At 42.4% G+C, this 111,785-nt stretch overlaps 4 protein-coding genes across 15 annotated transcripts; 1 reads left to right on the plus strand and 3 right to left on the minus strand.

The window, feature by feature from the left end:
* Positions 1-10,476: 10,476 nt before the first annotated feature.
* LOC142965556 (putative E3 ubiquitin-protein ligase HERC4) lies at positions 10,477-25,425 on the minus strand. 2 transcript variants are annotated; one of them, XM_076106532.1, is made up of 23 exons: positions 25,055-25,425; positions 24,669-24,792; positions 24,461-24,537; positions 23,824-24,045; positions 23,571-23,662; positions 21,772-21,902; positions 21,468-21,592; positions 21,300-21,373; positions 21,094-21,212; positions 20,853-20,912; positions 20,550-20,655; positions 20,224-20,422; positions 18,515-18,663; positions 18,295-18,411; positions 18,029-18,127; positions 17,636-17,839; positions 17,361-17,510; positions 17,079-17,245; positions 16,891-16,957; positions 16,707-16,777; positions 12,303-12,486; positions 12,048-12,156; positions 10,477-11,165 (listed from the first exon to the last, which is right to left on the minus strand). In XM_076106532.1, exons 1-23 carry the CDS (start codon positions 25,281-25,283, stop codon positions 10,948-10,950), a joined length of 3,093 nt encoding a protein of 1,030 aa, XP_075962647.1. In that variant the 5' UTR covers positions 25,284-25,425; the 3' UTR covers positions 10,477-10,947. The 2 variants fall into 2 exon arrangements, with proteins under 2 accessions (XP_075962647.1, XP_075962646.1); XM_076106531.1 differs by having other exon boundaries at positions 21,094-21,215.
* A 12,477-nt stretch (positions 25,426-37,902) lies between these two features.
* wt1a (WT1 transcription factor a) lies at positions 37,903-57,939 on the minus strand. 11 transcript variants are annotated; one of them, XM_076106571.1, is made up of 10 exons: positions 57,566-57,939; positions 57,459-57,526; positions 53,434-53,556; positions 52,022-52,124; positions 47,690-47,770; positions 44,431-44,530; positions 42,412-42,556; positions 38,817-38,906; positions 38,333-38,425; positions 37,903-38,024 (listed from the first exon to the last, which is right to left on the minus strand). In XM_076106571.1, the coding sequence occupies exons 1-10, from the start codon at positions 57,937-57,939 to the stop codon at positions 37,903-37,905; spliced, it is 1,299 nt and encodes a 432-aa protein (XP_075962686.1). The 11 variants fall into 11 exon arrangements, with proteins under 11 accessions (XP_075962686.1, XP_075962685.1, XP_075962687.1 ...); XM_076106570.1 differs by having other exon boundaries at positions 47,690-47,773; XM_076106572.1 differs by having other exon boundaries at positions 38,342-38,425; positions 57,459-57,529.
* A 25,940-nt stretch (positions 57,940-83,879) lies between these two features.
* Positions 83,880-100,747, minus strand: ccdc73 (coiled-coil domain containing 73). Its single transcript, XM_076106563.1, has 20 exons — positions 100,490-100,747; positions 99,971-100,111; positions 97,565-97,636; positions 97,377-97,448; positions 97,248-97,283; positions 97,002-97,076; positions 95,250-95,288; positions 93,289-93,424; positions 92,349-92,428; positions 91,989-92,111; positions 91,834-91,893; positions 91,498-91,602; positions 90,196-90,306; positions 89,918-90,076; positions 89,091-89,259; positions 87,488-88,947; positions 86,278-86,377; positions 85,957-86,096; positions 84,599-84,666; positions 83,880-84,057 (listed from the first exon to the last, which is right to left on the minus strand). Exons 1-20 carry the CDS (start codon positions 100,532-100,534, stop codon positions 83,880-83,882), a joined length of 3,369 nt encoding a protein of 1,122 aa, XP_075962678.1. The 5' UTR covers positions 100,535-100,747.
* A 2,636-nt stretch (positions 100,748-103,383) lies between these two features.
* Positions 103,384-111,356, plus strand: LOC142965583 (DEP domain-containing protein 7-like). The gene is made up of 12 exons (XM_076106587.1): positions 103,384-103,450; positions 103,727-103,912; positions 104,138-104,279; positions 104,383-104,478; positions 105,791-105,975; positions 106,399-106,597; positions 106,805-106,956; positions 107,110-107,301; positions 108,525-108,667; positions 108,778-108,903; positions 109,523-109,598; positions 111,082-111,356. The coding sequence occupies exons 1-12, from the start codon at positions 103,384-103,386 to the stop codon at positions 111,291-111,293; spliced, it is 1,776 nt and encodes a 591-aa protein (XP_075962702.1). The 3' UTR covers positions 111,294-111,356.
* Positions 111,357-111,785: the final 429 nt, after the last annotated feature.

Below are 111,785 nucleotides of genomic sequence, written 5' to 3' on the forward strand. Positions count from 1 at the left end.
CCCTGACTCTGCCAGGAAAAGGATTTGTATGAACAGTATTTCTTGCTGACAGCGTCGGAGAAGCGTTGCACACTTTATGGCTGGGAATGTGTTTCATTTTAACTGAGCTCTTGCTGTTTGGATCTACGCTACGCTAACCTGAGGACACCATAGCATTTGAGAACTTTTGGAGAGACTCAAGTGGATCTACAACTCAACGAACACGTTCGCAGGGAAACAGCTCCACAACTGCGGCCCGGCGCCCCGGCGGAGGTGGGTACCCGGCCCCGCTGCGAAACTGCTGCAGCAGACCGGCGAAATACAACTGGGGAGGCTCGGCTGTCATCACTGGCGTCCATGAATCGAGAAGGACTTCTTACTGGAACTGAACGATGTACTGGGATTAAACTCTTTAAGTTTCGGTAAGTGACAAACTGCGTTTGTTTTTTTACATAGTAACGTTACTACTGTTCATTTGTCTATCGTGTCGTTTTTATGAATATTTGAATGGCTCGTGCTCTTGTGTGGTGGAATGCGTGGATCCGCTGCAGGTTTGCTGGATTGATGTGTCGTGATGAGGTTATTAGGAGGTAATTCAACTGTAGTAGGACAGCACAGAAGGCCCAGTGTAGCGTTAGACATTCCTGCAGCTATCTCCATTATTACAGTCACCAAAGTGGTTAGCTAGTAGCTCCTAGTAGCTAGCATTCACGGGAGAAAAAGGATAGACTACCATCGTCTCTTTGGTCTGGGAATTCACTGACCGTTTATTCTGCTCATGCGCACAACAGCACCCCAGTGCACACAGGTATACATCCTCCCACGTGACATCACTGCACAGGCCACTCAACATGGCTTTGCTACTCATATAAGGAATATGCTCAACACTCCCACTCAAAGACATGTGTATAGCTCTCTATGGTGGTAAATAAAAACCCAAAAAATACATAACTCCAAAATAAAACATTTTGCATACTGGCAGTGTTCTAAAAACTTCAAAAACATTTACATCTGTCAGTTCACATTACTCACCAAACAAATACCCCTTGAAACTCTCAAACTTATTCTTTGTCACTGGTTTGGTAAGAACATCAGCTACCATGTTTGCAGTAGGACAGTATTCTATAGATATTTTCCCTTCTGCGTGTGCAGACCGTATAAAGTGATACTTTATATCTATGTGTTTGCTTCTCTGTCTGCATACTGGGTTCTTAGATAAAGCTATCGCCCCCTGGTTGTCCTCATATATCTTGACTGGTACATGCTGGTTACTACTATCTATTCCTCGAAGTAGTTGTACAAGGTACATACTCTCTTGAGTAGTGGCTGCAAGTGCCATATACTCTGCTTCGCAGGTAGATAATGCCACCGTTGGCTGTTTCCTACTCTTCCACGATATAACTGGACCATTCTCAGTTAAGCTGAAACAGTATCCACTTGTGCTCCTCCTATCATCCTTATCGGCTGCCCAATCAGCATCACTATATCCCTCCAGCTGTAGTAGGCTTTCCTCACATTTCTGGTAGTGTAGTTCTTGATCTATAGTACCCTTTAAGTACCTCAGTATGTGTTTTGCTGTAGCCCAATGCTGTTGCTTTGGTTCTGCTAGGTACTGAGATAGTTTACTCACAACCCAGCTCAGGTCAGGTCTGGTACATGTCATAATGTATATCAAGCTACCTACTATCTCTCTATATCCTGTCGAATCGATAACTTCACCCTCACTGTCAAAATTTAACTTTTGCTCACATGGGGTGGATCTCGGTTTGCATTCGGACATTCCAAATTTCGCTAATATTTTCTCTATGTGTCTCTTTTGAGTCATTTTGATCTCTCCCTCACTCTGTCTGAAATCGATACCTAGGAAGTGTTTAAGTGGACCCATATCTTTCATCTTAAACCTTCTCTTCAACATTTCTTTTACATCACTGAGTAAGGTGTTGTTACTCGCTGCTATGATTAAGTCATCTACCCACACTAACAGAATCACTTTCTCGTTCTCAGATTTTCTGCTGTAGACACAATGATCAGCATCATTTTGCACAAAACCATTCTCTGTAAGGTGATCATGCAGTAACATGTTCCAGTTCCGCCCGGACTGTTTTAAACCATACAATGACTTGTTGAGTTTACACACTAAGTGTTCCCCTGTTTTTGACTTGATCTCAAAACCTTCCGGTTGCTCCATATATACCTCACAGTCTATTGGAGCATGGAGGTAAGCAGTCTTCACATCCATTTGGTGTAGGGTAAGATCCTCCTGTACAGCCACCTACATTAATGCTCGTACAGAGGTCATGTTGGCTGTCGGTGAAAAAGTCTCTTTATAATCAATCCCTTCCACTTGACTATACCCCTTTGCAACATATCTGGCTTTACAAGTCTCAGATCCATCTGGGCTCTCTTTCACTGCATATACCCAGCGACCTCCCACTGCTTGTTTGCCTCTTGGCAGTGGGGCCAGAGTGAAAGTATTATTCTCTGTCAAAGAGTTCATCTCCTCTTTCATCGCGTCAGCCCACATTTTTGACTTCTTAGAGTCCATTGCCTCTTTAAGTGTTTTAGGTACATCATAAGCCACTCTGTAGAAATAATCTACATTTTCACTTTCGTCATTATTACACTCAGCTTTACACTGGTACTCCTTTAAGTATTCTGGAGCCTTTCTCTGTCTCATAGGGTATCTCTTTTCTCCCTCTTCTCTCTGAGTACTATCTGTCTGGGTCGGACCTGCCTCAGCAGTCTCCTCAACATTTGACTCTTTACTCTCCTTAGGCTGTCCCTGACCCTGGTTGACTATCTTCGGTGGTGTATCTCTTTTCTCAATATCTTCCCCCATGTCACAATCTGTCTGAGTCTGGCTATCTGCGCTACCTTTGGTGAGGAATTTCACCAGCCTATGTTTGAGGACCTTTCCTGTCTCGGGATAATACACGTTATATGCTGGACTATATTTGTCATAGCCTACAAGGATCCCCTTTTTGCATCTAGAATCCAGCTTTTTCTTATCCTGCTGATATACGTAGCATTCAGAGCCAAATATCTTCATGTTAGATAGGTTAGGTGTTTTTCCTGTGAAAACACGGTAAGGTGTCTGCTCTAGCCGCTTACTGTAGCACCTGTTGCGGATTTGAGCTGCTGTCTGTACAGCATACGTCCATAATTGCTTTGGGAGGTTACTCTCCAATAGCATGCATCGAGACATCTCGAATAAGGTTCTCCAACCTCTTTCGGCAGTTCCATTCTGATGAGGCGAGTAGGGTGCACTCTTCTCATGCCTTATCAAGTTACTCCTAAGTAAAGACTGGAGCTCCTGCCCGGTAAACTCTGTGCCGTTATCAGACCTTATGCACTTTATCTTTCCATATGGAGCTACATCTGCTATGAATTTTTCTGTAGCTTTTGTCGTGTCACTCTTTGCTTTAATAAAGTATGGAAAAATCATCCCACTGTAATCATCAGTAAATGCTATTGCATATCTGTATCCATCTTTATCTGCTGGTTCTATCGGACCGCATAGGTCTGTGTGTACTAGCTCTAATACGGTTGTAGCTTTAGCGTCTGCCTGTCTGTTTCTGCTTTGTGTAAACTTGCCCTGTGTGCATATTTCACAGTTTTGGTTGGACTTGTCATGTTTCCCTTTTATAGACATCCCTTCAACCACCTTTTCTAATTTTGCAACATCATCAAAATTACAATGACCAAGTATCCTATGCCACGTTTGAATGTCATGACAACCATATACTTCATCAACATTTTCATCCTCTACAGTGCTAAGGTAATACAGCCTACCATACACGTCCATTTTGAACATGGTACCATCCTTGTGGATCAGCCAGTCATTACCGTCCTTGAAGCGGACCTCAGCTCCGTTGGCTGTCGCTGCTTTGACTGAAAAGATGTTTTGTGGAAACGATGGGATGTAGAGTGCTTGCTTGAGCCTCGTTTTCACCTGTCGTCCCTCGCTGTCCAGCAAGTAGACTTCGGCGTCTCCCCTCATCTTCGCCATCCCGCTCACCTTGGATCCGTCAGCGAGCTCGATCATGTGGTCCTCGGGTCTGAAGCTCTTGTCAACTGTTTTGAACTTTGTGGCGTCGTTGATCATGTGTGTTGTGGCGCCGCAGTCGACCATGAGACCCTTCTTGTTTCCTCTTTGTGCAGGACAGTCACTCATCCTGAAACAGAAAGATGTATGCTCTGCCTCTGTCTCTCCATCAGCTTTCTTCACATGGTCACGGCCTTGTCCTCGGCTGCGTCCCCTTCCTCGCTGTGGTGTGTCCCATTTTCGTTCCTCTCTTCTCACCTGGTAACCGTCAGGACATGCCCTGGCCATGTGTCCCTTTTTACCGCACGTGTAACACTCGACATCAGCCATGTCCATTTTCTTCCCTCTTCCTCGTGACCTCGTTGCCCCGCTAGTCTTCATCACGTTGTCTTCTTCAACATTCACGTCACTTTTCCCATATTTTTCAGTACTCTCGTAACTTCGCAGTTTTGTTTTAAACTCGCCGAACGTTACAGTGTCACTTGTCTGAGTGATGTACACGATGAATGGCTTGTATGAATCAGGTAGTCCTTTTACTACCATAGCCATCTGAAGCCCATCACTAATATGCTCCTCTGCTCTTCTCAATGACGTGAATATAGTCTCTGCTCGAATAATATAGTCCGTGACCGTTTCATTGCTAGCCTTCTGGAGCGAGGAAAGTTCACAATACAAACTCACAACGCGGGGTTTGTCCTTTCCCGCATAGTGCTCGCGAAGAATATTCAGTGCTTTTCTTCCGTCACGTTTCGCGTCCCTCATTACCAATGACAAGCTCTTGTTGTCTAGACATTGCACTAGTTCTGCATATGCCTCACCGTTCTTTCCCTCGTCTTCCGCGAGAGCTTCTTCGTCATCCTCAGCTATCTCCGGGTCTTCCGAGATAACTTCTCTGAGGCGACGTAACTCCATGTGCGCGAGGAACCTCGTTTCCCAGAGCTCGTAATTTTTCTCATCACCGTCGAATAAAAGTCTGAACCACCTTTGGCCTGATTGACTGGGCCCATAACCTGTAGCGTTAGACATTCCTGCAGCTATCTCCGTTATTACAGTCACCAAAGTGGTTAGCTAGTAGCTCCTAGTAGCTAGCATTCACGGGAGAAAAAGGATAGACTACCATCGTCTCTTTGGTCTGGGAATTCACTGACCGTTTATTCTGCTCATGCGCACAACAGCACCCCAGTGCACACAGGTATACATCCTCCCACGTGACATCACTGCACAGGCCACTCAACATGGCTTTGCTACTCATATAAGGAATATGCTCAACACCCAGGTATAAAATGCACGGCCCGCCACTGATATACAGTATATATATATATATATATATATATCATATAATAATATAAGACCCCTGGTGCCACACTCTAATCAGCTAATTAACTCAAAACACCTGCAAAGGCCTTTAAATGGTGTCTCAGTCTAGTTCTGTAGGCTACACAATCATGGGGAAGACTGCTGACTTGACAGTTGTCCAAAGGACGACCATTGACACCTTGCACAAGGAGGGCAAGACACAAAAGGTCATTGTAAAAGAGGCTGGCTGTTCACAGAGCTCTGTGTCCAAGCACATTAATAGAGAGGCGAAGGGAAGGAAAAGATGTGGTAGAAAAAAGTGTACAAGCAATAGGGATAACCGCACCCTGGAGAGGATTGTGAAACAAAACCGATTCAAAAATGTGGGGGAGATTTAGAAAGAGTGGACTGCAGCTGGAGTCAGTGCTTCAAGAACCACTACGCACAGACGTATGCAAGACATGGGTTTCAGCTGTCGCATTCCTTGTGTCAAGCCACTCTTGAACAACAGACAGCGTCAGAAGCGTCTCGCCTGGGCTAAAGACAAAAAGGACTGGACTGCTGCTGAGTGGTCCAAAGTTATGTTCTCTGATGAAAGTAAATTTTGCATTTCCTTTGGAAATCAGGGTCCTAGAGTCTGGAGGAAGAGAGGAGAGAGACACAATCCACGTTGCTTGAGGTCCAGTGTAAAGTTTCCACAGTCAGTGATGGTTTGGGGTGCCATGTCATCTGCTGGTGTTGGTCCACTGTGTTTTCTGAGGTCCAAGGTCAACGCAGCCGTATACCAGGAAGTTTTAGAGCACTTCATGCTTCCTGCTGCTGAATTTCATTTTCCAACAGGACTTGGCACCTGCACACAGTGCCAAAGCAACCAGTACCTGGTTTAAGGACCATGGTATCCCCGTTCTTAATTGGCCAGCAAACTCGCCTGACCTTAACCCCATAGAAAATCTATGGGGTATTGTGAAGAGGATGATGCGAAATGCCAGACCCAACAATGCAGAAGAGCTGAAGGCCACTATCAGAGCAACCTGGGCTCTCATAACACCTGAGCAGTGCCACAGAATGATCGACTCCATGCCACGCCGCATTGCTGCAGTAATTCAGGCAAAAGGAGCCCCAACTAAGTATTGAGTGCTGTACATGCTCATACTTTTCATGTTCATACTTTTCAGTTGGCCAAGATTTCTAAAAATCCTTTCTTTGTATTGGTCTTAAGTAATATTCTAATTTTCTGAGATACTGAATTTGGGATTTTCCTTAGTTGTCAGTTATAATCATCAAAATTAAAAGAAATAAACATTTGAAATATATCAGTCTGTGTGTAATGAATGAATATAATAGACAAGTTTCACTTTTTGAATGGAATTAGTGAAATAAATCAACTTTTTGATGATATTCTAATTATATGACCAGCACCTGAATATAAAATATAATATAATGTAATAGAACATGTGTATTTATAGAGATGCCCCTATGGACCTTGTTATAGGAGGTAAAGATCAGGAGACGTAAACATGAAGTGTAATTAGGAATAATGGTGTTAAATTAAGCTATGATGAGTTTTCACTGTTAATTTACCATCTCTATTAAATGTTGATGCCTCCATGACCAAGTTAAGCAGATGAGACTGAGGACAACTATGTAGAAGAAAAGATGTTCACTTTGCCTAATATGTAGCTTGACAGAGTTATCCATGTGTGTCCTGGTGTTCTCATGTTTCCTTACCTCCTCATCCCTCACTCCCGTAACTGTCCATGCTGGATCTGTCCCCGTTGTTTTAAAAAGCTAAATAAGTTATTAGCATGACGTCATCCAGCTAGCCAAACCTATCTGGTGGACAGCTACTGGAGAAGCTTCGCACGTAGTGCTTCGGGGCGTCGCGTGGCTCAAGAGGGTTGTCTGGTAACCGCAGGGTCAACGGTTCGATCCTTGACTGGGACGTGTCACGTGCCTAAGTGTCCCTGAGCAAGACAGTGAACCCCCGGCTCCCTGGGCGCCTATCATTGGCAGCCCACTGCTCCCTATATACAGGGATGGGTCAGATGCAGAAGTCAAATTTCGTGTATGTGTATATGTATATGACAATAAAAATGGTTTCTTCTTCTTTCTTTCTTTCTTTCTTTCTTTCTTCTTCCCTTTCCTGCTAGTTTGCTGTCTGAATGTGGGGTCAGGCTGATCTGGGATCAGCTCTTTGGCCTGCAGAATCTCCGCCAAAGTTCTCCTCTCAAACGGGTCTTGGAGGAGTAGTGCTCGCTCTGGCGCTCGCCTATAGAGACTTCTCCTGACGAGAACGCGTAGCGTGGGGCCAAATTCGTTTGGCCCCACGCTGAATCTATTTGAGGATGCTGATTGGCATGTATATCACTCATTTATATCTTTATATATTATTTAGCAATTGGCTAAACTGCTTCATAGACTCTTTTTGGGCCAATTCTTGATGGCCCCAGTGCTGCTGAGACGTGCACACAGGCGGAGAGGATGTGCAGGAAAAGCATATATTTTGCGCAGATATCATATTTTACAAATATTACTGGGTACATTCCATGTTTCAAAAACACAAATATTGAAATTGTTTTTTTTTGTGGCTCAAGGAGGGGCACCACTGGTGTGAAGAAGTGTTCATGCAAAGCTATACTGTGTTCACCTTTGCTCAAGGAAGCTTGTATTCAGACAGGATGCAGAGGAGAACGTCATGTGGATTTCCCTGTGAAGATTTAACATTTTCAGTCCGTTGCACTGAGAAAACTGTGTTAAAAGCTTTGGAACCAAATGATTAATTTAAGTCGTGACAGTTATGTGGTTAGTCAATAACACTGGGAATAGAGTATTAATAGATTTAACAGACAACCAGTTATATGCGATAAATGCATTGTACTTACCATTTGATCTTTTTCCATGACTTTGAATTACATTGAGAGACCCATTTGTCAATCACATCATGTGTTACATTGCTGGCACTGGCAGTTTTTTCCTGTGAAAGAATCAAGATAAAGGCTCATGTTTGGTGTCGAACAATGACTTCGTATGTATTAATTAGAGGTTAAGGTATTATTACACCTCCCACAATTATGATATGTACTGTATGTGTATGTGTTGGTACCTTAACAGATGTGGACGTTGCAAACGAACAGTTTCCTCCTGCGTAGATGTTTCCAATTTTAGGACCATTAGTGGTGTCTGGAATGATAATAGAATAAAAGTTATCTCTATCTCTGAAATAAAAATGGGATGTTCTCAAATGCAACAGTAAAAATAACTTTTTTCAAAATGTTAAGATTATTTAACAACATTCTCATGGAGATATGCAAAATTTGATTGCTGTTCTCTACATGCTCTCTGTGCCATTTTGAAGTGTTCGAATGAACCTAACAGGTCTGGCAAATTGATTAGAAACTTTGATTTTAGGTATTATGTAAATCCTTGTTATTAATGATAACGGTGGCCATTAAGTGAACTGCTGTTGCTAGCACACATGCTAGCAATAACATTAGAGCCAAGCAAACTGAGGTTGGCAAGCTAGCTGCTACTTAGCTGCGTGGATCTGACGTTGGTAGTTTCGCAACGCTAGCTGATAACGTAATTTGCAAATGGCAAGCTTGCCAATTTACCGGTCAGAACAGTCACTCAAAACAGTATGTTAGCATGTGTTTAGTGTGTTAGCTGCACACTGTCGGCGCTGTAGGGGAGCTGAAGAAAGGCAAGATACTCTGTGCACATAAACGTCTCATCCCGCTTCTTGTCAGGGCAACACCATCTCGATTCCTTTACATAGAAATCGGTCCACATGCGTTGACCTTCTGGCAACCCAGAAGGTCAGGGAGGTCTCAGTTTTTAAGTTACGTAACAATCCGTTCGCACATTTGCAATTACAAAGTGATTAATACATGTAAATTGCTTCACATAGTGCCTTTGACTTTGGCATTTCGAAGCAAAAAAAGTCACAATTGGAAGATGCAGAAAATAGTCAAGCCATGCTGGAAGTGCATTGCTAATGAGACTGAATTGGCTCAGAATAACAGCGTAAGAGTTTATAATTGTAGCGTACCGTCCACATGCAATCTTGGTGACCTTTGCCCCCCAGAGCTCTGCAACAAGCCAAGGTCGTAGTTCATCGCCGAATGAGTTGTGCCCAAGCTGTCCATATTGACCAGAGCCAAATGTGAACACTGCACCATTCTGAGGAAGCAGCCAGACAAACATATTTTAACATCCCACCTATGGTTTATTGTTAGATATTTCCATTTCTGTGGGATCTAGGAAGTTAGTGCTGCGTTAAGGCTGCATTGATGAGGCACCCAACAGCTTTTTTTTGTCTAACCTTTGTCAAAGTGGCAGTGTGGTCCTTTCCACAGGATAGGTAAATTGTTTTCTTAGTGTTCAGGTAACGAACAAGAGTTGGTGTTGGTCTGTCTATTGGGGAGAAAAAATTGCATTCTGGTTTACATATAACAGAAATAGTGTTAGTCGAGTATTATATATGATTGCTTTTTTTTCTCTTTTTTACCAGGCAGATAACAGTTGAATGTCCATACAGGATTCCGATTTTTCTTATTTATTTGGTAAACCAAACAAAAATAAGTAAAAGAACAAGGAAAACTTGTGTCGCTGTCTCTCCTGCGCTGGTAAAAAACTATAGGCCCACCGGTGCATGCTGGTCCTACCTACCTACTCCTATATATAACCACAGGTGCCCACAGTGTTACCCAAAGAATTAACAATTGAACTAACCCAAAACTACGTATACTTAAACAACAAAAAACAATATAACTAAACAAATGACTATTAAAGAGAAAAAGCAATCTTAATATATCAAACAATCAATCTAACCTAAATATGCAAACATCTAGAATAATTAAATAATATATTCTTATGAATTAAATAACAAAATACTAACATCAAATAAATAGCTCCTACACTTACTTTATATATATTTTAACATATGTGTTTATCTCATATATGAGTTGCATTATTTCACTTCAACTTATAGTAGCCCAGCTGGCTATCTGCAATAAGAATGAGGATAGTTCTTCAAGTCGCTGTGTATTCGTGAAAATGTGTCTTGTTTATTCTTTATTATCAATGTATGCACCCTCAATAAGTGGACGGTTGTGCTCAAAGTTTTAGTGTCTGAAGTTATGCAAGAGATGCTGCAGTTGAATTAAACAAGTTTCATTTTTTATTGCGCCAACATGAAAAAACGTTACATGTAGCAAACATTTTCTTACATTAAAGTCTCTATTAGAGAGGAGTATGCTTTGCTATTGACATCTATTTTGTATGGAATACTTTTTGTGCAACTTGGCCCCCAAATAACAAACTATCACACTCTTTATTGCCCGAGGAGATGCGACACTTGTAAAATCACTTAAGATTCCCCTGCAACAGATACAGTTTATACATATACACTATCTATATCCATGTTTTCATTATGAATCATCCATTTTTGATGTACATCCACCACACATCTTCATTATAAAGAATATAAAACCCTTCACATTTGTGAATACACAGTAATATTAGCAGTAGCTACAAAGGCTGCTCCTTGTTCAGCCATTTACAAAGTGCTCTATTACAATGTTAAGTCCTCTGTTCAGTACAGATACAGTCACAGCTCAGACCCTCCATCACTTGTAGATTCTTCTATTGTTGCTCAGGGCCTCAGTAAGCTTGCTTTGCATGATCTCCTTGGTTGAGTATAAGGGCAGCTCTAGGATTGAGGAACATGTATGTGTCTGAGGGTAGTACTTGTCATAAGAGAGGTCCCCAACTCCTTTAACTTGGACTGTCATCTTGATCGTTTCCATGCCAAGAATGGGCACCCTTTCGAAGCCAGTCACGAACCCTAGTGGAGGGGAACGTGGTAATCAGTGAGTTTCTTGCCTTTCCATTTATTTTTGTGACATCCTAAGTGTTAAGCTTTGCACTGCCCTTCCCCAAAGTTAGACATTTGAGCTAGACATAATGTTGTCGCTGCTTATGCTAAGGACAACAGTTGTTTGATTGACTCCAGGCAACCAAAGTTGCTGGTAAAACATCACCCACTCCGCAAGGGCATTTTTTCCGACAAAAGACTTACCAGATACCGAGTTTACAGAATCAACCCGATCTCATGGGAAGGTGTATACAAGCATGAGTCACCACGTGTCATTGCTTCGCATTTTAGGCTTTTCTTACCAGGCAACAAAACTACGGTAACGGCCGCATTAAGGTTAACACAACAAAACCATTTACTTAGGTTTAGGATAAACATCATGGTTGGGCTTAAATAAGTACCTAAACTAAGTAAAGTACACATGAAAACAGGAGAACACGTCACATACGCCACTAACGCCGCTTTAAAAAAACAAAAACTTTACGACCCGTCTCGAACACCGGTCTCCTGGCACTAGTTCAGAACGTAGCATAAAATCTGGATGCATTTACATTGCACTCAGTACAGACGTGGCGTACAACATGACATGCAAAAATTTCGTTCTTCCATGCAAAATGACTTACAAATTGTTGTGTCATTCATACAACAATTTGTGAGAGCGGGCTGACAACAATAAATGTGAAAACATTTATGAACCATCTAGATTAAAATAGTTCTGGTTAACAAAACACTATTGATAATAAGATTCTGATGATTATTTGCTTTCTCTTTATTCAGCACGTATATAGCAAGTCTAGTCAAAATAATAAATTGTAATTGTTTTTAAATGTCAAAATCAGGTACAATACTTACAAAGGAAAGCTTTCTTCTGATCCTCAGTTAGTTCATCAAAAACCTCCCAAAACATCTGTATGGTGGGGTGTGGTGGTGTGGTGTTGTACACCCCCCTATAACCTGTGTTCTAATTACAGTGACACAGACTTGTTACAATTACTTCTGTTCAAGATCATTTTTAGTATTCAAATCAAGCGCGATGCAGGGATGAGGATGCAATAAATCAGTTGCAGAGAAAACTAGAATGCAAAGAGCTCTTGTTTTAGAATGTACCTGTTTCAGCTTTGCCCAGTCATGGAAGTCTTTGCCCAGCAGCACTTCCTGCAGCTCCTTTGGTCGGAACAGCTTCACCAAATCCTGGTCACACACCTGGAAGAAGCCTCGCTTGAACTCCTGAAACACGCCCTCCACTGATGTGTTGAAGGCATGATTCACGTAGGCATCCACAAACTCCTTCCTGTTTAGCAGATTAAAGTTGCATTTCAACAAAAAGGTCGGAGCAGCGAGTGTGTGATCGAAATCCTATCTCTCTGTATTTTCCTGCGGAACTATGGTAGCTTAATTTCCGCGTCCACAAAACTTACTTGTGGTGTACCTCAAGGATTGACTCTGGGCCTCATTATTTTCTCTTTAACATGCCTCCTCTTGCTCACATAATTAGTAGATCTTATCAATCTTTTCATTTCTATGCAGATGATACACAGTTATATCCTCATGTCAACTCTACTGATAATAGTTTGGTTGCCCTAAATAATTGCTATGAGGATATCTGCATTACTTCCTTCACCTCAATAAGCATAATAAGACTGAGTTTAGATTTAATTTTTAATAAGTGACGATTATAGAGTTACAAAAATCAAAACAGATGGAATGAAATTAAAGCATGATTTTTTTCAGGTCCGCAGCAGAAAGATGATTTCAGAGAAATGTCTCAACAGGATCAGTTATATCAGAACTGGAAAGGTTTTTTTCCATTGAAAGAAGAGCAGCGAACGGCATTGAAGGCTTTTCTAGGTGGGAAAGATGTTTTTGCTCTTCTCCCGAGTGGCTTCGGCAAGAGTTTGTTTTACCAACTGGTTCGGCTGATAGTCTGCTGATTGGTTGAAGCTGGCCGATGATAGACTGTAATACAGATGGTTCATTAAATCACCTGCTACTGTTTTTTGAAAGTGCCTGCCCTTTTCCAAACAGTTTCCATTGTTTCTCAGATGGTTCTGTGTAACAAACCATCTGGCGTGTTAAAATCAGCCTCTGCCAGAAACCTTTGATGTGTTCTCATCTATTAATGCTGATTGAGTGTCCATCCATCCATTTTCCTCCGCTTATCCGGGGTCGGGTCGCGGTGGCAGCAGGCCAAGCAGGCTGACCCAGACCTCCCTCTCACCGGCAACATGTTCCAGCTCGTTCTGGGCGATCCCGAGGCATTCCCAGGCCAGCTGGGAGATGTAATCTCTCCAGCGTGTTCTGGGTCTTCCCCGGGGTCTCTTCCCAGTTGGATGTGCCTGGAAACCCTCCAGTGGGAGGCGTCCAGGAGGCATCCTAATTAGATGCCCGAACCACCTCAGCTGACTCCTTTCGACGCGAAGGAGTAGCGGCTCGACTCCAAGCTCCCTCCTGATGACCGAGCTCCTTACCCTATCTCTAAGGCTGAGCCCGGCCACCCTACGGAGGAAGCTCATTTCGGCCGCTTGTAGCCGCGACCTTGTCCTTTCGGTCACGACCCAGAGTTCGTGACCATAGGTGAGGGTAGGAACGTAGACCGAGTGGTAAATTGAGAGCTTTGCCTTCCGGCTCAGCTCCCTCTTCACCAAGACGGTCCGGTGCAGCGCCTGCTTTACTGCTGCAGCTGCACCGATCCGCCTGTCGATCTCCCGCTCCATCTTACCCTCACTCATGAACAAGACCCCGAGATACTTAAACTCCTTCGCTTGAGGTAGGCACTCCGTCCCCACCTGGAGGGAGCAATCCACCGGTTTCCGGCAGAGATGGCCTCAGATGGCGTCAGATTTGGAGGTGCTAACTCTCATCCCCGCCGCTTCACACTCGGCTGCAAACTGCCCCAGTGGATGCTGGAGGTCATGATCCGAGGAGGCTAACAGGACCACATCATCTGCAAACAGCAGAGGCGATCCCGAGACCCCCGAACCTGACGTTCTCCGCCCCGAGGCCGCGCCTAGATATCCTGTCCGTGAAAGTCACGAACAGGACCGGTGACAAAGGGCAGCCCTGGCGGAGGCCAACACCCACCGGGAACGTGTCTGACTTATTACCAAGAATGCGGACACAGCTCCTACTGCAGTCGTACAGAGACCGGATCGCCCGTTGTAACGGGTCCGGCACCCCATACTCCCGCAGCACCCCCCACAAGAACCCCCGACAGACCCGGTCGAAAGCCTTCTCCAAATCCACAAAGCACATGTAGACTGGTTGGTCAAACTCCCAGAACCCCTCCAGTAGTCTTGCGAGGGTAAAGAGCTGGTCCACTGTTCCACGGCCAGGACGGAATCCGCACTGCTCCTCTTGAATCCGAACTGCTCCTCTTGAATCCGAGGTTCGACAAGCGTTCGGAGCCTCCTTTCCAGCACCCTGGCATAAGCCTTCCCCGTGAGGCTGAGTAGTGCGATACCCCGGTAATTCGAGCACACTCTCCAGTCCCCCTTTTTGAAGATGGGAACCACCACCCCGGTCTGCCATTCCATGGGCACTGATCCCGACCCCCATGCGACATTGAAGAGGCGTGTCAGCCAGGACAGCCCAACTATGTCCAGCGCTTTCAGCATCTCAGGGCGGATCTCATCCACCCCAGGCGGCTTGCCACCAAGGAGCTTTTTAACTACCTCAGCGACCTCTGCCAGGGATATGGGTGAGTCTCCCCCTAGGTCCTCAGGCGCTGCCTCCTCTGCAGAGGACATGTTGGTCGGGTTTAGGAGTTCCTCAAAGTGCTCTTTCCACCGCCCGACGATGTCCCCCGTCCGGGTTAGCAGTTCTCCCCCCCCCCCTGCTGAGAACAGCCTGGGGTAAGCCCTGCTTTCCCTTCCTGAGCCGTCGGATGGTTTGCCAGAACCTCCTTGAGGCCAACCGAAAGTCCTTCTCCATGGCCTCCCCGAACTCCTCCCATGCCTGAGTTTTAGCATTCGCGACCACCGCAGATGCAGCCCTTCTGGCCTGCCGGTACCTGTCAGCTGCTTCAGGAGACCCCTGGGCCAACCAGGCCTTGAAGGAGACCTTCCGGCCACAGCTCCTAGCGGCCACGTCCACAATAGAGGCTTTGAACATGGTCCATTCGGATTCCGTGTCCCCAACCTCCCTCGGGATGTGTGAGAAGTTCTTCCGGAGGTGGGAGTTAAAGACCTCCCGGACAGGGTCCTCCGCCAGACGTTCCCAGTTCACCCTCACTACACGTTTGGGCTTGCCGGGTCTTTCCAACCGTTCCCCTGCCATCTGATCCAAGTCACCACCAGGTGGTGATCAGTTGACAGCTCTGCTCCTCTCTTCACCCGAGTGTCCAAGACATACGGCCACAAATCAAATGATACGATTACAAAGTCGATCATTGATCTCCGGCCTAAGGTGTTCTGGTACCAGGTACACTTATGAGCCACCTTATGTTCGAACATAGTGTTCATTATGGCCAAACCGTGGCAAGCACAGAAGTCCAATAACGAAACACCATTCGGGTTCAGATCGGGCAAGCCGTTCCTCCCAATCACCCCCCGCCAGGTTTCTCCGTCATTGCCCACGTGAGCGTTGAAGTCCCCCAGGAGAACTATGGAGTCGTTAGGCGGCGCCCTTTCCAGGACCCCTCCCACCGACTCCAAGAAGGCCGGATACTCCGAACTGCTGTTTGGTGCATAAGCACAAACCACAGTCAGAGCCTTGCTCCCCGCAACCCGTAGGCGCATGGAGGCGACCCTCTCGTTCTCCGGGGAGAACACAGCGGCCCTCAGCCGGGGGCTCGTGAGTATCCCGACTCCCGCCTGGCGCCTCTCACCCTGGGCAACTCCGGAAAAGGACAAAGTCCAACCCCTCTCCAGGAGCTTGGTTCCAGAGCCAACGCTGTGTGTGGAGGTGAGTCCAACTATATCTAGCTGGTATCGCTCCACCTCCTGCACCAGCTCCGGCTCTTTCCCCGCTAGCGAGGTGATGTTCCACATCCCTAGAGCTAGTCTATGCTGCCGGCGATCGGCATGCCCAGGCCTCCCGCCCGACCTGCCGCCCGGTCTGCATTGCACCCGACCCCGATGCTTGTCCCTGCGGGTGGTGAGTCCACAGAGTGGCTGCTCCATGGTGTTTCTTCGGGCTGAGCCCGACCGGGCCCCATGGGCGAAGACCCGGCCACCAGACGCTCGCCTACGAGCTCCCCTCCTGGATCTGGCTCTGGGAGGGTGCCCCGGTTTCCCTGGTCCAGGCGAGGTGGCTGAAGTCCGTGGGCCAACTGTCATAAGGGTCGTTTTGAACCACTCTTAGTCTGGGCTCTCCCCTGAAACCTGTTTGCCTTGGGAGACCCTACCAGGGGCTAATGCCCCGGACAACATAGCTCCCAGGATCACTGAGCCACTCAAACTCCTCCACCACGTTAAGGTGGCGATTCGCGGAGGAAGCTGATTGAGTGTTTTCCTTTAATTATTGTCAAATAACAAAGCACACAAGAAAGTCACAAAAATGCATGGTCCTTACTTATTTTCCCCCGTCAGTGGCTTCTCTGGATTTTTAGGATCAAGGTCAACCTCTGTGCCATCCCAGTTGATCTGTTGATCAGTTATCAGAAAGAAGAAGATAGTGATGTCACTGCTTTGAGAAATGATAGATTTCAGAAAGAGGAGGAAGGACATATGTTATTGACTCTCTGTAAAACACATACTACAAAGTCCATGTAGAGGTTTTTAATGACATCATCTTCGCAGACTTCCAGGATGTTCAGCAGACTCCTAGAAGCAAAATAAGAGATAATACATAAGATATTAAAAAAAAGGGTTTCCAGTATGTTTTGACCAGACGTCAACTGTAACCAAACATTTGTGATTAAAATATATATTAATTTCCTCTTACTCTCCAACGCATGGGCTGAATTCGATCATGTCCCCCAGTGAGGGCTTTACACCCAGCAGCTTTTTGAACAGAGCCAGCGGGAAGGGTAAGTGTATGATGTACTGGTTGTACAAAGCCAATCCGCACAGAACCCCAAACTGGAAGTATCTCTGGTCCTCCTCTGTTGCCTGGTGTTGATGGAAGACAAAACTTATATCAGAAAACTAGAAAAAAATAGGATGATAATAATTTAAGATCTGAATTGAATATTTGTTTTTCCTGTATGAAGATGTAAAGTCTTACCGTGGAGGGGAACCATGCCAGTGTTTTGGAGTCGTTGAACATGAACATCCCAGATTCAGCTGACATCATCTCATGAAACACTTCGTGAAAAAAGTCTTTTCTGTAGAGATACTGATCATCTACGTTTGTGAAGTTTTCATCAAAATAAACCTGGAGGACAAAATGTCACAAACTAAGTTTTCCTCCTGATACAGTAACTTATACAAGAGTACCTACACAACAATGCAAGATTCAAAGTGAGACTTGTGGCTATCAGATCAAAACTACATGTTTACCGCAAGTGGTAACTTGTATTCATTGGGATCAGCGGGATCAGTGGGATCAGCAGCAGCAGAAACAGCAGCAAGTTGTTCAAAGGTGTCTTCCAAAACCGATGCTCGCCTCAGGTCTAGTTCAAAGAGCAGGTCTTGAGGCAGTGGCAGAGCCCATTGCCATTCCCAAAACGTTTCCCAGTAAATCATGCAATTCATTTCTTTCACCTGGAATACAGTTCAAGATTTCATTATTATACCATTTTTGTTGTGTGACTGTCAGCTAACCTCGGTGTTTCTCACACAGAGAACATGTATTTTATCATACTGCAATGGCACACACAACAGATTTCCTGAGCCTGACGGTATTGCGTGTAAAAGCTAGTTCTCATTAGGCATGTTTAAGGCTTCAGTTACCTTGGTGTACCTAGAATTCAGGTCAAAAACAAATTTCTTTGACCCCAGATCCATCAGAATTGGAAAGCTACACAGGATAAGAGGCTCAGCATCCATATACTGGAAAAAAGGGAGGGGGTGGGCAAGATCACAGATCATCAAATGTGTGTAAAAATACATGTTTTTTTTCTGAATGTCTGAAAAGTGACAGGAACAAAAGGGAGACAGAAGGAGGGACAGCATCATGGCTTTACTTCACGAACTATTTAACCATGTGTTCTGTTTACCTTGAGTTGTGACCGTAAAATCCAAAGCTGCAGATCCATAATGAGAAAGTTTTTGTCAATCAACAAACAGAAGTCGGTTTCTGGCATCCTTTGAGGTTCTGCAGTCCTGCTGTTGACCTTTTAAACAAGTGTTTATTAGGGGAACAGTTCAGCAAATAAAAAAGTGTATAGGATTATGCTGTGACGTTCATAGAAAACACGGCCGATAAGTGATACTAACGTTGTACATGTACTGGAGGACTAGCAGCAGGTTTCTGACTCCAGAGTTGAGAGGAACAGGCTTTAAGGACAGGATCACTGAGAGGGCCTGCTTCCACACATTAACATGTTCAACCATGGTGGAGGGCGGCAGTGAGGACCACCAGTCCCCTGAGGAAGACAACATGGAGATTTGCAGACATTAACGCCAGTGAGCATTTAACAGCTGAGCAGATGTCAAAGCTTTATCTTAAAGCAGTGTTAAAGCAACGTTGACTATTTTTACTGCCATTTCTACATCACTTTGTATTATCTTGAATCGGTGAACCAGCCATTTCAAAGAGATATACGTTTGATAAATCACAACTTAATTTCATGCATGTGTTATTGAAAACATATACGCATCAACTATTTCATAAATGAGACAAAATATATGTATTCAGGCAGAATTAACAGGCTTTCCTTTTTTTCCTCTCATCAGAAAAAACAAACAGAACCTACGCTAGCCTTTTATATTAGATTAGAAGTTATGGTTGACTTTTTGGCCGTCGCCATCTTGGCTTTTTACAACCGGAAGTGACACGAGAGGGTGGAGCGAAGTTCAACCAAACGCTGAACAAGACATTTTTAGGCGACAACAAATGTTAAAATTAACTTTCATGAACTGAAAACACACTGTGAACGAGTTAAAGTTGTAAGACTAAAATACGGACAAATCCCAGACCAGATAATGTCGTATAGCGACCTGTCAATCACAGTAAACCCGCCCTTAAGCAGAGCCTAATTTATGGCTCAAACCCTGAACCCTCAGGGACTTACTGGGGTCACCTGGTAAATGGTTGAGTGTGAGAGACTAAGAGCAAGAAATGGTGTGAATGCCAATGGGACAGCATTTTGCTGCAACATATCACGTTAACATGCCAACATCAAAGAAATATGATGTACAATTGTGGGTATTTATTTAAACTTTTTATTCCCTAATTTGAACATCTTCCAGGCTCTTTCCTCACAAGATGAGTCATTTCAAATAATCTATTTACTCGTTTTGTCAAAACTGCTTCAATGACTGAATTAAATGTTTGATGAATAAATAAATAAAGATTTTCTAATTGCATGTGTTTATATGTTCCATCTTTAATCCTTAATGTTTCTGAGTAAATGTAATATTCCAGGCTGAACACACACGTGCCGTCCTCTTTGTTTACCTTTTTTTTATGTCTCCATGCTTCCACTGGTTACCCCGTGTTTAATGTCACATTGCTATGAATTGTGGGTAATTCCCTTGGGCAAAGTCTGCATCTAATGCTGACTTACAGAAAGGGTTCATAAAGGGCTCAAAATGTCTGCCAGAGAGCCCTCAAACACTCAAAGATTTGACAGTGGGACATCCCTAAACCCTCACGGACATTATGGGGGCGCGCCTCAAAGTCTGTGAGTCTGTGAGTGTGGAGATTGGGATTGGGTCATTGTCTCATACACTTCCATAGACTTCTTTTTGCAACCAGAGGAGTCACCAGCAGAGAGAGTGTGAGGCTGTTATCAGTGAGATAACATTGTGCATGATTACATGAATGCATTGTTTCCTGCTAGTCCCTCATGCTCGAGTGGGTGGTCTGAATCCAGCACGGGAATGGCTGACGCCAAACAAATTGAATGGAAATTGGATTTTAACTTTAATGTGTTATCATGAACAGAATTTTGCTGATGTGACACGTGCGGTGACAACAGTACCTATGACCTGGAGACTGTCAGCTGACAAGTTTAGGACGGCAGCAGCGACCGCCTCAGCGAGAGTTGTGCTCGTTCGACGCTGTTCGTGGCTCTGGATCACATGCAGGAGCTCATTGAGAAGCAGATAGATCCTCAGCCCCTCCACCCCCAATGGCTTCTTCTCAAGGGAAGGAAGCAAGAGCAGGACAGCAGCCTCGACCTGATTTGGTAAAAAAAAATGAAATGCCTCAGACAAGTTAGCAGACATATTATGAACGTGTTTTGAGAGTAATTACTAACTAACTTTGAAACCGTTCGTGCATATTACACACATTGTAGTTACATACCTCGGCAAAAACATTGTCTTTCTTCACCAGTTTGTCAAAAGCGAGTCGTGCGACTGACAAGTTCAAGCCCGAGTACCTTGGTGAAGTCTGGAAATGTTTGTCTTTGCTAAAAACGTAAAGAAAAAAAATGAAAAAGATAAGCTCACATTCAGAACAGCTACTCAGGCACAGTGTTGTTCGGTCATAAACCAATATTGGACGAACTGAAAGTTCGAGCTGATGATGGCGCAAACAAGAGGTCACCAACGTCATTGACATTTATCACGTGTGAAGAAGTATAATGCACAGCGATACTGTGTTCACCTTTGCTCAAGGAAGCTTGTATTCAGACAGGATGCAGAGGAGAACGTCATGTGGATTTCCCTGTGAAGATTTAACATTTTCAGTCCGTTGCACTGAGAAAACTGTGTTAAAAGCTTTGGAACCAAATGATTAATTTAAGTCGTGATTAATTTAAGTCGTGACTTAAATTAATCATAAAACATCCGATCGCTCGACAAAGTAGAAACATATTGAAAATATATCGCCGATGCAATTTACTTACTGTTTGATCTTTTTCCATTGCTTTGAATCACATTCGGAGGTCCATTTGTCAATCATGTCATCGAGACGATGCTGTGTTTTGTTGTTGACGCCGCCGGCGTTCGCCTCCTCGCCAACGTCCTGCTAAATAAATAGGGTTGAGTTGATGTTTCACATCATTATGATGCCGACCATCACGGTCTGTGCTGTACGTATTTAAGTAGGTACCTCAATAGACGCGCACGTTGCAAATGAACAGTTTCCTCCTGCGAAGATGTTTCTAATTCGAGCATCATCCGTGTCTGGAATAAAAACAGAATTAAAGTGTAATCCCCTCCGTGACACCATTCCTTGCATTCACATTATTTCATTCAGTTATTTTAGAAAGGTAGTCACCCTGTGGCAGTTGAACCGGTAGCACCACGGACGGATGACTCTCTTTTCCGTGTCCCAGCTGCCCCTGCTCTCCACACCCGAAGGAGTAGACCCTCTTGGACTCCGTCAACGCTAATGTGTGATGCCTGAGTAGGTGTTATATATATTACGAACAACATTTTAACGTTGTCACAGGTGTGAATATACTTTGATTGGCTACATTTTTAAGTATAGTTTTCATTGGAGCAGCTTAAAGCAGGTCTTGTAATCTTTGACAAAGTGAAATTCTCAGAATAATTGCAATAGAAAAGGTGATTTGCTGTACCGTCCACAAGCAATCTCGGTGACCTTTGCCCCCCAGAGCTCTGCAACAAGCCGAGGTCGTAGTTCATCGCCGAATGAGTTGTGCCCGAGCTGTCCATATTGACCAGAGCCAAATGTGAACACTGCACCATTCTGAGGATGCAACCACACAAAACCATGGTTATGTCTGTGAAAATCTAAGAAGTCAGTGTATGGTTTATTTTCTCTATAAGTTACGAAATGTAATATACGTATATATATTTTTTCTATAAAACCCAGAGAAAAATCTATAATATTTTAAATTTAAGCTGTAATAATAAATATTTTATAATAACCATGGATCCATGAAAATACAAGTCTGCATTTCCTCTCAGCTCTGTGGAGCATTTTAAAGTCTTCCGAATCATTTTTTGGAGGGTTTCTGTAAAGTTACTGTGTTGGTTCAGTGCTCTCATTAGCATTGTTTTTGGCATTGTTTTTGGCTGAAGCAGGTTGCTGTTTTTAGGGAAACATCTCTATATGGATATTAATATGTTTGATATGTATGTATCTGTTTGCGAACACTTTCGCCATATGAAGTTAAATGGTTACAATATGTTGGCAGGCCCCCGGATTAGCCAAACAATCTGTTACGTGTGCGCATGTCAATGTACCGTAAATATTATATATGTAAAATTGATGTCAAGACTTGTGGACACAAAAATACATATTCTGATCAGATATCTATAATGCAGGAAAAGGAAGGTTTGACAATCTACTGCTGCGTTAGAGCGTCAAAAGCCAAAGGTGGCCGGCTACATTGTCGCAGTTAAAGTCTTGCTCAAGCGCTAGATGATGTAGTTATGTCAATAAATTGCACTGGGAACTGGCTAAAAGCATTTTTTTTTGGAGCGCTAAAATTTGGTATTTTACATTACACACTAATATTTTCACCACAAGGGGCTTTAAAATAATGGATCCTTGGGTTCACAGAAACGTTTAAAACCTATTCCATCATTCCATGTGTATATGGGTTTTATGTGGAGAGTTAAATTAGAATTATTGTACTTATGTCTGTTGCCCAGGGAAAAAACGTTCTTTTTCCAGCAATAAAATGTGTGCGGTTAGTGGTTACAACCAGGCGGAGAAGTGCAATGCAGAAGTGCCTTAAACTTGCATTCTTTCTAATGGCCATCAGGGGGCGACTCCTCTGGTTGTATATAAGTCTATGAGAAAATGACTCTACTTCTCTCTTGATTTATTACCTCAGTAAACATTGTAAACATGAGTTTATGGTCTCAATCTCTAGTTTCAAGTCTTCTTCAAGACAGCATGATGTTCATTTAGGAAATGATGGTCCATTTAGAGTCAAATAGACCATGAAGAAAAGAGAATGCTTTAGGGCGGGGCTACCTTGCGATTGACAGGTCGCTACCAGTCGCTACTGTCCGGTCTGGTAGTTGTCCGTGTTTAGAAATGTAACCCTTTACAGTGTGTTTTCAGTTCATCAAAGTTAAATGCAACATTTTGGTCGCCTAAAAATGTTTTTGTTCAGCATTGGGTTGTACTTTGCTCCACCCTCTCGTGTCAATTTTGGTCGCAAAAAGCCAAGATGGTGACGACCAAAGACCAAGATGGCAACGGCAAAAAAACAAAAACAAGATGGCTCCAGTCAAAATGCTTCAAGGCTTCAAATCGACAGTCAACAAACCAATGGGTGACGTCACACTGACTACGTTCACTTCTTACATACAGTCTACGGATACAACATTTTACAATACGACACATTTAAAATTGTGAGAAGTAACTAAGGAACGAGTGGGGAAAGAGTAGAAGTCCAACCTTTGTGAGAATGGCAGTGTGGTCCTTTCCGCAGGAAATGTGAATAGTTGTCTTCATGTTCAGACAATGAACAGGAGTTGGCGCGTGTCTGTCTACAGAACAGAAATTAACATTCAAGTTTGCATGTCGTGGAAATAGTGTAGATGAGATTGTTATCGCTTGTGAAATCCATCCTTAAAGGAATGTTAAAAATAGACGAGGTGAATTCAAATTCAAGTGAAGCAGATAGAAATCTAACTTGTTGCTGCAGTACCTGTTGTGTCTCCCAGCCCGAGCTGCCCGCGGTCGTTTCCGCCCCAGCCGAACACGCCTCCGGAGACCGAGAGGCCGAAGCTCTGCTCTCCCCCTGCAGCCACCTGGACCAGGGGGAGTGCTGACAGAGATCGGATGTGTTGGGGGGAGCCGGCGCCGGGCTCGCTCCTCCCCTGACCCAGCTGGCCCCTGGAGTCCCGGCCCCATGTATACACCTGACCACCTGTGGAGAAATCACCAAGATTTGTATTTCTTTTCTTAAGACAGCGCCAACGAGCTACTCCCGTAGTAGTAATGAGGAACTCGTTACTTATTAACTTATGATTAAACTCTTAAAAGGGTCCGTCCGCCCAAATCACACACAAAAACACATTTTAACCGTCAAAAAAGTTTCCTTTTTAAATTGGAAAAAGAGAATCACACACACAAGCATAATATAGCGGCATCTCTTTCCAAAAACAATACTCATTTAATTCTGGTAAGAATTCAACACAGAGAATTGTTTCCATTGTTTTTGGGGTAGAGGCAGAAAGCTCAGAGCCGTGTCACATAAAACCATACCTTGCATGGCTGGATACCAGAAGTACTATGTATTCAGCTTGTACATTAGTAGCAGTTTACTGTACACTTCACTGTACCTTTGGTGAGGGCCACTGAGTGCTGGCTCCCACAAGCAACCTGAGACACCTGTATGTTGCACAAAGCTTCCAGGGGCCTGAGAGGACAGGAGACGAAGAAAAAAAAACAGACATCACCATGAATCAGAGATGTTATAAGACAATTTTTGCCCCATTTTACACATTTTCTTTCATATTAATTTACACCAAAACCCTTGCTTCTCCTTACTTTAGATTGTAAGCACTGGTCGTGTCCACACAGAGAACTTTTCCCCCCTCGGACAGCAGTGTGACCACATCATCATCATCATGACAACCCACGGCCTGAATCATCTCTTTACACTTCACAAACTCTAAACAGAACACAGCAGGTGTAAAGAGATGGTTGTACATCATTATCATTACAGCAAAATGAAAAAAACAATTGCACGAGTTTGCAAAGTAAAAGGTTGATTTCTTTTTTATAAATAAATATACACATTTTTTTGTTTTTACTGCAAAATGAGAAAACATTTCCACGTGTTTGCAAAGTAAGAGTTAGATTTAAAAAAATAAATGAATACACCATTATAATTTTAAATAAATAAACACCGGCAGTAACAACATGATGCTCACTCTGCTTCCCTCTGACTCTTCTCCCGTCTTTGCTCTCGCTCGTGCGAATAACGAACGCGTTTCCGTTTGTTTTGACGAAAGCCAGCGCGCTGCGGCCCGCGGAGAGATCGGCGATGTGATAACCGAGGTTTAAACGATGACCCCCGACGTCCGTTGGCGGCCCGCTGTCGCTATTCACGCCTCCCTTTAGCCGAAAGCCCCGGTGACCGTCCTCTCCCCATGAAAACATGCTGTCGCAGTGCCTCCGCGCGACCCGACCAACGTCTGCTTCACGGGACTCTGAATCGAAACTTACAGCGGACACAAAACTGTGGCGCAGGCAGCGGAAAACAAAACCTAAACATGGTGAACAAACTGCGTGAAACGAAACGCGAGCTGACACGACGAGTCACGTGATTTGTTACCTTTAAATGAAGACAAAAACAAAGGTGAAACAGCGAATGTCTGTTTGAGCTGGTATTTGTCGTATACCGTCATATTTAATCGGTTATTTATGACTTTTAATAGCCTTTTTTGTGTGCCACTGCAGTAGAATTGTAAGTGCATACGGTTGAATGTAGTACATGTTGGTATGTTGGTGAAAAGGAAGTGACGATCGTCTTCGTTTCATATGCAGAAGTTGAATTAACTGGATAACTTTAATATCAACCTGATGCACTTAAGATGCCTGTTTATTGTGAAAGACAACACGTGTCATGATTGAAATGATTGTCTTAACTCAATAAAAAAAATAGAATAAACAAACCTGACGGGTCCGTGCACGAAGTATGATTCATTTTCCATTGTTCACGTTGTATAATGAACAATGTCAGTTTTGGAGCATTATAATGTCATTGGTCTACTTGTGTTGATGTAAATGTTTTCTGCTACATGTGAGTTTGTTGTTTGACAGGCGATGCTGCCTAAACGCGGTTAACGCTTTGTCTGAGTTATTGTCGCGTTGAATGAACACTTGCAATGCAATTCAGCACCAAAACATCAGCTTGTTACAATACACAACTTTAATAATGACATTTGAGTCAAGGAAGTCGAGAGTCGGAAACTGAGACAGCTCGCCTTCAAAGTAAAAGTTGCGCGTTTTCAAACGTGTTTGCGCCAGCGATCAATTTATGGAGAGCTAAAGAAACAAACAAATGTTATAAATAATGAACATAATATATAACTGTCATAAAGTCATATTTCTTCCTTTCCCACAGTTGAACGTGAATAAACGGCCAATGGGCGCAAACATTGAATTATTTGTATGTAATGATTCATTATATATCAATTTATTTATTTAATTAAGGCTTCTTAAACTATTTGGGTGAATGTTTCAGGCTGTAGTGTTGAGACTTGTGATGAGTCTGAGTAGATTTACCCTGAATTGTGACTTTATAGCTGGCTCTGTTGTCATGACAGTAATGCCACTAAACTATCCCATGTAAAATCCTTCAGGTTTATTTACTGTTTGCACAAACATACTTCCAAAGATAGTGCCAACCTGAAGCCCCCCTAAAATGTTCTTCAGCCCCCCCCCCCAAATAATTTGGCATTATTGGATTTAAAAAATATATATATTTTTTTAATTTTGGTGATGTCATTAAATTAAACTATTGTTTCTCACATGGAGAAGTTATTTATAACTCTAACATGCTACATATGTGCGTGCGTTCTGGTTTGTATGTTTTCTCCCCCTTCAAATTACAATCCATCATCATACTTAACGATATAAAGTTAACACTGTCAGGTCCATTCTCCATCCATTGTGTGCGGTCCCTTTAAGAATTAGGATTTGGGAGTGACGCGGATATGAAAGCTAGTTTATCCGTCTTTCCTTTACAAGCAGGAAAATTATTTCTCTCTTTATTTGAGAAAAGTTCATATTTGTCTTGTCAAATTTCACTATGACCCTGAAATTCTGTCTCTTGTGTCATCATATACTGAATGCAAGCAAAACTACAGAGCAAAATCACACTCTTTCTGATTGAACCAATCTATGAACGGTCTGAAACAATGGATATCCACGGCCCTAGATGGGCCCCAAAAACAATTGCCGCGCGCAAACATTACACTCCCCTTGGGGCTAAGCCCCCCCTTTCTTTGAATCCTAGAAACGCCCCTGGTGCCAACCCATACTTAAATAATATTTTCAATGCAGCAGTCTGCAACAGGGTGCACATGTTTCTGCTCAAAACACGGGTCTGTATTACAATACTTATTAACAATAGTGATAACACTCAAAACATACTTTTACTCTTCAAAATGCTGAACTTTTGAGAAATTACAGAGGTTTTCTACCTGTGTCTGCTGCCCATTGGCATCATGGTAACATGGATATCAGGCGAGCCAATTCAATTCAATTTATTTTCTATAGCCCAAAATCACAAATTTGCCTCAGAGGGCATTATAATCTGTACACATGCGACATCCTCTGTCCCAGGACCCTCACATCGGAACAGGAAAAACCAATTCCTTCTAAAAACTCTATTTCAGACTTTTGTCATCTATTATTAAATAGTACTAATCATTATTATTGCAGCTTCCTTGTTAAATTACATTTGCTTTAATCAGTGTAGGCTACACAGAGACACTGCACACATGAAAAGCAAAATTAAGTTGTTCAATAACTTTATGAGAGAAAAATGATAACTGCTGGTTCTATGACCTCAGTCCTCAAGTGCATGTGTCAGAGCTTGTCAAAGCACAACAAGTGGCATGCTATATATGTGAAATGGTCAATACACTGTAGTTAAACAGGTTCTATATATGCGTATATATATATACATATATATATATATATATATATATATATATACATATATATGTATACATATATACATACATGTATATATAAATGTATATATTGAGGGCTGAAAATGTCCGCTTGATAGAGGCAGTCGATTTTGGGATTGTCCCCGCCCAACATGTCACGCTAGCCCACTGACCAAGCAAGCCGCACGTTAATGCAAACGTACTCGGCTAGGCCAGTTAGAAGGCTCTGACATGTCAAAGAATACGCCCAACATGTCAAACTAAAGATCTGATTGGTTGAAGACTATGACAATCAACAATATCCTCCCCATTTACTTAAACTGCAAAGAGATTCACGTGTAATCTTGAAGGCCTCCGGGCAGATATTGTTTTTAGCTAGAGACACAGAGGTTAAATCTGATTCGATAAAAGCTCTACTTAAAACAAGCTGCACTGGAAGCAGCGCAACTGAGGAAGACAGTAGCTGTGCAATGAGATAATGAACTAATGGGAAAAAATATTTTGAATACATGTAGTGTATTTATGAAAAAGAATTAAATGATAAAATAGCTATAACTTTGTGATTCTGTCTAGGCCAGCAGAGAAGGCCACTGACATATATAATATAAATGCGTAATTTAAATTACCACTCAGTCTATCTAATTTATAAATGCAATGCTCTCAGTTTTTATACTGTACTCGAATTTGGTCTTAATCTATAATAATACATTCTCATTTATTTGTTTATTTATTTGTTGAACTTGCAAAGTAAATAAAATGATCAAATACATGTAGGGCAGTTAAGAAATATACAATATTTCCCTCTGAGATGTAGAGTATAAATATAAAGGGAAATGGAAATACTCAAGTAAAGTAGGCTATCAAGATTGTACTTGTAGTTCAGTACTTGAGTAAATGTACTTTGTTACTTCCCATTAGTGTTGTTCAAACTACTCATTTTAACCTGAACTTAATTCTGACCTTCACCTTTAGTCTGAACCCTTTGAAGAGGGAAGTTTCTGTGTCACTGAAATGTCATTTAACAAGGAAGCTGCAATATTAATGATTAGTACTTTATAATAGATGACAAAAGAGTCAGAAATAGAATTTTTAGCTGGGAAGGAGCTGATTGGCTCGCCTGAAATCCATGTTATCATGATGCCAACGGGCAACAGACACAGGTAGTAAACATCTCTAATTTATTGAAATAAAACAATTTGAAGAGTGAAAGTATGTTTTGTATCTTATTACTATTGTTAATATGTATTGTAATACAGACCCGTGTTGTGAGAAGAAATATGTGAACCCTGTTAGACACTGCCGTAGTGAAAACGCTATTTAACTATGGGTTGGCATTGTTATTATGAGAATGCTTGAAAGTAACTTTTATGAGGTGGAAAGTCATGATGAAGCACTCTATACACATCCCAGAGGATGATCCTGCAAAAGGATTTTTACTATTCATTCTTTTTATTTTATGTAGAAGAGTTCAAATTGCAAACAGTAAATCAACAACGTGAACAATGGCAATTTATTTATACTTCGTGCACGGACCCTGACGACCTTTGGAATAGTTTTCATCATTGAAATTCTTTCAATCATTGAATGTTTTTGGGGGATTTTATCGGAAAAATATGACCATAAAGTTCTTGAATCTATATTTAAAAAATAATGTCAGACCACAACAAAGAAAATTAAAAGATGTGTGATTCTGACCTCTCAAATTGTATTCAATGCTTAAACTGGAGCTTGACATACTGCACGACATCAACCACAAGGTGGCGGTAGAGACTTAATCTGCCTCCAGTTTCACAGTCGGGGATCCAGCGTGTCCACACGGAACCATTGTTGAAAGTTAAAGAAAGATAATATTCGCTGGCCTGTAACTTGCTGAAACCTGGAGACATTTTTGGAGCCAAGTACAGACTGAGATAAACCAGCACTGCTGAATAAAAGGGGACCTTTTGGTGTAAAAAACTCAAGATGAGTGTGTTGCTGTTCACCCCAACAGGAGCTAAAACGTCCAGAGGTTGTCTCCAACATTTGTCTTTGCAGCAACAAGTGTCACGGGAAATGTAGTCTTATTGATGAAACGCTTGCACCAATAACAACTCGGGGCGATCTCCTGAGAGAAGGGCCACTAGACCAGCGGATGCAAAGAGACGGGAGGGAAAAGAGGCGGCAAGAATGCAAAATACGGCCTGATAGCATCTCTGCTCATCGTTCCCTCCCGCCTCTTCTCTTTGTGTCTGCTGATCACCTTCTTCTCCCTCTTCTCACACAGCGAAGAAAACAAATCCCAAGTGAGAGCAGCTGCAGTTAGACCTGTCGATCATATGGTTTAAAAAAATGTCCTGAAGGTGTCCGAATCTGTCCTGACCTCTGTGACCTCTGCAGTGCATCACCCCAGCAAAGTAGACCATCTCTCTTCTTCTTTCTCTCTGTTTGCTTTCTTCTATCAGAGCACTTTAAAACAAAAACAAAAAAGAGCTCACAGGCCAATTTAATTCAAGTATACCACCTGTGCACTGTATTTATGGTTGGATTGGACTGAATGGGTTCTGTTACAAAGTTCAGTAACTGCGTCGTCTTATAATTAAAAAAAAAAATCGATTTTGCCTACTTTTACATTACATTGAATAAATACACACAGGTTGTTTTTTTTGATAAAACACATCAGTGAATGTTTTTAGAATACCACATAAGGATAATAACACATCAGGCTGATGAGTCCAGTAGTATGCGAGTTGACACACACCCGACTGACGCATGAGCTCCATGCTTACGCCTGGCGGAGATAACTTCACTTCACAGGTAGATGCAAGAGTAAGTGTGATACGGTCATGTGTTGCAGGGTTGGTTGTCAGTCCGGTCGAAGCATTTTAGAGCTGAAAGTAGGACATTTCTTTATTACTTTCAAACATTTATCTCAAAAGCGAAACTACATTTAATATTACGGACTGCACTGATAATAAGAGCCCATCTCACTTACACTCCATTTCTTGGCGTTCCCTTGTTGTTGTCTTGGCTTTACTGAAGAGGATAACCATGCTGGAGGTGATTCTTCCATCAGCCTTAGGTTCACTCCTTTCATCCATACTACTGCCAGAAACTGTCTGGAGCTGGAGGAACATCGTCTTCTTCCTGTTTTGTGCCATCGAGAATCAAAACAGATTTTCCCTCCAAATCCAACCCGGAGGCACAAAATAAATAAAAAGACACAGAGTAGCTGTTGGCAGAGGCGGCAAATCGCCCCTCGATAACGTTATTGATGATGAAACAAGGTTGTTGAAATGAAGTAAATCATAGGACGGGTACCAACAAAATGATAGATGACTGCTGTATTTTCTGTTTACTCAGCACTTTCTTTTAATCTCAATCTCTCCTGCTGTGGCTTTACTGTACTCATGTCAGATTTTTTTTTTATCCTCTTGAAGCAACTTGAGCCTTTGACAGCAAGTAAAGGAATGCAGCCTCTTGAGCTTGAGTGTGTGTGTGTGTGTGTGTGTGTGTGCATGCTCAGCTTTGGGGGAATAAGTTGTGCTGAGCCGTACCAGGACCTTAACATCCACACACAGTATCATCTCCCGTTCTCCCCTTCCACAGTTCACAGAACAGCATGACCGCAGAGGACGTCTCTGTCTCTCCTCTCTTTTCCTCTCATGTCCTTTACTCTTTCCCCCAGTTTCATTTCTCTCTCTCTCTCTCTCTCTCTCTCTCTCTCTCTCTCTCTCTCTCTCTCTCTCTCTCTCTTACTACGGTGTTGTTTCACCTTTCACAATGTTTTTTTTTTTTTAGCTCTTTCTTCCCTTTTTTTTCTTGGGAAATAATGAGATAGCTAACATTTTATCAATTCTTCTCAGACACTAAATCTGATTGTTCTTTTTGTTTCATTAGATTTTTTTTAGAGTAAGTGGAAAAATCCGTGGAAAGCGAAGGAGACATCACAGTAAGTGCTCCAGCAGCATGGCTGGGTTAACCCACTAAGGGGAAAAACCTTACTTTATCAAAACCTAATCACCACCAGCAATGAGCGTTGTACACTCTGTGCTTCGTATCATGTCCTCTGGTAACGAGGCCCACCATATCTTAATTGGGAGGAGATGATAAACATTTGGAATGGTAGTTGTTTAAGTGCGTGAAGTCTGGGCCTGGCTGTACACATGACACCATAATAAACACATTCATAAATTCACATTATACACTACTAAAAACTTATATAATTAGAAACCCAATGTGCCTTTTCCACCACAAACATTTTGACACGTCAGGTGAAGCACAGGTGTAACTAATAACATTAAAGATGGCTGCATTCCACTTAGGGGAAGTCATAGTATTGTGCAGCTGGCTAACTGGAATCCCTTGTTGGGACACCTAATGGAACCGAGCCGTCCCTGATGGTATTATTGTATCCAATGTAAAGATGATTGTCTCACGCAAGGCTGAAAATACTTCAAATATTTACAATATCATACACTCAACCCAGTTGTGAAGCCACATAGAAAGGTATCCATGAAGCTAGAATTATTCATAGACTGTGTGTAGGAAGTGGACGGAGTCATCGTGACGTTACCCTAATGGTGTGTGGACTCCAGTTTTGATACTTTTAGTTCAACATTTTGGCTGTCACCATCTTGGTGTTTTTGGAACCAGAGGTGACGTGAGGGGGTGGAGCTAAGTTCAACCAAACGCTGAATAAGACAATTTTAGGCGATCAAAAAGGTTGAAATGAACTTACATAAACTGAAAACCCACTTTGACACACTGAACAACGCTGTGCTAGCAACCTGTCAATTACAAAGTAGCCACGCCCTTTATGGTCTATTTGACTCTAAATGGGACAATCATTTACTAAATGAACATCATGATGTATTAAAGAAGGCTTAAAACTAGAGATTGAGACCATAAACTCACGTTTACAATGTTTACTGAGGTAATTAACCAAGTGAGAATATACGTCATTTTCTCATAGACTTCTATACAATCAGATTTCTTTTTGCAAAGTCGCCCCCTGCTGGCCAAGAGAAAGAATGCAAGTTTAGGACACTTCTGCGTAGTCTTCATATTTCAGACTTGGAAGTTGCCAACATCAAACCAGAGGTGATGGCCCAATTTGTGGCCACTAGAGGACAGAATTACTCCAAAACATCCTGACAGACCCTGAGATATTATCAATAATGGCGTTATGGCAAAAAAAATAGCAAAACCTGCCGAGAGCAGACACTGAGCCAAATGGTCGTGTCCATTTCCATCAGAGTTTCCCTTTTAATTAAGTTAAATATTCACTGTCCTTTTAGTTCTGGGTTCGTCTAAACTGAGCCCGAAGATAGATTTTGGGCTCTTTGGATGCTACATGGTCCACTGTCTTCACTAACTAGTCGAGAACTCTGTTTATTTTATTTTTTTAAGCTTCTTGACTTCAAAACCGCTGCCCGACTCTTCTGACACCTTCACTATGAGAGCAATTAGTGAACCAAAGCATTAACTAAACTATTTGCCAAAACGCTGCAGATTTATGTGACAACCTTCTCACTGAGAGCAAGCCCTTTCACAATAATATATATAATAGCTGCTTTAACATTTATTTTTTTCTTCTCTTTAGCAAGCACGCTACATAACTAGCACACTCTAGCAGATACTCTGTATCTCAGCAGGTATAGTTGCTTGCAGGTAAATCCCCAACAGAAATGTTCTGATTGGCTGAGCACCAAATATGATGTGATTGTCTTTCTTCTCATGATTTATAATTTCAACAGGCCTCATCCATGTTTTGGTATCTGCTCTAAGTAGAACATTTAGATACAGCGTCTTATGTGACTACTGAAAGTGGACAAAACTACGGTTACACTGAGCAGCTCTCTTGCTTCAAAGGCCTCCAGCGGCATGAGGCTGGGACGAAGATGAAACACCAAAACACACACACCCACACACACAGAGCAGAAAGAGATGAGAGATATAGACCTTGTCCGACAGCTGAGATATAGCACAAGAGCCCTGGGGAGTTTCAGGGGATTTCCACCGAGGGAATCGGACACGTTGTCTGATTTACACTAACACTTTGGCTAAACTTATGATAAAAGTTCACAAAAGAAACATCGCCGTATCTATCTTTATCCATCTCCGCCTCCATCCGTCTCTGTTTTTCTGCTCTGCTGCTCTCTCTGTCTCCATAAATACTGCGGTGACTGTCGGTTCGAGAACATTTTAAAGTCGAGTTATTGTTTTCATGTACGCGAGTGTTGTTCACTGTCATCTCACTGATGAAATTATCCTTAAAATTGTCATAAGTTATTGTGAAGCTGAAGGTCATAAGGGTGAAATAAATAACAAGAAGAAGCATATTTTAACTTGAAAAATAAAGGTGTAAATAATAAGAAACAGCATGAGAGAGTGAAAGAGAACACATTCATTTTTATCTGCCTTCACAGCTCCTTTTTTACCCTCAGAGAGCCAAGGAATGCAATGAGGAATCTGGTGAGAGATACAGAGAGGAAAGTGGATGGTACTGTACTGTAGTGTGTGTAATTGTGTGTGTGTTGATTGTGCAACTATTTGGGTCTTTTTTTAAAAACTTTGTCCCTTTGTCTCACCGCTCGTAAACTTGCTCTTTGATAATGTTTGAATTCACTTTTTACAATGACAAAGTGTGGTTCTGGTCACAAACGGGGGGGGGGGGGGGGGGGGGGGGTATAACTGTACTGTACTGTGTGGAAAGGGAGGGAACCTTGGTCAAGGTCAGCTGATGTATGGACTAAGTATTTGCACATATTTCTTTTCTTTTATTTCTTTTTATATTTTTACAAGATCTTGTAACTCTAGTGCTGTGGCATGTTCCAAAAAATAATTGGATCGTCGTGATGATCGAATCACACACAATGAGACCAACATTATTTTATGGATATCCCTTTCTGTGTGCGAGGAGGAATACAACTATTATGTGACCTGCTTGTGGGCTTTACGACGACAATACGACATTACCGACGTATGAATAAAGGCTGACTTAAGGCGAGACACTCCAGGTTAAAAAAACATTGTTTTTGTGCTATTTTGCTCCCATGACATGTTTGCTTTCCTGTCTTATTTACTTTGTCTATTTGCATCTGTAGATTTCTCCTAAATACAGCAAAAGAGCATTAGAAAATGCCTCATTTGCATTTTGTAACATAACATTTTAGAAAAACTTAATGTAAGTAATTAACTGGGAAAGTTTCATAGTGATATATATTATTAGTGATATCTATTATTATCTATGGAGTGGCTTCAAAATGTCTGTACATGTACAAAGCATATCTTTAAGATGTTTTCTCAAAATATTTTTTCAGACTGATCCATAAATCTCCACATACACCAACATTTCCAGTTTCATTGCTATCTATATTCTGAAGGTTTTTACAGAGGGGTTTGTTCATATATCATTCATAGCCTGATTTATAGAACTTTTTTATTTATTTACTTTTTCACTTATTCTCATTTTCTGGATGAACCTGGCTTTATCGAATGTTTAGATTTCTGCTCTGGGAAGTTATGCAGATTAGCGCATATTTAACAAGATAATGCATCATTTGCATTTTCAAACATAACATTTTCAGAAAACTTGTAATGCAAAAAAGAATCGTCTTTGTGTAAGTAATCAACTCCGGAGATTTTATGGTTGAATCTATTACAAATTAAAAAGTTCACCCAAGTCCCCTGTAGCGTCTCCACTTCATACCAAACGACAAAGGAAACTTTTAAATGAACAAATAAAAGACCACAGAGACAAACTACTGTATCAAAACAGTCACAATACATTTAAACAGAGAGAAACCATCATGTTCAATTATCTCACACTATTGAGTACAAAATGTTTCACTGACATTTGCTGTTTGATGACTCAAATATTAATACACATGAGACACAGAAGAACTGAAAAGTATAAACACTTCCTGGATCCATCCAAAGACAAGTCTAAAACATATCAGTTAAGTTACATACTGTATTTTCCCCCCATGGAAAGAGTTCAGTTCCCACGTTGAAGAAGTATTATTTACATCTCGACCATAATGTCCCGGCCACAGAGCCAGTGTGACCAAACAGACATATTTTAGAGTCTAAAACACTGCCAAAGTCCAGCAATATTTACACACCGCAGAGACAAGAGGCTCCCAAGAGCGCTGCCTGAAAAAAAGAAATCCTCACATTACTCAAAAACAAAAAAGATAAGCTTTTTTAAATACAGAGCGTATTTAAGTATATATTTTATGCCGACCAGACAAAACACCAAAAGCTTGCATTGCAAACACTGCATGGGTTGTTCGAGGCAAGTTATTCACTTAATTTGATTGCTTTAAATCAAAGCCAGTATTATCCTTTATGGTGAGAGTGTGAGAACTAGCACAGCAAAGAGACTGAGTGGCACCTCGCTCCCTTTAAATCCTTCCAGTGAGTGAGAGCAGTTTTTGTCCACAAAAAGATAATAAATAAGCCTTCCCAAAGTAGTTCAATACATAGAGATATTTACAGCAGAAAGGCGCTAAGCTGTACGGGCATATCTGACCTTTGACCTCACTGTACACATGCTGGTAAGAAAACAGTCAATAACTGGGGATGAATTAAATATTACATTATAGTGATAGATGGAAACATAGCATTTTTTTTGCTTGTTGAAAAAAACTCCGGTGAAATTATGCTTTTTTCAGTTGTTCTGACAGATTTTATGAAAAGATAATTCAAAATGAGGAACAGTTTCTTTTAAGGATAAATCTGGTGATAATCAGTTTATTTGAATCCAAATCCATGGAAATTAAATAGGAGCAGAATGGTTGGTCACATTAGCGGCCTTTCTTATGTGTACCGCTGCCACTGCGACCGCTGTAGCCGTCTAACTTCTGTATAAACTAAACAGACTTAAGGCATGTCGCGGACTCACTGAGGTGAGGCTGTCTGCTAGTTAGCAAGCAAGCTAACTAGCAGACAGCTTGCTAGTTAGCTTGCTTGCTAATTCCACCACGCTTTAATGCAACACTGGTTACAGAAAATGAGCCGAACAAACCTCAATGCAGTAGCCCTCAACTGTTAAAAACTATTATAAGCAATGAGCCCTCAGTTGCACTGGGTGAAACGTTCCTTCCTTACAATGAACATGGGCCCTATCATTGATTTTGACTCAAACCCAATTACTGCAGCATGTCTGCAGATGAAAAATAGTCCCAAACAAATGTACTATTTACACCTGTTTGAGTAACATTTGCTGAAAACTAATGATTAGGCCTTTCAAAAAAATTTTTTTTATTAGATTTACATTATTAGTAGGAGCAGATTCAGCATTCTGGGAGTGTTGTTTTTGGGATCGGTGAGACGATGAGTATTTTACAACTTATTATACTGAATGTACTTGTCCTGGTGCTGAACGACACTGCTCATTTATTGGTTCATACAATTTGCTGTTTATCTTTAGTCTGTTATTTGTGCTTTTATGCTGCCGTCTTTGCAAGAGACCCTCATAGAAGAGATTTTAAATCTCAATGGGACTATCCTGAAACAATAATATAAAATAAAATAAAACAAAACAGACCAGAACTATTTTAAGGTAAGGTAAGCAGTGTGTATATGCTTGGCCAACACAGCACCTCACCAAATGCGTTGAATTGCGGCAAAAGCCGAGTCAGGTTCAACTTTTTTACCAGCAAACCTGCACTTTTGGCTGGAGCCCTCTCCGTTGGGACCCCTGCTACATCAACACAGTGATCCCAGTCAACTGACTGAGGGGGCCGTGGCTATCACACAGTGCTAATGTCTGTCTGAACACGACCGAACATATTTTGGGTTTTGGTCTTGTAATGGGATTTGTTAGCAAAAACAAAAGTATGCTAGCCGTATCCTTTAAATCTCACACCCTGGACGAATACAGACTGTTTCCAATCCACACATTTTTTTATGCGTCAAGAATGTTTATGTTTATAGTGTAGACTGTGGTATCTAGTTCTTAACGACTATTAACTTTCTAATAGGACGACACTGGTTCCCACACAGGCTAATTTCTTGGGAGCAAATGGGGTCACAAGGTTTGAATTAACCACAGACAGAAAATAGAAGCAGATGTAACCCAGGTGTTTACATTTTGAACTGTGACAGAAGACTCAGATGGCCAGCTGGAGCTTGGTGAGGTTCCTCTGGTGCATGTTGTGGTGTCGCACCAACTCATCGCTCCGGGCAAACTTCTTCTGACAGTTCGGCCACCGGCAGTTAAACGGCTTCTCGCCTGCCAGAGAGAGGGGGGGGGATGTTGCACAGGTTGGAAGAGGAAACGGAGAGGATGGCAATGACGAGAGGTGGCCGGATGGAATATCAATGAAATAAAGTGAAAAGAAAGAGGGGGGGGGGGGGGGGGGGGGGGAGAAATATTAGAATATTATGCTGATCATAACGGATAATGGACTTTATTTAGTACTGCAGTCAAGTAAGAATAAATACACATGGACGTTCCAACACTGTGTTGTAGAACTACCATACTTGTAATGTAAACATCAAATGGATGAAGAAGAAATGGAAAAATAAAAGTTTACGCACTTGTTTTACCTGTATGAGTCCGGGTGTGTGTCTTAAGGTGGTCAGACCGAGAGAACTTTCTCTGACACGTCTCGCATTGGAAGGGTTTAACTCCTAAACACATGTACAGTATGCATGCACACACATACACAAGCCCAGGTTCACACACACACACACACATACACACACACACACACAGAAAACACATGTTCAACATCACACACACACACAGAGGGAGAAAAATACAGTAGAGCAGAGGTTTGCAAGGAAGCCATTCCAAAGTTTGACCAGCCTTTAGCAACTTCATCTGGGGGGGGGGGGGTTCAGTGTGGTCATCACTGTACACGAAATGCAAACTGTGCCTTTTAAAAGACTGCATTGTGCACACAAAATCGCTGTCATGCGAACGGCGGTTTATAACAAATGGAGAGAGAGCAAATACAAGGAACTGAAAGGAGAAAATTTTTTTTTATCAGAGAGACAGACTGAGTAACACTGATCAAACCTGTGTGTCTCCTCTGGTGTCGTTTGAGCTGGTCAGAGCGAGAAAACCTCCGGCCACAGTCTGTGAACTCACACTGGTAGGGTTTCTCCCCTGGACAAAGACAATTGAGAAGACGTTAAATACAATTAAATTAAAAATGATCTGATCACTTCTTTATCCCACCTTTAACACACCAATACGAACATTTGGTTTAAATGTCAGCTAGTTTAAAGCTATGAGGAATTTAGATTTTGTGTTAATTTTGGCGGCCCCTGTGGACAAAAGTGGTGGTGTTTCGAGCACCAGAGTCCATTTAGAAAACCTCCCATTTTAATGCAGCAGGGGTCTGACAGTCTGCACGGTTCTGGTTCTCCTGTGTCTCCTTCAATCCAGAGGGGCCCAGCAATACGGTCTGGGTATTGGCCCCCGCCCCGCGAATTTCCATCCATCCATCCATTTTCCTCCGCTTATCTGGGGTCGGGTCGCGGTGGCAACAGGCCAAGCAGGCTGACCCAGACTTCCCTCTCACCGGCAACATGTTCCAGCTCATTCTGGGGGATCCCGAGACGTTCCCAGGGCTCCTTACCCTATCTCTAAGGCTGAGCCCGGCCACCCTACGGAGGATGCTCATTTCGGCCGCTTGTAGCCGCGACCTTGTCCTTTCGGTCACGACCCAGAGTTCGTGACCATAGGTGAGGGTAGGAACGTAGACCGAGTGGTAAATTGAGAGCTTTGCCTTCCGGCTCAGCTCCCTCTTCACCAAGACGGTCCGGTGCAGCGCCTGCTTTACTGCTGCAGCCGCACCGATCCGTCTGTCGATCTCCCGCTCCATCTTACCCTCACTCGTGAACAAGACCCCGAGATACTTGAACTCCTTTGCTTGAGGTAGGCACTCCGTCCCCACCTGGAGGGAGCAATCCACCGGTTACCGGCAGAGAACCATGGCCTCAGATTTGGAGAACCATGGCCTCAGATTTGGAGGTGCTAACTCTCATCCCCGCCGCTTCACACTTGGCTGCAAACCGCCCCAGTGAATGCTGGAGGTCACGATCCGAGGAGGCTAACAGGACCACATCATCTGCAAACAGCAGAGAGGCGATCCCGAGACCCCCGAACCTGACGTTCTCCACCCCCCGGCTGCGCCTAGATATCCTGTCCATGAAAGTCACGAACAGGACTGGAGACAAGGGGCAGCCCTGGCGGAGGCCAACACCCACCGGGAACGTGTCGGACTTATTGCCGAGAATGCGGACACAGCTCCTACTGCAGTCGTACAGAGACCGGATCGCCCGTTTTAATGGGTCCGGCACCCCATACTCCCGCAGCACCCCCACAAGAACCCCCGAGGGACCCGGTCGAAAGCCTTCTCCAAGTCCACAAAGCACATGTAGACTGGTTGGGCAAACTCCCAGAACCCCTCCAGTAGTCTTGCGAGGGTAAAGAGCTGGTCCACTGTTCCACGGCCGGGACGGAATCCGCATTGCTCCTCTTGAATCTGAGGTTCGACAAACGGTTGAAGCCTCCTTTCCAGCACCCTGGCATAAGCCTTCCCCGGGAGGCTGAGTAGTGTGATACCCCGGTAATTCGAGCACACTCTCCGGTCCCCCTTTTTGAAAATGGGAACCACCACCCCGGTCTGCCAGTCCATGGGCACTGATCCCGACCCCCATGCGACATTGAAGAGGCGTGTCAGCCAGGACAGCCCAACTATGTCCAGCGCTTTCAGCATCTCAGGGCGGATCTCATCCACCCCCGGCGCTTTGCCACCGAGGAGCTTTTTGACTACCTCAGTGACCTCTGCCAGGGATATGGGTGAGCCTCCCCCTAGATCTTCCTCTGCAGAGGACATGTTGGTCGGGTTTAGGAGTTCCTCAAAGTGCTCTTTCCACCGCCCGACGATGTCCCCTGTCCGGGTCAGCAGTTCCCCCCCCCCCCCCCCTGCTGAGAACAGCCTGGGGTAAGCCCTGCTTTCCCTTCCTGAGTCGTCGGATGGTTTGCCAGAACCTCCTTGAGGCCAACCGAAAGTCCTTCTCCATGGCCTCCCCGAACTCCTCCCATGCCCGAGTTTTAGCATTCGCAACCACCGCAGCTGCAGCCCTTCTGGCCTGCCGGTACCTGTCAGCTGCTTCGGGAGACCCCTGGGCCAACCAGGCCTTGAAGGTCTCCTTCTTCAGCTTGACGGCTTCCCTCACCTCCGGTGTCCACCACCGGGTTCTCGGGTTGCCGCCACGACAGGCACCGATGACCTTCCGGCCACAGCTCCTAGCGGCCGCGTCCACAATAGAGGCTTTGAACATGGTCCATTCGGATTCCATGTCCCCAACCTCCCTCGGGATGTGTGAGAAGTTCTTCCGGAGGTGGGAGTTAAAGACCTCCCGGACAGGGTCCTCCGCCAGACGTTCCCAGTTCACCCTCACTACACGTTTGGGCTTGCCGGGTCTTTCCAACCGGTTCCCCTGCCATCTGATCCAACTCACCACCAGGTGGTGATCAGTTGACAGCTCTGCTCCTCTCTTCGCCCGAGTGTCCAAGACATACAGCCGCAAATCAAATGATACGATTACAAAGTCGATCATTGATCTCCGGCCTAAGGTGTTCTGGTACCAGGTACACTTATGAGCCACCTTATGTTCGAACATGGTGTTCGTTATGGCCAAACCATGGCACGCACAGAAGTCCAATAACAAAACAACATTCGGGTTCAGATCGGGCAAGCCGTTCCTCCCAATCACCCCCCGCCAGGTTTCTCCGTCATTGCCCACGTGAGCGTTGAAGTCCCCCAGGAGAACTATGGAGTCGGTAGGCGGCGCCCTTTCCAGGACCCCTCCCACCGACTCCAAGAAGGCCGGATACTCTGAACTGCTGTGGCACCAGCTCTGGCTCTTTCCCCGCTAGCGAGGTGACGTTCCACGTCCCTAGAGCTAGTCTATGCTGCCGGCGATCGGCATGCCCAGGCCTTCCGCCCGACCTGCCGCCCGGTCTGCATTGCACCCGACCCCGATGCTGTCATAAGGGTCGTTTTGAACCACTCTTAGTCTGGGCTCTCCCCTGAAACCTGTTTGCCTTGGGAGACCCTACCAGGGGCTAATGCCCCGGACAACATAGCTCCCAGGATCACTGAGCCACTCAAACTCCTCCACCACGTTAAGGTGGCGATTCGCGGAGGAGCCCGCGAATTTATTATAAATTAATATAATTAATTGAGTATTTTATGTCAACGGAATATCTTTGAGATGTGGTCTCTTGGTGTTAGCTGACAGTTAGCTAAAGCAAAGGGGGAGAAATACTCTGACCTCCACAGAGTTATCTCTCTCTTACTGAGGAACCTCTCTAGAATCACAACACTGCTGAGGTAACACAGAATTATTGTATGCAGCTAGCTGCTGCTGCCAAAAAAAACAAATAAACCAAGCTCACAAGCCAATAAGTATTTTTTCGGCAATAGCAGATAAGGGAATTGGGGCTAGTGGAAACATCAGGGAAAATATTTTTTAAGAGGTCCAACAGAAAACCTTTGAATTAAGAAAGAACACATTGGAATCACCGGCAGAATGAATGACTGTCAGTAGTTATATAATGAGTAGAATATCACAGCACGTTTTCCTGTTGGTTTCACCTGTGTGTTTGCGACTGTGCATCTGCAGGTGAGACAGCTTGAAGTATCGCTTGTTGCATCCTGGGTAGGCACACATGAACGGACGCTTCTCGCTGCTCTCTGACCGCACTATGGCCGGAGCGATGCTGGGCACCCGCCGCACATCCTGACACACACACACACACACACACACACACACACACACACACACACACACACACACACACACACCAAACAATTATAATTTAAAGCCAAACCACTCAAGGCAAAATGAACAAAGCCAAACCAGTAATTGAACCAGTGAAATGTAATTTAGAAAACAGGCAATTAAATCTGCCCCGTGTGTAAATAAGTGCACGTGATGTGTCTGGCTCATGGGGATCATTATGATAAAATGCTCGTATATTCATTAGATGGGAATTAGCAGTAAAATGACCCCTAGACTGACTGCAGCCCAGAGGGAGCTGTTAGTCACGGCCTTTTAAACAGGCCCCCGCTTCCAGAGCGCCACGTTCACCGCTGACACGGCGGGAGAACAATAACAGGAATAACACCACGGCTGTAGAAAATGTTTTTTTCTACATCGGCTCTTCTGCTGCATTGTAATTGTACATATGTACGTGTTTCATTCTTTTTTTTACGCCCTCTCGTGCCACCTGCATGTGAAACTAAATAAAAGCAGAGGTTTGTCGCTGTGTCAGCGTACTGAGTTTATTTACAACAGCAGCTTCTAGTCGCTCGAGCTAGCTCGCTTGCGGAAGAGTCCGGGGCCATGTGATTTGCTGAGAGGAGTCAGGGTGATGATATCCACTGATATTATAAAATTACAAAATAATCACATGAAATATTAGAATCATTAATAAATAGGAAGTATAATTGGGGAAATTGCCATAATAAAATAAAAACAAAAGAAAGAAAGATCTGCAATGAAAATGTCTTAAATGAAATAAAACCTAGCAATATTATAAAAATAACAAGGTGGAACATGAAACATGTCATAATAATTGTCTGTTAATTTTTGTATTTCACACAAACATTTTATTCATGGGATTATCTAGTTCACAGTTCCTCATTTATCGGTTTATTATTGAACACTCCGCACTAAAGCAACTGATACTAGTCCAGCATGTCTAACTGCAGTAATCAAGAGCATCGCCAGGTATTGCTCGTTAAATTGAATTAGAGCTCAACGAAGTTGAGTGAATCAGCTTTGAATCAGTCATTTCTTACGTGATTCTTGATCCGTCTTCAACAACCTGTTTAATATCTTTTGGGGTTTTTAGTGATATTAATGAAAAATGAAATTGCGTGGCTGTTATGTGTCCTTCCCTTTGGCAGAGGCGGAGAATTAGTGTAATCCCTGTAATGAAAATGGCAGAGCAAAGCATCACTTTGCTACTCGATTTGTTCGCTGGCGCTTTAGCAGCTCTTAAATTAGACTTTAAAAAGGCATAAAAGTGAGAGCTCGTTTATTCTTTTCTGCACTGTGTCAGACCTCTTGTGTGTTTTTTTTTATTGTGCACAATCTATTTCTATGCACAGAAGAGGAAAAAAAACGGCCGTGAATAATGAAACAGGCCCCCCAAAAAAGAAAGAAAGATCTCAAAAAAGTCCGGTGCGGACTAAAAGCAGGTCTGGAGAACCTCTGCCTCCTGTCCTTTAGAGCAGCTGACAGACAATAATTAAAATCTAATGATTTATTAACATGCTGATCCCCGTATGGAAACTGTATCCTTACCCAGTGTGTGTGTGTGTGTGTTTCTCCACTGCTAATGGATTTGTGGAAAAAGATTCCTCTTGTCCTTTGGCGCTGCCTTTCAAAAAAATCTCTGCGTACCTATGTCTGTGTGTGTGTGTGCATGTGTAAGCATTCCTGTGTGTGTGTGTGTGTGTTTGTAAATCTCCTCTGCTATATTTCCTCTTCACATAACCGGGGTCAGGCTCACCACCACTCATCTCCTTCAGAAACATGTTTAAAAAATACGTTCTCCTTGTTATTGATGTGTTTTTAATCTCCATTGGCAGCAGTGCGAGTCCTACCTGTAGGCCCCTGAAGACTCCGTGTGTGTGTATGCGGTACTGTGTGCTGCAGCTGTACAGCATGGGGGTGCTGGGGTCGCTGTCGTAGCCCGCCGCGTGGCTGCCAACACAGAAAGAGAAAGAGAGGAGGGATGAAAAATACAACGGAAACAAACACTTCAAAAATACATTGACACGCAGTTTTGATTCAATCAAAAATGTTGTGCTCTAAAATATAGAAATTGGAAATTTAGTGCCAGTAAAACATTTTACGATCACAAAAAAAATCACGTTTCCACACAGACGGCTGCCGCATACAGCATGTAACAAGACCCAAGTTCACGATTCAAAGCCGTAAATCCATACACTGTATGGCGGATATATAGAGCATGAAATGCTCTTTGACTGCAGTTAGCTTCATGAAAAGTATCACAGACCAATCATCGGACCTTTTGCACAATAAGTACGTGCAAAAAACAGCTTTTAATATTTCACTCTGACCTAAAGAGCAGAACAAAACCTGCTCTGTGCGACACAGCTGCCCGTGTTGCCTCTGCTATCTTCTTATGATAACACAAAGAGAAACAGAAAGCTCTTGTCTATGAAATGTGTTATACTTCAGTATGTCTGAGCAAACGAGGAGGACGGGAGTTTTGCATCCTGTGCTGCCGCAGTGGGAATGTTCAGCGCACGGCCGAGCGGTCATAAGGTGCTCTTTGTTTTCGAGTCGCTACTTCCACAGACGGGAGGAGAGACTTCGGCGGTAGACGCGGTGTAAATCACGCGGAATGCTCCTTTAACTCATGTTCACTCATTTATATTGTAGGAGCAGGTAATGTACAAGTTAGGACACCTTATTCAGGGGTCATGGACCTTCCACTGAAACACCTCTAACTCCAAGTCCATTACAATGACAAAGGAGGGTGGAAGGTGGTGGTGCTGCACACCTAACACAATTTACCAACACAGTCTCGCGGTAGTCCGTGAAATAGTCACGAACTGTAATCTATTGGTTTTGTGTACAGGGACAAGAATTGTCCGTATTTTACGTGTCACTAAGAACGTCTTTTTTTCGGGGCGACGTTACGTTAACGAACCAAAGTTAGGTTTAGGCAACAAAACCACGTAATTAGGTTTAGAAAAACTGTCACGAACGTTAGTTTGAGGTAACAAAACCACAACCATAGGACCACAACGCGGTGTCCAACACCGGTCTCGTGGATGAAAGCCCTGTGTTTGTTGGGCCCACGTAGTCTCATGCTTTACTGTTCACAGAAAACACCTCTTCGGCAGGTGACGTGTGCTTCATTACATATCTCTGCTCTTCCTCTCGAAGCTCAACTCCCCTACACTTCCTCTTCCTCATCTCCTACTCCTCGCCCCATCCCTCTTTATCTCCCCGTCTCCCCCTGACTCCTTGCTACTCCCTCACACCTCCCTAGTGAGTACAAAAAGTCACAGAGAGAGAGAGAGAGAGAGAGAAACGCTGCCACGGTCAGAGCGGACCAAGGCCACTGAAATACCACGATATGAAGCTTCTCTTAAGACCTTTTTAGTGCTTATGAATAAGAAAACACAAAGGCCTTTGGGCCAGAATCAAAATCAAATTTGTCTCTACTGTCACTCATATTAATATAATCAGCAAGACCAACAACGCTATGATATCTGGAAGCTAAACGGCATTTCTGTCTGCTACCACCCCTTTGTACACTTCCCCCGCAGACACACATTCATCTGTTAACTATGATGAATGCCTGTTGGCTCGGGGTAGAGAGGTATTTGTGAGCCGACACAGATGCTGACCAGCGTGCAGCTATGCAGGTCACAATGACATAGAGTACAGTGCATACTACTGAATGTTTTATTTTAACTCTGTGTGAACAGGGGATGTTGATACCGCTGTGATAATATCCAACTGGCTTCTAATGTATATTTCTGCTTTTAATTAATCCAATGTTTCATAGTCTGTATATAAGAGGTGGACATATAGTTACCGTGACGTCACCCATTGGTTTGTGGACTTCTGTTTTGAAGCCTCGAGTTGCGAATTTTGGCCGCCAACGTTTTGGTTTTTTAGCCGTTGTCGTTTAGTTTTTGTGCAACCAGAAGTGACACGAGAGGGTGGCGCTAAGCACAACCAAAACAACAAACTGTTTTTCAGAAACCAAAATGTTACAATTAACCTTGGTGAGCTGATAATACACTTTGAAAGGGTTAAAGTTCAAAACGAAAACTCGGACAACTCTCAGGCTGGACAACGTTGTGGTAGCCACCTGTCAATCAAAAGGTAGCCACGCCCTTTATGGTCTATTTGACTCTAAATGGACCATAATTTACTAAATGAACATCATGCTGAATTGAAGAAGAATTTAAACTAGCGATTGAGACCATAAACTCCTGGTCACAATGTTTACTGAGGTAATGAATCAAGTGAGAAGTAGAGTCATTTTCTTATAGACTTCTGTACAATCAGACTTCTTTTTGCAACCAGAGGACTTGTTTAAGGCGCTGCAGCATTGGCTTCACTTTTCAGACCCGGAGGTTGCCGCCTGGTGGATACATTCAACTCATTGGTCTAAATTAAGATATCTCTACAATTGCAAATCAGATTTACAAAATTTAGTAAGGAGTTCTACGGCCAAGAGGGGACCACCTTGATCTGTTGTCTAGCACCACTGTCAGTTCTACATGTCAATCATGTAGAATCATATCTCTCCAAATAACACACATTGGTTCAGAGACAGGTTTTCTTAAAAAACAAACTGTAGCTGAATTATCCTTGTAACCTAGAGGTTAAGATTAATACATTACAACTATAACAATACATTTAAAAAGTCTTAACAGACTTTTAGTTTTGAAATTCTATTTTGAGTTGTAATGAACATCCCAAGAAGGGCTTTGGTCTATTGGTCTCTTTGGTCTCTGGCCTATAGGTTTGATTATTCTCTGACCTTATTCATTGTTGTATATATCATGTGGATTGATAACTAATACAAATAATCACATTTTATATCCTACTATGGACTAAAACGTTTTTTCACCGATGTGCTGAACAAGCATTAGTGTTTAGTAGGATTATGTCAACAAAAAACAGGTTATCTATATTTAACAAAAACATGGTTTTGGTAGCTGCTAAAGGAAATTAATAAATATTGTCTTGTGAACTGTCGCTGCCATTGCTGGTCCAAAACAATCATCTTGTTTCTAACCTACTCTTCATGTTTCCCATCCAGCACAAACTTCACTGACTGCTGCTATTCAAAGAAAGCGATGTTCCTACCTCTTCATGGTGGACGCCAGTGTATTGACAGGTTTCCATGTCACACACTCCAACTGAGAGGTCATTTCATAAACATTTTCTCTGCTGTGGAGGGACAAAACGTAGAAGAAAAGCCCATGAGCTGTGCGGTAGACTGGCATTTACCAGTGATGAGTGTGTGTATCCATTCATGGCTTTTTGTTAACCTTATAAAAGAAGCACTCTCGGGAAAAATGCCAACTCTCACACACACACACACTCAGAAAAAGTTGCAGGTGGAGCTGAGGTCAAAAATGTGCCTCAGACAGACACTAAGAAAGCTAAATTCTCCCATAACAGCCACTTTTCATGAAACACAGCATACTCCACAATCATTATTCAGAGCTGCCATATAGATAAAATACATCGTAGCAAACACACACACACACACACACAGTGGATTTATAGCTCTCATCCCCCTATCACACCACCTGCCTGCTCGCAGCAGTCCGGGCAGGGGTAGATGTGGTGCCTGGTACCCTGCTCATTACGCAGCTATTATTCTACAGTACAGCGTGGGGCACGCAGCCAGCACTGTGTTTCTGCTGAAGTATTGTTGGATCGGAGGCTGAGCGCAAGATTTAAAGTAATGATGCGTGTGCGTCTGCTTCCCTTCTGTACCGCTGACTGAATGTGTGTTACAGTAGGTCTCTCCTGGGAAAAACTCCTCTGGTTCACAATCAATTTGTAAAAAAAAAAAAAAAATTCAAAGATGTCCATGAGGAATGATATTCACCATGGATGAACAAAAAGACAGCAACTATGGAAAGGAAAAAAAAAATTACCTCGACCTTTGGGTAAAGTTTTTGTGACATACCAATACTGACGACAACTGTAATATATAACAAATTAAATATTGATTTTGTGTTAATGCTAGACATGATAATGTCATGTAAATAATACAGCGTCTCTTAAATCACGTTTTTGTTACAGCCTTTGTCTCCACCTCCCTAAATCTGACATCGTGACACTTTCGGGATATCAGCCAATGTCCTCAACCCGATACAATGGAGGTCAATGGAACTTTGCTAACGTCAGCATGCTGAAATGCTCACAATGACAATGCTAGAATGTTTATGTTAAGCAGGAACAATGTTTACGATGTTTACTATCTTAGCTTAGCTTAGCATGCTAATATTTGCTAATTAAAAAGTACAAAGTATTACAAAGTGCAGCTGAGACGGATGGCGGTGTCCAAAGGTATTAGAATTAATACTGTCGGCAACATGACTGTCTCCACCAAAGTTTTATAGTTCGAGGCATTTTACTCAAAACCACAAATGTGAAACTCGTGGTGGCGCTGAATGAAAAGTCAGGGGGTCATCAAAGTCATTAGCGTTCATCCTCTTGGAACCACGAATAACTACACAAGGTCTTAAGGCAATCCTTCCAAAGGCTATTGAAATACTTCAGTCTGGACCAAACAGAGACGATGTCCTCTTTTTTCCGGATAACTCTTTTAATTAGTCTTCATGTGAAACTTTCTCTGTGGTATAAATTTGTTCCAAGATAACTTTTGGAGTTTAGGATAAACATTTACCTCCATTGTTGGAGACAGATATCTCAAAACCCATACAAATACAAAAAAAACTATCAGCATGACTCGGTACCACTAGTGTTTTTTGTGATTTGAACGAACAAATCCTTGACACCTTCCAAAAAGTTCAAACACTTTGCACACTGCAACTTTTAAGAGTCACAAACTGTTGTAGTTGTTGTAGGGTGTTGGCCTGTGGATGTGTGTGTATGTGTGTGTGTGTGTGTGTGTGTGTGTGTCTGTATGGATTAATAAGACCTCAGCATGTTTTCATTTCATGTTTTTCCAGCGGGCCGAGCTGATGGCCTGCAGAGTAAATACAGTCCAGTTGGTACCAGGCTGCAAGATTAGACAACTGACAACTCATATGAGTCTTCCCAGCCCCACTCTGTGTGTGTGTGTGTGTGTGTGTGTGTGTGTGTGTGTGTGTGTGTGTGTGTGTGTGTGTGTGTGTGTGTGCTGAGCCGATATCAATTATGTTTATGACAAAGAAGACTTTCGGGACAGTCTGGGTCCACCTCACATATCTCTCTCGCTTGCTCTCACTCACACACACACAGAAACCGTCGCACCCATCCCTGTTGTGGTATTTACGGAAGATTCCTTCTCTTCTGCCATCGTTGGAAAACACAGTGTCGGTGGTATGTGAAGAATGTTTCATCTAGAAACATAACAACAAGCAAAGTGTTCCGTTTATTATATTTGGAAGAAGCTCATTAAAACCTGTATGCGTATGCTTCTCAATGACCGGTACGGTCAGTACTACACTGCTGTGGCAGATATGGAGATTTTTGTATATTTGCAGTTTCGCCCGGTCAAGTTGTGAGGGCAGTGGTTTTAACAATATGTGCACATTACGTAACAAGCTTGTTAATATTTTCTTAAAAAAGGTGCTTTTGGTTCTGCTGTGTGGGAGGAGTAGGGAGGAGAGGCAGGGAGGGAAGGTTGAGGCAGGGTGAGGCTGGAGGTGCCCTGGCTGAGTTCTGGCGGGGCAGCAGTATGAGGACATGTTTTTGACTGTGATCATTTAGGTCTCTGTGTGTGTGCTTTCATTTTATTTTTGTGTGTCCATATTTGGCGCGATGATGCTCAGATATAGGGCATTAAAAAATACTTTAAAAAATATATTTTTTCTGTTTAGTTCTTTCCTCACCAGACTTAATAGGCTTTTTTGTAGAAGACATTTTGTCACAGTAGGAAAAAAAGGCTTCAATAATCAAAATGAATGATGGCTGAATTCCATTAAGCCGCTCTGTTTCAGGGTCCTGGTGCCGTTCATGCTGGCTCACTGTCACACTGTCATGACTTAAAGATCACAGCCATCGTTATTAGCAACACCTGTGCTTTTCCAACTCAGCCTGATGGTCTCCTAAAAAATGACGTTCCCATGCAATGAAACTGCACTGGCAAATACTTTTTGAGGGAAACATATTTTCTGCCGGATCACGTTTGTTTTTGACGTGTCAATACATTTAAAAATCAAAATCTGCGTAAGTCGACATAGGGAGGAGGTCGGGCTGGATGGATGGGGTCTGTTTGTGTTCTTTGTGAAACCAAAAGTCAATGGTGACTTTATGTAACGTACCAAACATGCTTATTTAAAGGCCAAACCATGATCCTTACATAAACATATCCAAGTAGTTTTTGTTGCGCTCTTGTTTGGTTTCGTTTCAATTCGCAGCGTTAAACACATGTTTAAAAACTGCAACCGTAATCTAGGGGAAAATGTGTGTCCACGAATAACGTAAATGAGAATGCAGTTTATGGGTAGCCAGGGTTGTCCTACTATGAGAAGTCAACATGTCTGCTGTGAAAAAGAACTACAATGTATTGTTACAAATGGCACTGGTTACAGCAGCACAGAATACATAAATCGCCTCTTTGCACTTTATTTTGTCATTGAGGACAAATAGAGCGACCCATCAGTGGAATTAATGCATAGTTGGATAAGAAACAGACTGTTTTGGAATTAATGTGAGTCAACTGCAGGCTTTTACTCAATTTGCTACTGATTTCCTTTGTTTTTTTCCCCATCAATTAAAATGAGTATCTAAAACACGATTAGATAATCCTTACTGGGATGGAAAAACGTGTTGTTTTGAGAACTGATTTTGAGAGCTGTATCAATCTTAATTCACTAAAGTCATAAATGCTTTGGTGACACACTACACTGTAGGTCATCGTGCAAATAATCAAAACAGAATATCTATACGAAAAATCAGTACACATCCTGTCAAAGAAAAGACCAGTGTTGAATGAAAAGAGTCAAATAACGACGACCGGCCCTCATACTTCTGTCCCCGGCCAGCGGAATAACTTGATTCATGACATGTTTTGAATATTTTCCAATCAGTAAATCAACCCACTTTCCTTCGCAAAACTTCCTGATTCTCGTGCTTCACTTCCTTCAGTGGCACAGTGACATTTTTCGTAGCTACCTGGGAATTAGAAGGCGGCACGTAAAACGACGTCTAAAATTAGGATTTTAAGGATCCGCGTTTCTCACGGTAGAGCTAGCATGACACCAAGTGAAACAACTTGAAGAGCCCCACAGAGGAAGGAGAGGTAACACAGAAAAAGGAAGCGGCCGTGGCAGACAGACCTGTGCTGAAGGTGAACATCCTGTTCGAGACCGTTTGACGCGGGAACAATCAACAATGGTTTCTGAAACATTTCCAGCTTTAATTGTTTGTGTGTGATGAAAATAGATTTTCATAGAAATAGAAGAGAGTGTGCTAAGCGTGTCAAAGGTGTGTGTGTGTGTGTGTGTGTGTTACCTGTTGTATGGGTTTCTCAGCAGCAGAGCCTGGCTGCCTGTGCAGCTGTCTGAAGGCGTGTGGCATCCATAGACAGGTGGAGGTACCGGGTACTGCTGCTCCGCTGTGGGACACACACAGACATCATGTACAATATTATGTTACACATGCAATTGAATGCGCCCATAAAGGCCCGAAGATGAAGGTAAGCTCAGAAGCGATGTCTTCTGCTTCTCATCTTCTTTTAAACTCTTGCCCTCGGCCTGTTTTGCTCAAAACTCTTTTCCACAAATAAAGACTCTTTGCTTCACGTTTCTCTCCCTGAGCTCCCGTAGCAGTGCGGCGAATGAACGGCTCCCTCGGCATTTCTCTACATTCCAAAATCCCCCACGCAACTCAGATTCTCCCAGTTATCTTCGCCGTAAAAATTGGGCAGCAAACATTTAAATATTTACCAATAACATGCTGCCGAGGAGGGATTCAAAGGGGGAGGTGGGCGGATAAAAGAGGGGATGAGAGGAGGAGATGAGGGAGTTTTTCCGCGAGTCAGGATGTGGCTGATTTATACCGCCGACAGGCGAGGTCACGGCGGAGACTTCAGGATAAGGGACAAGACACTCCCTAGGTGAGAGCCACGGAGCTGCCATCCAGACGCAGCTGTGCACTCGCACACTGGCTTTAAATAGAGGTTTGGTACTATTAAGACTCTGATGCATAGTTGTTGTTGTTTTTTAACGAAAAGTGACTACTGAAAGTGAAGAGTAAATAAAATGAGTCTTTTTTTCAGATCTGCGCAGGAGAAGCTAGAAGCTAACACAACTTATAACGCAACAGAACTGCCCTACAAAGGCAAAACACAGCAACTAAGCTACGTTTTTGGTTAAAGAAATTACCTGAACGTGACTTAATGACATCTGTTGTACTACTTTAAAACAAAAAATAGAAATGTGTACAATTCTGTGAAAATCGCAGTGACTACAAACAACACGCTAGGATCAGACGTAACTTACAAGCTAAAAGCTAATCATTGCCAGTTATTATGTTTTATTTCCAAATAGCAATGATCTGTAATTAAAAAATTTGCATTTTGTTTGCTATTCCATATCACTAGATGAGGCAGTGGCTCAATCAGCCCAAAAATCCAATCATGATAGAGAACAAAAAGCTAACTAGCTTAGCAGAGCAGCAGTATCAGTGGCTAGCTAGAGGAATTCACATTTAATTCACATATTTAAATGTATTAAATTGTAGTTTAATTTGTATTGTTTCATTATTTTTAATGGTTGTCCGACAGACAGCCACCTAGCAACACATACATTTAAAATAGACAAGAAATGGACAAGAAAGCTGAAAGCCAGCCTGACACTTTTTAAACTCTCCTGTAGTAACTGAGGAGCAAAAGGTTCCGCGCTCCGACACATAAAGACACTTACCCATGGTGCTTTGCTGGGTTAAAGCGTCTTCGTGCTTGAAGGAATGGTTGGAGAACTGCGAGCTGTGGTGTGTAGGAGTGTGACCGTAATTACCGGCTCCATCGAATGCGACCGCGCTGTAGCCTGCAACACGGAGAACAAAAAGCCAGAGTCAGAAGAAGGTAACTTCTAAATAAAGTCCATCAGAGATCACACAGCACCTAATTTATTAATTAGACCATCAGCTCTAATGACATGATGCTGGTGTTTTGTTTAATTTCCCCCTCATTAAAAAAAGGTGTTGTACATAATCACTGATTGCAACCGTTAAAACTACTTCAAGATGGATTAAATGGCATTTGTGTCTATGATCTTTTAACTTTTCCTGGATTTTATCACTTGCTTTGAATCTCTTTTTATCTGCTTTTGAGCACAAATGTTTAATAAATAGTCCAGCATATTTTACAGTGAAGTAAGTGGAGCAGGACCTGATCTGATCAAAGAGTCACAATAAAGTTTGGTTGCTTCTCCACAGGAAACGCAAGAGGAATTCGCAACGATTTAGAGCTCAAAAATTCCTTTACTCCTCTTCTCTGACAGTTACAGATTCTGGAGTTAATCCTTATTGATGATATCAGATTTCAGAAATATTTTGGAGCCATTTTGAAAGATTCATTAACTCCAAATAATCAAATTAAACAAGGATCTAAATTACCTGACGTCCCGGACCCAGACCTGACTCAAGACTTAGACTGACCTACAGGGCACAATGCACACCCATCAATCACCCACATGCACACACACGCACACACTCGCTATCTCTCACTCTCACATACATGCCTCATTAATTAAAATGCAGCACTTTCACTCACTTTCCTCGGTGGATCATTGGGTGAGAGGAGGGAGGGAGCGAGAAGGGGGGGGGGCCTCATTAAACATTTCCATTTATCTTCCACTCACCCCTGTCTGACTCCTCTGTGTGTGTGTGTGTGTGTGTGTGTGTGTGTGTGTGTGTGTGTAGGGTGATATCATTGTTGCCTTGAAGTCCAGCACTGAGGTGACAAGCGATGAGGTCAATTTGTATTCAACTGGAAAACCCAAAGTCTGGAAATACCCCAAGACATTTTCTTTTTTCCACAAACTGAAATGAACTAGAATTGTATTTTCATCCTGACACAGTATTTATTACAAAACGCTTTCTTGTGTTTGAGGTCCATTTCATGTGTGGTCTTTCAACGTGAGCAGTGCTGATGTTAGCGGTTTATCATGTCTTGCTACTGTAACAGTTTACTGATTAAAAACTCGCAGACCTGCGAAAACAAATTTATCCGTAAAACAAATTATTTCTGCTCCAATAAATGACTAAAAAACTGTTTGGATCGCACCCATTTGGGCCTCTCTCAACAAGCCCACAGTGAAACGTGAATGCTTTTAGAAATATCAAGCTCTGATATGAAAATGAAATCCCTCCTGCAGGGAGGTTATACAGTGACAGTCTCTGTGACCCTGCCCCGCTATCAGAGACCCGCGTCCTGCTGTGAGTCTGTTTGTCTCTGCTCGTCCAGCCACAGCGGGCAGCAGATAAAGCAGGTTAGAGGTCGGCGCGGCTCTTTGATTATAATGTTATTGCTAAATTATCTGCTTGATAAGCATGTTATTATTAATTAATCTGTTGGGAAAGCACCAACAGATTCATTATACCCGCATGGAAAAGAGAACCATAAAGAAAAAAAAACAGCATGCTGGGATTTTAATGCGTCACATGAGTCCCAATAATTGGCCTTTGACACATTTCCTCACTATGTGTCCCTTCACTCTGCAAAGCTTAACAACATGTTTTAAACAGACGTGAAACCCGATGACTTTGGTGTATAATGTGATGCTGCAGACATTCATAATAAATGTAAGAATTTAATTAAACTCAAATTATCTCAATGCCATTCAACAGACAAGAATAAAATTAATAATGTAATGGGATTTAATTCATCCATCCATCCAGCGGTGGAAAATGGATGGATGGATGGATGGGATTTAATTCTACAAAAGACTGTCATTCTACATGTCTTAAACTGTTCCATCTGTTCGGTAACAGATACAACTTTTTTATTTTGAGGATTTTCACAGGAACTATTTTTTTTTTAAGCAGGTCATTTTTCCAAAACATGGGTCAAGAGTTTTTTTAGGCTAAAACTACTACTGTGGTGTACTGATGTGGAACACTCTAACATGTGAGAAATACCAGACTCCAGTAGCCACACTGACAAATTAGGATTAACTCAGCGAAGCCTCAACAACTGTATCTTTTTTTCCCTTCCTGTTAATAACATCTGGAAAAAAAATGCTGATCATATTCTTGTGTGTCATAACTCACCTCAGTCATGCATTTTATTTATATAGTTGAAGTATTTCTTTTTTTTATTGCCAGTCCAAGTAAAAATAACTAGAAAAGAAAAGAGTAATTTACCAAAACTAAGCAGACACATTTTAGATGCTGTAGAGGCCTCAGGGCTTTAATCAGCGTATTGTTTGTTGTTCAGCAGCTTCAACACAGGAAACACTCGACCAAAATTAAAGTGATTTCTCATATCCATCATTAGAGAAGAGTTTTACTTAAAGTCCAGAGCCGGGAATTATTAGGACCTATGTACATATTTCAAATGTATTCCTAAAAAACAGACATGAACGTGTCAAGTAGTAAAAAAAATTGCATGATGAAAGCAGAGTTATAAAACCTGGTGAAGCATCATCACGGTGACTCCGAGTCAAAGTGAGTCAGTTTCGGGTCAAAACAAGTTCATGAGTACGACTGACTGCAGTTGTTTTGGTTTATTGTCCCTCTACTGGGACCTGGCGTATTAATGGTCCGTTCACACTAAGAGCACTACACTACAGATGTGGCTTAACTTCGGCTAGGACGTTAACACCTGAACACTAAACTCAAAGGGATTCGAAGCTGGATCACCTCTCTACAAAGGCAATTGTCTATTTAATATTTAATAGTTATCTCCTTGTTTATCACAGACTTAATAACACAGTGCTAAAGGTTAGGGTGAACTAAGGTCAGTGAAGGCAACACCTCTGCCAGTGTAAACCAGGTCATATAATGTTTCACATAGTGATGTATTTCAAGATTTAGGGCCTCATTCGCCAACCGCTCTCAAGAAGAAATGTTTTCACGGATATTCTGCCATTCACAAATGTTTTCTTATTCGGGATTTGTGCTAAGATAAACCTTGTCCGAAGCGGCACACTCAAGAGCACACTTACGAACATTTGAGCGCTGACGTGTTTGCGCAAAAATAATTGGATATTGCGTTTTCCTTAACTCTACAGTATTATAATATTATAGGATTTAAATTACAATATTTTAAATATTTTTTAATACTTATTCCCATTATTTAAAAAAAGCTTTATGGTCTTTTAATAAAATTAAACAGTTAATTGGGAACCATTAATTAGGAGCTATTCAATAATTAGCAATTGATCATACTATTTATTAGCCAAATGACGCTACTAAAAATGACAGTTTGTTTTCACTCCCTGCAGAAGTCCTTTTGGAGTTCTGCTCTGTTCATCCCTTGACTGAATTCTACCCGCAACTCTTTTTAATTTCTGCGTGTCCGTCTCATGCCCTTTAATGTGGATTGGCTGGCAGGGCGTTTACTTTACGCTCATTATAGGGTCAACTAGCACAGGCTTTCGATTTACGACGACAACGCAATGCATCCATCTAAGAACACAGGTGTGAACAATTCTGCAGTTCAGAAACACATCGGAAATCTGACGTAGACTTTCCTTAGGACCTTTCTCAAGAACAAATTCAAGAAAAAAAAAGATATTGGTGAATGAGTCCCAAGCTTCAGGGAACCAAAGTGACTCTAAAATGGGTGATGAGGCTGACTTACTGAAACCCAGACAGATAACAAACTTGCTAGCATGCTATATAACGGCACTGGTCCCGGGTTTGACTCCAACATTAGGACCACTTCTACTCTGTCCTCTGACGAATACAGGCCAAAAGGCCTCAAACTTTCCTCCGGCCCTACCTGTCTGGTTGCGTGCCGCCTGCTGTGTGTCCATGCAGTTGGTCAGGTACGGCGGGTTGCTGAACATCCTGCTGGGGGGCTGGTGGTGGTGCGGGGCGGTCACGGACGGTGGCTGAGTCGGGGGCGGCGGTGCCCCGAAGGCCCCGTACCTGCAGGCCCCGGTGCCGGTAAACTGGCCGGAGAAGTGGACGGTGAAGGCGCTCAGGCCACAGTGGGGGTCGGTGTCGTGGTGGTGGGGGTCGCCGGCGGTCCCCCAGCTGGGCTCTTGCTTGATGAAGGAGTGTGGCCCCAGGGAGGCGTGCGGGGCGGCCAGGGAGGCGTGCGGGGCGGCCAGGGAGGAGTACGGGGAGGCGGCGGTGTGGAAGTCCAGGACAGGGGCCCACTGGGGGGCCGTGCTGACGGGCAGTGCCGGGCAGCCGGGGCTGGGGCAGGCCGGGAGCGGGGGCAGCAGGGAGTTCAGGTCGCGGACGTCTGAACCCATCGTTGTCCAGGGGACAAAACTGGGACAAAGGTCAGCTATTTTTAAATCGGATCTGTCTCCCCGCCTATGTACGGCTCACCCAAAACCCAAATCACCCTCTAAATCCTCGAAAGTCTTTCTCTCACTGAATGAACGGCTTCTTCTCTTTTGCTCCCAGGCTCGGTTTTTCACCCATCGGCCGTTCACGGCGCTTTCCTTCTGATCTGGAAACCCCTTAAGTCCGAGAGAAGTTCATGGTCGAAACAGCAGAGTCACAGGAGCCAACTTTTCTCGGCGGCAGGAGCAGAACGAGGAGGAGAAGTAAAGTCAAATGAAACGTGGTGGATCAGCTGAGATCTTTACCCTCCACTAAACAAAAAAAGATTCTCGGAGAGATGGGAGTCCATTCACGGAAGAGAGAGAGAGGCTTCTGCTCAGAGCTTTCCTCAGTGAAAGGAAAAAGAGGAGTGAAGGAGGAGTAGTCCTCTTTTCCCTCCATGCTCTCAGCCCATGAGTGTGTGTGTGAGGTGGGTAGGAGGTGGAGTCAGGAGGTGATGAGGGACAGGAGCCCTCTGACTTCATTAATTTACTGTATGCAGAACACACACGCACACACACACACACACACACACACACACACACACACACACACACACACACACACACACACACACACACACACACACACATTTGCAGGAAAATAAATCACAATTCTGATATCAGTGCCGTAAATCCAAAGTAAAAACCCATCTCCTCATTGTTAGCCAATATATATATATTGTTTTTTTGGGGGTAATATGAAAAAAAATGTAATTGTCTCTCAGCTTGTTAAGAAGTACAAATATCCCATGAACTACTCTGTTGTTTCATAAGGTTAGAGAGCTGAGAGGCTGCTGTGCTGGATATTTTTCAGCTGTAGGTTTTTTTCGGGGTCACAAAGCACGTGGGCTCATCGTTTTTAATGATCACATATCACACATGCAATTTTAAGATATTTCAAATTAAGTGGCAGTCTCGATAGCACCCTGTCATAGACTATTATTATGATTATTTCAGCCCTAAAAATCACCTGGACAGAAATAGAGGTAAGAAATGAGGCCTGGCCGCGCGCAGGAATATTGTTAGAGAGAAATAAAATGAAATACACCTCGGACCATTGCTTCGTGTCCCCCGTATTAGGTTTTATAATTGGTCCGTTTTTCTAAGAACAAAACGGATAACGGTCTAATTTAAATTGTTTGTAGATTAACTGTCGGTCACAGATGAACGGCCCGCGAGACGATAAATCTTGTGGATTCAGGCTTCAAGATCTTCGGTTCTTTTCGTTTTTATTCGTTTCTAAATTATTTTCTTTACTTGTTTTAATTTTTTTTAACTACAATTAAGCCAACAGTAGAGGTAGGATAATTGTCTTTATGAAATGCCAAAGACCCTGACACGTTATTCATTAACCAATATGATTTAAGGTGTCCTGAAAACGACCGTGAAAACCTCAGACATATTTTACATGGTGAAGCGAATCATTTGGTGTCAATTAAATAGTTCTTAGGATCTGTTCACTATCGTGCAGGAAGAATAATAGTACATTTATTTATTTTAACGCTTTTAATATATAAACTAAGCGCAAATGTTATTGTATTATTAGCATTAATCTCGAAGCGTTCCCCTTAATCCCGTGCTGTTTATTATTTATCACTTGCGATGATAAATGCCCATAAAGTCCGTTTCTGTTACAATCTTTATCTCTTTGTGTGTGTGTGTGTGTGTGTGTGTGTGTGTGTGTGCTGAAAAGAGGAAAACGGCTCATTTAATGAAAGAAATCATATTTTACCATCAGCGTTGCAGCGTTCAATAAAATGCATAAACAGAGACTTTAACCTCCTGTTCACCTTTTAGAAATAACAGCCACCCAAAATAACAACATGTATTGATTAATTAAAGAGTGCGAACTTTTGCTGTTGGTGAACTTAAAAAGCTTTTTTTTCTTTCTTTTTAAAATCTAATTATGCGCCCGAACTAAGTAACGTGCGTCAATAATGATTAAAGTCAGCTTCATTAATGTGGCTGAAAAAATTCATTTAAAAAAACATATCCGGTCACTTTTAAATAATGAATATGACTGACCATTATCCTAATTATGTCATTATCTATACTAATATTATTATGCTTCCGTGTGTTTATCTTTTTGAACCCGTCACTTTCCGTCATTAAAGAGCAGCTCTCCTTCCCTTCTCTCTTCTCTGAAGCGCCTTCCTCCTATCAACACGGTACAGTAGGCCCACTACAAAACCGACCGGAGACCTGTTCATGACCCTGCAGCCATCATTAAAGAGACGACCTAAAGACACGGGGCGGGGCGGGGCGGGGGGGGGGGGGGGGCTATGAGAGAGGAGGACAACTATGATGAAGCATCTTCACTCTGCAACAGAAAAAGCCAAACCAACAAAACACTTCCTACACTCTGCAAATATATTTTTCTTGGAGAAAAAAAAATTCACAACGCCTTTTGATTTCTTTTCAAAAGTAAAATTGCATTGCAGTTGACACCAAATGAAAACATGGCTCACTCATATCATATTTATATAAATTCAAACTGATGAATAATGTCCTAATGAACAAGAACTACAGCAGAGAACCACGCCGGCCCGATGCACACTTTGAAATGCGAGTAGAATTGACAGGCCTGATAAGATAGATTTGTTTCTTAATTAAGGTTACTGTGACACAGGCAGCCTGTACGGTGAACTTGAGAGGAGTCAGCTCTCCAGATTAGAAGAACAATGAGGTAATGTCTCTGATGTCAAGGGACTTTGAAGCTGACATTTTGGCCGTCTTTGTCACTCGGATCAGCCTGAACATCCAAATGGGCAAAAGAGGAGTCGCCTGAGAGGAGCTGAGCTGGCAGCTACCACGACTGTCTGTGATTGGCTGAGATACCCGTCAATCAAGGCCATCGCGTCCCCCAAACGTAGTTCACTTTAAGCCTTTTTTAATACATCTTTTTTATTTCCTTATAATAAACCGTTTTTAAAATAATGACACAAATCCAATGTGAAATTCCCTTGTGAGGCTTAAAACTCTTGTGGAAAAATGTACCAACTTTAAAATGGCTACTAAATGACCTCTGGTCCCTTGACTTCAATACAGTCTGAAAGTGCATTTCCATCCACCTGTATGCGCATTTTCATTTTGTGCATACAAAAGTAAATGCCTAAATTTGTCAAAAAAGAAAAGTTTAAATATTGCAATTAAGTGTTTACGCTCGCGAGCTGAGGTGGAAGAGTTATTGTGTCGATAAAAAGAAACAGTAATGGAAACAGACTTAGCAGATAAATCCCGAAGTACGGTGCAGCGTTTGAGCAACCACCGAGCCTTCCGCTCCGCCGCGCGGATGAAAAATGGCGGAAGATGAAAAACATCAGATCTGAGCGATGAGGAGACTGTAACCTTCCTCACATTAATACATGAACATAAATATTTGAGTCAGGTCTATTCACTTTGTTTTCATACATTTTCAGTTTGGCGCTTCTCTGATTACGTCAGCGCATTCTGTCCTCTTTGTCTGCGATGGTTTAATGGCACCCGACTGAAATTTGATGCTAGTTTTGAATGGAAACTTCGCTGAGTTTTCTTAAGGTCTTCCCCTTGTGGCCGTTAGATGAACTGCAGCGTAAGATGCGTCTCACTCAGACCAAGCTGTTTGGCACTGATGCTAATAAGCAGGCATGAAAGATTTTTCAACATTGAATGCAAACGTTTGGAAAAACTGCAGATTTTCTGGAGCGCTCTGTAACCGCGTCGTTACAGCACGTTCGCTTCCAGGCTTGGGCCCTTTGTTGCATATCCTAACCGTCTTTTTGTCCCCCATTTCCCCCACTGTCATATATATTATTATTATGGATTACGGGCAAAGTTAATATTACATAGGAATGCATGCAATTTGTAGACAGAAATAAAATAAATAAACAAATGGATACGTAATAGTTTTAAACGTGTTGTAAATCCAAACAAAAATGCAACCAAATGACTTGGTTTAAGTGTAGTAAGACGTCATGGTTTGGCTTAAAATAAGGATGTTTGTTACGTAAATCTAAATAAATCAATGTTGACTTTTAGGATATTTAGGAGACCAGGACTGCCCCATACAATGCCACTGAAAGTTGATAGTGGACATAAATTACGCAGTGAGAAATTGTCCATCTTTAAATGTTCTTACTAGAGATACTGGGCCAACACCGCTAGCTTATAACAACACAGCATTTCACCAAGTAGCTTTATATACATATATATTTATATGTCTATTAACAACCACAACGCATTGTTGCTTTAGAGAAGTCCATATGAACTGGGAGTGTGGAAGCAAACTGGATTACACACTCACACTAAACAAAGAATCACATTATTGTTTTCTGACCTTTCTGTCTCTCAGTGCCTGAGTCGATATCTTCCTCTCATACATGCTTTGTGTGTGTGCGAGTGTGTGTGTGTGTGTGATGTCCTTGAGCAATGCCACTGCTTCTGATCTCCTATTTAAGCTTATCTCTCTCTGATTGATGCTCCCGGTTTTGCCAGCTGTCTTGCGGCCATGGCAACCACCAAACACGTGCACACACACACACACACACACACACACACACACACACACACACTCACAGAACAGACACCATTCTCGCTAACTTTCACTTCACCAGGAAATTTTTTTAATAACCATTTAGGGAACACAAATCGTTGTCCTTGTCGTATTTCACATTTGGGAAAAACAAACTGGACTGAGATGGAAACACAATCTGCAACATTTCAGAGTGGAACAGCTGGACACATTTTGTCTTCAGCGAAGACAGAAACTTTATGGAGCAAGTCCTCCAACTTGAACATGATGTCTTGATTTTTTTTGGGACACATTTATATTTTACCCGAGCTTGTATGCTTTCCCATTCAAGAAAATTGACTGTTCAACAGGCCAAAGATGCTGGCAGGCTGCCACTGGTGGACGCAAACACACAGACTGCCTGAAGTCGAATTCGCCCCCCCTCCATCTTAACGGAAGTGTCCACTCAGCTCTTTTCTTCCCATCATGCTCTTCCCCTGGAGCCAATTACAGCTGTGACATGTCTCAATTTGTTTTAGACATTGGCTCGCCAGTATGTCAGAGTAAGCAGGGCAGGTACGGATAGAAAAAAGTGTGTGATGTTGTCTACCTATTACAGTCATTGTGTGTGTTCGGGGTGTGTGTGTGTGTGTGCATACCGTATGTGCGCGTAAGTATGAGTTTGGGTGTATCTAGCAGAGATAAATGTTGACTTCACCATCTGGAAATCTAGTCTGTTTCTTTCTCTCTCACTCTCTGTGCGCAAAGAACTGCTGACCCATGATTCAACTCTTCAACTCCGCAAGGAACAGAGAGAGAGAGAGAGAGAGAGAGAGAGAGAGAGAGAGAGAGAGAGAGGTGAGAGAGGTGAGGAGGACAAGGGAGGCAGGAGGCGCACGGTGTTAAAAGTGCTTGTCATGAGGAGGAGAAGTCAGACTACTTTGTTCGGCCATCAACGAGGGTCCGGTGAAATAAGAATGCATGTGCACATATGCGCAAACACTTGCACAGACGTGTGCACACGCACGCACAGGCACACACACGGAGTCTGCTTGCTGTTTTACTCGCGCACATGACTTATGTTGTTTCCTCCAGAGCCAGACAGTGGCTGACGTGGGGAATAAAATAGATGTTGTTTTAATGAAGTGTGAGCGTGTATGACTGACATGCAACTCTATGCTGTGTAAAATGTGTAAATGGATGAAAAAATGTGCACGTGTAAGAGGTAAATGTGGCGCATGTTCTGTTCAACTAACAACTGAGTTGATCAAATCACTTTATCATCTGATTCTCACTAGCAGTGTGACTCTGTTACAAGCACTACTGCCACAAAACACTCCAAAACGTAATCGTCTGACATTTTCTTAAAATTTAAACCAATAATCCATATAATCCACATTTTTAATTCTCATGAGTATCCATTTTTTTGGCCTCTAACACTGACTGACTGACATCAGGAAATTATCCTTAAATCTTTACATTTGCAACTCTTTCTCATTTCAGGCTGGTCTCATCTGGCACTGGTAGCTATACCTATGAAAAATAACGTGCCGTAATTCGTAGATATCCCACAAAGTAATTTGCGTATGTTATCCACGTAATCATTAACCAGGAAGTATAAAAACCGGAGGGAAGGGAGGTGGATGGGTCCAACAAACATGGTTCTTTCACCCAAGAGACCGCTTTTCGCTCCCTGTATGAAACGGGAAGTCAATGTTGATTTATTCGTCACATGACTTGCATACTGCCACCGCGACCCGACCCCGGATAAGCGGAGGAAAATGGATGGATGACTTGCATACGTCAGTAACGCCACTACCGTAGTTATTTTAACCCAAAACCACGATCTGTTCCTAAACCTAACCAACTACTTTTCTTGCCTTAACCTAAATAAGGTGTTTCCTGTGAAGATGGAAGTTTATTTTGAAAAGACTGCGTGCATGTAATGATCGTAAATTGACAGGTGTGGCTGGCTTTCATAGGAAAAACAGGCGGCAACCTCCGGTTTTGCCGAGTGAGGCCGATGCGGAAGTGTCTTACAACTGGCATTAACTCTACTGACCAGCAGGGGGCGACTCTTTTGGCTGCAAAAAGAAGTCAGATTGTATAGAAGTCTATGAGAAGATGACCCTTCTCACTTGATTTATTACCTCAGCAAATATTGTGAACATGAGTTTATGGTCTCAATCGCTAGTTTCAGGTCTTCTTCAATACAGCATTATGTTTTATTCAGTAAATGATGGTCCCATTTTGAGTAAAATAGACCACAACGCAAACTACGCTTTAGGACTAAAGTCTAGGACTGTGATTGACAGGTCGCTGTCGCTAGCCTATCATGAGCATTCAGTGTCCTAAAGCAGTACTTGTTTACTGTCTGACTCGGTGTTCTCACATCGTAAGTATCGGTTTGGTAAAACATGCCACATTTTAGCTAGTTGCAAAAAAACTGGAAAATAAATAGATATTTAGCATTAGCAACAATGGTCCTTTTTTTAAATGGCAGGCAATTTGACGTCCCCAGGCGTAAGTAACAATTGGAGTGCTCACGGGGGAACTGAAAGGGCCGGTGTGTAGGATTTGGCGGGATCTAACTGACTGAAACTTCTCCTGTGTGCGAAGCCTGTTGAAGAACTACGGTGGCTAACGCAAACATGTGAATGGCCCTATCTAAAGCCAGTGTTGGGTTTGTCCGTTGTGGGCTCCTGTAGAAACATGGCAGCACAACATGCAATTTCGCAAACCTCTTCCGTATATAGATATAAACGCTATTAGAAACACTTAATATGATATTCTGTTCCCCTAAATGCAACATACTGGCCCTTTAAATGGACTGGAGCTGTGGTTAATGCTACTGTTATATATCAGCCTGATTATAATGAGAATTATTCAGTTACTTGTTGAACACAAAGATGTGTCTGTGTCTTTTGTCCCGTGTTTTCCTGATAAATGTACACTGATCCATCATGATAAGCCCTGTGATCTCTGATAGGACACAGGCTGAGAAATAAACCAGCAGCGCCGAGACAGACGACCACAGGGACACGTTGAAGTCAGTCTGCTGTTCCTCTTTTTTCTTAAGGAGAACACATAAGCACAGTAACATACGTGAAGAAAGACAATCACACACGTTCCACTCTGCATATTAACGCGGCTGCCTTCCGTCCCAGAGGAGCAGTAAGGCATCTGACCAGTCGACCAATCTGGTTTCAAGATTGATGGCCCCCACGGCCAATGGAACACATTCCTGCGGAATGAACAACAAATTATCTTCAAATGAAAACCCCACTACCTTACCCCCGGTGCTTTCTCTAGAAACACAGAGATCCCAGTGACCCGGGACATATTTTTTTTGTTTTAGCACACTCATGTTAGAGTGGGACGTCTTTAAACTAAGGACTGTCACTAGGCCTCCTCTTGTCTGTTCTTTTCCCTTTCTCTCTCTGAGTCCACGCATACAGACAGAGAGACATATTTCTTTAACATAAGTCGCTTTAAAATCCTACTATTGCACAAAAAGCCTTAAGTTTCACAAACTCATTGATTTTTGGAATTCCAATATATAATTACTTTCTATAGTATTACTTGGCATATGCATGTTTTAATATTGTAAAACATACATTCTGCAGTTAGTTATAATGTGAGAACATCAACTAATGATCCCATTCATTTTGATGCACAGGTCTGAGCTTGGGTTTTCGTGTACAAACATGAACCTTTTGTGTGTGTGTGTGTGTGTGTGTGTGTGTGTGTATGTGATCATGTGACCCCAGGTATGTACGGTGTATATCTTTATGTGCCTTTTGTTTCAGCAGGTTGAGTCTGGATCAGTGGGGCCCAGATGGTTCCTCCCTGCTCTCCGTACAGGCAAGCTGTGTGTGTGTGTGTGTGTGTGTGTGTGACCCTCCCGTCTTAGCTATTTACTGATACGAAGGAGGAAGGATGAGCTATTGTTCAGACAGCTGGCTGACGGTATGGCAACAAAGAGAGGACTTTTTCGACTGTTTATATTTCAACCAAACTTTTTTGAAAGAAGTGCATTTTTTTGACAATAATGCCAATAAAACAAATTGAAATTAAAAAGAAAAACTGAGAGAGACAAAAATAAGAGAAAGGAATAGACCGTTTCTTTCTTCCTTGTGCTATGCTGTTAGTCTTGGCCGTGCTTCACAGAGGACCTTGAGCTGAACAATAATGAGAAACTGCAAGTTTTACAAATACACACCAAAAGAAACTTCCACAACAAAACCCTATTGTGCCATTACAAAATGAGCATTTGGATATCAGAAGATATAGCAACAGCAGAATACAACAGCTTTCAACACCACCAGAGAGTCCAACACATGAGAAAACACTCATGTTGTTTTCTGTTTTTATTCTCAGAGGAAAGAGAGGAAAATGGGGTGTCCAGAGAGAGGCGGGATTATAAAGAAAGGCGAGCTACCGGTGCTACGAAAACTGAATCTGCAACAATTTTTGGACGTGGTTGGATACTTATATTAAAGTGTGCACATTTTTCGCTGAAACACTCCCTAGGTTTGATGACTCAGTGAGTGAGTGAGCATGAGGAGAAGTTATGGACCGTTCACACACGGAAAACAAAAAGGTAACAACAGATGCATCACTAATGGAAAGAAAACACACTGTAAAGAATTATTAGAATTTATAGAAAACTGTCAAATCACTAAGAAACCATTAATTCTAAATAGGTTAAATTCAGTTTCTATAACAGTGAAACACCATAAATATATATATATATATATATATCAGCCCAAACACAAATTTGTGCATTTATTTCTTGTAGAAAATACATTTTGTCACTGTTATTTGTACTAAACATTGTACTGATAACGGAAATACACCGTAATATGAACAACAATCATACATTCATTTTTGCATTTATTATTAAATGTTACTGTTAAATTTACGGCCCATTGTGCTGACAACGGAAATATAACATATAAATATAACATGTTTGTAAAAAGAAAATACAGTTTGTCACTGTCAAAAAACAGTTCTCAACTGTGAAATTTACTGTTGCATAAAAAACCCCATACATGATGTCCTATACATTGTCCCTTTCTTTTTTACGGTGAACTTCTGGCAACCACAGCTGCCAGTATTTTACCGGGTATTACACAGAATTTCTTTTTTGTGTCGAAGGAAAAGCAGCTCTCTGTACAACATATTGAATCCAAATCAAAAAGTAAGACGTTAACCTTTTTTAAGCTTTCAGACATTTCTCTGCACTGACAATGATAATTAATGTCTGTGAGGGAACTAAGTGCAGCTGCTATGACCTTCAGCCTCTGAACAATGTTTTCTTTGGTCAATGTTGGTCTCAAATTCACAACCCACAGGTGGAGAACTGGATTCCACTGGACGCGCTATCTCTCTGACGATGTTCGAGTATGCACCGGACACCTTGCAAAATAATTTAAAAGGGAGTATAAATGAGCTAGGTCTTTCGTCAGCGGATATGGGATGACATCCAAGAGAGGAAGCGATGGAGAGAGTGGTACCACCAGCTGCAGTCTCAGTTGTTAGAACACACTGGTAACCAGACAACCTTGAATCGACCACAAACACGCTCACACACTACGCATAAACACAAATTGAAGAAGAAGATTCACGGCTTGAAATAACTCTTGTTCGTTGGAATTGAGTGGGATGAATCATTAATACTTTTACTCTCTCTTGAACAACTCGTATGAATAAAATATGGTCTAACTCCACAATTCAGTACTACATAGTTCAGTCTTTTCACGTTTTCAGAAATTGTCTTTTCTAACATGTATAATGTGTTTGGACACAAATCTCAGATTTAACTTTACCCGGACTAAAGCAGCAGTGAAGCCAATGGAAATGTGTCTTCAAATTTGCATTCTCTCTACTGACCAGCAGGGTGGGGGGGACTCCTCTATTTGCAAAAAGAAGTCCGATTGTATAGAAGTCTATGAGAAAATGACCCTACTTCCAGTCTTCTTCAATACAGCATGATGTTCATTTAGTAAATTATGGTCCATTTAGAGTCAAATAGACCATAAAGCAGAGTATGATTTAGGGCGGGTTTACTGTGATTGACAGGTCGCTGCCGCTACCAGAGTCGTATACCGTGTCTCTACATCGCTCCTCCGCATTCCAAATATTGTAACTTGTGTTTCTCAGCCATTATTTGTGTAGGCTACGGACATAACAGTGCCCTTCTTTTGGGCAACACTGATATTATGATTCACAACAAAAACAATTATTATTAGGCTTTGACTAATCAAAATTTAGGATTTAGTCTAACTTTAGAGACAAACAGGACAGGGTTCAGAACGTCTGGTTAACCTAATCTGAGCCTTTATTGCTAAAAGCAGCTGCCGGCTGTGGCTTTAAACAAGGTTGATGAGAGAAAAAAAGTTGAGCTGAAAGATGTTAAAACACTTAGTAAAGCTAAGTAACTGCAGAGTTGAGTGACAATTCTCTTTGGGTTTGTTGGTTCAAGCTAATTATTTCATTTTGCACGTTGTAATTAGATCCACTGTTAGTAAAATGAGCTTGATTTTTGCTGCTTTAATGCACAGAACGAGAATAATATATCTTCTCATCTCACTCTTGTAAAAAAGTAAATTCCAAAAATGTTGAACTTTTCCTATTGCAAGTAATATAATTTGTTGAATGTGTTATTTGTCATTTATAAATCATGCTTTTTCTTATGAATACGATCTGAGCAAATGCAATGTAATAAAAAATATTCTCTCGCAAAAAACAACAATAACTCAGTATTATTGTACATGATAGAAATGTCCTGTGTTCCTGTGGAAGTGTTGATTTCCAAGAACAAACGAGTATGACTTTACAGATGTTTTCGTCCAGGCAGATGTGAAAGAGAGGACAGAGGCTCCCTATCAGCTTCAGCGGGGCTGTGTGAAGTAAGTTATGTCCTGGCTGTAGCGGACAATTCTTCAAAGATACTATCTCTGTCTCTGAGTGGACGGCTGAGGGAAGAACTTCTAAATCTGTTTGAGGATATATAGCGGAATACTGGAGCAACAAATCACGGCTCTCTCCTTAATATCCAGCGCCAAATCCACTGACACCATCTGAAGCTGCAGAAGAGTTAAAATGCATCTGAAAATAGATCCAAACATCTGACCCACTTGACGTGCCTTTGAGTTAACTCCCAGTCTGATGCTAAAACAGCCTGAAAAGCACCAGTGATCTGTCGGTCGTAAAATGTTTGTGTCAATCATCTTCAAACAATCCATCGGTTAAACACTTATCCTGGTGTCACTTACGTCAGTCATCTACATGAGAAAACATTTATTCCAACCTTGGGAAACATGTAAGTACTGTTTGGTCAGAGGAAGTGCAGATATTGGGATGAAAAAAAAATACAAAACAGACTTCATATAAACACACAAAACCAGAATTGACTTATCTGATAAGGATAGTCTACTGGTAAAGGAAAGGAGGAATAAACAGAGTGAGATCAACCTCTTTCTGCCTTCAGCCAACACCTGACCCTTCCCAATTGTCTTCACTGATAACCTTTGTGTCTGTGCCCTAAACGACGTAACAATAAAAAGCCTCAAAATGAAGAAAGAAATCTGATCAGCTCTAAGCCACGGCAAGATGTCACGCTCAGAGGATCAGAAATAGTAAAGATAAAAGAACCTTAGACAAAGGTGAAAGTAAACCAAGGCCCCAGCAGGATCTAATGGCTGGGTGGTGATGGAGAATGCTGCTGAGGCACATACACACACACACACACACACACACACACACACACACACACACTGGAAATTATGACGTAGTGAGCAATAAATAATATTTTTAGATCAAAAATTAAAGAAGATTATTTGAAATTATACATAAGAGAATAATTATATAAAAAACATGAAATTAAAATAGACAATAATATATTTTATGATGCTTCTCTATGATTCACATCAATCTCATACTATGTGCTAGGTTGTGCCGTATGAATTTGGGAGGTGAAAAACGATTGATACAATGTTAGTATTACTGCCAGAAATTATGGCAAAACCTACCAAAAAAATAAGACGTCAATCGTTACAAGCCAAAGTAAGTAAGTGTCTATTATTATCCTTGAATAATAATATTGTCTTTACGGTAAATATGTAATTAGAGCCAACAGCTGATTAGCCTAGCTTAGCATAAAAATGGAAATGGGGGGGAAACAGCTAGCCTGGCTTTGTTCAAACAAAAACAAACATTCACTAATAAACGAGTTATATCTTTTATATCTTATTTGTTTAATTTGTACAAAAACTGAAGCTGTGGTTTTATCGGAGGTTATGTGCGGGACTATTTCTTGGCCAGGTGCATTGACTTCCTTGTTGCAGTGATGCTGCCCAGCAATTAGACGGGACTTTAGGAAGTCACTGCACCCGCTACTGTTTACCATTCAGTTTTTTTATGGATTAAACAAACAATATAGAACATATTAATTGGTGATTTTCTTACCTTTCACACAAGGTCAGGCTTGCTGTTTCCCCTTGCTTGCAGTCTTTATGCTAAGCTAAGCTAACAGTCTCCTACTTTAGCGTCATATTTACAACACACAAATTGTATGTGGATCAATCATCTCATCTAACTCTCAGCAAGAAAACATATTAGCACTGAAAGTTCCTTTCACAGTAGTCTGGGACCAATGACACGTTAATTGATGACAACACAGGAAAATAGTTCCACATCTCAAATCCTAAACTACAACAACAGCAAAATACATATGTCCTACAAATGCAATGTATGTTTCCTGAGAACATAAACAGAATTATATATACCTATATGCAAATAACATTAACAAAAAAAGCCCTGTTTCCTCCCACCCTTCCATAGTGGACTAACTACTTGACTCTCAGGCTCCAGTGATCTAACACAGCCCTCCGTCTCCATCTTGTCCTCGTCACCTGCTCATAATGAGCCAGAGTCAGTCAGCCAACCAGCACAATAAAGTAGCTAGCAGGGAGTCAGAGCGGGACAGATGAATCCACTGGCAAGAAAACTGAGAGGAACTGATATCAGACGGAGGAAGGACTGCGTATGTGTTGGGTTCACCGGCTGGTCAAATCGAAAGTGTTTCACAAAAAGAGGGGGGGGGGGGAAGCAACATTCTTGGCTTGTCCTCACATAAAAGAGGGGGTTCTCTACAAGAAAAGGTTTAATCTCGCAAACCAATGAAACCTTGTCATTTCCTTTGCTCCCTACTTTTTCTTAACCAGATTTAAGCTGTTTCAATTATCGTGTTTCAAGCCTCTAATTTAATATCCTCCAGTGTGGTTTTTCAGTCCATGTTATACTGCTACAATCAATAAAAACAACAGGTTTATTTCCATCTGCAGCCAGCTCAGTCAAATTCTCATGTTGAGCCATTGATTTCTTCAGACACACCCAGGACTCACCGTTACATTTGAATGAGTTGAAGGTGCATTTCTTCATTTTTTGTCTCTGAGTAGAGTAATGTCAAATCTGATGCTGCTCCTGAAAGTGATTTCTCTACTCTAAATTCGCATTTCAAAATTCCTCTTAAAAAGACTTAAAAGATGATCTCACCGACAATGTAACGATCCAATTGGGTTTATGTTATGGCCAAGTTTTAACTTCGTCATCGTCTACACGAGCCTCAGCTGCTGTCGCTATGGCCTTAAATTTAATAAAATTTTTAATTTATTATACTATATTGATCCCTTTAAGGGGGAAATTTGTGCAAGATAAGCAGCAGGACAAACACCTACCTGCACTCAGACCGTCCATCAGCTTTGCCACTCTACCACCATCAGCTCTGTGTGTGTGTGTGTGTCACTTTACAGTACAGTATGGAATACAGCAGGAATGAGTCCGTAAACCCAGAAATGAGTTTGCATTCTTGCACTTCCGTTTCCCTCGTCTCGAAGTTAATGGGTTTTTGGTTTGACGCAACTTTGAGAGATTTTAACGTTGCATACGTCAGTGCAGAAATCCCTTTGAAGCTTTTACCCGTTCTAAAAAAGGCGGTTGCTAACAAGTGGCTAAAGGAGAGCCTTTAGCTTCGTGGTGGCGACGTGAAGTCATGCAACCGTGGTGTAGGTGGTTATTAGCCAAACGTTAGCTTTCTTTACTTCATTCGTGAAGATTATCTTGCTGAACAAATCATGTAAGTATCATAAACGTTTGTTTGCCACGGAGCTTATTTTCTGCAATAACACAAAATCCCATTGGCTTTTTGTGAAGGGAAACAGTGCGATGCTAACTTCCTGTTTGGCTTACAAAAATGCTTTTATATATATATATATATGTTTAATTATGACCCTGGATGGAAGCCTGTGTGTACCTGTGTTTTTGTTATAGCATGTGTATGTGTTAAAGTGCGTGTGCGTTGAGGGGGGGGGGGGGGGGGGGAGGGTCAGAGGGACGTAGCTCAGTCATGCGGCCTCCTGCTGCAGAGTGACCGCTCAGCGCTGCCCACCATGATGAAGTACCAGACACATTCCAGCACTTTAATAACAAATGGGCTGACAGGGAATGTTGAAGGTGAGGAATGGGCTCAGTCATCAAGTGTGAAAAATAAAAGAATATTGTAACATTGTGGTTTGTGCTATAGTCACATGTATCTCATACTGTGACAAAGCTTTGATGATGGGTATGTACAATTCCTTTTTTTACTTTTAGTGAGCTCGGCAGAGTCATTGCCGACTATGGTTATGATAGACTTTATTGGAGCCCAGGACAAATAAGAAACTGTGCAGCCCAGTAGGAGATTGTTCTACTTTCTTGCGTTTTTTGCTCTCTCAAAATCTCTATCTTCTATCTGTTTTCTTTCCATCAGGACTCCCCTGCAAATCTCAACCTTCTATTTCTAGTTCCACATGTTGCTCTTGGAGGACGGCCCAACTTCACTTCCGACATGAAGAGCCACACGAGAAAATAAACACGGTTCCGTCTTTATCAGAGACACGAAAGAGAGAGATGACCACAGTGGCAGTGGGCAGGAGCTCCGCTGATCTCAATCCGATGACTTCTGACCTCATTTTTTCCCGCCATGTGACAGGTCATTAAGGGCTGGATTGAACGCCATCAATCAACAGCTAACAGATTATCATCAACTCACAATATTACCTCCCTCTGAATAGTTATTTGAAAGCAAAAACACTTTATCCATCATTTTATCAATTAGTTATCAAAAAGACTATTTTCAGAAAAGAAATGTACCTTCAGCTACGCGACAGCAGTCAACCATGTGACCTTTATCTTAGCGCTCTGATTGTCTACGTATAATTCTCAAATGTTTCAAGAAGAGCTACATAAATTAAATAGTTATGAATCAGCTAAAAGAGGAAAAAGAGTTATCTACAATGGGAAATGTTTTCCACTTATGAAAAAACATTAAGAGAGGAAAAAAACATGAGAACAAATAGACAGGCATGACAGGAAGTGAGTAAATCACAGCGCTGACCTCTGTGTATCAGTAAATCAGCCATTGGAGTCGTTTCTAAAAATGACCGGTCAACAGAATGTGAATGTTAAGCCTCAAAATAGACAATTTAACCTTGGCTTTAAAACACTAAAACACAACCTGTAGAGAACTTGGCTTCCTACAACATAAGCGATGCATGTCACACAGCTGCAGAGTCTATCAAGAAAAAGGCTGGAGAGAGATTTATGAATTTAAATACCAGAGGGTAAGGCTGGTAAGTGAGAACAACTGCAGTATTTAGTGAGCATAACAATAGTCTGTTAAAGTTGGTGAGGGTAAGTTTGCATTATTTGGTTGAACTACTGTCGTGGCACCCCTTTGCTAAATATGCAGTGTTGTGGTGCGTACTATGCAACCATAACAACCCACACTAGAGTCTGAGGTCAAACCAGCTAAAGGCAACAATGAATGAAAAATGTATTTTGCGCCTTCAAGCATCCACATCATAACTTTTAACAACATATGAAAAACTTCTCATTTCTATTTGATTACTGTATCAAAGGTCGCTTTCAAATGTAACAGTTTATTCAAATTATTAAAAAGCTTTTACAAGTCTGTTGAATCAAAATGGCATTCTATTTCATTAAGGCGGATAGTGACTATATTAGGACTTCAGGACAAAACATTTAGGACTGTACAGGACTTTGGGCTTGACATTGGACTTACTTATTAATTGCAAAACACTGACTTTGCCTCACCTCTTGGATTTACAAATAACAAGTATACCCCCATGCCACTTGCTGGATCATGTTCACTTTCAAGAATATGGTGTTTGCAAAGCTAAATAATATGCGATAAGTCTTTCTACATCTGTGGTCCGGCCTGCTAGCTGTTGGACAACTCCTCTCTGTAACATCGAATTTGAACCAGAAATACATACACAAGTAACATACCTCTCCACAGTAACTTTTTGAAATATCATTTTGGATCCCACTTGGTATCACTTGCTAAATACTACTTTACAAATGGTTATGCCAAAGTGAGAGGACATTAACAGTGACCTCACTAATTCCACCATTCACATAAGATTGCAATCAGTAGAGCAGTACTTTAGACTGTCACGATCACAGAGGGAATTTAAACATTCTCTCATAGGGCCTACTTCCATGTTATTTCTATCTTTGCACCTTTGACCTTGTTCAAACTGACACTGTAGCAAGTGAGGACACAAAAATATTGTCCTCTAGTGAGATCGTAAAATCTCAACTTTTACTTGTTTTGTCCTTTTAATTGCGCTTCATCTCCTGGGTCTTGCCCCTCCAGCGCAGGGGTGTCCCCCAGTTGCGGAAGCCCTTTCTGGGTAAAGGGCAGTGGGTCTCTGGGTAGAACATGGAAAACCACAGAGGCCATGGGCTCAAGAGAGTGGGAAAATGACACAGGCTGTTCTAATGGAATCATAATAGAGAAAGACATTCATCTGTGTCCCCACGGCTTCACTATCAAAACAAACAGACCTGAGATGTTTCTGAGTGGTTAATGGGCCAGTCAGTGGGATTACTTGACCATCTTTAATCATGATTGCGATCACTTTCTGCTCTCCTGCCTCGGATGGATCCAATGTGGGCCAGCTCACCAGATTTAAAAGTAACCGGAAAAGCTGGTCATTCCTCGTCTTGGACAACTGATGTACCACGGCCAACGACCCAAATCATTAAAGAGTAAGTCCACTCTCAAATCCTGCCAGGACATTGCCTTCCGGTAAATAAATAAAAAATGTAACAGAAAAGTTGGCTAGGTAGTATGTGATGATGAGGGGGGACATTGACTGACCACTGCTCAGTGTAGCATGGATAGCGACGTGCGTGGCTATGGTGTTGGTAGGGAGCTAACCAGCCGTGAGCAGCTACTGTCAGACTCTTTGTTTCTCCGCTGGGAAGACGGGGGAAGTCACATTTATGCCCCTTTGAGAGAGTCGCTGTGTTGTAGCTGAACTAGCAGCCCTACAACGACAGGCTCTCCCACTGAGTGTAAGGGAGTGCCGGTACAAAGTCGTGTACGGGCTTGGGGAGTAATGGAAGACATGAAACGGCATTACGTAATTAGGATACAAAAAAAAGTTACTGTATACAGTTACAGAAAAAAAGACTCTTTTATCGATTATCGATACATTTAGTTAAAATAGGAATTGCTGGCAGGATTACAATTTTAAAATACATTTTAGAGTAAAGAAACTACCATCCATGTATACGCATACGTACCTACTCTTCATGACACGAGTGAATAACAAAGTCGTAAGATGCAGCCAGAGACAGAGGCCGACACTGGGACATAGTTTCACTTCTGTACTGTATGTACTGGAACAAAACAAACCAGCATATATTCCCACTCTAAAGTTATCTTCTTGCTATGGCAGATAACAACAACGATAGAGGAAGAATACTTTTTCTTATCTTGGTACAGTACTCACTCATAGGCATGACCTGGTGGCGAAAACCGGGCAGTCCATTCCCAAACATCTTGCTTAAAATAACACTGCAGCCAAAAGCTTGGTTCACACTCGCCGTAGTGAAGATTGTATGAAGTGTATTACACGACGACTTCGAGCCGACTGCCTGCATACATCTACAGCTTGTTTTTGAATACATTGTGTTTTGCTACGCTTTAGTGGCTGTACATCACCGCTTGTTAATAGGTTTACTTTTATTGTTTTGGACGGTGTGTTTGGCTAACTGCTGTGGGAGCTGCCAGTGCACACACTGCTGCACCTCTCTGCAACTCAGCTGCTGCTACACGGGCATACAGCTTCATTTTGTCTTCGGCAAGATCGTATGAAGTTTAATAAACGACTTCGAGCCAATTGACTGCATACGTCGCTGCTTGTTTTTTAGTTTGAATGAAGTGCTTTTTACGACGTTTTACAGCCCATTGGTGTCTAGACGGGAGTAGCCCTTTGTGGCTTGTATTCATTAAATTTACACAATACAGCAGTGGTTGTTCCAGACACACCTGGTGGAGATCTGCACTCTGAGAGCACCTTTCCAGTTCTTTAAAGGTATTGACGGTTATTACTGCTACGCTCGATCCTGTAAAAATTCAGAGTCAGGAGCATTCACAAATCACGCACCACATGACACCCTCTGTTTATTGTTCCAGCATCACAGGTCCCATCTATCTGAAACTAAATCTCAGAAAACAAGGCCAAACATGGCAGCCGTTATCTATGAGTTCAAGCTATGGCTCAACATCAAAACGGCAGGAACACAACAGTGTTGTTACGGACAGAAAGGCCTCCAATCTCTGACATTTCGAGGACGGTAACTAAATACATTTGTAGCATAATGGAGGTTGGCAGGCCTGTGATTTAGAGTGCACGTGTGTGCGTGTGTGTGTGTGTTAGACTGAGAGAGAGAAACAGACTTATCTCATGTGAGGCTTCTTACTGTTAAGACATTCGAAAAGTAACATTTACACACAAACGCTAAACTGGCATCTCGAGACCAAACTAAGATAAGCAGAGAAATAGACAGAGATCATTGGTGCGACAGGTTTATAGGGTCCCCTGGAGTGAAAAAGAGTTTCCATCATACCGACCGCCAGCGACCCGCTGAGGGGGAGGGGGGCTCACACACACACCAACACCTCCTGTAGTCTGTGTGTGCGCATTTCTGTGTCTGTGTGACCCAGGCTTCAAGCCCCTACTCCATCAATAACAAAATGGCTTCATCTTCTGGAGCAGAGTGCGTGTGCAACCACACACACACACACACACACACACACACACACACACACACACACACACACACACACACACACACACACACACACACACACACACACACACACACACACACACACACACACACACACACACACACACATTCCTGTAGATATATAGGCATCAGTGACAGTGTTGGTGTGTGGGAGGACCATGTACCCATAAGAAGTTAAAGCCTTCCCAGGAAATCAGAAACGTATGTTTCTGCCGCCACGGTGGTCCTCCGTGGAGGATAATTCAGTCACAGCCACAGTCCACAGAGTATCACATCTCTCTTTTCATCCTATCTTTACCTCTCTTCGGCTTATCCTTTCTCTGCCTGCTTGTCTGACATTTTTTAAGGGTTCACAAAGCATTTTGTTTACGATGCCGAGCCCTACTATATTCATGTTAGGTCACAGAGCCCTTTTAGGTAACATTTTCTCTCAAGCATTAGCCTTGCGGAGCCAGATTACATCTTTTTTAACCCCGTTTTCTGGCGAGTCAGTTTGAGAATCAGAAGCACAGACCGGTAAGCATGCAAACGAGTGTGGGAACACCCATTCTCATCCATTATCCATCTACTGCCTTATGTGTTTAGTTAACAAAAGAGATGCTTTCTTCATGATATTTACATTGACTTACTAAAGATCAAGTGGAAATGATATGGTAAAATGGTATAGTACTGATGCCATAAAACACTAAAGAGCAGAAGACCAGTCCACCTTTGTCTGTCTTTTGCTGTATTTGTTTTCTTTCCGTCTCTCTCTCTCTCTCGTGTCTTTTCTTCTTCCCACAATGCTCCCTTTCTCTTCCAATGTTTCCTCAGATCTGATAATTCATAACTTGCCGAGTCTGATAACTGCGTGAAAAAGGGAGAGTTGGCAGGAGCATGAGGCCGGGGCTTATTTAGGAGCCTATAAATGATGTGGAGGGCGACCTTTCAACTCTGCTGACCTTTGACAGCGGGGCGACGTTTCAGGGATTATCTTCTCTGCTCCGCTCTCTCCTCACGGGTAAAAGACTAACACACTGTGTGTGTGTGTGTGTGTGTGTCTGTGTGCTTGTGAGCGTATAGGGTTGTGTCGAACACAAGTGATTCACAGCTGAGGACACTCTCTCGGAGAGACTATGGGAGCGCAGTCAGTCATGCTGAGCCCTGCTAAGAAAAGTTGAAGCTTGTTATTTATCAGCGTCGTGAGGTTTCACCGCAGTAAAAATGTGCAGAGATAGAGACCGCAGAAGACAAACGGCACCACTATATTTCAAACCTGAGAATAAGAAGAAAACAGTCAAAAAACAGAGTTTTTAGTTTAGTCTATTGTTTTCTTTTCTTTTAATTCTACTAATGTGTTCAACGGTTGCTTCAGTGATTTACTGTGTATAATCTCCAGTGTTGAGGGTAATGCGTTAAGAGTACACAGATTACTTTTTAGTTGCACTGAGTAACTTAAGGCTCAGATCACAGAAACGCTATTTAGAAACGCATCACCCGCAAAACCAAATATTTTCCTATGGTATAGCGAATTTTCTTAAATTTCAGCGCCAGTCGCTGAGTCGAGCCGCTCGTAAATGTCACACTTGGCCGAGGCAGCCAATCAAATCAAGCAAGAGGTGGGCTTTACGGACTTTTCCACCGATGCCAGTAGATGTGGTAAGGCTAGCTAGCTAGTTAGCTGTTGGGCTGCGTGAGAGCTACGGAGTATGTGAGAGGGGATCAGTGTGTGTGTGTGTAAATGGTAAATGGACTGTACTTGTATAGTGCTTTTCTAGTCTTTTTAACCACTCATCATTCACACACTGATGGCAGGACTGATGGCTATCAGACTATCTAACACTCATACACCGTAGGTACAGCTACGGGAGCAATTTTGGTTAAGTGGCTTGCTCAAGGACACACCGACATGCGAGTAGCGAAGCCAGGGATCGAACCGCCAATCCTCTGATTGAGGGACGACCACTTAGCCACAGTGTGAAGCTCAGCTAGCCAGTTGGCAGCCTTTACGTCATGGAAGTATTTGCATTATTTTGAATTTGTGGATGAAACAGACGAGAACATCACAGTGACATGCAAAGTATGTCCGTCAGCGTGGGCTGTGCCTCTCCCCAGTTGTTGTCGGAATAGTTAGCAGCTGAACGGTAGCACAAGTGCCACCTGTCAGGTTCCCCTGGAGGTTGCCTTAGTCTAGTCCAGATGCCTTAGTCTAGGCTATGCGATGACAGTAGAGTCAATACATTCAAAGGTAGGCGTACGGTAGGCTACGTGCCCTCTGGACAATAAAACCAACGAGCGCAAGGAATGGCAAAGGGGTTTTGATTTTTGGTAAAGCAGAAATACTCTCACAGGTAACTTTGCCCCATCCCATAGGAATGGATTTAGACAGGTATCACATGTAGCTCAGTAAAATAACGAGAGGGAAAAGAACAAGGATGGTTCCATAGAATGATATCCCTGTTATTGTGTAGTTTAGTTTAGTGGTAACGGAAAAGATGAAAGCTCCGTCTTTATCTCTGTATTTCGGATACTTTCATATTCTGAATGTGAATATATTCTCAGTTTTTTTTTTGCTTGTCTACAAGAAATCTCCACAGGGCTACTTTTAAAGGACCGTACCCATGGTTTTGCATGTTTTAGTCAATTCCATAACCCTTTTTGCAAACCATACTGCTGTGTTTTAAAAATGTACTTTGTGCACTGTGCCAGGCATAGGCACTGGTTCCTATTCAAGAGTCTTGAATCTTGCTTGAGTTGTGTAATCCATCACAGTGGACACCCAACTCTACATTCAATATTGTCACAGTTCCAGTATTTTTGGTGAAGTAATTCAGTGCCGCTTTTCCGGTTGCAGTCTGACTTTAGACTCCACTATCAACGATAATGTAACGTTGCAACGTATCCTCATACAGCGGTTCGTAAGATGTCTTACAATTGCCGCTTGTTTGCATGCATACAGTGTTTCCAAAATATGCTTCGGTCTTTAAAGGAAACTCAGTGAGGTTTAGGCAACAACACTACTTTGTTAGGTTTAGGAAAAGATTGCAAAACAATTGCTTAAGTTTAGGCAACAAAACTACACCTCCCTCTGCACGCTTCAGTGGTCTTTATACTTCCTCGTTCGTGATTACGTGGATAACACAAAATAATTTAGTGGAATATCTACAAATGGCGCATAATTAGGTTAAAATACAAACGCTGGATGAGACCAGCCTGAACATTGAACACAGAACTAATGCGGACTTGATGTGAACAGTAATGAGTAAACAATACAAGCAAGTTTTAAAAGTCTTAGAATTGATTTTCATCAGACAGAAATCAATGGAAATCAATGGTAGCCCAGAACAGCAGTAAAATACATTATATATACATACATAGTGATAATTTGCAGTCGAGAGTTGGAAATGTGCAAACACAGTGGTATGGTCCTTAAAATCATTCAGGCTAGGAACTAATAAGTTAAAGTGAAAGCTGTGGTTTCACAGCTAGAAAGGCATCTATACCCAAGTTGAATGTCTTAATCAAAACAGGAAACTTCTCTTAAATTTAAATGCATTCTAAATGTTAAATTGATACATGATAGGAGAGTTTCCAGATAGAGTAAAAATAGAAAAAAAAAAGAAGTTCTACTCGACAGCGAAAGGTAAGAGGAGCGGAATCCGCTCTCCCCATAATAATCTGCTCATTTAAGTATTTTTACGGGGCCAAAGGAGCAGCTGCACTTCTTCACTTTAAGACTGCAGAGTACACTCAGAGTGCCAGGATTGCACTCAGCCTCCGTCTTGGAAGACATCCACTGCAGCGTTTAATACGACTTCCCGGGGCCAGATTTACTGTGATGGCTTTTGAGGCAAAGAGGTATAATATGACAAAGCACGGCCCCGTAACCCCGGGATGTTCAACAATGTTTAGTGGTGAGACCCATTTAGCTGGAGGATTGGCAAATATATTGCTTTTCCTCCCTTCTCGTGTACAGGATTTCAATAAAATGGGGCCGTAAATCAGGCTTGAATTCAAACTTGTGACTGCTCTCTGACTGTATAGGCCTCTGTAATTTAGCTGGGGGGGGGGGGGGGGGGGGGGTTATGGTTGTGTGAACTGTTCATTACAGCATTGTACTGTATCGTCATTGGCATTTCATCAATGTGAGGGTTAAACCTCTGTTCAAACGTATGTGAAATAATGTGGGACGAATAGCGTTATGTCATTAGGTACAAATAAAAGATACATTTTCTATTGTTATGCAGAAGTACAGCAAGTGGATACAGCAGGTGATACAGACTTCTTCTGATAGAAGTCCTGTATGTCTACAGCTTTTTTTCCCATGGTGCCCATTAGAGGTTATTTTTAACATCACACACGCACACGCACACACACACCACACACGCACACACACCAGTGGGTGCTGGGGGACACATTGATGGAATGTGAATGTCAGCGGTCTCTTTATTTACTCTGCGTATTAAACACTGAGCAGTAATTAACAGCAGGTATCCTCCCTATCCGCAGGGTAATTGACTGTTTCAAAGCGCCAACACTTCATAACCCAGGCTGTGTGTGTGTGTGTGTGTGTGTGTGTGTGTGAGAGACAGAAACTGTATGTGAGAGAAACCAAACGTGTTTTTTTTGTCTGCGCGAGAGTATTAAAATTAACTCCTTTATATTCCCCCTCCCCACCCCCCCATCTCGCCTCCCTTCCTCCCAATAAGGATAAGGGTCAGCGGCGGTGGGCAGAGATGCTCAAACGCTCTGGATTTTTCTTTATGAGTGCATTAACATTCAGGCGTATTCATTATCAGTAAGTGTAGTAAGATGGAACAAGCGGAGACCTTGTGCCACCGTCAAAAAAACGTGTTAATTTTCGAACGTGAGCGGAATGTTTGCGATAGCTCGTTTCTTTATCGAGTCGACGTGGACAGCTTTGGGTCTTACTGGTAGATACACAGGATAAAAAGGTACACACAGCCGGCCCGGCTATGTAAACAAAGCACAGGGAAGACGGATTACATCACACACACACACACACACTCAGAGGAAGAGTGACTCCATTCTCTGCTCAGGAAGACATTATAGTACGATATCTTTACATATCACATACTTTTTGCTGCTTTATTTATGCTATGAATATATCTAGAAAACCTAGAAAAAAAGCCATAAACCAATAATTATTTCCATTAAACTGTGTTGTTCTTCCAGCTCACTTCCAAAAGCTTAGCTAGTTCATCAGACATGTTCAGTCCATATGTGGCACTCAAACTAATGAGAAGCATGTGTCTGTGGTCAGCTATTTCATGCTCACACATGTGCTTTCCTCCATCATGCTCACAGGGAACATAAAGTTAACGAGAGGCTTGTTAGTTGTCTGTTAATTAGACTGTGTGTTTGCTAATTGATTTCTGTTAATTAGGGTTGTGGGATGCTAATTGTCATCTCTTCATACATGTTAATAGGTGTTAAAAGATTCTGACCAGGTGTGTCCCAAGTTGTAATTCGCCCAACAACAGCAGCAGCACCAGACACAACATGGTGTCAACCAAAAGGTGCCTCCACAATTAGAGCTCCTCTGAGACATGCAACCCTGATTGGCCATGACGCTAATTAATGTTAATTGGCATGTTAACAGTTCCAGCCTTTTCTAACTGACAGCAGTGCTTGGCCTTCGCCGTTTGTTTTTATCTGGCCGTTTGCTGTGAAATGCATGACAGACTGTGAGCACGTGATTCCAATAAACCACTCTGTTTGCAGGGTTTGCTGTGCTGCACTTGTCCTTTAAAAAGGTACTAGTGATAACACAGTACTGTACTTATACTGTACTATTTGGAAAACTACTATCAAAGGACAAAATGTCAGCCAAATCTTTTATTTGTGTTAATATGACAAGGCATACACTTCAACATGGCTGGATACACGCACAACTGCATGTTAAAATCTTTAGCGAACAGAACTATATAAACAGCCAGTGCAAAAATAAATTCCCTCTTCTCCTGCGCACAATGCCGATGCAACGTCGACCAATGAACGGACCCGTTTTCCATTCAAATTAAATGCAGAAATGTTTTCGTAGCAGTAATGTGAACAGGCAAGGATTTAAGCCAAAAACTGGACACCCTTATATATTACTTTCCCAGCTAAGGTTCTATTCTCTACAACAAATAAGTGCTACAGAATGTTGATGCAACTAGATACAGTAGAATCCCTCAACAGAACGGTGAGTTGCGTTGGTTTAGTTGTCAGTTCTTCGTCTTTTGGGCAGACGGAGCCTCTCTGTGTTGAGGAACTGCTCGATTTTGGAGATCTGGGCTCTGAACAATGACTGTTGGTCCTCCCTCTCCTGGGAGCAAACGGGCCCCCAGTCGGACTCTGAACTAGGACCTGCAGCTGAGGTAGGAGCTCTGCTACACCTGTTGTAAGGAAAAAATGAATTGTGGTAGCGTGACATGAAGCATTATGAAATCACCTTCGTATCATCTTAAAAAAATCTGTTGAAACTGAAATTTGGAACTTGTTTTATTGAAATATCATATTTTCTGTACCCAGCGTGGTGCAGCTGTGTTGGGCATTAAGACAGACACTGTCTATCTGTTAATCACTCTCCCTGAGCTTTTTTTTGGCTGACAATACCAATATTTTCTGCTTTGCAAAAACTGTTTTGTAAAATACCACAAAAGTGCTAAATATATATATCGTCCTATAATCATTTAATGTTTCATTTGAATCACTAATGAATTCTCATGGACTCTTCTTAGCTGGCAATGGACATTTTCATTTAGCTAGCTACTGTAGCTAGCTGCGTATTAACAGTAATACAATGAAGAAAAACACCATCACAGGTGATTTGCGTGATGACCTGAAACCTCTGTTGTAGATCCAACATCATTTCAAGGAACGTCTTCCCGATAACGTACAGTTATATAAAAACTCCATCGTAGAGCACCTACTCACCCTGGGGTGCTTTGCAATGGCAGTCTGCTGACTGGAAAAGATGGGATGGACAGAGAAGCTCTGCTCTCCTGTGCAAAAATGACACCAAAAAAAGAAATACAGTGGAGCTCAAACATCTACTGTGAACTTCTATTTAGATCCATTCCTCCTCAAACCTCGGTGCCTCCTGATGAAGCTAATATTTTTGAGTAAAAGGAACATTAGCCGGTAAACATACTCGGGGAAGACAATAACCAGTGGCAATATGAGGTATGATACTGATATGTAACAGTATCCGGCCCCTGAGAAAGCAGCCAGGCTCAGACTGAACTCTGTGTGACGTCCCCGGTGTTCAGACTCTGCAGAAAATAAAGGCTTTGGCCCTCACTACAATTTGTTAAACTATTAGACCGGTTTCTTTTGTTTTTTCTCCTCATACTCGAGGCACGGTGCGCTCTATCTCCCTCAATTGCCGGCACCTGGATCTTATAAAAGCGTGAAACGGCAAAGCGAGCGGACGGAGGGAGCGAGTGAGTGAGAGACCGATGATGAAGTGAGAGTGAGAGAGAGAGAGAGAGAGAGAGAGAGGAGTAAGTGAGAGAGGAGGGGTACCCAAGCGCCATTAGGTAGACTTTCTATCACAGGTCATTTGTTCTGTCTGTCTGCGAGCTCAGCGCACATCGGCTACGTCCTTTCACTCAACACCCGACGTACCATTAGTCAAAGTGTTACTCGTCTCAAATCCCTCTCAGATATTCCGTACAGTCTTCTGAATGTGTTGGCCTCGGCTATCACTCGTTCTCTCTCACACTGTGAGCCTTTTGGACCGCAAGAATGTTGAACAAAAAGCATTACAACATCTAGTTCTTATGAGGGCATGTCAGGTTGATGTAACAGACATATTTGTTAAGCCCTAGCACAAATTTCCCCCGGGGTCCACTCGGACACAGTTTATGAAATGATGAAGCTGAGAAATCGGTGGAACAGCAATGACCTCAAACCAATTTATTTGATAGAGAAGCTATTTTATCGGGGTCACTGTAAACTTCCTCTGAGGCGGCGCACATGTGAACATCATGCCGGGGCCATTTCCTGCTGTTCAGCGTCAAGTCGTAATGCAGAACAATGTTGCTGTGATGAAATGGGCTTCAACACTTCAAATTTAATTTATTTTCTAGTGCAGATCACATTCAGAGATCATTCAGAAACCACATGACATGTAAATCATCAGTGCAGCGTTCACTCTGTCACCGGTGTAATATTGGGATCAGTTTACTTTGTTCCGTATAGGTTGGCGTGCTTCGAACACTTCATCATTTTGCGAGACTGTCACAAGGGCAACAAAGAAAACAAAACAAGAAACGGCTTCTGGGACTGACCGTGTCTGCCGTTGCCGTCTCTCCGCAGGTCTTTCCCAGAGCGCCTCGCCCTCCCTGCCGGCGTCTCGCCGTGGAAGCGGCGGTCCCAGAGACACTGGAGGCATTCAGCAGATCCGACGCCCTGGTAATCACCAAGGGGACTGGGAGGAATGAGGTGAGGGATGGAGAGAACAGCGAGAGGGTAAGGATGAGTGATTGTTAGTGACGGTGTGGAATACAGATCACTGTGTAAGAGGTTACCAGTGGAGCAGCATTACCGTGTTCCACGATGGCACGATGCCGTTTTTTAATGGAACGGATGGTACAACATGCAACAGTCACCTTTTTCGTGCTTGCTTTTGAGGAACATGGGTATTGTGCTGGTTGGATGTCTGAGGAGTCCACCAGAACCACTTGTGTTTTGCTCGGACGAAGGGGATCCCTGAAAAATACACCAATGTGTTAGAGACCAAAACGACCATCATAAATCATCACATACTGTATCCAATACTAATATATTCATACCCGTTTATTGCTTTGTGCTTCAACATTGTTACCGTGCTTTATCATGTAGACACTGGTTTAGAATCTAGTCCAGTAGGACAAGCAAGATGAGCGAGCAGTAAGACCATTGGACGGGTTTTACTTCAATCATCCAAACCACTTAAGCATCGATTCAAACTGCACTGTGATTCTGCACAAACACAGCACAAGTTTTGGTCAAAGTAATGGATGGTCACAAATAAAATAAACCTTAAGTTTGTTCTGAATACATATTAATAAAGCTGTGACAAGCTGCATCCCCAATTCTCTGCACAGAAGATAGTGACACAACTGATACACAGCTTCCTTTTGAACGGACAGTTCACCCCTAAAATAAAAACACACATTTCTCTTTACTCGTAGAGCAATTTGTCAATCAAAATTGTTTTGGAGTGAGTTGCCTACTATTGAAATATCGGCCATAGAGATGTCGGCCTTCTCTCCAATATAATGGAACTATCAGGCATGTGGCCAATCCATGCCCGCTCAGCATATCACCTGCAGCTACTCATGGTTTGTAACTAACCGATGCTGCTCCTTAGCCTAGCACCACTGAGCTAACTAAGGTCACAGCTCAGCCGAGGAGGACGCCATTAATGTTTACATCTCGCGCCGTCGCGAGGCTCTCGTCCATGAGTAGGTGCACGCTTCCTGCTGTGCGGTCATACTGTTGGCGGGTGTAGTTCGGTAGAAAGAAAATAGTTCCAATATCAAACTGCTCACAAACGAGGTCTGTGGATTATCCTGAGTAACCGGGTCATGATTTCTAGACAGAGACATTGCTGTTGAGTTTTTCAAATGTATGTTGTTTGTCGCTTTGAGCATCACAAGCTGAGTGCCATTAGTCTCATTATAGGCCGAGATCTCCAAGACGAGGCAACTCTCACAAAAACAATCTAGATTGATAAATAGCACTACAGCTGAGAGGAAAAATGTTATTTTTATATTTTGGGGTGAACTGTCCCTTTGAGGCTCTCTTGAATGCCATTAAATGTATAAACTGTGTTACCTGAACAAATTGATGCAGAACGGAGACATCGGACTCATCTCTGGAGCTTCCTGCTCTTCTCTGAGCGCTGCCCCAGTCAAATGACGACCTGTACGTCTTATTGCTGAGCAGAGGCCCCTCGTTTGTACCATCGTGCAGCGGTTCTTTTGCTGGAGACGGCTCATAGCATTTTGAGCCGCCACTCTCTGGTGACGCATCGCTCTCATGAGCTGGATGGACAGACGGCTTCAAATCAGCTTCGCTCTTAGTTGTCTTCGCATCTCCTGCGTCGTCTATATTGTCGTTCAGCACTCGCTCCCGACTGCTGCTGGTCTCGAGGTCCGCAGTATCCATCGCGGTATCAGCACAGGCATCCTTCAAAGGATGTTTGTCCATAGGTTCCTGGGCAGTCTCGCAGTCATCCTGTTCTTGTGCATCTACGTTTGACTGACCTTCCCTCTCCTTGCACGCACTAGAATCACCATCGCCATCAGTTACCAGAGACTTCGGCTGTCCACTCGGCTCGGAGATGTCCAGAATTGGAGGTAATGCATCTGTTTGTTTCATGTCGCTGGGGATGTCTGAAGGATCACTAGGTTGAGTTTGTGTTGTCCCCAACTCTTGGATACGAACAACATCCAACTGAGCAGCTGATGGTGCGTTATTGATCTGTGAGCTACAGATTCTTGACTGATTCAGAGGTCCAGAAAGTTCCGTAGACATATTGGCTGCTGATTTCTTGGACGGTTTCTCTTCCGTGGTTTTCTCCAAAACGTGATGAACCGGACTCGGGGTAGCTGACTCAGCAAAGGTTTGGACCTCATCATGACAGAGGCTTTGCACCTCTTGAACGACACAGTTCGGCCCGTGGTTGACACCTTGGGGCTCATGGGAATGGCACAGAACAGAGGGCGTCTCGTATTCTTCGTTCAGACGGCAGGAGTCGGCATCCTCCTCGCTGACGTTCTGAAGGAGACTTTGTGAGCGGTCTGAGGGCTCGCAGGCGGCCATCGGTGGCTCAGTGTCCGTGAGGTCAAAGACCTGCTGTGTGTCGCTGTTCTCGGTGGTTGTATCAGTGGTCGTCTGGGCCGCTATCTGGGTTTCTGCTGCATGCAGCGCTGTTTTTCCTCTCTCCTCTGCTCCGTACGTCCCTTCACCCTCGGCTCTATCTTTTGTTTCTGTTTCAGGCTGTTTGGGGCCCCCCCCTGCATCCTCCGGTGACCCGTGCGTACCCTCTCGTCTGTCTGCTGTATCTGTTGTTTGGGCCCCGAGCGTTCCGCTCTTCTCCGCAGCACTTCCTCCTTCCTTTGCATCTTGTCCGTCTCCATTCCTTTCCCACTCGCTTCTGTTGAGTTTTACTCGTTTCTCGTCATCTTTCCAGCCCTGCTCTCTCTTACTCATTCCTTCATCACTCTTTTCTTTGATCAGTGAGTCTACAGATCCATCGACACACATGTGGCCATGGTTTACTACAGTTGATACTGTTGGAAAACAATCATAAATAGAAGCAATGCAATTGATGCCACTATATTGTAGTCTAATTAAAATTCTGTGTTGAATTCTTAGTAGAGAACAAGTAAGAATATATGCTTATGTACTGTATGTTTATATTTAGCTGGCTGACCTCCAGTTGCTCCAGTGGCATCCAGCTGAGTCACAACCCCCGTGTCCTCCAGACGGTCCGGGCTGTTGGTCTGAGCGGAAGCCAAGTGCTGCAGACTGCCAAAGCTAGGCAGCTCAGAGCTGGAGATGGGTTCATTAGTTCCCTCTCCTCTGATTCCCTCGTCTCTCATCTGTGTAGAGAATGATACATTATGCCACTTTGTTCAGATACAATTGCTTTTATTCACAGGTCTGCTCCAGTATGTGACAAGGGCACAGTTCACTGAGAAGCTGCCTCTCATGTGAGGCTTTCCCAACGAGTCCTACATTCAACTGTCAAAGGAAAAGTTATGTAGTCAGATGAACGTGAGGCTACTCTATCCCTGAACTGTTAACACTTCATTATGAACTGCTTCGTACTTTCTAACTTTTTTTTCTCCATCCTAATATCTTGGTAGAAACACTTTTAAGTGTAGTTGAATCCAACAAAACAGCCTCCAATCTGACCACAGCACTACATCAATACAGTCTTTGTTGTTAGACATTATTATTATTATTATTTCACTTCTAGATGTGTATCATCATCAAGCAGGTACTTCTTATTGGCGTAGAATGCAGACCTACATCTGCTTAGGACCTGCTGAATGTTTACATTTTCTTTATTTAAATAAATAAATCAAGGCTAAAACTAACCTCAATTGTGAGCTACTGAATAGGTCACAATTGAGGTAGCATCACTTGTTAGTGTTAGGCAGGAAAAAATGAGTTGTCACGTTGGTTGGACAACTTTGTCTCTGTATAAAGCATTACTGACTCCTATGTGTTTTGGGTACACGTAGGCCACTATGCATGCGTGTGTGTCTCTACCTCCAATTCATATATATGCTGAGCATGCACTTTGGTCTGCGAGGACAGTTCCATGTTTTCCTGACGAAGCTCCTCGTAAGCCTCTTTCACTGCTCGAAGGTCCTGCCGCTCGCTCTTGATGCAATCCAGAAACGTCACCTTCTGTTTAAAACAAAACGTAGAGACACATTTAAAACAGACACGATGGCTCTTTTCAGTTCTTTTGCTGTATAAAAATGTCACCCTCGCACTGTCTTCTCTCACACTAGTTTCTCTCCTACCTCTTTGTCCCAGCTGTGCTTGGAAGCGGCGTCGCTCTCCATCAGTTGCGCCACCTTGTCTTCCGTCGCCTTGCTTCTCTCTCTCATCACCCTCTGTTCCTGCTTAAGGGCCTGCAGTAAAATTAATCACCCATGAGATTTTTAATGCAATACTAAATTTTTATGTGTTTATTTAACGTGAACAGGGGGCCTTAAACAGAGCGGGGAGAGAGGGAGAGTGCACTTCTCGCCAATACAAATCAGTTGGCTTGTGTCATTTTAATAATGATTTTAATAAATGAATGAATAGGTGAATTAAAAAATGGAAAAGGGGGTGAAGAGAGAAGAAAGGCGAATAATAAAGTGTAAAGCCATAAATGGAGAATGAACACACTATCATTCAGTTGCGGAGGGGATCATATACACTAATGTATATGTTGTGATGTACAACACCGCATTCATCACATTTATGAGAAGAAACGATGGCCGTTATTTATTCCTGTCCTCGTGTAAATTCACTCCATAATCATTTAAATAGACCCTGACGAACTCCTGATCCGTGTGGGGCCAATAGCAGGTGCAGGCTTTCACCTGAAACACACATTCTCATACATCTCTTTTGACATACATTTGCTTCCATCTGTTTAGGCATACAATAAATGGATATGTGCATCCAAGAAAGAAATCACAAGAGGGAAGTCAGGAAGAACAACAGAAGTGACATATCTTTCAAAGAAGCTGTTGGTTTGTTGTTTTTATTAATACTCAGTAATTTATTAATAGCAGTTGTTCTGAGTTGACAATTCTCTTGTTTTATTCCCATTAGACACATTTATTTGCCCTTAAATTATAACTGAAATCATTTCCAGTTTCAATCAGGATGATCACACAGTGTGATGTTTTTCAGCTTGATCTGTCATCATGCGTCTCCAGATGACTGAAAGAAGGAATTTCTGGACACCCAGACAGACAGCTGTCTGAGTCTTTGAGAATAACTCCGTCCCTTTCCCTTTATTAGATCACTACCATTGTAACCAACTGTTTCTACTTGTGCATGTCAAACTACAATGTTGCTTTGCTTTTCTTTTTCTGCTAAAACAATAAAAAGAAATAATTGAATTGATATCTAGACTAACATCAATAAATGATATGGTGGGGGACAAGACAACGTGGTATAAATGTGGGCTCACACGGCAAGAAAAAGGCATTAAAAAATAAGGCAGTTTAGTGAGTTGTAGAATGAGGTTAAATCTGTGCTGATGTATGTTCACACATTTCTGAACAGTTATGTCCTTAACCCAGCAGAGAATACGAGTCCCTGACCTGGTACTGCTCTCTCTGAGACTGCAGCTCCCGCTCTGCTCGGCTTACTGTCTGTGTCTGACTCAACAGAAGCTGCTGGGTGTGCTGCAGGGACCTCATCACGTCCTGTGTAAACACACGTACACGCACGAAACACAGGTATCCGCAATGACGTCGTACAACATTACACTTCTATTGCTACTTGTAATCATAGAGAGTTCACACAATCTCTTCCAGTGGAAGGAAAGACTCTTTTTGAACAGCATAGCATCCTCAAAGAGAAACTCACTCACAAAATATGATCAAGTTGAAGGTAGTGGTCACATAGGACTTCCTCCCTATTCGCTAGTTTCTTACCTGCTTTTCTGCTCTCACTGCTACATTTTCCTCCCTGAGTTTTTTGTTCATTTTAGTTTCCTAAACATGCAAAAGAAATGAAAAAGCAGCATTATGAGAGATGTATTTGAATGTGACAGAGACAACCTATTATTTTATGTACTGATGTTCTTCACCATGTTCAGTTTCTGGTGCAGCTGCTGGCAGTGCTGCTCTCTGCCTGTAGCACTGTGCGCCTCGTCGTGTCTAACTGAGGACATCTTGGCCTTGATCAGCTTGTGACTGACCTCCTCCAACTCCTGGAATAGCACCATATATTAACAATAATCACTCAAACACTTTGTTTAAATACTGACAACATTATTTCCGTTATAGTATTTTTTAGGCAACCGTGGATATGAATTGGCAGTACGCCAAACTGACGATGGGTGCAAGCTTCAGGAGCATTTAGTCAGACCCACAGTCAGTGATCTTAAACGTGACGACAGCTCGCCTCAGATGATTCATACTGTTAATGCATTTTTCCACATACGTACCTTCTTTAGTGACACGATGGTTGCTTCTTGTTTTGCATTCGCAGTAGTCAGCTTCTTTTTTATTTTCATGGCCTCATCAACTGTAAGAGTTACACATGGTGAGACGCCACCGTACATAATGCTGTGACATAACTACAACGCTCTCATAGAACTGTTAATGAGGGACAGACAGGAAGGGATCCAGATTAGCAACAATAACTTTCTGATTTTCACTCTGGTTGTTCTGTGCCCCTTATAGGTAAATGATGAATGACACCTGAGAGGTCAGTCTTTTTTTAGCGACAGCCGATGCAAAATGAGCCACCTGCATACCTGAATCAACCCGCTACATAAGCAGAGACAGTGAATACGATATGGGAATACCAATAATGGTGACCAAAAACAACACGATATTGGGCAAAAGGTCATCTCAGAACACACAGCTCATTGAACTCTGAAGCACCTGGACGACATGTCTGGTTACTCTCCTGTCAGCTGTCTGTAATTTAACAGCAGGATGCATGCTTGTTGTCCACAGCATGGATGCATGGAGCCATGTCAACAGAACGGGCTGCTGGTATTAATGTTGCTTGCTGTTGACCAGGGAGATCTGCTCATAGCCACAGTTTGCTCTCTCACATCCTGAGAGGAGGATCCAGACCCCATAATAATATCTTCGGGATGAGGTGAAACCGGATATTTGTAGAAATCAATGTGCTGTTAAAAATTCACATTACTCCATCAAGTGAGCACGGATCGAGATCTCTGTGAGTTGTTTCCAGCACCTTGTTACATTCAGACCCTAAAGAATTCAGGAATGTTCTAGGAGCCAAATAGGGCCTCTATTAACCAGGAACACTGCAGCTATGACCACAGGGGAGAGCATGTATACATCTTAGAATATATCATAGACCGTATACAAAAAGCTATATACTCATCCATCCGTACATCCATTAATTACCGTTTTGCTCTAGTTTCTCGTGGGCCTGCTTGACCGTGGCACACTGTCGGGACAGAGCACAGAAACGTTTCTCAACCTCCCCCAACTGGTTCAAGTGGCTGTCCTTTGACCGGCTCTGCAAGGCTAATTTCTGTTCCTGTGGAGAAGGTAAAGTTAAAAACATACAAAGAAATGAGCGCCTTCTTCCGAGACAAAAATAAACAAACTAGAAAAAGTAGTGGACCCACAGATCTGGAGGAACAGTGCAAAACACTGCAGCGATAAGTTCTCATCGAAGGAACGTAAGAATGAAAAGGATTGATGTATACGAAGAGGAAGGAGGAAGAAAGGTCTAAAATGGTTCTTTTCTTACAGCGATAGTTTAACATATGGGGAAATACACTTCCTTGCTGGGAGTTTGATGACGCGACTAATACCACTCTAGTGTCTGTCTTTGACCCTTCAAATCTAATGGCAGCAGCTGGTTAGCTTGGCCTAGCATGAAGACTAGAAGCAAAGGGAAGCAGCTAGCCTGAGGTGAAGTGAGGTCAAGGCTCCAGGAAGTCCCCGCCAAGACTGTAAAAACCCAAACTTTGATATTTCTATGAATGAAACAAACAGGATAAAACATGTATATTAGTGCGAGGTTCTGGTAGCCCCCCCCCCCCCTCCACACACACACTTTTTTGTCAGTCACATCACTAAAAACGCCTTCTTTCCTCTCAAAAACATTGATCGTCTGCACCTCCTCCTCATCTGTTGAAACACTGATCCACACCTTATCACCTCTCGACTGGACTACTGTAACAGCATCCTTTATGGCACATCTTCCAAAATCATCAACAAACTACAATACATCCAAAACTCAGCTGTCCATCTGCTCTCCCACTCTAGAGATCACATCACCCCCGTCCTTCAAAACCTCCACTGGCTCCCCTTACAGCAAAGAATCCAGTTCAAGATTCTCCTAATTACATACAAAGCCCTTCACAACCCTAAGCCCCTTCATACCTTTCTGACCTCCTGCTCCGACACGCTCCCACCCCGAACCTGGGGGGACAGGGCCTTCTCCATTGCTGCCCCCTGCCTCTGGAACTCTCTCCCCCTGCACCTCAGACATTCTCCATCACTTAAAACTCACCTATTTAAATCTGCTTTTAACCTGTGAAGCTAGTTACGTATGTTTTTGTGTTGCTCCTAACTCTTTTGTTTGTATTGTAAATGCTTTTATTGTTTCTGTTTTTACCATTCGCTATACAAATAAAATGTATTATTACTTTCAGTCTTTCTGTCAAGCTAAGCTAATTGGCTGCTAGCTCTAGGTCTGCACGCAGCACACAGACGTTGGAACAGTACTGATCTTCTCATTCCCATCGCAGCAAAAAAACAAGTCTATTTCCCAAAATGTCAAACTTTTCCTTTAAGGGAAGGAGTTAGCCTTTAAAAAAGAAGCATGCTCAGGTTGAAAGGCGGGCACAAAACAAGAGACAAACCGATGTCAAGTGATTGAGAGGATCGCGGTTTAACACGGATAGTGCGCGTCTCTTTCTGTGGGATGAAGGAATCGACTCGGCGCATGCCTCAGAGCGCTTTATCGCTCTTCAAACTGCCATTCTAGTTTGATTGTCTGTATCAAGCTGAGCAGATTCTTTTTGCTTCGCTCTCCTTTCCCCCCCCCCTCCCTCCTCTCCCCCTCTCCAACACACCAGCTCACTTCGACTCCCCTCTCGCTCGGCGGAGCCACTGTTATGTGAAGAGGGTTAAACCGAGCGAGGCCCGGTTATAAAGCATTTTAATAGAGATATTTTCTCTGCTGTGCTGGCAGTTCAAAGTGTCGCGCACTCCCTATCCGTTACTCCTGATGAGCTCTTCCCTCCGAACCCGTCCCTCCTTAGCACCGTCCCCTCGCACCTCCTCTTCATTTTTCTCACTCCCACCAATCCTCTGTCAACAGTTCGTAGAAGTAGAAAATGCCTCCTCACCAGCTCACTTGATCTCTTCTCCAAGTTGTACTTCAGTAACTGTGAAACAGCAGAGAAAGAAAAGCAACAGGTTTAAAAGGTTTCCGCTCTGATGAGTCGAGCATTTGAGGTTTTCCAACTTTCTTTTGGGATCAAAAAATCATCAGTGACAAGATTTTCTGCACATTAACTTAATATACTACAAGGTCAAGAATGAACATTCAATCTCATCTTTTAAGCCAACATGGGTGAGAAGTCCTTAAAGTGTTCGGTGGGGGAAAAAATACATTTAAATATCTACAATATTTAATTTAAAAAAAGCTAACCTTGACATGCACATACATAATTGGAACTGGTATTATTCCTATAGAAATGTATGCATTTGATAAAAATGTGCTCCGTCAGTATTGATCTACCGCTGCAACTAATGATTTTGCTCACTATTGATTAATCTGTTGATCTCATTTTTATTATGTAATTCATCATCTAGTTCATTGAATAGTGAAAAGCATCCACAGTCTCCAAGAGTGTGAGGTGACATCTTCAAATGTCCAACCAAAGATATCAATGATAATCTTCACGTTGGCAGTTTTCTTTATCAAACTACTCAGAGCAGATTTATTTTTCCTGAAAGAGCTCGACCATTTTTTTTTTTGTCTCAAAGTTTGCACTGAGACGTTGACATGATAGGCTGACCTGGATGTTGTCAGACTTTGGGGATCATTTATCAAACAACCAGCACTTCATTAACCAGTATCAGTGGGGTTCTCATGCTGGGGATCCAGACCCACAGGGGGGTCACCAGATAACTTTTAACGGGCTCAAGTTGATTCATGGGTTAGGGGGGGAAATAGTTAGACTTTTTGTTTGTGTTGTTTTCCTTCTTCATGAAATATGTAATCACGTCTTCTCATGATGAATGAAATAAGCAACACTAAAGGGGAAATATTCTTTATTATATGTAGTGATGTGATGATGATGTAGGTTGGCAAATACATTTTGTTTAATGTCTTAAAGGGGTCGGATTGAGAAGCACTGTATACATCTGCCAGCCTGCATTCAAAGACAATAAAGTATTTTACTAAATGATGACCTTCCAAAATAAATTGTGAAATATAGAAAATCAAAAAATAACATTGGCCTTTTTTTATGAGCATTTCTACCCTATTAATTGTTTGATTTTGAGACTAATAAAAACGGAATTATATTAGTACAGAAATATTAGATTAAAACACACTGCCGAGATGATTTATTCAGATTTAATTAAAGGTTAGTTGAACCATACTGTTCAAATGGAGCTCAAATTTGTAATTTAGCAGATCATCAAGGTATGGCAATTAAATCTCTTCAATCCCAACTGCCAAAGCGTGTTAAATTAAAAAGGAGCCCACAAGACCGTGTCGCAAGAATTAACTCATAAGTGGGCCTCGCTTTAGCAAAAACACCAGTCGTGTCTCCCAGATAGAATATCAAAAAGAGTCTCTATTGTCTCTGTAAGGCGGCTGGGCTGTTAAAGTGCAGCGGACCGTGGGGACGGCTGTATATCACCGCTGGGGTGTCAAGCCTGAAGACTCAGGCCTGGGCTCCAACACCCGACGCCCTTGACTCTGGCCGGGCATGAGCTTCCTTTATTTACTTCTCTCTTTGAACAGTTTTTTTTCTCAGATTTTTAAGAGCTGGGATGAGTGGGCGGGCTGTTTTGTGTGTGTGTGTGTGCGTGTGTGTGTGTGTGTGTGAGAGAGGAGGCTGTTCGTGTGTTACACATCTCAGTACCTGTAGCGACTTCAGCTCTTCTTTCAGGTTGTTAATCTCCTTGTCTTTCAACTCTGCACTGACCTGGTACTTCCCCTGAAATGTTAAGATTATTATTGTGAGTATCAAAAAAGCAATAAATCCCAAAGCGCATCACTAAAGAATCCGCTCAGAGGGCCAAGATTGTGCAACGGAAATTAGTGAATTTACTACTCCGCTAAAAAACAATAATTTAATAAAATGTTTTTGGAAATAAGCCCTTTGTACCTTCTCCTCCTCAATGTTTCTTATTTTGGCCTGAAGCTTGAGAAATGAAATTAGTTTAGAGGGGTTTTAATGAATTGTTTAACGTCATTGTTGAAATATAAAAACTGCAACCAAACTGTAAAAACATACCTGCTTCTTAACATTGATGAGTGACTCTGTGTGCTGGTTTGACACCGTTTCAATTTGATGTTGCAGGGACTCCTGTCACACAGGAATCAACACAGTATACCATATCAAAATGAACTAGGTGTTAAATATCCACACATCTAGGTACCAAAATAAAGATATCAAAGACAGCCAGCTGGGCCCAGCCGTACCTTCTCCCACTCCAGCTCCTGTTTCTCCAACACCAGCTTACTGATCTGACCCTCAAAGCGTGTCTCTGCATCCTGAAGCACGGAAAAGGCATCTTTTACATAACAGCTGATACTCAACCATCCAATCGCGCATACTGTGTAAGGAGTAATTCACAATCAGACACCTGCTAAATTAGATAACGAGACAGTAACTTTAGATGTGGCGATGATGGCCGGTACAGGGCGATTTTAGCAGGCGTGGCGCAGACTGAGAAATCGGTTGGAGTTGAGCCAGAACGGCAAACTGCAGCAAGTTTCCCTGGTTCATCCCTCCGTATCTTTTCGTAGGAGCACGCAGAGAAAGAGGAACATTAGAGGGGAGGTGATATTTGTGGAAAGCCATCCCTATCCTCCCTCTTCACTGGGAGAAGGCAGGTAAAAGTCAATTGCTCTCTATATATCCATGGGACTTTTTTATGTGCACGTGGGAGCTGGTTAACTCACTGAGTTTATTTTATAAGTTCCAATTAAACTATGCTACCAGCGTGGCGGTGCACTCAAAAAAAAAAAAGGAGTGCACAGGAGATAAAGCTGTTATTTTTCCACTGAGGAATCATTATTGGTGTGTGTGAGTGAGTGAGAGAAACAGTGTATGTGTGTTTAAAAAGACACTAGAAAGTTTTCTAATCCAAAATGTTAAATAGCCAACTGCAGATCAACTAAGAGCTGAACTTTTTTGCCAAATAATATATAATATGCGATATTAGGTATTATGTGAAAATTCAGTTAACATCATATTTTTGCCATGGCTTTTCATCTCTTTACTGTTTTATTGCTGTTCTGAATGGACGATTTTTAATGAGCATTAAAAAACAGTATCTGGGTATGAAAAAGTGATGGATTATTTAATAGTCTAGTTGAAGGAAGTTATACATAGCTTACCCTGAAGTTTTCCATTATACATGTTATTGTGATAAGTCAAACTGTGTCTTCACATCTCACTTAGAATAATTAGTATTTTTTTGAACACTGTAAAAAGCTTCTCAGCTCACACTGTCTACCAGTGTACCACATCCTCACCAACTAAAGCATAGGGTTGTTCTGTATAAAAATAAAAACAAAAAACTGAAAACAAAACCCGTTGGAATTTGACCTGCTCAGGAATGTCCGGCACCATCATGACATCCTCTCGCTTCTTAACCTCTCCCCTCCATGAACGCCACAACCACAAAATGCTACTTTGATAACGGCAGCGCCTAAGGAGGATCTCACTGATACACCATCTCATGCTTGTGTCCCAGTTAACACGACTATAACAATAAAAACTAAATGGCAACAAACGACCAACATCCCATTTTTGCTCGCCTAACCTTTAAGCACACTCACAATGTGTTGTCGGGATTGAAAGTACTTGCTGGAGGGTGAAAAACATTATTTATTTGATGTTACTTTTACAAACAAATTTACTTCCTACTTATTGGTCAGGGGTCGAATGGCTTTTGGTGACCCCCATCTCGATGCAATGGGCATCAAACCTAGCTGGCTCTTATCCAGATGGCCAAAAGAGGCAGCTGGCTTCCTCCTACTTCTGTGAAATCACACTGCTCTTAAGCCAAACAAAGAGCCCCAAGTGTCCCAGTTCTACTCCCTAGTTAGTGATGTGACGCAGAAGTACAGAGGACGTAAGCAATGCTTAAAATAAAAACACATATTGACAGAAACGTTAACTGAATAATTAGTTCAAAGTCTTCAGTAATGTAAACGTAAAGTAAGGTAAAAAAACAACCGAGTTACGTCAACTGAACTTGAGAAAACATGTTGAATGAACTCGAAATATTACGGGAAGATTTGCTTCCTATTGAGATTCTCTCAGTGTGAAATGTCAGTTCTTCATTTGCCCGAAAACATTGAACTTCAGCTTCTCCTGTTGGAGTCACTTTGTACCAGTTAGCACAAAGACGATGTGCGAGACTGCTGGCTTTATTCAATTATGTGTACGTAAGGAAGTAGGGACGGAGTTTAAAACTAACCTTCATTATGTATCGTATTGTTTTCATTAACACGAAAAGAAACAATGACTTCATTTGACATGTATTAAAAATACACAGCAAGGTTCCGTATGTGGTCTTCATACTATAAAAGTGATTTGCTGATTGTGTTTCTTTAGAAACTTGATTCAATGAATTAATTAATACATTCCTCTAAACTGAGCTTTTTTTCTTGTTAATTACTAGTAAATTTTATGTTTCTAAAAAAATGTAACTAAAACAAGGGAACAATACGAGCAGTGACGATGGGCGACACATATACACTGCATCGTCTCACGGGATGATAATCTACAGGGTTGGGAAAACCGACACCTGCTGGTTATCACATTAGGTACAATCCTCAGAACACTGACGGCAAATGTTACAAACGCTACCGTACCCTCCGGATGTGCAGCTCCTCAACAGCCTCAAGTAGATGGGTTTTAAATTCCAGCAACTGCAGTAAGATGGTGCCTCCACTTTCTGTTTGACAGCGAGCGTTAGACAGAGACAGCTCTTGCTCCATCGCAGGTCCTCCTACCTGCAAAAGCAAAAAGGCATGCTTCTAATTTGGCTATTCAAATACTTATTAAGTAGTTAGTTTGGTAAATCTAAGGTACAACATTGGGTTGCATGGTGAGGCTGTAGGACAAAGACAGTGTCCGCCTGCATACAATAAGAAAACTTGTTTTCAATAAAGAGCAAGCTGTTCTGCTAGTGTCCTGCACATTTCTGTAAAATACATGTCAGGAAACATAGAAAATACATCCATATTTTGTTTCTGAGAACAAAACTGTGACAAATACCCAGTAATTATTTATAGGAAAGGTTTTTAATTTAAATCTAATCCTAAACTTAAATAAACAAATCAGCTGGTGAATGTTCTTTGCTTTGTCCTCTATTGTCAGTAGTAAGTTACAGCGGTGTGGGTGGGGAGTGTCCCGGAGTCAGCACTGAGATCCATCGAGTTGTTTCAGGGCAGGCCAAGGTCCCACCGGGCCTCTGCTGCCTGTTAATCAAGGGGGAGAAAAAAAAAAAAGAGCATTTAGTTGAAAGCGGTTAATAGAATTGGCTGTTTAATAAGCAGTAACACTCTGCCTTTCCACTCGCATGCTTATAATTACTTCCTCATCTGCAATTTTTACTGCTAAATGATTTTTATTAGAAATAATATGCAAGCACATTAAAGCCTCGTAATGTTCCTCAATCACTACAATCCAACCTAATGGCTTTGAAATGACCATTAGGGTTTTTTTCTTCCTTTGTATTACACCACGTCCATTGCGGCGAGACGATAACACCTTGATAAGCCATCTAGGTTCAAATGAACCAGCCCATTGACACTAATAGGGGTCAGAGCAATAACACTGAATGGACAAATTGCACTGTCAATGCTTTTTAAATTATCTCGGTTATTCAATTTGACCTGTGAATGGTCCTCTGCGACTGTCTCTGTATCCCCTCAACATAAACAAGAAACTGAGTGAGAGAGAGACACACACACACACTGCATACACGCAAACACACACTTATGGGAAAATATGACTATTTAAGTGGGAGGTCTCCACTAGCCACTGATCTCTTAATAGAACAGACCTTTTTTCTCCCATTTAACCTGTGCTGGTATCAATCATGTTGGAGAATTAAATGATCCCTGCTAGAATTGGCTACTATCATAAAATGACAGTGTGACCCCAGGCGGGTGCGCAAACGTGCGTTAGTGTTTTCAAAGTGATAGTGTGTGTCCGTCTTATGTGCACGCTCCGAATGTGTGTGTGTGTGTGAGACTGGGAGTTAAGGGAGTAGACCGCAATGTCTTTATTTTCTCCTGCTGTGCTTCAGTTGAGCAGGTATTAACCACCATCTCCAAGCCATGAAAAGACAAATTAAAAGAACTGCCATCCATTAAATGGGAGCATTTCTATCACGCAACGTGATGCCTGTATTACCTTTGGTTGAGTTATGTTAGTTACTGTTTCGTAAGGCACAGAGGAAAAGAAAGTTAAACCACAGCCCCGGGACTGTAATACAAGTTTTCACGTTACAGCTCACAGCAATACAATAACCAAACTACTGCAATTACTCGTTCAAAAGTGTAGTACAATAGGCCTTTTTCCACTGAAGACATTTTATCACATCCAACAGTAGGGAAAAATGAATTGGAATGACGGATGAATTTAATTTTGCAACTTAAGTTTGGTGCTGGTATTGTGCATGCTGGCTCACAGTCATGGCTGAATGGGACACTTGCATCTTAATATAATTAGTAACACCTGCGCTTTTCCCACTAAGAAAAGACAATATGTCTGCTTTGAAAAAGGCTTATTAGCCTACACAGGTGGTGGCTGAATGCCTGTTGGCGTTTGAAAATGTATGATTAAAGACGAGATAATACAGCACATTTCCTGACAATATTGCAACTAAAAGACAAACTATTAAGCCATTTATGAATGAAAACTTTTTCTTAAAAAGGAAGTACTTTGTTTTCTAAATTAAGAGTTCTTTTTTTTAAACTTTTTCTTTAAAAAAAAGAAAATTTACTGGAATATTCTTTCAACATTGTGTGAGTTATCCACTGTTTATTGTAATTCATAATGCACATCTTTGACTCCTTTTTTAGTAAGACGGTGAAACTGTCTGAAGTTAAACACTAACTTTATGCTTCAAAGCCCCAATTAAGAGCTTTAGCTAATGCTAACAAGCTAACAAGTCAGAATTAATTAGTTATACTCCAAATAAATTTGGTATAGTGTTAGGCTCTTCACTTTGACTTAAGTCATCTAAATGATGACTTAAATTAAAGAAAAGCTAACTACAATGCAATTTCCTCTTGGAAATACCACCAGACTTAAACATTAGCCAAAACCAAAGGCTAACTTAATGCTGACGAGCTACGGTGAAATGTTAGCTAACACGAGCCTCCAATTTGTTAACATTAACCATAAAATAGGGCAGTTTGTCCATTCAAGTTAAGTTAATAATATCGTTTTCAAATACATTGATGTCCCTTGCAATAAGAATGTTGTTTTAAGATAATTAGTCCGGTAAAATGATGGTTTGTTTATATTGCTACATTACCTTTGTAAAGTTAGTTAGCCCAGCAAGCAAAGAATCGGTAAGGCCGAAAATAATGGTTCCCCACAGCGCCCTCGTGCCTCCGGGCAAACGGGATAGCATCAGAAGAGCCTCACGTGCATCTGAGTCTATTGGCAGAGAGGACACTGACAATTATTCAAAACCATTAATGAATTGGTTGAAATACGGTCGTCAAAACACACAAAAGGGTATAATTGAACTGATTTAAATTACCATGCAAAAGTTCAGTTTTCATGAAGGCAGTGCTCTTAATTTTTTGGGGCATTCAATGTTTTCTCCCTTTGCTCGTACTTTGCAGCTCCAGCACAGTCTGTTCAGGTCAGTAACACGAAAGAACAAGTGTGCTCACATGCCTAAAATTTGAAGCCGATATATGTGCTGCTCTGAGCTCCTGGTGCCTAAATATATACAACAAACATTATTATATTCTTATTTATTCCATTTTATATATTAAGGGACAAGAAGAACGACACTCGCACAATCAAGTAAAGGCAGCATTGTCTCCATTACACATATGAAGCGCATTACGGCGGACATATCAGCCGAAGAGACCAGGCAGCACAGCGTTAAAGCAGTGAGCCCTTGGCGCCATCTAGCGGGTAAATGTTACGCATGTACCAAATGAGCTTCTGCTTCAACGTGCTGTGCTTCACTGGCTGCTTTCTCCTGCTTGTCTGCCCACCTAGAAGTGCTTACCCCACTTATTTTCCGGCAGACATGGCGACAATAAAAGAAAGAGCCGCGGCGTTAAACCTTGCCGAAAAGTTGTGTGTGCGTCCTCGAGGTGAGTTAATCAAACACGCATTTCAAAGAGGTGTCCGTCATGGAGGCCCGTTCATGTGCCTGGTTATTTTCCTTTTGTCCTGGCCAATAAGCTAAACGCACAAAAAAAATCCGTAAAGTTGTTGTGGTCAACCCTCACTGATTTTAGGTAGTTAGTTAGGCAGTTAATTAGTTAGGTGCTTCCCTAAGCACCCTTCTATGTGTCCTTATTTTCAACACTGCACAGGTCATCTGTAAAAATATGTCTCCTTTGATCGTCTCTGCGTCCTTGTCTTAGCTCATGGAGCGTCCAGTAGACCAGCCCAGTCCTCTTCCACGTGGAGTGGCCTCATCTCCCACCTCAGGTCTTCTGTGACTGTGAAACGTCGTCGAGTTCATCTCAAGTCTCATGGCGACTGTTTCCTCGGCTCAGAGGCCGTTGATGTGGTGGCAGAGTACATCAGCTGTAACAAAGTCTTTGAGGGTGTGTGTGTGTGTGCGTGGGTGCTGGGCAGTGGATTTGACATATGGTAGTACATTTGGTAGCAAATTTTATATCAAATAATTGGGTGGATTTTCAATTTGAGGGTTCCATTTCACCCATGCCATCTTCTCATCACTGTGTTTTTTTTATTTGTATTATTCACAAACTAAAAGACATTCAACAAATTTCCCATTTCCACTTTTTTCTGCTTGGTAACAATTTAAGGTGCCAACGTGCTGCGGGACAAAGTGGCGTGCGTGTGCCAGGCCCTGTTGGACTGCAATGTGTTTGAGGCAGTGGGCACCAGAGTGTTCGGCAAAGTCAAGAAGCAGGATGTGTTTCAGGACAGCAAGAGTGCTCTTTACAGGTCACACACACACACCCAGGCGTAGTCCTAAAGCCACAGTCCAAAATGTCCATCCACAGTGGTGTTAATATGGTGTCCTTTTTTTCTTTTCCTACACACACAGATTTGTAGGCGTGTGTTCTCCTTCGGTCGATGAGTTGGAAAGAGGTGTGCTTGTGCAGGGGATCCAGAGACTGTTCTGCAGTGCACCTTCAGACAGGTACTAAGTCCAAATCCTTCATAGCATACACTGAGCACACAGTAGTCAGATCTACATAACAAAACAAACGTATATGATGCAGTCCACTACTAACTACAGACTCCAAAATGACCACAGAGTTAGAAAACCTATTTCACACAGTGTCGGCAATGACGTAAAGAGTGAATATACTGTAGGTAACATTCTGCAGTGGTTCATGTGTCCTCTATACTTTTAAGTATATATCTCTCCAGAAGATCATACAGCATTTTATATCATAATAGTCACGATAGTGCACACTTTCTGGAAAAGTCTATTGAAAATACATTTTAGAGTACTTTATATATTATTTATTTAGCATTGCACGTCAGACTCACAATGGAGAGTTTAAAAAGGAACTAAATTGATGCGGCAGAACCAGAGACATCGGCTGCATTCCAAATCACACACTTTTTCTTTTTACTTTTAGTACATACTGCAGCTGTCCTTACGAAGTACGTAATGTTGACCCTCTTGCTCGTATAGCTGCTGCGCAAAGGATTGTGGGTCAGAAAAGCATGTTGGCTCGCAAACTGCAAAATGTGAACGGATGTAGTAGCACATCCTGGTATTTCCATCATACTGCTTTTGAAATACTATGTTTTTGGACATGCTTCATCTTTTACTGGCATACTAAGTAGTATGAGTATCGGAACAGTTCCAGTCTTTTAACAGAGCTTTTTTGATTCTACGCACTCTTCTTCCTTGTCAAAACCTGGCATCCACGTTACCCACAATGCAACTCAAGCACCATCAGTTGGAGATTTGTGTGTGTTATGCTAGTAGCGGCTAATGTAGCCTCAAGCAGAGATGAGGAGCGGCTACAGAGGTCTGATAAGCTCACTTCTTTCTAACTCCACACCTTCATATATTTTACTTATTTCATTTTCAAAGATGTGACATCACTCAAGGCAATTTATTTGACTTCACTCAAACCTTTTTTCACCTTTTAACACACTTTGATGTGTGAAATCGAGTGTCCCTTTTTGAAGATAAAATTACAGGATAGGGATGTTTTGATTTTCAAGTGACTGGAATACCGGACGAATCAAAGTACTTCATTACATTGATGCAAAACCCCTGTGAGTCCAATGTTACAATTAAACAGTTCTGTTAAGAAAAAAACAAGATGCCCGAACTCGAGGCTTCAAATTCGTAATCCGCAAACTAACGGGTGACGACAAGGTGACTGCGTCGACTTCTTATAGTTGTAGTCTGTGACGAGCATCCTTAAAATGCCTCTCCGCATGTCACCTGCATGAGCTCTCAGCTGTCCCCGTTTTTTGCATTCCAGGCAGGAGGAGCAGACATGTCCCACCGGCCCACATGTTCAGATTTCCACCCCCGTCAGACTTGCTGAGACGTCCACAAAAGCCAACCAGCTGGACACTCCTGCCGCTGCCAGTCCGTCACTTGAGCCTCCGGCGGACAGCCTGAGTCCCAGCGGAGTGCAGACGGACACCGTTTTACCTCAATCGTGTAAGACTCTACACCGCCCCTGTTTTCATCTGTTGAAGCTCAAATCAGTTCTCTCCTAATGTTACACACTTACTCGTGGTCACAGGGCTTGGAGCCTCTCTCAGCATGCACTGGGGTCAAAGGTCATGAAAACACCCTGATCGGACACAAGTGCACCACAGAGATAGAAGAAAAATAAATACAGTCATAGTAGGAAAAGCACAGGTGAATTTAATAACATTAATGATGGCTGCATTCCACTTTGGGAGACCCTGGTATTGTGCGTACTTCTCCTTTAGAAAATAGCAATCTAAGATGATTGGCTTTGCAAGCTATATCAGGTTTCCCTCTTTACCTCCATTAACAGCTTTTGATTAAGTGTTTCATAAATGCTTTATTGTCATCATTATTATTGTTTTTATTATGTCTTGCTCCACTCCCCAGTGGTAGACAAGGTGTGGCAGGAGCAGACTCTGCTCAGGCTGTTAAACCTGGTGGAGCTCCCCCTGCTGGAAGGGGTGCTTCAGTGCAGCCAGGCTCCATCCCCTCCTCCATCAAACCTCCTGGCTCACAGTAACCCAGACCTGATCTACAGCAGCAACCACCTGGACCGGCAGATCCTCAAAGTCTTCAGGGACTCTCAGTACGTTTTGGCTCCTCCCACTGCTTCCTCAGGTGGTTGCTATGAATGCAGGGTAGTGGTTTCCCCATTTCCAGTCTTTGTGCTAAGCTAACTGGCTTCATATTCAGGGTACAAACAGTATATATAGTGTATATAACCATATAGTGCCCTTTTAATGTAATGAAACCTGTTTTTGCTTATCGTCTCGTATTCCTCCTTATCCGTCAGGGAGGACGAGTGGCTCAGTGCAGCTCTGGACTGTCTGGACTTCCTGCCTGATCAGCCAGTGGTGGAGCTGAGCAGGGAGCTGCCTCACTGTTTCCCACAAGATCAGGACAGCTGTGAACAAGTGCCAGCCGGTAGCAGTTCACAAGACGGAGGCAAGTTTTCGGATAAGTATCGGAATAGGGGTGGGTGGGTGGGTAGGTGGGGTTGGGTTGTCCCACAAAGGCTAGTGCCGCTACCTGATTGCATTTGGTGGCCTCACTGTTGACACGACCGCCACTGTCAAAAATATGCATTTCTGGCTTCAGTGCAGCCTCTGGGGTCCGTGTCCACCCCAGTCCACCACAGCAACGAGCGGCCTCATCTCTCCCTGAGTGGGCTGGCCCAGTGCAAGCTGCTGCTGTACGGGACCCTGGTGAAACACTACAGCCACACAGACAGACCTCCACTGCTGCCGCAGCAAATGACCGACGTCTACACGGCCATCACCAACCTGCTGGGTAAGAACTGGCTGTGCGTTCCAATCAGGCGCCAAGCTACCTTTCAGAAAAGTGGCGCCAATGCAGAAGTGCATTCTCTCTAATGGCCATCAGGGGGCGACTCCTCTGTTTGTATAGAAGTCTATGAGAAAATGACCCAACTCCTTGAACACTTGATTTATTCCCTCAGTAAACATGTGTTTATGGTCTCAATCTCTAGTTTCAAGTATTCTACAATACAGCATGGTGTTCATTTAGGAGATGATGGTCCATTTAGAGTGAAATAGACCATAAAGTAGAGTATGCTTTAGGGCGTGACTACCTTGTGATTGACAGGTCTCTACTGCTACGTGAGCTGTATACAGCGGCTCTACGTCCCTCCTCCACAGTCCAAAAATGGTCAAAACAGCCGTCCACAAACTGGGTGACGTCACGCTGACTACATCCACTTCCTGTATACAGTCTATGGTTCCAATACCCATACCACCATACTATTTAGGGTGCCAGAATTTGTTTTTGTTAATGCAGTATGCCAAAAATACCAGCATGTTCTTCTACATATTCTGACCCACAATCCTTTGTGCAACAGATGTATGAGCAAGAGGGTCAAAGTTCAAGGTCCCATGTGAGGTCAAAGTAGTATGTCCCAATTGAATGCATACTGCAGACAACAGTACGAACTTTGTAAAGTGTTGCAGCGTGTACTGAGTAAAAAGAAAAACTATACGATTTGTAATGCAGCTTAGGAAACCAAAGTTCCTCACAAGAAAGCTTGATTTTCTCACTTATTTAGATTCACGCTGTAAAAACAAACCAGGGATCGTGACTAAGCCTGTTTGTCGTTCCCACACGTCCTGGAAAAACAATTTTCCAATCATTGAAAACGCATTGGGAAATTAGAGGAGAGAAAGTCAAATTTCCTGGAAAATCTTGTGTTGTCTTAGGAAAATGATTTCAACATTCTCCTATTTTACTTTAGCTGCGAATGACCTTCGAGGCTATCAGAGCTTCCCATTGCTGTCTGAAAGGGATAAGTATGTTCAAGAGTGTTTTGAATAGGCTGCTCTCGTCATGTTGTGGACCCACAAAGAGGAACTTATTAGCGTATGTCAGTCATACCAGCTAGATCGTCACTGAAAATCTCCCAGAAAAGAATCTCTAGAAAAGAGTGGGAACCCTGCTGTATCTCCACACTCCCTTAAATGTCAATAATCTCGATATCCCATCACTCCTGCCTTCCCCAGTGAACGCTAAACTGGCCGCGGCTCTCGAAGCGCTGCAGTTGTGCCTGAAGCTGCTGCCTCCTGGCTGCAGAGATGAGCTGCGCACGCTGCTCACGTTCATGGCTCTGGCAGCCGAGCCGCAAGGGATAAAACTGGACAAGGAGGTGAGAGCTGGTGACAGTTTTTAGACAGAGAAGTAAGACGCAGGTACCACCTGCGTTTTTTTTTTTTTTTCCAGTAGTCTGACATTAACGATGTGCTGTTGAATGTGTAGATGGAGAACAGACAGGCGGTGAAGAGGTCTTTCTCCAGGGCAGTTCTCCACAGCAGGGTTCTTTCAAAGGACAAGGAGGACCTGATGGTGGTCTTCATGCTCAGCAACACAAAGGACATTTTTATGGTAAGGGAATGTCGGATTACATTCTTAGTGTCCTCTCCTCTGGCTTTTACCTCAACTCAAACAAGCCATGGGTTCCTTTTAAAGGTGAGGGTGAAAATGCACTATATATAAACAAAACGTAACTTTCTGCTAACATCCCCACAATGCAATGCATCACATTTAGATTTACTGCTCCCTGTAGCTCAAACTACAGAGTGTGTATTATACAGGGAGAGTAGTGAATGAGTGAACGAGGAAGTGATCTTGGTATGTGTTACTTCAGGTTAAATGTAGACTAATAAAAGCACGACTCTAATTGCAAACCAGAGTTTAGCTATCAAAAGGTCAATCAAGGATTTGCTTTATTGGTTTGCGGCTGCACATTAAAGTGTTTGTTTGAGTTTTGACGTTCAGTGGTTTTGTAACTCATTGTTACATGAACAAATTGCTCAAATTGGGTTGCAAAATACAGTTTAGAAAATGCCGCCCCAAGACGTTCAAAGAGGGCTTCAGGGGAAAATGATAAGTGGGGATCTTGAATTGAAATTCCAATCATTTTTGTGAAGCGCAATTTCATCGGCGAACCGTTTTTCCTGCCATTGAATCATTTGCCACCCAGACTTTTTTCTCTGTGCTTTAGATACCGGGGTCCCTGCACAAAGGAGTGAGCGACAAGCTGGCCAGCCTGGCTCAGGGGAAGCAGCCCGATGTGACTGGTAAACGAGTGTTGCTCCAACGCAGAACAGCGATTTAAAAACACCGTTCTGCTTTCTCAGTCGAATAGATGTTTAGGAAATCTTACCATCTCACTGGGTTGTATCTGTTGCTGTACAGCTTCACTCCCAACACAGATACCGTATCCATTAAAAGATACTTTTCACCATCAAGCTCTAATTCACCTTACGACCTGGAACAGTTGAGGGATTAACTAAAATTTCTCATCTGGCTCCAGTCAACCATCTGGGATTCAACACATCGCTGTGGCCATGTGTGTCCTCATCACATTACAAATGTGTATTGTATTATACCTCATACATTCCATGTTATTTCCACTGATAAAGGCACTGATATTTCTCATTTAATGCAATACCAGCCTGTGTCTAGTTACAGAAAACTGTGTTTCATATGATTTCTTATTTTTTCTGCAATCCCTGAAGCCCAGGAGCTCAGATTGCAATATTTTTCTTCTTCTGTTGTTGAATAATAAGATGCAGACCCTCACAGTTAAGAGCTGTGATCAATTTCTCACACATACTTTGAGAATCAGATGGTTTGATGTTAACTTTGTCATGTTTATAGATTATCACATCACATTACATTAACCTATTTTACATTTTTCGCATGTTGGGCAAAATTTTGACAGCAGCCCCAAACTGATGACACATTTTTAATAGAATATTGCCTGCAGCTGCTAATGAAGATGAATTGTCAACTTCCAAAATTCTGTTGCTGTTAAGATATTCCTTACTTGGAGCCCAGGTCCTTTAATTTTTTTTTTTTTTTTATAGACGGCTTTTATGTGACTTGCTGAACAGCAGCCACTGAGGTCACAAGGGACAAATGGTCAAATGTAATGTAACACTAATACAAGTAGAAAATAACGTCAGCCAACTGGTCAGACCACACTACATGTTACACCGTCTTGTTTAAAAGCTACACTAACCAATGTTTTTAGATTACAGCAGATCAAGCAACATGTGTGTAATGTGGAAGGGGTCGCGTGATGAACCCACAGAGAATCAACACGGGACTCTTCAGTTCTCCTCAGCTCATTGATTGGATTTTACGACCCCACAGCTTTATTGTTTCGGTTCACTCTCACTGCTCGTATTAATCTCAAATAAGTTCAGATGAAACTGCCCAACACCAATCTAACAAAAAAGCTATCAATTATAGCTACTTTACAGAGCATTTAGCAGCCACATATTCCCCTTGGGTGGAGACCAACATTGCGCTAAAAAGGAAAACTGTATATTCACTCTACATATGCCAGGTGGCCAAAAACTCAACTTAAATGCTAATGTTGCTTCATTTCTGCTGGATTTGTTGGCGGGCATTAACGCTTTTCCCTTGACAACGTTGTGTTTGCGCTAATAACTGAATCTAATGTTCATGATTGCAGCAAACAAGTTAACATTTACTCTTAAGTCCCCCTCCCTGTTTACACTATGCTCTTTTTGTTTCTACTCTGTGCTTCAGGCTTTACGTTCTGTCAGCCGGTCTCCTGCGGGACTGACACTGACTCTACAAAGAAGAACACCAACCAGGAGCTGTGTGCTCTGCTGGGCACCATCCACCAGGACACCAAGATCTCTGCCAAGGAGAGAAAGCGCCTACTCGGACAGTTTTATCAAGCCCACCCAGAGATATTTAACCAGTACTTTGGTGAATCTGCTGCTGGTGTGCTGTAGTTTTGTGAAGACACAGGCGCTCTCTCTCTCTCGCTCTCTCTCTCTCCCACTGTACGATTCCCAAGCAGCTAGTGTTAAATTGTCATATTGGTGACTAACAATACCTCCAGCATGCGATTGCACCTGTATGTGTGTATTCAGTTTACTGTCGCTCAAAGTAAATAAACTGTTGATGTACTTTTGGTCGTCTTTCTCTTTCACGGATGCGAGAGTTGATGTGAAACAAATAAATGGAAGAGAAGAGGGGAAGCCCATCACTGGGGGAAAAAAATGGCAGTCCCAAAAACTAAAAAGGTATTTAAGTATTCCATTTTTCCTCAGTCTGGTGTAGTGTATCATGTGTCCTGAGCTACATCACCCCAGTATTTGTGTATAAATGAATTAATGTGGCAAATTTTGAAAAATATGGATTGATGGACTTCCAGTGATGCACTCAACTGAATTTTAAAGCTATAAAGCCAGCTCACTCCAATCACGACCACCATTTAATTT

The sequence above is a fragment of the Anarhichas minor genome, unplaced genomic scaffold, assembly GCF_050575085.1.
Source record: "Anarhichas minor isolate MPS153535 unplaced genomic scaffold, ASM5057508v1 ptg000034l, whole genome shotgun sequence".
Classification (NCBI taxonomy): Eukaryota; Metazoa; Chordata; class Actinopteri; order Perciformes; family Anarhichadidae; genus Anarhichas; species Anarhichas minor.

Bases quoted from the DNA above. Each gene is read 5' to 3' on its own strand.
- LOC142965556 (XM_076106531.1), bottom strand. From the start codon at position 25,283: ATGTTTTCATGGGGAGAGGACGGTCACCGGGGCTTTCGGCTAAAGGGA. The intron at 21,216-21,299 runs GTACCTACTTAA...CTATTTATTTAG, and splicing joins CAACGTGCGCGTCTATTGAG to CAGGACGTTGGCGAGGAGGC. The intron at 16,958-17,078 runs GTAAGAGGAAAT...TTTTGCTTCTAG, and splicing joins TTCAGCCCATGCGTTGGAGA to GAGTCTGCTGAACATCCTGG.
- wt1a (XM_076106565.1), bottom strand. From the start codon at position 57,939: ATGGGTTCAGACGTCCGCGACCTGAACTCCCTGCTGCCCCCGCTCCCG. The intron at 52,125-53,433 runs GTAAGTGTCTTT...TGTGTCCCACAG, and splicing joins AACCCAGCAAAGCACCATGG to CGGAGCAGCAGTACCCGGTA. The intron at 38,025-38,332 runs GTGCGTAAACTT...TCTCTCTGGCAG, and splicing joins GACTCATACAGGTAAAACAA to GCGAGAAGCCGTTTAACTGC.
- ccdc73 (XM_076106563.1), bottom strand. From the start codon at position 100,534: ATGGATCTCAGTGCTGACTCCGGGACACTCCCCACCCACACCGCT. The intron at 92,429-93,288 runs GTAATTAATGGA...TAACTCTTACAG, and splicing joins CGAGAAACTAGAGCAAAACG to TTGATGAGGCCATGAAAATA. The intron at 89,260-89,917 runs GCATAGTGGCCT...TTCTCTACACAG, and splicing joins AGGTAGAGACACACACGCAT to ATGAGAGACGAGGGAATCAG.
- LOC142965583 (XM_076106587.1), top strand. From the start codon at position 103,384: ATGGCGACAATAAAAGAAAGAGCCGCGGCGTTAAACCTTGCCGAAAAG. The intron at 103,451-103,726 runs GTGAGTTAATCA...TCCTTGTCTTAG, and splicing joins GTTGTGTGTGCGTCCTCGAG to CTCATGGAGCGTCCAGTAGA. The intron at 106,957-107,109 runs GCAAGTTTTCGG...TTCTGGCTTCAG, and splicing joins TAGCAGTTCACAAGACGGAG to TGCAGCCTCTGGGGTCCGTG.